Raw genomic sequence first — 144,179 nt, 5'->3', positions numbered from 1 at the left:
TAAAATTACACTTAACGTTTATAAACAGTTAATTTTTGTTCTAATTATCTTTTTTAGTTTTTATAATTAATTTGATTAGTTTAATTTTGATTATTTCATTAAATTAAATTTACTCGTATTTTGTATAATTAACTATTTTTGTGAGTATTTATTTTGTTTTGAAAAGGAAGTTAGTTATATTTTGAAAGCACTGCTTATATAAAATTGTTTAATGGAAAAAGCTGGTTATTAGCAATAAACTAGTAAATTATATCATGTGAACATCTTTCTTTACATTGAGTAATATACAATAGTTTACTTATAAACAGCTTTCATTATCAAGGACAACAAGTTAAACATTTACATACCTCAGAATTTATTAATTCTTTTTAAATACTCTTGAAAAGAAACTAATATCGATTTTACTAGTTAGATCTAATATACCTTTTATCGATTACATAAAAATTCAAAATTTCGTCAACTAAGCTTGATTTCGTAAGAAAACTTACGTTTTTCAGATCAAGATTTAAATACCTAATCTGTTCACCTAATAAATTAACCTTTTAATTTAAATACCTATAACAACTTTGAATTTTTTTGTAGTACTTTTTATTAAAAAAAACAAAATTTTATCTTAACTTATTTTCATCTTACACATTTACTAAAATATACTTATTATAGAAACGTTAACAAAAATGCTGAAAGAAAATGCTCTAATAACACAAAAGCTAGTACAAAACTACGTTTTGAATTGTGAATTTATAAAGGGAAATATTCTACTTGAATATTTATAAACTTAATCAAACAAGCTATTTTGAAATAGTTCCTTACTCTAGATCAGTGTTATAAAAAGGCCATGACAGATACTCAGGGGGCCACGAGCAGCAAAGGGGGAGAGGGGGGCCATGTGCAGTAAAGGAGCCACAAGGGGGCCATGAGACCATAATTTGAAACTTACACTAGATATTCTTGAGTTGCAGACAAAAAGCAAAAAAAAAGGTCTTTAGTATTTTTATTGTAGTTTATGAGTAATCTTTTTGAAGGGGGCCATAGCTTCTTCAATTTCTTTAAAGGGGGCCATTTGCAAAAAAGTTTGGGAAACCCTGCTCTAGACATATGTACTAATTTTCATTAAAATACTGTTCTTATTTAGTGCAGAAGTCAAATTTACTTATTAAAATGCTTAAAAATATCTTAACTTGATATACTTACTTTTAGTTTACTTAAGTTACTTAAAAAACTAATAAGAATAAGTTTAGAAAAAACTAATAAAAAAACTAATAAGTCTCTACCTTAGAAAAAAATAAAAAAGCTAGCCATAATGTTAAAAGTGCGACACTGCTCTAACTATATATAAAGTTGTATTCATAAGTTATTAGTATATTTTGAAAACTTATTTTTTTTAAATTCTACATGTGTTTTTGCTGTTTGAAAAGTTTGTATACTTATATATTTGCAAGTATTACTTTACAATGATTTGAAATCTATTACATTTTGCAGATATAAATATATTGAAAGAGTTTAACATCTAAAAATTGCAATAATATTTAGCAAAAGAAAACACCATTTTTTTTTTAAATATAAGACTTAAAAAGTTTTTGAATGTTTTAATCATATTTTTTATTGTAAAATTTTTTCATGGTTTAAAAATGAAAGTATTTAGTATAAGCTGATATACATATTTAAATATACAACATAAAAAAAAAAGAATTATTGCTGAAAAATAAACTATACTAAAACAGATTTGGTTATGGTTAACTTTAGGTGAGCACCAATATCAAACTGAAAATATAATACATTCGATTTCTTATTTAACCATAATTTTAGACTAAAAAAACGATAGTTTGTTTTAAACAAGCTATATAAATACATAGAAAGAACTAAATTAATATATTATGATAAATTTAATTTTACAATAATATAATCAATATAAATTATTGTATTGATATAATCACTTTTATATTGTAAATTAAAAGCAATTAAGTATATAAGTTTATTAGTTATGATATATAAGTTTAATTTTATTCATGTATTTATAAAAGATAAAATTTTTAGCCTAAAATTATGATTAGATAAGACATCAAATGTATTATAGTTTCAGCTTGATATTGGTGCTCATCTAAAGTTAACCATAACCACAGATTCTTTTAACTACCTTAATTTTAAGTTTTTGATATATGGATCTGTTTATTAACAAAAAAGTTCTGTTTGGAAATTAAACAAAACTATTCAGGGTTGCCACCTTTTCAGACTAGTTAGATCTTTTTAAACTTCTAACTTATTCTGGCTAGTTTGAACATTTTTTGAATACTCTGACTGACTCAAACTTGTTTGAAGGTTTTTGCAAAACTGAGGCTTGTTAGGATATTTTCTATGATCTCAGGTTAGTTTTTGACAGTTAAAATTTTTTAGAATGATTTTATGCTAGATATTACATTCTTGTGTTATTATAGTTATGTTTAGATATTAAAGCTTAATAATAGTATTTTTTCAAAATTTAATCATATTTAAATTTTTAATATTCTTTAAGAACTTATTCTGGCTTTTTTTTGAAATTACTTCATAAATTGTCAATAAATATTGTTTTATATTGCTTTGGCTAAAGCCTGCAATCGAGAAACCTAAAACACCTGAAGTGGTTACTTTATAACTTTACTGGACAAAGCACTCTAAGACAAATAATTCTCTATAAAAACAAAAAGAGTCTAACTATACTTTACTTCCCTTAATTATTTATTATTTTAAATAAGTTTGTACCATCGTTTAAATAACATGTGCATTTTGAAATTATCTTAGAAAGTGTTGACATACTTGGTTACAAAGTTTTTTAAGATATTTTGAATAGAATTTATGTCAATTTTTTTTACTAAAAGTATATTCTACTTGTGTAGGAGTCCAAATAAAAAGTTTTTTTAAATTCATAGTATTTTTTGAAATGTAAGCAATTTACATTTACTCAAAACCTATCATCTACATACGAGTGTGAAGTTAGCTTGACTGAGTTTTTCAAGAATTTTTATAAAATGTCCAAGCTTTGGACCTAATTATTTTCCTTATTTTAATAGCTAATTAAACTTTTTTTTTCATTCTAGAGAACCGTCCTTTGTCTTTATTTAAAAAAATCCATTGGATTGGGGTTTGGTTTTTTGAGTGGGGCCCCTTAGAAAAATTTGGGTTTTTTTATGAATTTAAAAGTGATTTTTTTTTTTAAATCTTCTTATTAATATGTGAATTAACGGCTATAATTTTTTTTACTAACTGTCAACATTTTGTACAATTTGGCCTTATTTCAATCTTTTTACAATCTGGCCAAATTTTTTACTCAGACTCATAAAATAAAAAGAATCATAAAAAAAACCTAATTAAAGCCAAATTGAACAAAATATTGACAGTTAGTAAAAAAAATATATAGCTGCTAATTTACATACTAATAAGAAGATTTAAAAAAAAAAAATTTTTTATTTTTTACTTAAACTCATAAAATAGAAAAATTCATAAAAAGACCCAAATTTTATTAGTATCTAAATGAGATAAAAAAAGGTGTTATAAGACAAGAAAGTTAAGGGCATAGGGGGGAGGGGTAAAAACTTTTTTTCAAAATATGATCTTATTTTATATAGTTTTTACTAAGGTACAAGATGCTTTTTACAGATTTAAAAAATTCAAAATAATTTTTGCCATATAGCCGGTCAAAATGGGAGGCAACAATAGGTTCCTTATGGGTGGAGCAAACTAAAACAGCAAAAATAGACTATTTTACTAAAAATCTCCTTCTCCTAGGTTTTTTGAGATAAATACCTCAAAATTTTAGGAAGTGGTCCTTGATATATTTAGAAAATTCTGTTGGAAAGAATTTAAAAAAAAAAAAAAAATTATATAAAAAATAAACAAAAAAAACATTTTTTTAGTTTTTTGTTATAAAACTTATAGTTTTCAATATTTTCAAAATTGACAGAATTTTCTAAATATTGCAAAAAACATTTCCTGAAAATTTTAGATAGTTATCTCAAAAAAATAGGTAAAGATAGATTTTTAGTGATTTTTAGTTATTTACTGTTTTAGTTTGCGCCTTCCATAAGGAACCTATTGTTGCCTCTGACTTTGACCGGCTGTATCTCAAAAATTATTTTGAGTTTTTTAAATCTGTAAAAAGCATCTTTTAGCTTAGTAAAAACTATATAAAATAAGATTAAATTTTGAAAATAGTGTTTACCCTCCTATACCCTTAAATATATTATGTATACAAATAATTCATTTAAACATTTACTTTAGTTGAATAATTAAATTATAAGTTGTATTTTTTTTCAAATTCATTCTTGTTTTTTACATAATTAGTTAAGCTACTGGTTAGTTTTAATGGCTTCTTAAAATTCAAAAAAACTTTTGAGATATAAGCAACCAAATTTAGAGCGACTATTAGGTTCCTTATGTAAGGCGCAAACTAAAAGGCTAAAAATAGACTATTTCACAAAAAATCTATCTTCTCCTTTAGTTTTTGAGCAATTGTTTTATAAATTTTTTAGAATAAACTTTAATAAATTTTAAACAGCTTGTAGGAAACAGATTTTTTGTTTTTAGTAAAAAAAAATTTTTGATTGATTTTTGGTGAATTTTTTAAAGTTACAAGAAAATTGCCTTTGAAAATTTTAAATTTCATACAGTTGTATTGAATTTTTTTAACAAAAATTGTTATATCTCAAAAGTTAAATGAAATTTATATGTTCTGTAAAACTATTTTATAGTATATTACCTAAGCTTTGAAATAAGAGTCAATGCTATTTTTTGTAAAAAAATGTTAGACTCCTCCCATGCCCTTGATAAAAATGGTTCTCTACTACTTTTGATATCTTTGGATGGTAGTAATTTTATTAGAAAGTACAGTAACCTCTCGCTTATTTACACACATTGTGTCCACAGAAAAAATGCTAAAGATACAAGAGATTGCAAAGATACAAGAGATACAAAATATACTTACTATAATGGCTGTTTTTTGATATTGCTTCTAGTTAAAAGCAGACTGGGGACTCTCCCACTTTTAACTGTTTGTTAAATTTATTTACAAATATGAAAACAAAAGATAAAACTATACATATATCAAAAAAAGATTTAAATTTATATAAAATAATAATACTTGTAAAAAAATTTTACTATCTTTAATAATAAGTAGATTTTATTTTTATTTATATGTGACTTATTTGATACTTAATATTTATATTCTGTTCTACTTAGCAAATTCAATTTGTATTTAAGCATTTGTTTACAATTAAGAAATTGTATGGTTTCTATATTAAAATTAGTTTCTATAGCCTTTTAAAAAAATATGAATTTGGTCCTTTAAAAGATTTCTTCTTTTGAACAAAAATATCTAAAATAAAAAAAAAATATTTAATAAATATTGGTTATGTTACTACAAATTTTTTTTAATTTGACCTTTGTCCACATAAGGATAAACTTGTCTTGCATTGTATTAAAGATATATTAATAGATATTTTGAGCACAAATGAAATATCTTGCCATAAGAATTTGAGGAGTTGAAAATTTTTATTTATTTAAAGGTATAAAAGGAGGGGTGTTAAGACACCTAAGCTATAAAGGTCAAAGCCATAGAGTAAAAACCTAATACGTGAAATGTTAAAAAAAATAAATTTTCTGTTTTTAAAATTTTTTTGAATTCTAAAATGCGTAACTAAACGAGAGTGCGTAATGTCAGAGTGAGTAAAGATGCAAGAGGTTACTGTACTGGATTTTTAAGGATAAGACTTAAAAAATATAAACCACTTTATTTTACTTTTTTTGCCAACTTCCAAGCAAAATTTAAACTTGCTATACATTTGTTTATGATAAACTTAGTTTGTTGTAAAAAACTAGTTAAGTAAATTGAGATAATGATTTTTAAAATAATTTAAATAAGATATATATTTTTTTTCTATAATATTAAAATTAAAAAAAAAAAAAAGTTAGATAGGCTTTATATTATCAAAGACCTAATTTATTTTTGTGTTGTTGTTTATAATTTTGTTTTACTTGAGGCAAACAACAGGGTTGCCACACACTCAAGATGTTTTAATTCTTTTTTAAACTTAGACTAACTTAGGACAGATTTTGATTGAGATTTAGTTATACTATTTTGTTATTTATAACCAATTTAGTTAAAAAACATAATTTTTGTTAACTTCAAAAAAATATTTTTTAAGGATTTAAGAAACTCAGATTGACTAAGGACAGTTTTAGGTTATACAGGACTGTTTTTTGACAAAATGGCAACTCTGAATTAAGCAATTGCTCAAAATCAAATTTTTGAAACTAATTGATCAACCATACATTTTATAAATTGTTGTAAGAAATATGTGACACCAAGAAAAATGATAAACTGCAGAAAAGTTAATGTAACCTTAATTAATTAAAAAATATGAATTTTTCAAGTTTAAAAAAGGTAAATAGTGTTTGCATATTTACTAAATTATTTTTTTACCTAAACTCCAACTAAAAAAGATTTGTTAATTTCAAACTTTATGTTTTACTTTTATTTCAAAAAAAGTATAACTTAATAGATATATTTAAAAGTTTACTTGACATTAAAAAGACTGAAAAGTTAGGTGCCAACAAGAAAACTACTGGTAAACAAATAAATTTGGTGAGTTTAAAAAGTGTTTGTTGTTTATAAACAGTATAAGAACTACAAGACAGTTTAAAATTAACTTTTCTTGTTTTATTTACTGATTTTTAGACTTAGTGCTACTAGTATAAATTTATCTATAGTTTATTCATATTTCAGTTGTTGTATTTTTGTAAAAGTTTTTAATTTTTTGTTGACTTTTGCTCTACTCATTAATTTTAATAGTTTTAAATACCGTTATAATAGTTAAATATACAAAATTTAAAATGTCCACTTTGATACTAGGTCTGATTTTATAAATGTATAAAGTTTTATATAAGAGCTGAACTTGAAATATATGATTAAATCATAATCAGCTTTGATTAAAAAGTATATTGTAGTTATTATAATCAAATTAAGCTAATTTTCTATAAGTCAAACTACTAATTTACTTTTCTTGGATTAATGGTTAATTGTTATGGTTCCATTTTTTAATTAAGGGCATAAAGGGTGAGGTTCCGACATTGTTTTTTACAAAAATTAAAATTTGCTTTTAGAATAAGGCTTAAAAGTATAAACTACAAGTCAGTTTTTATTGAATATTAAAAAAAATATTTAGTTTTTAGGATACATACGTTTTTTTAAAAAGTTTCCAATACAATTGAAAAACCACAAATTTTTCAGGGTCAATTTTCTTGGAAGTTTAAAAATTTATTTAAGATATATTTTCTCCTTCATTTTTTAAGCTAGAGACCTCAAATTTTTAGGAAACATTCCTTTAACAATTTAAAGTCTTATGATATTGCTTTTTGAATATATTGAAAAATAAAAATTTTAGATTAAAAACAAAAAATAGGTGGTTTTTTTTAATAAAGTTTTTGTTTTTAAAATAGAAAAAAGATTCTGCATTAAATCGATTTAAGTATTAGTTAATTGACCCACTGTAAAAATTTAATGAAGATAGGTTAAAAATTAAAAAATGAGATAGATTTTAGTGAAATATTTTTTTTTGCGCTTTTAATTTGCTCCTTTTATTAGTAACCTATTTAGGTCACCAACTTCGGTTGTTTATATCTTGAAAGTTACTTTGAATTTGTTAAGTGGTTAAAAATAGCTAATAGCTGAGATCAATGGTTCCCAACCTTTTTGATGCCCCGCACCCCTAAAGTCTGTTAATTTGATCTCGCACCCCTAACACTATATGCTATAATTATTTATTAATTAACTATCATTCCACTTCCTTATCTTTGACATGATTGAGTACTAATTAAATAAACTGTATTCTAAGAAAAATAAAAAAGTTAATTAAAAAGAATTTTTTTTTCATAAAGTTTATACAAAAACAATGCTTCAGCCTATGACTTCGTCATTTAGTTTTTTAAGATTTGAAAAAGTATTAGAAGTGAGGAAAAAGCACTAGAAAAGTAATAAATATTAGGCTTAAACTTAGAACTAAACTTATACATTTTGTTATGAATATATGTACTTAAAAAATAAAAATCAGCTGTTCTAAGATAAGCTTATGTAATCTTTTATTTTCAAAACTATTGGCAGCTAGGAGGTTTAAAATAATAAAGGTTTGAGTTAAGATTTTAAAAAATTAAAAGATGTTTAGTCTTAAGTTGTCAAAAGATATGTATAAAAGCAAATACAAAAAAGTTTGTATGCTTACAACTTATATAGAATGAAATAGATTGAAAAAGGTAAACGGTTTAAGTTCAAAAAAGGAATGAATAGAAATAAAGTTGATGTATTGAAAACTTTTGCTGATTTATAAAAATTGGTTTCACTAAAGCTAAAAACAAGTTTTATTAAATGGTATAACACACAGTAATTGCTGAGAATTTTACAATTTACTGATGTTAAATCTTTAAGCACCACTTTCTGCACAACTAAGCTTAAAAAAAGATTACATTATAAATGTAATAGACTTAACAGCTAATAAAAAACCTGCTGAAGATACTAATTTTTATCTAAATATTTCAATTAAAATAGATGCTAGCTCATAAACTGTTTTAAACAATTAATGGCCAGTTAAGAAAATAAAATATTTAAAGAATAAATTATTAAAATTAAAGGTGTAAAACTCTAAGAAAGCTTTACTAAAATTTTAATTATAAATTAACAGCTATTAATAAAAATAGTAAAATGAATTTATTTCTAGAAAAGCGCTCTTGCTCTATGACGTTTTAATAAAATTTATTTATTCAGAAAACTAGCGCCAACTCCTTTTTATAACAAATTGTACTTTTTAACTTTATAAACTTTATCAGAGAGTGAAAATCTCCTTCTTTTTCATACAAAAATGAAAAGCCATCTCGCACCCCCTGGAATGCTGCCTCGCACCCCCAAGGGGTGCGAGCACCACTGGTTGGGAACCCCTGGCTGAGATTAAACTCTACAAAATAAGTCCAACTTGTAAAAATCAAGATATACCCACCCTATGCCCTTAAGTTATGTTTTATCAAGATAAAAAAAAATTACTTATAGTTCTGCATACTACTTTTAAAAAATTTCAGTATTTTATTTTTTTAGTTTTTACACTTGTACAAAAGTATCTTTGTACTATAAAATTTATAAGAATAATTTGCAAGCATGTATCAGGGTTGCCAAAAAACCTAGAATTTGACAATTTAAGCACAAAAAAGTTAGAGATCAAAAAAAAACATAGAACACCTGTAATTCTAAGAAATTTTTACATGTATTTTTCAAGTACCATTACAGCATCTTTTCAATATATTAAGAGTTTCATAAGTTTGTTACTGTAGACACAATCTAAAAATTAAAAAAAAAAACTATTTTAATAAAAATACATTCTGTACATTTGATAAACGTTTGTTTACAAACTTTCTCAGTTTAAACTTTATATAATCTCTAAAATATGTGAGAGGTATTATTAAATTCTTATTTAGAAGTTTCTTTGTTTAATATCATAATATTTATATTCATGAATAATAAACAATAAAATTCACCGCACAGCAACAGCATCTGAGACAACCTATGACCAGTTTCCTCCTTATTAGGACTTATAAAAGTGAAGTTCATTGTTTATTATCAATGGTAAAAAACATCTCAACTAAGTTTATAATGGCCAAAATAAATAAATACATTTTTCACAGATTGATCTTATTTTATATAGTTTTTACTAAGCTACAAGATGCTTTTTACAAATTTTAAAAGTTCAAAATAGTTTTTGAGATATAGCTGGTCAAAGTTGGAGGCAACAATAGGTTTCTTATAGGAGGCGCAAACTAAATTGTTGCACTTTACTTAAAGTTCATATTTGTCGTCTTAAAATGATAAATACTTTAATATTTTTCTTACAAGTTATTACGCTAAATATATAGTTGAAATTTTTTGACTTTTTAACAAATTTTTTTAATTAATGCAGTCAATAAGGATATGGAGTTCTTGATAAAAAATAATTATTGAAAAAACACGCTGAAATTGAAAAACCAAAAACCCTTTTTTTTTAATTTCTAGTTAGTATAATTTTAAACATCAAAATATGGGAAAATGTATCAAAAAACTGAATTTTCATTTACATGTTAATATACTGAATATCAAATTTTTCCACATGTTTTGAATAAGGCTAACAACTCTTACTTACTTAAAGTATATTTTGTTAACTAAGCAATTGACTTAATGAGTATAGTTTATGAAAGATAGTATAAAAAATATCAGATGAAATTGATAAATTAAGTTAAATTGAAATTAGTGTTTTATTTTGTGTAGTAGTATTGTTGCCACATGATTTCTAAATGTAGTAGTAATGCTACACAAACATACTTAAATTAGTATCAACATTTTCTGTTAGATGTTTTTTTAATAATAAATATATTTTTAATTTATATAATAAAAATATTTTTTAAGTGTATTTTATGGTTGTATGACAATACAAATTCGGAATGTTTAAATTCCCACAATTCAAACTCTGAAAAAAAAATTAAGGTCCATAACTAAAAAAAGTTATATATATTTGAAAAAATTAAAAAAATTGTAGTTAAGTCTAACTAAAACCTACAAAATTTTTTTTGCTTATTGAAAAATATGTCTATTTAATATAACTCAAAAAGATACTAAACATTACCTTAATTTTAAACTTATTTTAGCCATATCTCCAAAAATACTTTAAAGTTTTCAGAGAAAAAAAAAGTGTCTGTAGGTATTATTTAGATATACAAACGTATTTTATTTTTTTCAAAAGTATAACTTTTAAGTTGAGTCCCTTTAACAAAAACCATAAGAATTTAAATTGTTGGAATTCAAATAGAAGTGCACCGAGATTTTCTTGAGAAATGTTAAATAAAAATAAGGCGTAATATACACAGGTTTATTCTTGTAAATCTCGATTACAATCTAAGCTAAGTACTTTAAATACTAAGAGTCTTTTCTATATTATCAAATATACTTATATAATCAATATATTGATTACTAGGCATTATATAACTCTCTTTGATAAATTATGTTTTTTATTCCTGCTTCTATGTATTATTTTACATGCACATCGTTGATATTTCAAAAGTAGCATTATATTAAATTTTATTAGTTTTAAGTTATTAAAGTTTTTATAGCATTATAACTTGTACTTAAATATTTCATTGATAAACTTTTTTGTGCGCAAATACTTAATTGACTTACTTACTTCCCCAATGTCAGAAGTTTTACTCAGCAGAGCTGTTCATTTTTTATCAATATCATCGTAAGTCAATAAAGTATTTGCATACAATAACTGTTTTTTATAATATATTGGGATCTGCTTGTTTGGATATATAGAGTATAACGCTTTATATGTTAGTTTTATACTTTAATGATCTAACTTAAACTGAGAATTTTTCAATTTAAAAAGCATTTGAAAAAGTTCTTCAAAATACTTTATATGACCTGTTCTTTTAATCCCATTTTGTTTACACTGAAAATAGATAGGGAAAGTTTAAAAATTCTTCATTAAGTTTAAAACACTTGAAATTGTGATATCTTTAAATTCTTATATGTACTTACAACTCGTAATAACCATTCATAGTATTTAAAAAAACTCGTAAATAACAGTTTTAAAAAAGTTATTAATTTTTCAAATAATAGAAAAAGTGTGAATTTTGGAAAATGCATACCAGTTGTTTCCGAAAAATTTTAAGTTGTTCACAGGATTCCACTTTAATACGGAATCTTTGCACCATATGCTATTAAGTATATACCAATTTTAATACAAAATCCTAGTTAAGACATTTTTTTAGTATACATGTACTAGAGCTTTTAAATGTTATCAAAAAACAGTTTTTGATAGAAGATAAGAAAGATACATACCTAGTTTAGAATTTTTTGTTTTTTCATAAAAATTTCTTTGACACCTCCTGAATAATCTAACATGTGCAGATAATTAAATTATATGGATACCAAATTACAAGTTTTTTCTACTAAAATGCTTATTTTGTACCAAGTTTTTATTATATTTTGTTTTTAATATAATTAAAGAAATATTGTTTATTAAGTATTTTTGTACTTTTCACTAGAAAATAGGTATGGATATTTTTAAAATCTATTTGCTAGGGAATGATTGAAAACTTTATATGTAGTACTTAAAAATATTGGTGCAAAACTCACAATAAAAAACGTTTAAGTAAAAGTATAATGTTTTCAACTAGAGTTTGATTTCTATGTAGCTTTAGGGTCAGACAACTTACATTTTATTGAAAATAAAAGTTTTGTTATTGACGTATTTATATTTTTTAAGATTTTTTAAGGCTTTATTAAGTTATAAAATTTTAAACATATATCATTTCAGTATGTGTTATGTATATAATATACCATTAAGCATATATCAATACTTAATAACTGTGACTAATCGATTATAAAATAAATTTAAGTTTCCTATATGCTGTCAACAAGCAGAGTTTTAGTATCTTAAACTAATAATAAATAGTTTATTATGATTATTAAATAAGCTTGCTTAGTTATATTCTTAACTGAGCGTTAACAAATAGTTTTTTATTATGTAGTTTAAAGTGAGATAGTATGTTATTTTGTTTTAATTAGGTTTAAAGTTAATGATACTTAATTAGCAAACCAAAGAATATTTTTAATATAAAACTAACACTGATTGTGAGTCATTTGGAGTTTATGCTTTATACACATCATTGGAGTTTATGCTTTATCATTTGGAGTTCTTTTCGCATCAAGTTTATTTTGAAAAAAAATTTATTTGGCGCGAAATTAGAATGTTTACAAAAATTTACAGAATATCATGTAATAACCGCTAACTCGAGTTTTATAATACGCTGTTTTTTTTTATTTCAGAATTTGTGTTGCTTTCTCGTTAGAGTTCTGATAAAATCTTTAATTTAAAGGCTAACTTTTTAGTAATAACTTATTAAAAACCTCATAAGAATCTAAATGAAACAGTTTGTTTCTTAACTTTAAGACTAGTTGTGCTATAAAATAATTTCTGGTAATAGGTGCATATTTTAGTCTTTTCGATCTTTTATTCAAAACTTAAAGTTTGTAAAAATTCTTTCAAATTTTTATAATGTGTATGTTTTGCAGCCGTTTTTTACTTTGAATTTTGCTCATGATGTTTTATTAAATGCTGATTTATGTTTTTATGTTATTAACAATTTTCATAAATGTTTACATAATATTCAAAAGTTCCAAATTTATCCTTAAAAATACAAAACAACAGCTTTTTACGCATATGTTTTATCATATCTGACAGCGTTTCACGGAGTCTCCGTAGATGTATTTGAAATGGTTTATGAGCAGTGAAACTTCGTAAGTTAATCAAGTATCTGAGGACAAAAATAATTGTTGTGATTTTATAATGAGCTCTGCTTGTCTGGATCTTGGTTACGTTATATCCATCTTAAAAATACACAGCTTCATGTGTAGTGCTGCTTATAAATCTTTAAAGTTCTCATAAATTTTGAATACTAATTTGCTCGTGCAAAATATTCGTTAGAATTAGGAAACTTTAGCTTAGGTAATATTTTAAGTTTAATTTATAAATTTACTACTGACAATTAGGTAAACGCTAGCTGAACATTTCTAATTCTTTATCATTCCAAACTCAACTATTTCATTTTTCTTATTGTTGTTAACATAAAACTTAAGTGGTAAAATCCAACAGTTATCTCAAAAATATTTTAGCTTGTTTCAGTTTTTAACACGAAAACAAGTATTGGTTAATTAGTTTAATTTATTTAATATAACTTTATTAGTATACCATAAAGAATTATGTGCAACTTATACGTAAAACTCTTTGCTTTGTATAAAATAATTAACTGAGTTCAAATAACTGAATTACTTATAACTTGCTTAAATATTAAAGAAATAATTAGCTGTATAAAAATGATATAAATATAGTTAATTTCCGATTAAGTGTGCATTTTCGATGAGTACGCACTTATGAGCAAAAAACGTCGTTAAATTTGTATCAATTTGCTGTAACTTACCATAGTGAAATTATTAAAAAAAACATCATATTATTAAAATTATTGAAATTATTAAACATTGAATTTTAAATTACCTAAATTGAATAGTTTATTTAAATTACTTTTATTTAATTTTAAAATAACAACTAATCCCCAACAAAATGCTATAGTTTGAGTTTCTGTAAACTAGCGGTTGTAAATACTACTAATACTTACTAGCTAACATACCTACGTAGTTACCTTACTAAGTTTTGTTAAAAGTTAAATCTGTTTTTAAGTTCACCAAAAAGCACATCAATATTTATAAAGTTAGTTTAGTTAGTGGAAATGTTCTTCTATATACCCTTAACATATTTACTAACAAATAGTAGACAATCTTTCATATATAAAGTTCTCTAATGAAGGTATGAAACATTCTATACTTTGTTTTACACAAAAGTGATGTTAAGAAAAAAAAATCATAATTTAATTTTTTTTTTCAATTTCTGAATAAGGTTTTTACATAATGAGCTATAATTTATTTTTGTTGACTTTAAACATCTTAAATTTAATAAAATTTTGCTATCTGAATAATAATACTTTAGTTGTATAAACTATAAAAATGCTTTAAAAAAAGTCAAATTTTAACTTGAAAAATAATTATTTTTTACCAAGTTTAAAAATTATTTACATTATTCAAATTAAGTTAGAATATACTTATGTAACCACTTTTTTTCTAATTTACTCATTGCATCTCAATTTAGACATAAATATTTTAGAATTTTTTTTAAATTTATTTGAAGATTTAAAAGCTACTATATTAAATGTTGAATCCTTAAAATTGGTATTTCGTTTTTATATTTTAATTACCAATATTTAAAAACAATAACTTCCCTTTTACAATTAAAGTATTACACCTGTATGTTCTCAAAAAATAAAAAGAACTTTTTATAAGCTAACATTTTATTAACTTAATTTCTTTTTCAGGTTATACATAAATATGAATTTTACCGGGTCCACGACAATAGTGTCTAGTCTTGATGATGAGAACGATATAGTGAAAGGAATTTTCAACAATGACATAGATTACGTTAGGAATTCTATAGCGAACGGTGACAATGTAAATGCATGTGACTTCGAGCGCAGGTTTGTATAGTTTCAGCGTTTTTTAAAAACGAAAATAAAAAAATAGTGCCTTGTAAATTTTTTTATACAAAATTAATTAAAACTAATGCTGAAGTTTATTAAAATTACTCACATCTAAACAAGCTGTTGTTCGAATATTTAAGCTACTTATACTTTAAACTAAAAAGTAGTATAAACTTTGTTTTTGTTTCTTGAAGTTTTGTAATTTCAAACACCTTAAACAGATTCAGGATTAGATTAAAATGAGTTTTAAAGACCATTCACACTTCAGGTCGCCTCTACACGCAGCAGCCTTCCTCGGCAACACGGCCATCATCGAGCTGCTGATCAGCGAGGGCGCGGAAATAAACGCCAAGGACAGCAAGTGGCTGACCCCGCTGCACCGGGCGTGCACCACCGGCAACTACGACGCCGTCAGGACCCTCCTGGACAACAGGGCCGACGTCAACGTCCGTGACAAGTTCTGGCAGTCGCCGCTGCACGTGGCGGCGGCGAACAACGCGGTGCAGTGCGCCGACTACCTGCTGCCCCACCTCAACAACCTCAACTTCAGCGACAGGGGCGGCCACACGGCCCTCCACCACGCCGCTCTCTCCGGACACGTCGAGATGGTGAAGCTGCTGCTGGGCAAGGGGGCGACGGTGAGCGCGTACGACCGGCAGGAGAGGCGGGCCATCCACTGGGCGGCGTGCAAGGGCCACTGCGAGATCGTGCAGATGCTCGTGGATCACGGGGCGGACATCAACTGCAAGGACAAGACCAATGGGGACACGCCGGCGCACGCCGCAAGCGCAGCGGGTCAAATTCACACGCTCAAGACCATTTTGGACATGGGCTACGACGTAGACATTGAGAACAGCACGAACAACACCGCCCTGCACATTGCCTGCAAGAACGGCCACGACGACCTCGTGCAGGTGTTGTTGGAAAACGGAGCGGACGTTAACCGGAGAAGCAAAACCGACAGCACCCCGCTGCACTACGCCGCAATGTCGTTGCACGGCGATGTCACTGTTGAGTTGCTTATCAGCAAAAACGCTACTTTAGATTTGCAAGACAACAAGGGAAAAACGCCTTTGCATTTAGCGTCTTACTATGGGCGCGATAAAAGATTGGAAAAGTTATTAAATTACAAAGCAAACTTTGAAATACTAGACAATCAGGGTAATTCTCCTCTACACCTTGCTGCTGCAAGAGGTAACAATCTTGTTGTCGAGTTGCTCTTGAACGCCGGCGCAAATCCCTTTTGCAGAGACGCTTCGGGCCGTTTGCCTCTGCACGTGGCAGCCCTCAACAGCAAGGTGGAGGTTTGCAAAAAGCTGCTCGAAGCTGCAGTGACCCAAGACGAGGGCGCCACGGCTTTGGAAATTATAGCCATAAACGATATGTACGGACGGTCGAGCATTCACCACGCGGCTTGCAGCGGCTCTCTCGAGTGCATCGACGTGTTTCTGTCGTACACGTGCGGACCTGAGCTCGTGCTCGGCGTGGACGAAGACAAGCGAATGCCGCTGCACTACGCCATGGGAAGCGCGGACGCGGAGTGCGTCAGAAGGCTGTTGGACGCGGCAGAGCAGCAGAACGCGCTGGGCGAGTGCGTCAACCACTGCGACAAGGACGGCAGGACTCCGCTTTTGCACGCCGCCGCTTCCGATGACTTCGGGAGGTGCGTGGAGCTCATAATTCCGTACAACGCTGACGTTTTGCAGGAAGACAACTTCGGAGTGAACGCGCTTCACTACGCTGCTGCGGGCGGACACTGCAGGGCCGTGCGATTGCTAATCGAAGCGACTCCAGAAGTCGTGGACAAGACCCATGTTTCCGACCTCGACTGCCCTACGCCTCTTCATCTGGCTTCGTTCTACGGACACGTGAAGGTAGTTGATTTGCTATCCAAAGAAATAAGAGACTCTGGCGATTTGAGTTTGGACGTGTGCGACCTTTTGGGAAGGAGTCCTCTCGAGCTTGCTTCGTACCAAAGCAACACGTCTTGCGCCAAAATACTGATATTAAACGGCGCTTCGCCTTCCTACGTGAACCCTCTGACAAAAGCCACTGCATTGCACTTGGCCGCGGCCAGGGGACACGAAAAAATGATGGAAATCGTCATCGAAGGGTTGAGAGACTTGCAGGTAGAGGAAAAAGTGTGCGACTTTATAAATTTGAAAGACGACGACAGCTGCACTTCGCTGATGTACTGCGTGACCAACGGGCACCACTCGTGCGTCGACTACATGCTCTCTCAGAACGCTTCGCTGTGGCCAAATGACAAGTTCGGCTGCACGGTGCTCCACCGGGGAGCCGTCAGCAGCTTTGAAGACGTCATCTGCAGCCTGCTGAGGCACGCGGAGAGCGAGGGCTTGTGCGACGAGTTCGTTGACATGCAAGTGGACGGGATGGAGTTGAGCAAGTACACTGACATTTTGGAGGCGAAAAGCGGCAACGGCAGAACCGCGCTGCACTTTGCCGCCATAAGAGGAAACTCGTCGATACTGGAGTCGATTTTGATGCTCACCCAGAGCGTCAACTCGATCGACAAGTTCGGCTACACTCCTTTGCACTACGCCTGCCTCGAAGGCCACGAGCCGTGCGTCGACGCTTTGATCTCGCACGACTCGTTCTGCGAGTTCAACGGCTCCACGTTCAGCCCACTGCACTGTGCCGTCTTCAACGACAATGAGTCTTGCGCCGACCGCCTCCTCGAAGTCATGGGCGATGACCTGATCAACCTGAAGGATCGCAAGGGCAGGACCCCGCTGCACGTGTGCGCCCACAACGACATCGAGGACTGCACGAAATTATTGTTGCGCCACGGAGCCGACGTCAACGCCACCGACTTTCAGCGGAGGACGCCGCTAATGACGGCCGTCAGCAAGGGCAGCCAGCACTGCTTCGAAGTCTTCATGTACCACTGCAGCAACACCGACTTTGAGCCATTGAAGCTGGAATCCGTCGACGCGGAGTTGACCGACTGCGATGGCAACAACCTGCTGCACCTGGCCTGTTTGACCGGCGACGTTCCTTGCGGGATGCGCATCATCGAGCACGAGCTCCCGCTGACGGTCATCAACGGGCAGAACAACGAGTACAAGACGCCGCTGCACATCGCCGCCCGCAAGGGCCTCACCGAGATTGTGGTTAGGATACTGGAGCTAGGCGCCTCGGTGAACATCTACGACCAGGAAGGGTTGACGCCGGCGCTCGCGTGCGCCCCCAGCGGCGACGTGGCCGACTGTTTGGACCTGCTCATATCGTGCATGCTGAAGATGAACCAGAAGAGCAACAGCGCGCTCACCCACTCCACCACCGCCTCCGTCATCGAGAGCTACCGCAACATGAAGGAGGACCGACTGAGCGGCTTGTCGGAAACGGGGAAGCACCCGAGGAGGCTGTCCCACATGTACATGACGTCGACGCCGGTGAAAAAGGAGGATAAATGCGCTCTGGCGGTGCCGACGGAGGAGAAAAAGGCGGAGAGCGACTCTGACACTTACTGATGCGTGACTGAGCCTTATTTCAATGACTATTTAACATAAATTTTTATGTAAACTTTATATATCATATATAGTATTTATGTTTTTTTTTTCGTAAAATTAAGGTTAAAATTTTAAAGTTTTTCTATGTTTATACTTTGTTCCATAGGTAATTTACACATAGATGTTTACGTTGTTTTATAAAACAACCTATATGTTTCTTCTATGTAGTTTACATTAAATGCTTCAGTAATTCTTTTTCTTTAAGAGAAATTAATTAAGAATTCTGATCCAAAACTTATTTATAAATTTATTTTTTCTGCGGTATTACTTGTTTAATTTCTTAGAAGTACAAACTTGATATTTTTTATATAATGCACAATGAAGTTTATTTACAATAACTTCGAGAACAATTTTTTTTTTCTTTTATTTTAATTTTATTTTACTAAAATCAAAAGGTTTTTTTGATATGTTCTAAAATCTGTTTAAATGTGTTTTGTTTTACATGTGCTAAATTGTTTGTAAACATGTTTTTATAATTTGTAAATACTCTTAGCAGTACTTTTGATGAAATAAAGTAATTTTTCAAAATTTATTATTATTTCATTATAGCTTTAATATTTACTTTATATGTAAAATTTTAATAAGTTTAGTAAGGAGATTAAATTTATTTTTTTTATTTTTTTAAATTTAATTCTAACATTATTCGTAAGTTTATTTTCTTACATATTTATATCAAAATTTGATATTGTTTTTTAGTTTTTGGACCAATTAAGTATAGTTCCTGTCTTCATGAAAACGATATATTAGTTTTTTAAACGTGATAAAATTACAAAACTTCTTCTATTTTACACAACAACTTTACATGTGGTGTGCGTCTAACTCAAGATTATTTTAATTTAGTTTAAAAAATAAAAATGGAATCGTACGAACCAGGTCCATCCAAGAACAAAAAGCGGAAATCTAATTATGACAATCCAACTGATGCTGAACAGTTGCAAAGTTTGTGGTTTTAATTACACTACAAACGCGTTGATCATTTTTGCAGTTTTTGATTTGATTTTTTTTAAAGCTCTATGGGGTAAACACTTTAAAAACCTTAAGTAAGGATTACAATGCCAGTTGCTAGGAACCTCGATTTTTTAAATAAAACGATCAACCGTATGTTAAAGTATTAAATATAAAATGTAAAGCAATTCCGTCAATATAAATTGAAGAAGCAGACTATTAACTTGTTGTTACAAAACTCATGATGATATTTTTGCAGGTAAAAAAGCAAAACTGTCCAGAAAAAATGAAGCCACAGATTACAATAAGCAGGTATGTTTTTTGACTGCTCATCTTTTCAAGTACAATCTAAATGCGTTTTATCTAATATTACTTAAAATTCTACCCACAGTAGTATCAAACAATCACTTTAGTAATTTTGAAAGGACGCTCCGGTGTACAGCAGCAACGCGAAGAAGATGATGCGGATGATGGGGTACAAGGACGGAAGCGGGCTTGGCAAGGAGGGACAGGGAATAGTCGACATCGTGGAAAGTTCCAAGCAGAAGGGAAGAAGGGGTCTCGGTCTCCGCGTCAAGGTAACTGAAATAAGTAAACAGTTTAAAAAATGAATATTTTTAAAGCTAATGTATTTTTTGTTTCAAAGGTATTAACTAGAAATAAAGCTTTTTTCTCATTAAACTACTTTATAGTTCATTAGAAAATAAGTACGTTTTTCAGCTTAAACTTGAAATAACCGTACATTATATTTGTATGTCTTACTAAGCTTGATTTTATTTTGCTGACTAATGGTTTATATTTTCTATCAGCTGGTATAACTTCCAGGTTGAAAATACCGAGGAAATAGTGGATTGGCGCACAGAGAGGCAGCCTTCCGAGATGGAAAATTACGAGTGGCTGCCGATAATTGAAGACGTCGGCGAAGACTTGAATCCCAGTCAGGACTGGTATCAAATCGGAAGAGTAAGAGAAATTCGTATTAATTTTTCAAGTTTTGTTAGCAGTACTTCCTACAGTATATTAAAGCGTAAAACGAGTCGGCTTAAACTAAAGTTAATAAGCTAATGTAGTTTTTCTATTAGTTTATAGTATTAATCTCATTTCATTGATGTAATCAACTTTTTTGTTTTGTGTTTTCACTGTTCAGACATAAGTAGTGTTAAGTTCAAGAATCTACTTCAAATGAATGTAATTAATAAAATTCGTTTTATTTGAGAGAAGATCTTTTTTTACAATGTTTTGACTCTATGAACTTTCAGAGAAAAACGAAAATAGATGACGAAATAGAATTTATCGAAGGAAATCTCTTACAAAAGCTTCTTCAATGTAAAGTGAGTTTCTTTATGCAGTAACACTAACTAATCTGTGGAGTCAAGTTTTCAAACTTCAAATCGTTGAATTCATCAAAAAATACTTTATAAAAAATACTTAACCATAACAGTTTTAATTTTACGTATTATAGCATTAGTTTACTTTTATATCTCCAGTATTAGTATAACCAAAAAAATAAGCTGCATAATACTTTAAAAAGACATTATTTATCTTTACAGCTATAAATGACTTAAACTTAAATAATTTGTACTTTTTTACTCATTACTTTTTTTAACCAATCAGAACGTGTTTGACGATTTGGAGGGTAATGAGATGCGAGGGGCCCGTTTCCGTAGCAACCCGTACGAAACAATAAAAGGGGTGCTTTTTCAGAACCGTGCCGCGATGAAGATGGCAAACATCGACCATTTGTTCGATAACATGTTCACCAACCCACAAGTTTGTTGTATTATTTACGTTATATTTAATGAAATTATAAAAAAGTTATTTTTACAGAAATTATTAAAATTAAACTGTTTATATTTATGCTCGTTATTTTTTTTTGTTATGAAGATGAAACAGTTTTAGTGTTATTACTTATACAAAAAATACGTTTTATATATAAACTGAAAGATCCGTATAACTTAAGTATAGTAGTAAAATTTAATTTAAAAAACTTCAAAGTTATATATGCTTGTGTTTATCTTAAAATGTATAAAGTCAACAGATTTCGATAGTTTTAAAGTACAAAACTTTGATATTAATTAGGAAAATCAATATTATAACCTTTTTATTAAGAAATAAAAATGAAGCTTAAATTTGGCTTCTTCAAATTTGTTGAAACTACTTTATAGTTGTTTTAGAAATAAAGAACATTTAAGTTAAAATATTTTTCTTTCAGAAGTTGTATTGTATTTACTATTTTGTATGTGTATATATTGATACATAATTATTGTATACATACTTATATTTTTATTATGTACAATCGACAAATATTAGTTAGTGTCTTTGCTTAAAATTTGATTAATAACCTAGAACAATTAAATTGTAACTTATTTTATTTTTTCAAATTAATGCATTAAGTCTACTTTATTAGATTCTATGTATAATTTACAATATATATCCAATAAGTAAATCTACAAGAGAAAAATTAATTTGCTAACATTTTTTTACAAAACCATGGTTTTAGGCAAACATATGTGAATTTTCTAATATCGTGCGACTTGTTTTATGTACATCTGCTTAAAGTAAACAAATAGTTTATCACAATCGAACGAACAAAATGAAAAGGTTGAAGCACTTGATATTAATTATAGTTATAATGATTAATTGTCAGCCTTGCCGCTTGGCTGTATAATGCGCAGCTAATTAAAGTTCAAGTACGCACTGAACTCATTTGTCAACAATAAAAGCAGCCTTGTTCAGCATTCAGCTTTTAATAGGTGAATATTTTACCTGATTGGCAGTTTATATCTATGTTAAAACTTGACGCTTTGAAATAATTAAAACAGGCATTAGGCGTTTTGATCTCCTTTAATACTGCATTAATTCAGAAGGTTACAGTATTTTTTGAAGTATTTTTAAAAAGTAATATGAAGTATAATTTAATCCATTTAGCTAACACTTTTCTCCTATCTTTTAGAAAATCTCATTATTTTTATGTCAAATGAGTCATGCTTACACATTTTTTGTGATGTTGAAATATGCTTTTTTAAATTGAAACGAAAATTTACTTTCTAGTAAAAGAATGTTTTATGCAATAAAGTTTTTACCTTTTTATTATAACAATGGCAATAAAAACGCATCCAATCCGCGCTATTCTTTAACACTTTATAAAAAAATTGCTTTTTAATTAATGTTAAGCTTTTTATTATTTTTGGTTTATTTAAGTCATATTTACTGTCTGCAAATGGCTTGGGTTATAAAACAATAGCCTTATTTTACTCGAGACATTAAGTAAGCCGTTTTGATATTTATAGCCTAAAGTTGTTTTTACAGTAAAAAAAAACAAAAAATTGTAAGATAGCACAACATGATTGTAACGTTTCGTGTTTTTCTTCTTTTGTCAATAAATTCTTTTCGCGGTTACGCTACCTTTTCAGAAAAACATATTCAAACGAAAACCGTAAATGACTTGTTGCACGAAAAAAATTACGCCAGCTCGAAGTGTTTCCACGCGCTACGATTTACATTGTTGAAATTCAAAAACACGCTCGTGATGACAAAAATCCACCGCAAATTCATTTTAAAAAACTTTCGTTGTTTCGCAGGGAATCACGTCGTCGGAGCTTTTGTACTTTGCCGACGTCTGCGCCGGGCCGGGAGGCTTTAGCGAGTACATTCTGTGGCGGAGGGGGTGGAAGGCCAAGGGCTTTGGGTTCACTTTGCGCGGGAAAAACGACTTCAAGCTGTACGACTTCCACTCGACCAACAGCGAGCTTTTCGAGCCCCACTACGGTTTGTTTTACTTTTGAGTTAAAAATAGGTTTATTATATTTGAAATCAGTGAAATAGGTTTATTAGATTTTTGAAATTTTTGCTAATCTTTGAATGTGAAAATTACTATAAAGTTTTCCACTACTAATTATCTTTTGAAACGTTTTTGTAGTATTTTCCAACATTGAAACTGTTGAATAAATTTAGTGCATTGGACTTTCTCTTTTAGCTGCAGTAGTTAATCTGCAATAAGATATTACACATAATTAAAAGAATAGCGTTATTTTCTCACGCTAGATCACAAGTTAAACTTGCAGTTTTTATGACAGACTGTTATTTTAATACTGAGTAAAGTGATAAACAGGAAACAGCCAGCCAAATACTATTATCACACGTCACCAAACGTATTAAGCGCGCATTTTTACACAAATCGCACCTTTTATACTTTATGTGTGATTCTTTTAAATTATTTTTTAAGTTATTTATTACAAAAGTTAAACTCAATTTTATTCTTAAACTCTAAAACTAATACTTAAATAAAAGTCAGCTCTGTATACTAAAAACGATTTTTTTAATGATTATTCTCCTTACAATTTAAACTTGTTACAACTTAGATATGTTTGGAATTTTCAAAGCGCCATAAAGTTGTCTGTGCTAACAAAAATAAATGATTAACTAGAAAATGTTGTTCACATGAAAAATTGCTGTTAGAATACATATAAGCACTGATTATATTTTCGCGCTTTTATTAATTCCAATTTGAATTTTTACATTTTTCATCGGTAACTTTTATTATTTTATAGTTTATTTTGTTTTTAAAGGTTGATTTGTATAGTTAAAAGTAATTCCAGTACGTTTTGAGTTATGACTGAAATATACGAAAATTGTTACACTTAGTTAAAAACTATCAATTCTAAACCATTAAATAATTTAAATACTATATGTAACCTAAACTAATATATATATACAGGGTTGCCACTTTACCTGGAAACCTGGAAAAATCTTGAAAAACCTGGAATTCGACAATTTAGGCAAAAATAACCTGGAAAAACCTGGAATTTGAGAAATTTTGAAATAAACCTGGAAAAACCTGGAATTTTTAATAATTTTAACATTTTTAGTACCAAAATTTCAGTTTGACACAAAAGATTTATTATAAAAATAAATTTTTTTGTCATCATCAAATTTTTTTTTTATTAATATCACATTTAAAATAACTTTAAAGCATCTTTTAAATGTGTTTGTACTATTTAACACAGTTTCTTTTATAGAAATTAAATTAAAACTAAAAATAGACCCAAAAATGTTTACTTTTAAAAACCTGGAAAAATTTTTGAAAAAACGAGTGGCAACCCTGTATATAATACATAACCATTTGATAGAAATTTAAAAAGTGCTTCAAATGGTCAACCAAACGATTTAACAACTAAATAAAAACATTAAATAAAACTAATTTATTTAGGAAAAGGTGGTATAGATGGAAATGGAGACATCACAGACACGGAGAATTTGCAGGAATTCGCTAAATATGTGATGAAAAGAACTAAAAACAAAGGAGTACACACTTGCACTGCCGATGGGGTTTGTTTTTAATATATTTTTTTATGAGAATCAGTTGTAGTTACGTCATAAAAGTCTAATGTATCTTAAAATAAAAAAAAAATTTTTCTTGAAAATTTTATTAGTGTTCGTTATTGAAGTATGTATTACATTAAAAATTCTACTTAAGAAATGAAACAAATATTTCTGCAAGTTCTATTTTTGAGAGGGAATGCATTGCACATTCTAGTTATTCGATATCAAAAACTTTTTCTATGTGCTGCTAAAGCCACAAAAAAATCAATCATTGTTTTGGCTTCGGTTTTTGTTTGTTAAGTATAAGCTAAACATTTATGCACTAACTTATCCAAATCAGCTCATTATGTTCAAAGTTATTTGTTGAGCTCATACATTATTCATGTGCTTCTCTTTATTAAGGTCCAAATATTTCCTCATAAACCGTTGTGTTAATGCTTGATTTAATAATCTGTTTTTAAATGCTATTTTTAAAATATAGCTCAAGTTTGTCACATTACAATACTAAAGAGAAACTTATAAAGTATAAGATATTTTTTAATCTTTTGGTTATCATTTACGTTTTATTTTTTTCACTTACTGTATTATTGTACTTATAGTTTTTATTATTTTACTTATTTTTGTTAGTATTATTATTTTACTTATTATTGCGCTTGCTATCAAAATAATTATACATTACATTCCTTGATTTTGGGCCTTTAAGAATGTTAATTAAACTTAACGATATTTACTTTTAACAGAAATACAATTTTAGTACTTATAAAATATAAATCAGCAAATTTATTACTGCTACTTTAACAAATTAAAAAGCATGTTAACGTTTTCCGTTTTTTATTATTGAACGGCTCTCTGCATACCCTTGGACTGCAAGCACATTTAAATTTCCAAAAATAAGTTTATGCTGGTCATAAAGTTATTTGACGTTCAATTTCTAATTTTACAGTTTAGATTCGCCACGCGCCACTTAACGCAACCCATCATAAAAAAGCAAGCGTTCATTTAATATTTCACCGGCAGGGCTTTTCGGTGCAGGGGCAGGAGAACATCCAGGAGATACTGTCCAAGCAGCTGGTGCTGTGCCAGTTCGCCACCGCGTGCCTGATATGCAGGAGGGGCGGCAACTTCATGTGCAAGTTGTTCGACATGTTCACCCCCTTCACGGTGGGAATGGTCTACTTGCTCCGGATCGCCTTCACGAAAGTCACCATACTCAAGCCGGTCACCAGCCGGCCCGCAAATTCGGAAAGGTTGCTTTTTTTTTTTGAAACTGAAGATTGGTTTTCGTGTATGTTAGGGAAACTAATATAATTTTGTAAATATTTTTTGAAGAATTAAATTAACGTTTGTAATAAAACTATGAATGAATATACTAAATGGTTAGTTTTTTTCACATTAGGATAAATATAAGTTCACTGAGCTTTCTTTCAAGGCATTTTTTTTAACCAGATTGAATGTGAAAGTATTGAGTATTTATTGAGAATTGCTATAAATAAACATTTTTGTTTTAGATAACAAAATTTAATGTTATGTAAAAGTTTCCAGAAATGTTTTAATACACTAAAAACTGAAAAGGCTGCTGCAAAACGTAGTTTTTAATCTTTATACAGCGCTATATACTTTAATTTTTATGAAATTTTTTATTGTAAAATCAAATAAGAACTAGTTTGTAAAAATTATTATTTCCTTGAGTACATTATTTAGAAAAAAATTTGTTTTGTGAAAGCTAGTATTTAGATAAAGAAAATAAAAGTATGTTATACAAAGTTCAGCCATAAATGAATATTTTCGTTGTGTAAATAAAATGCATCAACGAATGGCATATTAATTGACATTTGAGCTTACAGAATACTGTCAAGTAGGTTTGCTGAGGAATGCAAAAATACATACGTCATCAACTTAACAAATAATTAACCGCGCTCAAATATTGTAGGCCAGCTATTTTTAGAAGAAAGTTCTCGTAGGTAATGCAATAATCTTACTTGTTTATTGTTGTAGTCAAATTAAAAGTTCTAACAAATTCAACAAAATATGTTCTAAAGGATGATATTATTTTGTTTTAATATTATTAAAAAAACGTTTTTAATTATTCTTGGCACGTTTAATTTATTATATTTTTCAGATTATCTCAATATAAAGTACGTTTATATCATATTTAGGCTATAAATAAAGCTTATCGAGTAGCTTTATAGGTTTTCGCATTATAAAGTTTGCAGTAAAAATAGCACAAATGTGCTGTATATCCATGAGTTTATCAGCCTTAGGCCGTTGAATAGCTGTCAAATACATGTGAATTTTAGTAAATATTTAGGTAAATATTGTTAATAATTTACGCCAACTATATCCTAATCTTATTTAAGAGCACTTCAAAGCTCTTAGCCTCTTTTTTTTGTCAAAACAATTGCCGAACTAAATTCTTTTACTGCTTTTAGTTTTAACTTTGTGAAAAAATATAAGCGAATACAAAGCTTTCATATAAAAATTTTTTGAAATTAATATTTGCTTAAACAGTTTTATATTCAATACACTAAAACAACTTCTGTTCAATAACGTCTATAACCGTTATAAGATTTTACTCTATCAAAAGCTACTCTGAAAATCAGTTCACTTTAGCTCAAATCAAGGTTTTCATCACCTAAATATGCTAATTAAATGACGGGCAAAAAAAATTTTTTAACTAAAAAAAAATTCTGTGTTACATACAAACGGCGATATTTCACACATGTCATGTTTCAAATAACATTATCACGCAGGTACGTGGTGTGTTCGGGGTTCAGGGACGACGAGCAGCGGCTGATGAGCGAGTACCTGCTGCACGTAAACAACGAGATGAACGAGCTGAAGCAGACTGACGAGGACGTGACCGACGTGTTTCCCATGGAGTCCATGCTCGAAGACGTCGACTTCTTCAACTACGTGAAGAGCTCCAACACCACGTCTGTTGATTATCGTTCTTCTGTTTGCTTTGCATTGAACTTGTTTGATTCACAGTGTAATGAATATACTTTTTAAAACTTTAGTGACAAATACAATGTTTAATTGATAAGATTATTTGAACTTTTGCTGAAAGTCATATAAAAAGATCTTTTTATACGCCTTTTCAGTTTGTCTTTATTAATAAATATTTTATTTATTTACATTTATGTAATTTAATGTTTTTGGTGTAATGTAAAGAGTAAATTTGAAAAGCTTAAGTAAATACCACATTTTCTACAGAATTGCTGATGAACAATGCAAAGCTTTGTCAAAAATCCACGCATACTATAGAGACAAGTTAGAAATTGATTGATTTTGTTAATCCTTTTATTGCACTTTTTTTTTTAATTTTGAACTTTAAAATTAATTTTTTGATTAAAAGTCAAATGATACTTGAAAAAAAGAATGTATTTAAATTTTCAATATTAGGTTTGTTTTAAAAAATATTTTTAAAGTTTGAGGTCAATTATTTTTTAGTTTTTCGTATTTTATTTATGCAAATTAAAAGTCCAAACATATAATTAAATCAAAAAAACTTTTTTGTTGTGTCACCCAGGAGCTTGAAGGAGACGCGGCAGTCGGACGTGAGAGAAAAATGTCTTCAGAAATGGGAAATCCCCGATCAGATCCGCAGGGAGCCGGCAAAGATGCAGGCGCGGGAACTTTTCGGCGAGCTGTGCGGCGAGAAGCTGGGAAGTTTTCAGCCAGTAGAAGTGTTTCAGCGCAAGAGGCTGGAAAACACCGGTCAGGTCGGCACCATCCACAACCACTATTGTTACGTCACAGGCAGCCAGACACCTCACTTGCTCATCAGCAGAGGCGTGAGTTTTTTTAGGGACTGTCTATCTTAAATATATTATGGAAATTATTCTTTACTATAACTGCAGCCACTGTTCTACTTTAATGAAAGAAGAATATTTATTTTGTATAAGTTTGTCTAATAAGCTTGAACTTTCTCTTTAGTTTCGTTTTTATTAATAGTTTACATCGTGGTTTTGATTAAAAAAAGGATTGAAGTGTTTATTGGGTTGCAAAGTAATCTTTCATCCATGAATTAAGTGTTAAAAATTATTCTTAAGGTTCTTTAAACTTATTGTATCATCTTATTTACTTTGATATTTTACTGCTTTGTAAAGTTTTGAATTTAAAAACCTTTACAGAAATTTTGAATTATAACTAAATTTTTTTTAATAGTTTTTACATAAGTATTGAATTGAAAACCTACTATAAAAACGAAATACTGTACATTTTTTCATTAGACATAACTGTTTTCATAAACTGGTAAAATTGGTTGTAGTTTTCAAACTGCTCCTTGAAACTAAAGATAAACTTATTTGGTCAAGACGTAGTAGAAATTAGTGTTTTCAGCTTATTTACTTATAAACATGTACAATAGTAGATTAATTCAAACCATGTATTAAACGCAACAATGTGTTTGTGCAGAGGAGACAAGTGTTCTTGTACACGATGCAGCAGTACGGTGACATGGAAGGCAGGTGGGTGAACCAGGCCGAAATGGAACTCAAGCTGGAGCTTCCCAGGAACACAATCCTGCTCGTTGAAGTTGTTAAGGAGCTCAAGGGTCAGGTTTGTAGTCAACGTTGTACTTTTTGTTAGTTGAATTTTTTTTTGCATTATGTAAAGACTTGTTTGAGTTTTTGTCAGTAGTTAAAAAACGCTACATTAAGATTTTACTTAAAATATCGTTGTTGTTGTCAGTATATAACTGAGTTTCACAATTTAACTTTCAAAAGTAGCTTAATATATTACATATATCTGCTTTAGTATTTAAATTGATTTTTAAATTTATACTATCTAAGATTATAAAGCATTAGTTTTTTTCGTATATTTTTGTTCGCATAAAAGCTTAATTGAACTAAATCCTCCGGAAAGTAAATGTTTAAATGTTAAGTAAAATAACTCCCACATCTAACAGACAATCAGGTTTAGGAATGCAAGTTATAAACACTTAAAACAAAACAATTAACAGGATAGGGGACAAAGACATGAGAAAGCGGTTCATATAGTTGACGCTGTATTCATTGCTGGCGAGTATGTCGGTGATAAAACCTACCCTGAAAGGTTAGCAATATATATATACATATATATATATATATTATATAATTAAGGTAGTAAAATTTATTTCTTCCGTACTATAAAATTAAAAGCCAAAGAATTTTCTTCTTTTAAGTTCTGTTTTCTTCACTTAAAAAAGTCTATAGAAGAGTAACATTCAGTATTTTTGAATTTACTTAAATAAGGTATGCTGTTTATATTTTACTTCCTTGTACTAAGTGCTTTAAGTTAATAACGTTTTCAGAACTGTTTCTTTGTTATTTTACAAAATGAATTCAACAGAATGAAATCAGCTAAATTACTGATAGAAGCATCCCTCAGAACAACTAGGAAAGGAATAACTACTATAAAATGCAAGAAATACTTTAGAACGGCAAATATACAAAAATTATTTGACAAGTAAACTGTTCAGTATATTAGTGTAACCTGTGGCTAATTTAGATTTAAATCAACTAGGTTTATTTTCAGCACTTAATTATTTTGTTTGCAATTTCCCAAGTTTAATATTTATCCAAATTCAATAATCAATTATATTTTTCTCCTACTCTAACAATTTTTTAAATGCTTTTGTAATAGTTTATATTATACAGCACGTATATGTATTAAGAGTTTCACGTATTATTTTTACTTTTAACAGTTAAATCTCAGTACGCTCAACAGAGTGTTATAATGATTTAATAAAATTGACAAGCTCTCAACAGAGTGAGCTTGAAGAAATTGAAGCAAGGAGGAACGAAGCCTTGCTTCGACAGCAGCAACAAACACTCGAATAAAGAAGCTTTCTATCAGGCGTTGGCCGTCAAGTTCATTTCTGTTTGCCAGGGTTCGTTTGCTTGTTTGCACGTTCAGTTCAAATTGTTTTACCAAGTTCAAATTTTGCAGCTGTTATAAAGTTAAAATGAAAGGTACAATTTGCAAAAATTATTAATTCATTATAAAAATAGTTTTAAACTAGGTCAAAGAACTCTGGCAGAGCAAAAGTACTATTTTCTAAAGATCTGTTTATAAATAAGTTCTAGAATTCAGTGATTTGTTTATAAAATTAGTGTTGTTTTGTAACTGATACACGTAAACTTTTTTTTTTTGTCTAAACATAACTTGAATTACATCCACAAAACTCAATTATACTTTTTTACCAAGTTGACTCATAAAATTTACAGATTGCATTAAATCTTTATAAGTTCTAAAGTATTAAAACAAAATGTATTTAAAAATAAATTACGATTTGCTGTAAATATAAAATTAAAATAAAAATTTGTAGATGTTTTCTAAATTAGATCTCTTATTTTTTATACATTTAACTTTATGTCAACATTTTTGTATACTTTGTTGCTTACTATTGGGATTTTATAGATCCCTGGATTATTGCCTTCAGTAGATCGAGTCAGAAGTTGTACTACTACAACACAAAATCAAAAGAGTCACAGTTCGAATTTGATCATGCCAAAATGAACTCCAGTTTTAAGTAAGTTATTAGTTGTCTGATTTTTTACACCACAAGTTACATTTACGAGTTATGACAAGTATTAGCTCCGACTGTTGAATAAAATTGATACACTAGAGACAATTAATAAACAAAAGGGTTAAATAAACGTCGGATAACTTCTTTTTCTGACTACTTTAGTCCTGAAGTTTTATTATTGTAGTTTTATTAAATTATTTCTTAATACTACAGCATCGAATAAAAAAAAATCATTAGGGGAAGTTAACATAGATTAGAATAGTCAGTATAAAAAATAAATAGTAAATATTTACAGACACAACGCAAGAAACAACTTATGTTGGGAGTGGAATAAAGACGAAGATGAGATGACTTTCGTTACCAAGCAATCCATGTTAGACTGGGTAATGAAGAATAATTAGTGAAAGTTGTTCTTGTTACTTTATCCAAACATTTTTTCGGAAGTTACAATAATTTTTAATCTTACTAAAATAATAAACCCTGTATTTTATTCATATTCCGACTAATCCATCCAGATAGCGTTGATTACAAAATAAAAGATTATACTATACTTATTAATTATATTCTGTTTTCCTATCATAAGAGTCTCTTTATTTTTATTTGGTTCTGGTTTATTTGCATAGCATTAGTTAATAAGAATTTAATTTTTTATTAGTACGTTTCCAGTGTAAAGATGTATTTTTGAATTAAATATGTAATTTAATGATAAAGCTTTTTAAGTAAATTTTAAAAACTCTGTTTTATATGTATGTTTATTTTCATAAAAAACTGTTAATTTATTTAAGTTATACAATCGCAATGTGTTTTAAGAAATATAAAGTGTTAGTTTTGTAATATGTCTTTTTATATGTTAATATAGCAGTTACTTGATTTATATGTGTAACATTTGCTGGAACATTTAATATTTGTGTTTGACTATTTTTAAGTTGGCAACTATAATAAAAGACTTTTTAATGCTTTTTCTTTCTTTAAAACCTTATACTTTTATTTCGTTATATAATTTTTAATTTTTCTTAAAGCAACACAAATATACAAAGTAATTTGTCCTTTCATAATAAATTTATTTTAACCCTATTTATACCATTCTAATTAAAAAATAGTATGCATAGGTATAAATCTAAAAAGTAATAAAATTGTTTGATAAAGTTTAGCAATGATGATTTTGCCGAATATTTAAAATTCTAGACAACTTCTGTAAGTATTTACAAGGATTCTACAGATGGTAATCATTGAAGTCTAAAAACAAAGAAGTTTTCAAAATTTAATATTTCCCTTTTAAGCAGTACCCTAAGTATATATACCATATTTTAGTTGCTGTTTTGCTTTTTATAATTCTTCATTAAATTCATAGTTTTGTAATTTACTCTTCCTAAAGTAAGCAACGATTTTTAACAAGTAATTTGTATTCGTGATACATACTCAAAGACACTATATACTTGATTTTTGAATTTTATTTAAAAAATTTTAAGTTTTAATAGTTTTGATGTGTTGTTTAAGAAATCTTAGCTTAATGAAAATTACTTTTATACAGAGCTGTAAGTTTTCCTAAAATTTTAGGTATTTAGTTTTGTCGTTTGATAACCAATCGAGTGTTTTTTATTTATTTTAAGAGATTTCTAAAATAGAATAACAGTATTTAAAACGCTGTACTTGAGAGTGGATTATGGTAGGATTCATAAAGTCAAATTGTTTTTTTTTTTAAGTACTTAACCATTATTTGAAGACAACTTTATTTGAGTAATAAGAGAAGCTGCTTGTAGTTATTTGAGATTCTCGTCATCTTTAAGCAAGCTTAAAGATGATCATTAGCCTATAAAATAATACAATAAACAATATTTAAATCTTGCATAAGTTGTGTCAAACACTAATCATCATTCATAACTGCCTCAAATCATTTAAGTTTAAAAAAAAACATTACAATAATATACCCTTGAATGTTGAATAACTGATTTAAACAGATGCACGTTCGGTCAAAATTATTGAAACTTTTCTTGATATTTTTAATAAGAATACTTGTTATGTATATATTTGGTACCTAAAATTAAAAAAAAACATATTAACAACTAGCGATCTACCGGATCCACTATTTAGGATCCGGCCAGATCCGATCTTACTTCTAATTAGGTTCCTTAATGTTCAAGTTTTATGTGAGTACAATTGAGAACAAACTTATTAAATTTAAGTATTATAATACCATTATTTTGTAAAAATTGTTTGATACAACTATTTTCTTTAAAAAACACAATGTTATTGTCTAAATATTTTATTTGACACTAGGAAAAACAACGATGTAAAAAAAAAAGAATCTACCTATACGAAATCTCAGTTTAAATGTTAAATTTCAAGCTACTTATACGACTAAACTTGATTTTTGTATCTTGTATGACGTAAAAGAAATTAAATGTTACAATACTTTAAAAAATATCAAACTTTTTTTATATGATAAGCTTTACATTATACTTTTATTTACAAAAGTTTGAACTATAAAACGAACAATCATTTCTTTAGCAACCGGTTAAAAAGTAAATTTACTAAACAACATATACTCATATCAACGCCATTAAGCTACAATGAAACCTATTTTTGTTTTCTTAAGTTGTGATGAAGAAATAAAAGTTTTTCGCTGGTTTTTTAAAGCAATCGCTTTCGTTCGTACAAGTTTTTTCTTTCAGAATAAACAGAAGATGTGGTGACGAAAGATACCTTCTTGCAAACCTTGCAAGATGTGTGTATTTTTCTTGTTTGAGTCCCACCAAGACTTTAACTTCTTCAGTAGATGAATTTTCTTCGGCCAAAAGAAAAATAACCTTAATTTATGTCTCAATCTCTTGATCAACTGAATCTTGTGCTCACTTTCGTGAGTGTTTGCACTTGTTTCCGATTTAAGTTTAGAACAGGGGCGTGTCTAGACTTTTTTCAAAAGGGGTTCACAGTTTTTTTTGTTCTTATTATGCCGCTTAAGTACGCATTTCTTAGGTATGCACTCCCAGTTAAGTACGCAATATTTAGCAAAAAAAACTATGTGTTTAAAGTGCTGTTTTCTGCTTAGAAATAAAAAAAAACATATAAGTAGTAATAAAAAAAAATATTTATTTTACTGTATTAAATTTAAATAAATTAAAACTAAAATAGCCAGAAAAAGTTAAGAACTTACAAATTTTGATTTAAACGTTAGTATAGATGAAGTTCTTTCAATTTTTTGTTTTAAATTTTAAACTCTCTACATTTATATATCTATTTATAGTAAAATTTTTTTTTTCAAGTAATTTAATCTAAAAAATTGAAATTTCACTAAAAAATGTTTAGACTTATACAATGAAATAAAAAAATCTTTAAATTATAATTAAATGTTTGCCTGATGATGCAGGGATTCTAATGATGATTTTGAAATCTCTTTGAATTGAACTTTTCAAGGTTTAAAAGCTTCACACAACATTATTATATATAATCAACCAAGTAAAATAAAACTTTAGTGATTATATTGGACATTTTTAAAGTAAAACTTTTACTAGTTTAAAAACAATACTTAATCAAAAGTTATTTTCACTAAGTAAGAATTTATAATGGGAACTAAGAACATCTTGGTAAAAATTTTCCCAGAAAAAAAATGCTACTTTGAAACTTTTACCTATTATCACGTCACGATTGAAATTTCATTTTAAATCTATTTCAGCTGGGCAAAAACGATCATTTTTTGTTACGGAAATTTATAATCTTTCGGTGTTATAAATTCAACATTCATTGGTCAAAGTTTATCAAATAACCAAAATAAAGTCAATAAACAACGATTTTAGTGATACTCTAAGAATCTATTTTCTTTTTTTTTTTCAGGGGGTTCACAGGAAACCAGTCAAAACACGCCCCTGGTGTAGGATAGAACAAAAAAAATTAGGAACATTGTTTTTAGGTAGTTGATCTCTAGGTCTATAAGGGGTACTAGAGGAACTTGACCAGTCTCACGACAACTTTTACTTATAATTTCAGTAGCCTTACAACCTTCGGTTTGAGGTTAGCAGGGAAAATTTCATGCTGATACCGTGGATCAACATAATTTTATACGCTGTTTCAAAAGTTAATTTAAAATTTCTCAATAATTGACTGGTTTTGAAAAATCAGTTGGTTTTTTCATTAAAGAGCCATGATTTTACACCTTGAATTTTTGTTGAAGATATCATAAATTTTCGTAAGGAACAAGTTAAGATCTAGTTTAAAGAAGATCTGTTAACAATTCTAATTAAACATAGTTTTTAATATATTTTTTTGTATGTGTTTTAATATTTATCTCTTAGTACCTGTCGCAAGAAATTACAGTATAAGTTTTGTGGCCTTTTTTTTATAACCTCAGATTATAGTTGCAGTGCAGAAGTTACCATATTAAATATTTTTGTGATATCTAAACCATAAAATTAGTATTTTTATCATAAATAGCCGGATTAAACAAAAAAAAGACTTTATTGTTGACCTAAGCAGACTTCAGTGTGTACATTATATTTATAAAGTGAATAAGTTTGATTTCTAGTAATAAAAGTATGGTCACATAATACTGAACAAGTTATGTTATTGATAACTGCACTATTAGTTAGTATACTTAATCTTATCAAAAATTTAACTAAAAAAATTTATTTACACAGTTTTTGTACACTTTCAATACTACCATATCAGTGGTTTACCAAAGTTTTAAAAACTGGTCTAAATTTTATTTATTTAAAGCAGCATGTACAGTCATATTAGATCTTTTGACAATGTAGATGGAGGATGATTTCCTTTAAAAAATAATACTTTTATGGAATATTAGTAAAAAATTATTAAGGATGATATATTACTTAACGAACACAGCTTGAGAAATTAAAGAGTATATTTTAACCTAGTAAAATGTTAACGTTGGAATGCCATAAAGCGTAGTCCTAGAAACTTTGTTGTTTTTGAAAATTATTTGCAAAATAAAAATTGCTTAAGGGTTCTTGATTTATCAGATGTCATATTATTATATATAGCTGTCTATCGAACGGCAAAAAATATGGTATAAGATCTTGATGTACGTACAAAAATTTTTGTTATGGAGTCATACTCCACGGATACAGTTTAATTTCTTTCCAGTTATTAGTATTTTTTATTTTACATAATGAACACAATAAGCTGCCAAATTTAAACAAATAAACACCGACCAGACAGTTAAAAAACTTAAATTTTAAGTCTCTTACAAACAGACATAAGTTTAAAATTAACAAATCTAAGTGCATGGTCTTTCATATAGTACAAAAAAAATATATATAAATGTAGGCAAAACCATTATAAGACAACTAGATAATTACAAGGTTTTAATTGTAAAAGTATATATCAATTTTAAATGGATAGAGCATGCTTGAACACTGACACCTATGTTATTGAAATTAATTGATGTTTTAGATAGAACAAGACATTTTTATAAGGAAAAATATTTAATTTAAAATAGTAAATCTTACTTTATGAGTCACGTTTGATGCAGTTTATTGTGTTAGGGCAAAACAAATAAACTTATAACTAATGAAGAAGAGGTTATTATTTATAAAGCGCACTATAAATTTCTTTATAGAAAATACGATATAAGTTTAAGAAACCTAAAAAAAATGTCATATAATTAAAACTGAGCTAACTGTGTTTATGTACAAATTTTTAATGAACTTTCATCAGTTAATTTTAAAACAATAGATAAAATACGTATTCATTCAACAACATCTTTTAAAAACAATTTTCTACAAAAATAAATATTAACGAAAAGTTCTATCTTAATAATATAGTAAACTGGATTAATTTAAAAAAAGCCATCTTGGAAGGTTGACCCGAGAGATGTTTCACTGAAAACTATTAATTAGAGTATAAAGATGATGAATGGGGGTAAAAATTTTCTTTATTTTATAAACATATCGATATGTACTTCACATCTAAACTATAACATAATTTACATTATCAATTTTTGAATATCGAGTGAATTCTAATGACATGGCTTCTCAGTGGACTAGAAATTTGACATTTTTCCTTTTCAATAAAAACTCTGTTAGTAATAAGTAATGTTAGCGGATGAGTAGTTTACGTAAGTTTATACTGATATTTCCGCTGACCATATATGGCCGGCAACTTACATTTTAAAATAACGTTGATAAACTGATTTTACAGCAGTGGAGCTAATTTAATAATTGATTCATTAAAGTTTTGTTCTTTATTTTTCTCTGTGCTTTTTTCAAGTTTACAAATAATCAACTGTCCTTTAAAGGCTGTTTTATTATTTCCAGCTAGTAATTAATCAAAGGCTGCTGATTTATTGTGTAAATACATAGTTATTGAAAGTTTAACATTTAGATCAATTAAATAAGTAGATGGTCTTATAGTGCTATAGTTTAAGACTTATACATTTAGTAAATAAAAAAATTGCATCCCTTACTAAAAAATTGTACTCTTGACCTCCCATAGTACAGTATTTAAATGAAAAAAAATTATATTAGTCATTTTTTTAATAAAAACTTAATTAAAATTTTGTAACTTTATACAATGGTTAAAAGTATAAGTAAAATCAAATAAAACAATTTTATATTAGTATCAAATTCAAGTATGTTAAAAACAATCTTTAAACAGCTCACAGTATTTTTGATCGTTACTTCGCATTTTAAACTATGTTACAAATTATAAATGGATTTTAATAATTTTTTTGAAAGTTTATATATTTCCATTTTTTCATTCCTTTTCTGGCAAACACACGGTTGTAACTCATAAAAAGCAAATTGATAAAAACTTACAGCAAACTGTTTAGTTTTTTTTTTTTGTCTACATTTTTAATTTACGTTTTAAAGTTCTTATAAAAATGTATATCTTATTTAACTAATTTAATTCAAAACAAAATTTAAAAAATGCTGAACGTAAGTTTAGAGCAAATTATTTTTATAAGTAATGTCGTACGTTACTGATTAAACAAATTGTTTTGTTCAAAAAATTTTCAAATAAGCTTTTTTAGACATCAAAATAATAAATAATGCTAAGTTTTTCAAAGTGAGTGAGTTCGTATCAATCAGAAATAAGATATTTGCTAATGTATTCGAAAACTATAAATACTTATTATTAACATGTGCTTGCTTTTCAAAAACTACATACGATTTTTTTTTTTGAATTTTAGTGAAACTAAACACTTTTATGAAGTAAATAATTTAACAATGTAAGTTATTATTCCAAAATACTAAAAAGTTAAGATTTTTTCTGCAGAAAATTAAAGTAATATTTAAATCCTGAACAACTTTTGGTACAAAAAATTTAAAACACTTGTTTCAAAAACTTTTATATTTAGTATGTTTTACAGAATAAAATATCTTTAAAAAATTTTAATTTAAAAATGTAAAAATTCCAAAAATTACAGAACTCTATTAAGGAATCGACGTTCAAAAATATGGTCAATGAACCTACTTTTTAGAAGTATACCTTTCAGTAATCGAGCTACACATAAAGCATCATTTTTAAAAAATTCATTAAGCCATAAAAAAATTGCTTTTAGCATAAAAAAACAATCTTTTTTTTAATTAAGAAGAACAAAAAGCATTTCATGACATTTAATTCAGATTAACTTAACACGAAAAATCAAATGGTGAACTACATATTTGTATTGTGTGATAAGTGCAGGCGTATTAACAAGTAATAATCTATAAAAAGTTGTAAAAGTTAGAATTTTTGTGCTTCCTGAAAAATAAAAAAAAAAATTTAAATTTTTTCAAAAATAACTGTAAGTATTAACGATTAACGAAAACATTGGCGAAAGTCTACAGAGCCGAACCTAGACTTTCGTCTAGTATCCATAGGCTTGTGGTCTGATGATCTAATTGATATGATCAAACCTTAAAAATATGTACTTTTAATTTTAATTATAAAGATAAAAGCCACGTAAACAAACAAAAAAAAAACGCTTAAACTATAAACTATTTTGAATTTTTTCATAATTTTTACAATAGAAAACTGAAATAAAAACCGGAGTTCCTAACAATTTTATACTTTAATAGTAGTTTCAATTAATGATTTGATTCTGAAAACAATTCTATCAAGGAGTTAGTAAATTTACCTACAAAAAAAAAACTACTAAATGGAGTTTTTACTTCTAGTCTAGAGTAAAAAAAAGTACTAACAGTAGTTGCTACAACTAATACTAATCCTTACAGTGGACCAAAATTGCGCTGAACTTGATATATGGAGTTCAAACTTTATAGTAAATTTATAAGTCGTTTTATTATTGTTATACCGTTTATTGTGCAATGTTGGACTCAGGCATCAAAACCTGAGCCACTTAAGCAGGACACGCAAAAAGAAAAATTTTAATTAAAAAAATTAATGCTTAATTAGGAAGTCTTAAAAAATTATTATTGACCAAGACTATAGCAATTGAATTTTTCAAAACAAGTAGAATACTTCTTATCAGAACAAAATTTATCAATCTAAAAGTAGTAGCCTCTAAAAGTTATTTTTCTTTTCTTTAACAAAAATTGGGTTTATTATAAACTTGTTACGAGGCAAGTTAAACTGAAACTTTAATATTCTTTGTGTTGTAAAAAACTTGTAAATTCTTTGTACATATCAAATATTAAGTTTTGATATTTTAAAACATCTTTTTTACTTAAAATTAATCATTGATATCTTCAAAAAGTTAGTTTTATAAATTATTTCGGAAGAATACAATGAGTGGAACTGTATAAGAAGATTTAAATTTAATAACCAGACTGTTTAAGAATATTTTAACAACTTTATTAAAACCTTACAAATCGACTGTTTTTAAAAACTGTCTGGAAAAGTTCCTTAAACTCTAAAGGTTTACTAAATTAACGAGCTAAGTTTTTTTTTTTTTTTAAAAGCTGAGAACACAAAGGTAAAACACTAACTAAACTTGTAAAACAAACGTTTGAAAAATATTTTTTTAAAAACAATACTTTGAGAGTATTATTATTTTAACGGTTTGTTGTGTCACGCTTATTTATTTATTTTTAAACACATCAAAATTTGATCTATTCAAAAGCCCTTTTAGTTGCCTATCATCAACTGGCAAAGTTTCTATCTTAAACAAAAATATTTAACTTGGTTCGAAGTTCTAAATATTTGAAATTTGATACTGGCTACTATTTAAAAAGAGTATTAAAACTATTCTAATTAAAATTTTTTATGATTAAATGTTTAAGAATAAAAGTTATATAGATTATAAACTTTTTTTCATCAACTAAAATACTTTTAGTCTTTCTTATTTTTAATTCACTAAATCAATTATTATATGAAAACTGTGCACACTAAATCATAGTTAGTTTGTGCACAACAAAACTTTTAACTAAATTTTTTTTATACTTAACTGGTGAAAAAATAATAATAACAACTATTAGCAATGACTTTTAAAATAACATAGAATAAAGAAGCTTTTATTACCTACAACAATTCTTAATCACAATGAAAAAAATATTTTCAAGCAATTGTCCATATTTTGGATAGCTAAAGAAGATATCTTAAAATAATGATTTAACTACGAACTAAAAGAGAAGTTTAAAGGTTTTTTTTGTACTACGAGTTTCGATTTTTAGTGTTATTATATCTTTATTAAAATAAGTGAGTAGCTTTTTGTGATAAAAAAACATTAAGACAAATAATTTGAAAAAATTACGTATGTAATTTGGATGTAAAACAACCAATCATTTGTCTTTTGATTCAGTTTAAACCTCGTTTTAGCAAAAATTTCAATAAATTGTTAAGTTTCAAAACGAGAAATAAATACCAGCTTTTTTTTTTTTTATAATCATAAACTTGGTTGTAAAAAAATTTTATGGTAAAACGTTCATGAAAAAAAAAAACAATATTTTCGGTAGAAAATACATTATATTATCAAACAATTCTTAATTATTTGTTTTACATTCAAAATCAGATATTTAAAATTGCACTATTTAGTTAACTAGTAACAAGTGTTTGTCCTTCTTTTTATTACTAACAACAAACTACTATAGTTTTAACTTTATTATTAAAAACAACCAGTTAATTTCTTAATATTTGTCCGTTTTTGTTAATAATTGACCTTTTTTACTTTAGTTAAACATTTAAGTGATAACAGCAGAATACTTAAAAGAAATTAAACTTATTTGCTTTAAAACAAACTAGATTTGAATTTTCACTGAGTAATTTGTTCAGAACAAATATAAATTTGAGTATAACTTTTGTTAAACTTAAAAAGTGTAAAAGAAATAGTTTCAAATTATTTAAGAAACTCAATGTAATTTTTTTAAGTTAAACTTTTAAGTAGATATAATAAATTAAAAAAAAAAAAACTTTCTGTAAATGTAAGCTTTTATTATTACTAATGTCCTGGACAAGACATTAAAAGGTGTTCAAGTGGTATGCGACTCGATAACCGAAAGGTTTTTTTGTGCACTAGGTCCTTGGACCATATATCTTGAGCGTCTTTTTTTTTTGTTGTTCAATAAACATTAACTTTTCATACCATTTTGTAATTTAGATTCAATTGAAAAAAAATTATGGCGTCGTAAAGCAAACCTTTTTTTGTCGTTTAACAAACTATACTACTCAAAAAACTGTTTTAGCCTATAAAAAAGTTTCCTTGTCCGTAAGCTGAAATCATGTTATGTACTTTGTAAAAATTTAACTCGCAAATAAATTAAAACATATATAAAAACTTACTACAACTATATTAATAAATTCTTTTTGGTTTAGTAGGTTTAAAACCTTGATAAAAAAATTATTAACTTACTTTTAAAGGAAACCATTATTTTAGCTAGAACGTAAAACACTTTTAGTTGTAAACCTTATTTTCGCATATACACTAGTTATAAGTTCAATGCAAGTAAACCTTAAAACAGCAAAGTTAAATATATGTATAAACTACTTCAACATACAAGTCTAAAAATATATAATAGAAGTAATATTAACAATAAAGATTATAAAATACTAAAGCTATTTCTTAAAATTTAGTGCTACATTCTAAACTATTTACTAATTGTGAAAAGTTGGTAGTTCTAAAAACATATTTGGAATATTAGTTATTTGACAAATTTTTTTTTAAGTGTTATACGTGACCTTCATTTATAAAAAAATATTTATTTTGTTTGTAAATTACTAAATAGGTAGAGTATTCTAATTTAAGCATCATAAAAGTTAACTGATAGTAATATTAAACATAACATAGGTATTTTCTACTTTAAAGTATAAAAACTATACTGTGCATAGTAGTATTACTTTAGTGAAAAATACTATTTAGTTCATCATAAATAGAATTACTTGGCGGCAAGTAATTACTTTATTTCATTATTGAATATACGCATATAAATACATTTTAATGCAAACAATTTTACTAAAAAATTAAATGTACAGCACAGAATACTAAAAATGTTTCTACCCTTAAACTTTAAAAAAAGAGCCTATATTACGTTCTTAATTTTCTCATTCGACGTTTTACAAACGGTGAGAAATTAAGCAAAACAATTTGTCTTGACAAAAAAGACTCACTACGCTGTTTACTGTATACAAAACTAATCCGGTCAGATAAAAAGAAAATAAAAACAACCTTAATTACTCAAAAGATTCAGAAAAGGGATGTAACTTATCTGATAAAAAACCAAAACAACTCCTTTCCCGACAAAAACTTTCACATGTCTGCAGAAAGACAACTCAGTTACTTGCATGAAACGAAGCATGAATGAAACACTAGAAGTTGGCAATTGATTGGGTGCACTGGCGCATAGAACTTCGGAAGCCCACCTAGAATCTCAATTTCTCCCTTTTATTTAAGAAAAAGATAACAATTATGTAATTGTCTGATGGTATAAAAGGAAATCTTTGTGGAAAAACTTCTACTTAGTGTTAAGAATAAGCAAGAATTTTTTTTTTGTTTTTTTTGTGGATCAGCTAAATTTTACATGTTTATTTTCAAATACAAATTTTAAAATAACTTACTAGAATTGTACACGTTTAGGTAAACGTGTATTTACACTAATTTCAGACAAAACAATATATATCAAGCTATAACTACATAATTAAGCCGCACAACTACAAAAAACGAATATATATTTCAAAATTTAGCATTGCAACTGTGTTATACGTTGTCTATATATCTAGTGTTTTTTAATTAATTTAAGCAAATTTTTAAACAATAGTTAACTAATTTGATAGTCAAGGAATTTCATAAATAGATTAATTAAGTTATCATGTTTATGCATATACTTCATTTAGTTAATACAGTAATGCAAAATAGTTTGAAGTTAATTACACAAATTAAGAAAAACTTTAAAAAGTATATATGTTGACAGAAAAAAATTCAAAATCATTAGAAGCATGATATTTTTAAACTTAAGTTATGTGAATGATGATAGAATCGTTTAAAAAGTTTAAAAACAATTTAAATGTTAATAAAAATATACAAAAACTTTTGAGACAGTTTATCATCATTTGCAGTTAAATTATTGCAGATATTTTATTTCAAACTTATGAAAACAATAAAACAAATTTATATTAAGTAGCTTAATAAATTATTACTACTAAATAGGTTTAAAAACTTTAAATAAAATTATTTTTGATAAAAAATATGAAATAGTATCACAACGGTAAATATATTATTCATTGGCTATGTAAAGAACCTTTAAAAACATTTACGAAGTTTAGTATGGCAAACAGAATTTTGAAAAAGCATAATTAAGAGCCAAAAAAATTGAAAAATATTATGATTGCATGTAAAATAAAGAAAGCTTTACAAAAGGTCTAAATCAAACTCATTTATTGTAGGAATCTAATCCTAAATTGTTTAAACGACTAAATACATTTGAAAAATAATATAAAAATGTTCTAAAATATAGTAGTTTTAATACGAGGACAAGTAATTAGAAACATGATTTTTATTTTTCAACATGGTGTCTATAAACTAATCATAAATGCTTTGTTACGTAATTTTTACCTTTGTTTGTTATTATAAAGTTGTGCAACAAATAATACACTATATACTTATAATAAACAAAAACTTAGTTTTAATATAAATCTATGCTCAAAAATATAAAAACCAGGTGAACATTTAATCATTAAAGCAATTCGCAAACAAACTCTAAGTTTAAACAATTATTAGACGGAACACTTGTTTATAACTCTAAAAAAGTTAATAAGTATTGATTTAATTGAAACAAAAGATAAGCTTAAAAAACCTTGATTTGAACTTTCAAAAAATTAACTTTTTTTAACTTTGTTGAAAATATGTTAAGTTATAATTTTAATTAAAATTATGCAGAAGTTTAGCAGTAAGTTTATTTGTTTCAATTATTATTATTTGTAGGTTTGAGTTTAAAATAGATAAAATTCACTTTTTTTTAAAGCAATATATATTGAATGACAGTAATTTAAAACAAAAACATGCATTTTTATGGTTTAAATACACAACTTAAAAATGATCAAGTTTCAAAAAATTAGAGTTCTTAAATCTATAATTAAAACCTCAATATTTTTTTAACCAAATCACTCCAATTTGCACATATAGTTAAAATACTAAATAAATTCCAACTATGTAGTGATCATATGTAAAAAACAATAATTTTGAGTATTCAAAACATAACTTTTAAAAAATTTCAGCTTTTGTAATTCAAGAATTTCAAAGTAAACCTTCGCTAAAAAGATGGTATTAATAAATGAACAAACTTCCTTCGTTGAACATCGTCGCGTGCCAGATCAATGGGGGAGAACCGAAGTTCACCACTACGACGCAATGGCCAGCCATCAGAGGTACTACAACAATGCACGGGTCTCCAGTTTCATCCGGAAGGCCTTTAGAACAACCGTCAAAGGTAACCTACAAACAGTTTATGCTTTGGTAAAAAAAATCAATTAAGCTAAAGTTTGTTTCACTAATGACATCAAATCTACAAAGTCTATTTTAACTACAAAGCTTTATGAGTTTTAATTATCTGTTAATTATATAAATTAATTGTTAATTAAATAAAGAGAAAATAGTCATAAAAATATCGGACAGAAATAATATAAAAAAAACTAGTTATAAGCTTATTTAAATTTTGAATGATTAAATATTTTAAAATAAATAAGTTCCACATAAACATTTTTAGAAAAAAAACTAAGTAGAAAATATTGAATGCATTTACTATTAGTAACAATATTAGTAACAATAAACACAAAAACTTCAATTATATCTAAACTAATTTTGTTACGCACAGAGTACTTTGATGGTAGAAACGTGATCATTACGGGGTTAACCGTCGAAGTTGTGGATGCCACCGAGCAACTCATCGACATTTACGACGACAGGATCAAGTTGAAACACCTTCCACGGATAGTGGAGGGCGAAGTCAACATCATTTTGTCTGTGTATTTTGAAGAAATTTAATATAAAAACGTCCTTTTTATATATTTATTTATTTGTATTAAACTTTTAAGCAAACTGCTGAGTATTTTATTCTACAAATTTTATATTGAATACTTAAGCATGTGACTTATTTGAAATATGGCGACTAGAAAAACAGAGTTATGTAAATAATAAGCTTTTAAGAGTTTATTATATTCTGTAATATACTTAGTTATTTAAAAGACAACTAAATGAATTTTCAATTATGCATTTTTATAATCATCATTAAAAACTTATCATTTTAGTTTACCTTTTAGGTTAAGAAAACAATTTTAATTAAACTAAAACATTATATTTATATTAGTTTTAAAATGGACATTAAAGTGTTTAAACCTCTGTATGTAAAATAACTGTCAACTGTGGTGATCAAAACAAGTAAAATTTGTTTAACCATTTAAAACCTAATGTTATAGTAATTTATTGAAATCAAGAATGGTTTGGCCTTAATAAAAAAATTAGTTAGTTTTTTTAAGAGCACAGTGATGAGATGTCATTGTGTAAACCTATGTGAGTTAAGAAAAGCTGTGAAAATAATAATACGCAATAAATTTATATGTATTTATGAGTTTTTATTTATGTATTTATGAGTATTACGAGTTATAGCTTTATGGTTTATAAATAAAATCTAGCTTTAGTTTTATTAAGAAATAACTATTTAGAAAGTAGTTGTTGAATCATAAGTAGTTTAAAGTAAAGTTTTATAAATAACTAATTAATAATGATAGAATTGTTCTGGAAAAGACATTAAACTGTATTGTGGGTATGACTAGACAGTCAAAATGTTTTTTGTGCACCAGGTCCTTAAATCTAACTTTTTGAGCTCTTTTATTGCTGTTCAATAAACAATATAACGCAGTACTAGAAAACTATTTAAACTTACAAATTAAAAGGGTGTTAGACTGAACATCAGTTTATTGTAATAATGCAAGCACTTGTGTATAATTTATTATAATGTTCTGCTTATACTTATACCAACTCTTAGCTAGTATGATGCTACCAGGGGCGTCGCGTTGGGTGCACGCTGAAGCTTAATCTAAAAAAATGAAAAGTTATGTTTTTTTGTTTTTTATTTTATTTTAGAGTTAAGCTTTTAAACACGCTGATTTAAATGGGCCCCTGATTCAGCTGTACAACCCCAAACTACGTCAAAATAACTTTATTATAAAGCTGAGGAATTGAGCTTTAAAATTATATAAAAAAAAATTATATTAGCTAAAAATATTAGAAAGTTATGTTATCATGAAGTTGTACAAAAAATACAGCTAAATATGTACATGAACGTAGTTAATTTCCCTGCTAAATTAGTTTTTTTCATGTTTTTATATTTGATGTTCAAAATGTTCGTAAAATTGAAGCTGCAAGCTCAATCTGTGTCAGATGCATTTTAAAAAATGTTGAAAAGCTGAATTCTGGAGCTGCATGAAGTTTCAGCACCATGTGAATTAAATCATGATCGTTGTTGAAAATTTACTACAATGCAAGAACAATAATACAAGTCGAACTCGAGCAGAAGAAACTCAAGGAGGGAATACTCAAGCAGGAAAAACTCCAGCAGGAGCATTTCAAGCAGGGAAAAACCGAGCAGAAGCAACTCGAGCAGAGAAAACTCGAGCAGGGGCAACTCAAGCAGGAACAATTCGAGCAGGAGCAACTTGAGCTAGGGGTAGGGAGTACAGCACATATTTTTGCTCATGTTGTAAAATCCATATGAGGAGTCTTGATTTGGATGTGTTTTGGTATCATTAAGAAGAATTTAAAAAAAAAAATTAAAAAAATTCCTAAAAAAAAAACTGCACCCCAAAAAACTGATCTGGAACCCAAAAATCACATAATTTTTGATTTTTTGACTTAAATAGTAATAAAGTCACTCATACACGTCCTAGACTTATATTTTATATCTTAAATTAAAGCTAATAATTATAGGCATACACTTAATGACATTTCAACTGCTTTTGGAATATTAAGACGTCATAATCACACAAAATATGTAAATTTTATCTGTAAAATGGTGCGTTTTGAAAAATTAAGAAGCATAGCTGGTTGTCTAATCTAATTAAAACAAAATATTTTGAAATAAAACTTTGTAGATATACTTACTTACCTTTAAAATTTAGTAAACAATGAACTTTACCGCAAGATCAACAACAACAGCATCCAAGACAATCCTACAACCGGTTTCGTCCTTATTAGGACTCATCAGGCAGGAATAGTCGCAAGAAACCGCTATTGTGATCTTAAACAAGCGGGTTTAAGTACTAAGTACTGAAGCGACCGTTTGTGGGTAAAGTTGGAAAAATGACACAGCTATATCATTCACAGCTCAACGTCTCAGACATTGTCAGCTTGTTGTGAGATTATAGCCTGCGCTCGTTTGATTAGTTTTAGCCAATATTTATTTCAGCCATCATCAACAATGTTGAGATGTTATATGCCATCGATAATAAACAATGAACGTTACCGCAAGATCAATTACCGCAGGCTATAATCTCACAACAAGCTGACAATGTCTGAGACGTTGAGCTGTGAATGATATAGCTGTGTCATTTTCCGGTTGTAGGATTGTCTCGGATGCTGTTGTTGTTGATCTTGCGGTAAAGTTCATTGTTTATTATCGATGGCATATAACATCTCAACATTGTTGATGATGGCCGAAATAAATATTGGCTTTAAAATTTAGGTGATGTTGTATGTATATTAATGGGATATTTGATGTCGTAATTCATTTAGCTATAAGTATTTAAAAATAACCTAAGAATGTTATTCAATTTGCATTACAACAACATAACGAATTACAAAAAAGTTATAATTTATTATAGGCAACATAATGTTGTATGGCATTAAACATTAAGTTAATGATTGCAAAATAAATGGAGACTAGTATAATAAAGAAATAAAGAACATTGCATAATAAAACGAACATTGCACTGTATCATTTAGTATTAACACTTAAGATTACTGCGAAATGACTGATACTTTTAAAAATACTAGTATAAAATAACTGTCAAATGATTGATAAAAATCTAACTGACTATATGTACATAATACTCATAAAAATACATAAAAACTACTTTTTAACTTTATGTAAAAGACATCTGTTCTACTATTAAATCTATTTGGACATGGTTTCTCAGTGAAAAAGTAATAGATCTTTCATTAGAAACATCACATTCCCCATCAACTTTACAATCAAGAATAGAATCTAAATGCAAGTTTAGCAAATCACGTTTAGGTGGGTGTTTCCACTTCGAATTTCATCTGTCTTGAACTCTCATGAGGTGGTCCATCTTATAAGTCCCATCATCATTTTTACCTTCACACATAGCAATATACCATGTGTCTGATGACCCTTCACTAATTAATGTGACATAAAAATTCCCTTCCATAATATCTTCCTTTTTTTCTTTCTGTATATTGGGGGAAGAACCCCCTACAATTAATAATGCATCAGTGTTTGTTGGTAAAAAACATAGAGAGCACTCATCATCTTCTGCAACAAGAGCACATAAGTTTAGAAGTCTTTCTTCGTGAGTATTACCATTAACTTTAAAAAGTTCTGGATTGTATAACACTTCAGATTTGTGAGACTATCTAAAGTAAATTAACTCATTACGAACAATAACTTCATTTCGATCAGGATGAGATTTTAAAATAGAACGCAGCTCTTCCACGCTCACTACAGGCCCACCCCAACTTTTACACAGTTTGAGACGTTTCTGCACATATTGATCCCTTTTTCAATTTTTTCATTTATCTGTTTGAGCTTTAATTTTTTTTGATCTGCTACCCACCTTTGCTCCATCTCATTCAGAAATTGAACAACTTTATTAATTTTTTTTTCATGTTTAGTTTGAAAAGAATCAGATATAAGTAATGTACAGTCATTTCTTATCCCTTTTGCTGTGAATCGTTGGTTTCTAAACTTTGCCACTGCTGCTCGCCTTCCAAAACCAGCAAGGTGTCTTTCAGATTCCAAGTTGTTTGTTGGGAGTCCAACCAGTTCTTCATTACTTAATAGGTTGAGCTCAGTAGCACGTGGTGGATTTGACAAACAAAACTTTCCAAAACCATATTCTCTACCTGTTTGGCGATCAAAAACTTGAGCGGCATGGAGACACATCTTCTTAAGAATTTTACAACATATCTCAGAAGTTGGGTTTAACACTTTAATATGTGGATAATGTACAACATAGGCATCCAAAGTATTCATTATTCCATTGCTGAGATCGTCGTATAGTTTAGGAAATACTTTGAGAAGGTCTTGTTGAGAGCTAACCACAACAAAGTGTAAAAATGGTAGTGTTACCTTGTGAGTAAAGTAAGTAGTCTTGGGAAGAAACAGTTAAACCAGACAAAATTTGCATATTTTGTGTAATTATGACGTCATAATATATCAAAAGCAGTTGAAATGTCATTAAAGGTATGCCTATAATTATTAGCTTTCATTTAAGATATAATATATAAGTCTAGGACATGTGTGAGTGACTTTATTACTATTTAAGTCGAAAAATCAAAAATTATGTGATTTTTGGGTACCAGATCAGTTTTTTGGGGTGTAGTTTTTTTTTTTAGGAATTTTTTTAATTTTTTTTTTTAATTCTTCTTAATTAGACCAAAACACATCCAAATCAAGACTCCTCATGTGTCTAGCAAACATCACCCAAGTACTCCCTACCCCTACTTGAGCAAGAGCAACTCGAGCAGGGGCAACTCAAACAGGAACAGCTCAAGCAGGAACAGCTCAAGCAGGAACAACTTAAGCAGGAACAACTTAAGCAGGAACAACTTGAGCAGGAGCAACTCGAGCAGGAGCAATTTGAGCAGGGGCAACCTCGTTTTTTAAGTTACTTGCATTTTTTTTTTGTTTTTTTTATTACTAGTTAGACAAGTCATAAAATTAAGTGAGTAAAAGTAGCTTTGTTCAAAAACAGAAACTTACATGGACTTAAATAAAAATTAAAGTAGCTATAGTTGTTAAGAAAGGGTGATGATATACAAAGATATGAGATATGTTTTTTTTTTAATTTGTTATTTAGTTAAACCAATATGTTAAACTTTTTTTCTGATTAATTTGCTATTTCTTCACACTACCTTTATTATTTTAATCTAAATGTTTCAAACTAGCGGATTTTTTAATTTGACAATATCAATTTGCAGCACCCCTAACAAAAAGACCACGCAACGCCACTGGCTGCTACTACATCATTAAAGACTATGTCCATCATTGGGTCTAGTAGACTTTGTTTTCTAAAATAACTTAATTTCTGTATACTTCATAACTAATGTAAAAACTAAAAACTAAAAGTTTGCAATCAAATTTGAACAACATCTTTGTTTACAACAAAAAATATACTTTATAAAGAAACCATTTAAAATAGAATAAAAACCATTAAAGTTTTACAACAATATAAAACACAGAAGAAAAAGAAATAATTGAACAATAAAAATGAGTAATGTTTTGTATACTCAAGACATATTTGATCTGATAAAAATTATAATAGACAAAACATTTATTTTTTTGCAACATTATCTTAACACTAATTTTAGCTCATTTGTTAGTCTAATGCATTGTTACTTTATATTTAAGGTAACAGTTTACTGAACTGGTTAAGTAGTAATACTACTTAAGGCTATTGAGTGAAACAAATTCATAGTGTAAGCAGCTTTGAAAATTGTAAATGATGTATTTTGTAGGTCTACGAATATTTATTTGTACTTTCTTGTTGATATCAAATGAAAATTTCAGATGAAAAAACTAAAGTAAAATTTATAATTGCTTTCTACTGTCATACCAAACCATTGCTGTATCAATAAAAGCATGTTGATTGATTAATTAATATGTGATTGAGTAGTTTTGCTTCCTTATATGACAAGCCAGTACTTTTTATACATAGTGTTTAATCTTTAATGCTTTTAAGTTGTTTTTAAAGCTTCACTTATCTTTTTTAATGTTTGTTAATAAGGTTAGGCAACTTCTATATTTGGTGGACCTGATGTGGTAGCTCTTGGTACATAACAGGCCGATTTATTTTATATAGAATTTAGCAGAAGGTTTAATTTTGTTAAAATAGTAACTTATAAGTTTGATTCAGAGAAAGCTCTACTAATCGGAGCCAAAAGATAACAAAGTTGAATTTTACAAGTTTTTTAAAACACACTGTTTAAAGTTTTAGGCAACTTTTTTAATAAATAACTATACAAAAAAAAATAGACAAAAATTTCTAATCTAAAGGATAATTAATTAAAGTAAACACTTATTCATGATCATTTATTTGGTCATAACATACAAAAGATATTTTTTCATTTGAAAAAAAAAACCAGATCCAGTTGGATATTGCCTTTTTACACTAATATCCAAAAGCAACCCGATTGTAACTGGATTCAAAAATGGATCCAACCCGGTCATAACTTTAAAAATGGATTCGGACCCCACCAAATTTTTATTTAAAAAATAGATCTGGACCCAGATCCATTAGGATCCTCATTTTGTTGATCCAGTAGATCACTAGTCAAGACTATTGGTGATCTAAGTTTAAAAATTATAGCATTTACAATCTGTCAACTATAGTTTAACTCAGGGGTCGGCAGCCTTATGTAACTAGCGGACCAACTGTTTTTTTATCTTTGAGGGCCACATTAATTTGAAAAATTTCTAGTAATCAGTAGTTAAATATTATTTAAGATCAAAAACATGATAAATTAAGCAATATAAGAGCACTAATAAAGAGTATTTATTGAATTAAAAGCTTAACTGAAAGTTTTTATAACAAATTCTTAAACTTTTATTGTTTTTAAAATGTATACTTCTGGCTGAAAAGGATCTTGCGGGCCGCAGATTTTGACTTTCAGGGGCCGCAGTTTGCCAACCCCTGGTCTATCTGTAAGAATATATTTGTGAATTTTCAAAGCACAACCACAAAAAATAAGGTTTTCTTAAATCAAGTAATTATAAAAGTTTTAGTTTTTTAAAGTAGTTTTTTAAGACTAAATGGAAAATGAATACTTTATTAAAGGAAAATTAAGAAAAGTAAAACGTTAAACAAATACTTTTTTGTTAAATAACTACTTGCATATTTTGTTTACTAAAGAATTTGAGTTGATAAATGTGCTAAAAACAAAACAATATTAATAAATTTTACAGTTCAACTCTTTAAAATCTTAATACAACATATTAAAAACTTAGCTACTACTAAAATTTAAAGTAAAACAGTAATGGTATACTAATTTGTTGTTGAACAAAATTAGTTTTACACAATATTGAAACTGGATCAACTTAAGATCTAGAAAAAAATATGTCCTGAGATCTTTATACATATCTTAAACCTATGCTGAGATCTTTATAACAAATTTAAACTATCCAAAGTCATCTAGAGTTTTAAAAAAATCAAAATATCCTGAGTACTTTGAGTGTGTGGCAACCCTGATATATTTAGCAATACTTACAGTGGTTTTTGTTGAAAAAACTACATACTTTATAGCTCATGTGCTGTTTAATAAAAAGTTTGATGGATAAAACATAGAATGCATATATTTAAATATTTTTACAGGCATAATAGTGAATTTGTATAGTATATAGTATAGATATAACATGAATTTAAAAACAATTTCTGTTTGAAATATAAAAACATTTATCTTTAAGTTTTGTTTGTTTAAATTTCAATAAAAATGTTTGTTTTAACTTTCCTCATTGAAATTTTTCAATTACTTTTCAAGGTTTATATTCATTTTTTGTAAAAACATAACTTTATAATTTTATAAAGAAAATAACTTTTTATTGTTAAAATAGATTTGTTTTAATTATTAAATGTAAGTTAAAACATACATTTAAAAAAAAAATCATTAAAATTATTAACTTTTACAATTACAGTAAACAAGTTTGGGGTGGAGAAAATCATTTTAGCAATTGCTAGAAAATGAAGCTTCTAGTTTGTTTTTAACAAATTGAATATAATCAAACTAGATAGAGTTATTTAAACTGTAAATTAAAAGCATGTGTACACCAGTAAAATTATTTCTAAACTATTGAAAACTAAAAAAATTAAACAGAATGAAAAAGAATCATTCAATATTTTTATTAACTAAACATAGGTTTATAAAAACATTTTAGGTTGTATAGTAACTTTTAGTTATAGAAGAAAATGACGGTAACTTTAGTTAATTTTTTACTTAAATACCAATATTTATAAAAAAAACTCATGGAAATTAAAGTTGTTTTGTCACAGCAAGTAAATATAAAAACTAGTTGATAAAATAGTTAAGTAATTTACCTTTACAATGACTAGAGTGCCATACTGATTAAGATCTTCTCCTTGAGAGTGGATTAAATCACTCTCATATATTACGCATGTTGATATACAGAACTTGTGATTGATTGATGTCAACAAGTATTTAATATATATATATATATATATGTGGAAGAGATCTTCAATGGATCTTTCTAAGACCCTAAATCAAAAAGAACACTTATATTTTTCACCCTTCCAATTTGGTAAAAGGAGTTTTCAAATGATACTTTTCATAAAAACTTGTATAAGCATATAAAACTTTTAACTTTGTTTTATTTTGCTTAGAAAACCTTTACTCAGACAAACTTAAATATACTCAATGGTTAATATTTTGAAAAGTCAAATAGTAAAAGAGACAAAATGTATTTTGCGAATAATTCCACGTAGCTACATAATTTAATTAATTACATACGCACTAGTAAATTATATAGCTATAAAATTTATGTTTATCAATTGGAATAGAAATAATTTAAAATTTATTTATTCTAAGCAAAACTGTTTTTTAAACACTTATATGATTTGAAAAATACTGCATCTATTAAACAAAAAAGCCTCAAAACTTTACATTCAACAAAAACGTTTAATTAAAATAGTTTAGTTAAAAGTTTTTGTCATTTTAATGTTTTATTTTTTTTTAAATATATAATAAACTTATTAAAAAACTTTTTAAAGGTTTATCTATATTTTATCAAGTTCATCTCGAGACAATGATTGCTAAAAAAATAACTAAACTAAGCATAATAAAATAAAGTTTTAAACAAAGTTTAAAATAATTTCGCCACAAAAAGAAAAATTTAAAAGACGCCTATTTAATATGATTTACTTTAAATTTAATTAAAATTTAGAAACAACATCTACCAAACTAAAATTGAGTTTAAAATAAAACTATATCTATGATTACAGAAAAATGTTTCTAAATTTTGTCAGAAATAAAGAGTAAACAAAAACACAAAACTAAAAAAGTTAAGATTTAAGATTTAAATTTCGTTGTTTGCAGCTTTTCCGCTATCCAAGAGCTTTGAATAGCTAATCGAGAACTGAAAACTGTGTTTCTCGCTCTAGATAATTTTTTAAAAGTTTTCTGCTATCCATAAGATTCTTTGCTCAATGAGGTACTCATGTATTGTTTTGCTTTAGGCTTTGCTTCGCCGTTAAAATAAAAACTTGATTATCGTTTCACGTCTGCTCCTGCTGTTCACGGCTGATCAGAGAGCTTTGGGATGAACAACCTTGAAAATATCAAAAATTACTTCTCTACTTCTTTAGTTGTAACAAACATTTTTTTAAACCATAAAAACAGTTTTATAAAAAGTTAACAGACATTAAATTAGCTAGAATAAAATTTCAAAAAGCAAATAAATGATCAATAGGTAAGGTATAATTTATATAGTGTTAGGATACCGTAGTTTTAGTCTTTTGAAGTTTGTTTAGTGTCTATATTTTTAAATTTTAATTACTTGCTTTACGACGGAAATTAATCATTAGTAGACTAAAAAACACCTTTTTGAACAGGTTTTTCTAAAATTAGCAATAATTAGTAAGAAATCAAAAAGTAAACGAGTAATCAATTAGTATAGATCTATACTAAGTAAAAGGGTTGCTTTTTGTTTTAGTTTGTACCAAGGGGTCAATTAAAAAAAATCAAGTTAAAGAAATTGCTTAATAGAAACTGCTAGATTTAAAAATTATTGCTTTGTATAAATAAGCTTAAAAAGCTCTACAACATTCTAGCAAAATCGTTGGTAAAATGTTGGACATGTAAAGTAAATTGGATGCGTCCTACAAAAACTAAAACTGCGGCCCGTGAACATGCACAATTTACCCACGAAAGAAAGTTAAAAAAACTTAAATTAAATATCTTGGGGTTTAAAATGAGGCGCAAACAAAAAGGGGTCAAAGTTATAATTCATTGGAAAATTTAAAACTTACACTATATATTCTAAGGTTTGTAATAAAGAGTAAAAACTAAAACTGCGCCTTCAAGTTTTTCATTTTTTAAGTTTGGCCCGCGATCACCAAATGGCTGGCGACTTCTATTGTAGTTATTAAAACGAAAAAAACACAATAGATTAAGTGCGATATATGTGGCTAAATCATATTTAACTGAAAAAAACAAGTATTTTGAGATTATTTAATGAAAAAATAATCCAATTAGATATATAAAAACACCATTATTCTTTTTTTTAAATGTTTAGGCGAGATTTTGGTTAGTTATAAGTTTAAGCTAATTTATACATAGCCATGAATAATAACAAAAAACAGTTAAAAGTAAATCAAATGAATTGCAAATGTAGACAATTTGTTTTAACTTAATTTTTAAAACTAGTTGGAAATTATTTTTTTTAAAGCTAAAACTAATCTAAAAGTTTAAACACAATTGAGTTATTTTAGAATTTTAATGAAAATTTTTTGGTTGCTTAGGACTCTAATTCTAAAAGATTGAAAATATAATGTTAGTTAACTAAAAAAAGGTTTCAAAACTCAATACAATTGAACATCTGGTAAATAAATAAAAGAGTTAACAATAACACTTTAGTCTCTTAATTTATATTAATCCCATTATTAGTTTGAGCTTATTGATCTCGAAATTTTTTAAACGTTTATTTGTATTAAGTTTCTATAAAGTTTTAAGCTAAAAATGTTAGAAGACTAAAAAAAATACTACTAACTTATAATAAATCTTAATTTTTATTACGTATTTAAAAAACAATGCAAAGAAAAAATAACAAATCTTAAAGCTAAAAACTACTTTATATTTATCTAAAACTTTGTAAAAAAAGGTTCAGAATTTAAATATGCATTAAGCATAAATAGTTACTTACTTCCGATTGTTGTACTTTATAGCAGTTAAAACGAGTTGTAATTCAATGCACCATTTTATCTAATCATCCTCTTTAATTTCCTTCTTTGATGAATTCAGTCTGCAATTAAGAAAAAATATATATCAAAAAAAATTTTGTCAGAGAAAAAGTAACTAATAAAAATAATAGACCTCTTCTTTATGGTTACATGACAATTCAAATTCTTAAAAAAATATTTAAAAGACTTTATTTAAAAAGAAATAAAAACACATATGTAGAGATCTTATTAAAATCTACAAGCTTATTTTTTGCAAAATCGTAAACATTTTTAAAGATATTTTAAAATACTAAAAGTAACTATGTTTTTTACTTCATTTAAGCCATGTCTCAAAAAGTATTTAAGGTTTTCCAAAAGGAAAAAAACAGTTTTTAGATATAAATAGGATCTAAATATGTACTTTTTATATTTTAGAGATATACATTACTTTTTCAAATGTTACCCTTTCATTTTTTTAAAAGAATTTGAATTGTCCGAATTTAAATAGTCGTGTACCCCTTCATGACACACTCAGAACACGACCCTGAAAAGTGTAATAAACTTGTATTTTGTACCCAATAAGTCCTAGTATTTTTTATACATACAGCATAATCCAAATGTTAATAGAGATAAACAGTAGATAAAAATATCATATAACTAAACATATACATATTTTCTTTTGAAACTAGCAAAAATTCTGTGTTAAAACTAGTTCATATTTGTTCAAAAAAAAAAACTTTTTCATCTGTGTTAGGTCGTCTATCTTTAATGTTTAATTAATGAAGATGAGCTATTGGATGTTGATACTTCTAGTCGAAGGCTATGATACAATATTGATGAATGCCTACTTTCTTGAAAAAAAACTTGCAGGCCGCAATTATTGAAAAAGTTAACTTCGAAAATTAATAAAACGTATCAATCATAAAACCTAAAATGTGGTAAAATATGAAATAAAAACTAATGTGTTAATGAGAGCTATTTTAAAACTTTTTTATTGAGCTGAGTGAGATTTGAAAGGTGCTTTTTTACTTTGAGTTATTTACTGTTGATTATAAATGTAACAACTGTGTAAATTTTAAAGTTTTAAAAGTTAGTAACATTTATAAATTCTAAACTTTTAATCATTGTCATTAATATTTTTAATAGAAAATTTGAAAAGAAGTCAAATTAACTATTGAAACAAAACTTCAAAAAACCCAGTTGTAACTGCCTACATTTAAACTTACTAAAACTATATTTTATTAAAAGTTTTATGCAGAGCTTGACATGTATAATAATCAGTTAAGTTTTATTATACTTTGTGAAATGGTAAAAAAACTGATGGAACTGATTATTTTCACAGCTATAACAAGTTGGTAACACTGTGTAATCTAATGCAATTAGTTCTATAATTAATATTTTCAATAGATTTTTTTTTCTTTTAATTTTAAAACAATAATTATATTTATCATATCTATGCATTCAAACAAAACTGAGCTATCATCTTCAATAATTCATTCTAAACCAAAAACTGGTTTAGTGCTTTATTCTTACTAGTTTCAAATAGATTAAAATTATTCAGACAGTTTTCAAAAATGTAGTATTTGTGCATTATTATTTTTTGAATGAAAAAGAAGTTAAAATGATGTATTTACAGCAGTAAAAAATTGTTTATATAATTTAAAAAAGTTTGAGTTCTTTAAATATAACTATTTCCCTAATGTTAAAAGCTCTTTAGTTAAACTAAAACTTAAAAAACAAAAATATAGGAATTTATCTGTTGTTAATTGAACTAGTCGGTGAGATTATTAGAATATCGCAACAATGGTGTAAACTTCTATAAAAGTATCAATTAATATAAATAATAAGTTTATCTTTTTTTTAAAGTGAAAACCTTAGTGTTAGTCAGTCAAATTTTAGTTAGTTTAGTTAGCTTAGTTTTAAAACTTGATCTACTTAGCTTTACTTTGAACTTGTAACACGTATATACATTTTAATGTTTACTTAGTTGCAGATACTATTCTTGGTTTAAGAATTGCTTTTAAACTCAACAACGCAGAGTAAAAAAAAAAAAAGTGATTAGCTCAATGAAAACTTAAAAAATCGAAAAACATACTATACTCAATTGCTAGAAGTCATGTTTTTTTTTATGTCTACGAATGTTTATGTCTAGCCTAATTTTTTAATAAGTTTATCAGAAGTTACTAAGACCTGATTAAGTAAAGTTCATAAACTAAATTTTAGTTTATATTGCTAACTTATTACCTGATCCAGCTCACAATTAACTTAATAGTGTTAGAAGCAGAGAAATAAATTATTTAATGAATTATCAACATTGTTATAAAAACATAAAGTAAAAGCTATCTACGATGGTATAAAAAAAATGCTACTAAAAAGCAAACAAATCTTATCTAATAAGTGTTAGACTAGTCTACGTTTATGGAAGTATGAAAGTAAAACTTAAAAAAAACATAAAAGTTAAATATAAATGTTTGTGAAAAATTTGTTGCTTTAGAAAAAAGTACATTTCTTCAAACATCTATAATGTACTTTAGTCTCTAAAAATTTAGCTGTCATATTAATGTTAAAAAGGTATAATAGTATTTATTTAATCAGTGTTGTATCATATATTATATAACAAATCAAATCAGTTTTGGAATTAAAAAAACATCATTGTACGCACAAACTTAATGTTATGTATAAAAATGTTACAAATAATTAAAAATACACTTTTGTTTGGATGTCGGTTTTCCGTGGGTGAACCTTTTGTAGAAGCCCGCTAATTTGCTAACCTCAAGACTTTGAATTCCAATCGTCTAAGTCTTTACTTTGAGTGTTTTGTCAGTAATACTAAAAATTTATACTGTTTAAATGTTAAAAAGAGCTGTGAAAATGTTTTAAGTTTAAATTAAACTTAGTAAAAATTAGTACTAAAACTAAAGAATAAATATTAATAAATTTTTAATAAACATAAAACTAAAAACTAGAAACTTAAGTTAAAAACACTTTATTCCAAGTTTGTAGAGTTTTATATCAATAAAACTATACTACAATTAGTTTATACTTTTTTCATCTTTTTTTTTATTAATGGGTGTTGTAGAGGGATATCATAAATTTATTCTTTTTAATATTTCTGTATAACAATACACATAAATTAACTTTTTGTTATATGTAAACTTCAGTATATAAAAAATAATTAATTTTCTTTTTTATATATATCTTTAATAAAAGAACGCACTTAGTAGCTTAAAAAATGCTATTTTTAAATAAATACTTTAGCTAAATGCAATTTTGTACCTTCGGTATATTTATTGCTATTGATTATCAAAATAAACAAAGTTTTTATACTTGATATGAGTATTTTCTATGTTTAGATTTTTAATAAGAAACTGACTAAATCAAGATACTTAACACAAAGCCATTTTCGTCAATAATAGTAGTCTAAACTGTTGTTTTAATGATTAAAAAAAAGTGTAATCCGACAATCTAAGGGAGTTGTTCGGATAAATACTTCTTAAAACACTATAACTTAAACTATATTACCGTAAGCTAAACATTTTAGTTCTTTTAGGTTTAAGATATAAAAGGCTTTTAATAACTGTTTAAGTCAACCAAAATGCTTTACTTTTATTATTTTATGTAATTTTGTGTTAAAGTTGGTACAAAAATAAAGAATAAACATAGAAAAAACATTAAACAGTTTTTTATAGAAAATCTTTTTGAAACTGGTACGTTTTTAAGAATCTTCGCAGATTTACCAACAACTTAAAGTCAACATTGGAGTTTAAAGGATTTTTTTCTACAACTTAAAGTAGATAATTGGCAGAATCTAGCCCATTTAGAAAAATACTTAGATTTATTTATTATCTTGAAGACAAATTTTATTTTAAATAAATAACATGAAGAATTTTTATAATTAAACAGTTTTAGTATGTCTTAATTTAATTTTTAGTATTTAGTAACGCTTATTAAAAAAATAATTCACAACAACTGTTTATAGAAAAAAAAGTGCTAAAAACGTTTGGTCTAAGGACGTATACTTCCGAAATACTCTTTAGGATTTATTTTTCAAAGTTTTAATGATTAAATTAGTAGAAAAATTCCTTTTCCATTGTAAAAATATTTTACATAACATCTTTTAAATGATCAGAACTTATTACAAATTACAACACAAAAATTATGACAAATTAGTTAAAATTGCCTCCTTTTTAGTTCCTTAACAAAAATTTAGCTTATTTTAATCTACTTTTCTAAAAAAAAGCAAAAAGAAAAAGTGTTTTACGAAGCAACTACTTTAAATCCAAAAAAATTTGCTTTATAAGCAATTCTAGTTACTCAGTTTGAAAATTAAAATGATAAAGTATAGGGCTACATAAAAAAACGTTTTTATTCAAAAAGTTTGGTCTAAGGATCTGGTGTACGAAGCAACCTTTCGGTTATCGAGTCATATACCACATGCCTTACAATTTTATACCAGATAATAAAAATTAATTTGTTATAACATAAACTTTTTAACCTTAAGAAATTACCAAGTAAAAAAATAAATTAATTAACAATAAAAAAACTTAGCACTTTTAAATTTTAAAAACAATGTGAAAATGGAGTTAGTATTCTTTTAGTTTTTATAATAATTATAGAAAAACAAAATGTTTTGTTACAACTCATTAGCACTAAAAAGTATCTAAAAAGTAAGGAAATATTTTTCAAAGTTTACCTGTATTATAGTTATTCTCTAAATTTGGGATCCCATAAAAAAACTCTATGATGCTTATATGAGACAAATTTATAATATGTGTTTAATCAACTAGTTTTCTTAGCAACATTGATATTCATCGTCATACCAAATTGAAGTTCGTATTTTACAAAAATTATTAAAAGCAGAAAAAGTTATATAAACAAAGTCAAGTAATTTTCAAAACAAACTTATAAAAATTAATGTACGTTTGTGATAAAACTTTATGATTTTTATTTATTTTTGAAAGTGTTTAAATATAAAACATGTTTAATAAAACTAGAATATTTATTTTCATTTTAAAATCCAAAGTTGACATATGGTTCGTTCAAACCAATTCGATTATCAATTCACAAGCTCTAACTTACACTGGGTTGCATACTTAATGAAATTAGGCAATCAGCCGCAACCGAAATACTTGCAATCGTCATTCTACGAACAGCTTATGATGTTTTACGATGAAGAAACGTTTGCTAGTGAAGATTAGTGACATTAGTATTGTATTTTGCCATGCAACATTTAATACATTGTCTATAAGGCAAGACAGCTGATATGATTTTTTTGAGCACGATCAACGAAAACATCGGCGAAAGTCTACTGAGTCTAAGCTTGGAATTTCTTATGCTGTGAGATAATCTCAAGTTAACATAAGGTTTAATCACTTTTCGTTTAATCACTTTTAGTTTAAATAGAAACTTGTTTAAGGTGCTACTTACTGATTATTTTGTTACATTTTTGATTTAAACTAGTAGTTATAAATAATTACTATAATTATTTTTAAATAACTGCGGTCCTCAAAGACTTTTTCTAAATAGTGCGGCCCGCAAGCAATTTTTTGTAAGAAAATTGGCCCGCGAGTAACAAAAGGCTGCCGACCCCTGTTCTAACAGCAGAACAAAAACTCTTAATTCTGCATATAAAATATAACGTATAAAATTGTAAATATTTGAGTTGAAAGAAGAAATAAACAACAAAAGTGTGACTGCAAAAAAACAATAAACTTAGGTTGATGTCAAATACTAATAATAAAAATTAATATATAAAGCTACTGTAAAATAAGTAAAATATATTAAATTCTTTGTTGGCTAAAATGAATTGTCATCTAAAAATCTACGTATATATAAAAATACACTTTCAAACATCAATGTAAAAGTAAAAAGATTATGTTATAAACATCAAAAACTTTATAAATACTTATTAAATCTTTAAATAACATCCTTTTTAACTTTAAAGTTTTTTCCAATAATAAAAGCTCCTTTGAACTTTTCTTTTATTATAGTCTGATAAATATCATCAACTTTAATCTTTAAGTCTATGATAAATATTTTTTGTTACTCTGTAGCTGAAAAATTGTTCCAATTTCTTAATTAAAACTAATAAAAATAATCATTTTACAACTCATTAAGAGTAATCTATTTAAATTCTTAAGAAGTAATCTATAATAATTAATTTATAATTTTAACCCACAAATAAAAAACCTTATTTGAATATTTGGCTCTTAAATTATGAAATAAAACAAAAAAAAACTTACATTACACTAAAATGGTTAAGGTTGATCAGATGTAAAATTTATATGAATCAAAGTACTTTCATACATAAATAAAATGTTCTGAAAAAAGTATTTATTATTATTAACATATAAGTTAAAATTTTGCTTCAAGTAAATAGAAGCTATATAAAGTTTATTGGATAAAAATTATAACTTTTAGTTTCATCGTTCAGGATTAAAAAAAACTTAAAAACATATTTGATTATTTAAATTAAAATAGATATATAGATTATTCTAAAAATAATCAGGCATTAATGCAAACTTAAGGCAAATATAGAGAGTAATTAGCATTTTGAAATATTAAAACTGTACGGTATTACCATAAGAAGCTTTCTACTTGACTTAATAAACATACAAAACTAATATCTAAAGCAATAGACCGCATATTTTAGCACGGAGTTCTATACGGCTTCTAAGCATAAATTTATGTTTAATTTAACCAACTATATTATCAGATTTCAAAACAAACTTGAAAAATAAAATTACAAATATAATTTTTAACAACTTCATTAAACTTTCTATTTCTGAATGTATCATCTGTTTTTTTTGTTTCTAAACATTAGGGACATTGATAAAGTTTCTACGTTGCGTAAAATGCTACTTTACAGTTGTGAACACTTTAACTCTTTAAACAAAATTAGTAGTTAAAATATTTTTTTTACTAAAATAACGGTCTTTCTTATTTAAGAGTTACTAGAAGAATTCTTCTAAAAAATAGTTGCGATATACTTCAGTTACCAAGTTCTTGATATCCAAACAAGCAGAGCCTTTAGAGAATATCAAAGCAACTGTATTCATACGCAATCACTTTGTTGGTTTTAGTCATATTTGAGCAAAAAATACTAAGTTCATGCTGTTGTTAGTTTGACTTCATTCGTTTTATAAAGTATAATGAGAACTATTCTGGCTAAAATATTTTTGATTTAACTTATTTTCCATTATTAGTATGTACCATACGTGGGTGCGTACTTCTTAAAGTGCGTTGTTGATGCTCTAAATGTACAAAAAGTTACAAAATTAGGGCATACCTTAAGAGTTTTTACATTTAAGTGGTTAAAATTACTAAACAAATGCTATATAACCTTGTTATATACCTTAATTTTTTCTACACATAGCTAGAACTATTACTATACTGTTGTATTAGATTTACAAACGATGTTTATAAAAAGAAAAAAAAAAAAACTTCTACTTAGTATAAGAAGGAAAATTTTCTGTAGCTTTAACTTACTTTTGATTAAGATGAAAAAGTGCAACTAGTTTTTATGAAAAATAACTTATTAGTCTTTGTAAACTTGTCAATAAGAATACTTTATTACTGATGCTACCTCTTAAAGGTTGTTTCCAAAGTTTAAGATATCACCTTCTTAGCATAGAAACTATTAATATTGGAAAAATAGGAGCTTATCCTGGACAAGACGTTAAACTGTATACAAGTGGTGTACGACTCGACAACTGAAATGTTTTTTCGTACACCAGGTCCTAGTACCAAATACTTTAAGCACTTTTTCTTTGTCGTTCAATAAATTATTAATATATTGATCTTTAGCGTAGATATGTTTTGTGAGAACGATCAAAATTATAATAAACTGTTACTTTTTGTTAAGGACTATTTAGAAAAGTTAAGGTTAGTAATGATAGTTTTTGTTCAAAAATAGAAACTCATTTTATCAAAAAGTTTATGAACTTTAATTGTATAAATAGCGCTCAAAAAGTTTGGTACAATGACCTAGTGAACGAAAAAACATTTCGGTTATCGAGTCACACACCACGAATACAGTTTAATGTCTTGTCCAGGACAAATATTAAAATGATACAACTGTTTATTTTGTTATTGAAGTTTAGTAAATAATTTACATCGAGAATTTTCTTTACTTATTTTATATAACTTTTTTTTAAATATATCTTTAATATATTATTGATTAATCATAAACACTACAAAAACTGGTTAAGATAAAAAAAAAGCTAATTAAACTGAATAATTTGAAACAAAGACTAAGTTTTGAAAATATAATTAAAGTTTTAGTTTGTAAGCAAAAAAAAAGGTGTTATATAGAAATTAACTTCTGTATTTAATTAAAAAACTAAATATGTCCTAAAGAAAGAGTGTTTTCTCATACCTTATAGTTAGATTTTTAACTTACTGAAACCAATTAATTTTCATTTAACAAAAAGTCTGACCTTTTTAAAGATATAATTTGAAAAAAAAATATTGCAGTTATACTTGAAATTTTTCATTAATTTTGTATTTATGGTCTAGTTATAAACATAGTACTTATAAATTAGTGTTGGAGATAATACTTTAAAAATAAAAACATCAGTTTTCATTAGCTGATGTTATTCATTATAAATAAAAGGCTAAATTAAACTTTATGAGTTAATCTTTTTACTATCTATGACCTTTTACAGATAGTTCAAAACATTTTAAAGCTCTAGGTACTTGTATATAAACAATTAATTTGAAGAAGAGAGTAATTCAATATATATAGAGTAGAAGAAAATTACTTTAAAAATATTAAGGATAGCTACTTTTTCTATCTCAATCTACAGTATAAAAGCTTGAAATATAAATAATTACTAGAAGTAAATATAAAATAGAAGACAGATTTTAAACTTAAAAAAAAATTACTAGCTATTTTGTTCTTAGAGCATCACAGTTATGATTTCAGCAGCCACTTGTTTACATTTTGAAAGTATCAAAATTAAAATGGTGTCGCCAAAGCGCTACAAAGACTTTGCTTTAGTTGTGTTTTTAACTCATACAGTCATACACATTGACAGAATATCCAAAAGGTACGCAGTACGCACCTCGAACCCAGTCAAATTAGTCTTAAGTGAGGTGCGTATCGTTTTGAGACGAACTTTTTTTTCCACTTTAAGTAGTGGCTAATATCAACTAACTTATAGTAAAATACAATCAAGTCTATTTTATTATAGATATATTTTTTATATATGTTTAACATTTACACTTATCATTACAAGGTCATGTTTTTGTTCGTTTACTATTATTAATTTGATTTTTTTCAATATATTTTTCACGTCTTTCATTTTCGAGATTTAAAGCGTACCTGATGCAGTTACATGTTTTAAGGTGCGTAGCTTATCGATTTCCTTACTGAAATAACTTAAATATTTTTCGTTTTCAGTTGTTTGAAACAGTATCTTTTAAGTACTAAAACATTTTTCGTTGTATATTGTTTTGAGTCATTACTCATAATATAATTAAGTTCATTGAAAAGTATACATTTATTACAACTATTATTTAAAATGAACATTTGTAAACAAAAAATTGAACAGTTAAAAGATAACTATTCATTAAAATTTGTTACTTCATCCTTGTTTTATCGGTTTCGTTTTAAAGCTATGATTTTTAACTGACGAACAAATTATATTTTATATTGACCCATAAATAGAAAGCTACACAGTTTATAATTTTTTAGAGCTGTGTTGTTTACTTTTTTCGAGGTAAAACTTTAAAGGTATCAGCATAAACGACTGCATATTTAAATAATGTATCTTAAAAGCTTTTGACAAACTTTAATCACTTAAACCTAGGTATAAAACAAAACTAAAACTTTTAATATATTTTGCATTAATTTTTCTTCTATGTTTACTACATTTGTTATATGTTAATTGCTAAAATGATTAACAACTGAGCTAAAAGGTTAATATTTTTTGTTCATTCATTTATCCATCTAGGAAAAAAAAAACTTTAGACTTTCCATACAAGTTTTACTTAATGGTACCATATCATTTTATGGTAAAACTTTTAAGCTTTTTAGAATTTGAAAATGCGTATTTAGATTTTAAGCTTATTATGCTAACCTAAATATATTAAGCTTATATTTAATTTTTATCTTTAAAACGTTGTTACATTTAACACTTAAGTTTGAAATATAAGAATATATGTTTCTTAACTTTTAAACAGTTATTTCTAAATGTTTTTCTTAAAAACATTTTATTAGGTTTGCTTATTATAAGTAAAGCTGTTACAAAAAGTATTAAAAAAAAAACTTAGTATTTTATTGATAAAGGACTTGTTGTTAGGTATATTTGTAAAAAAACTTCTTTTATCGCTAGTCTTCAAAATTAATTTTATCATAAAAATAGCTTTTCGATGTTTTACATATATAAAAACTTCCAAGAAGTACTTAAGATATATATTGTTTATTCTAGATTTTAAAACTAAAGTTTAATCCCATAGAAATTTTATAATCCTAGTCGTTGTAAATGCTCAAACCAAATGTAAAAAACTACCAAGTTTAGAACCGCTAAATTGAAAATCATTTTATTTATAATGGCACTGCTTTGTGAACAAATTTATAAGGAACATCTAGTTAGATATCTGCTGTGACATTTTTTTTCAAAGCAGTGCAACTAAAAATTATACTCATAAGTTTTTTATACTTAACAAGGTCGTAATCTTTTTTGCCACCGAAAACCGGTAGTGACTAAAATTTTTAGTTTAAATTATTATTATTATTTAAAAAAGCTACTTGCAACACAGTAAATTAAGTAATATTTTTTATATAAGACAATTGACTATACAATTTTATAAGAAAATAGTTGAATTTGTTGAATGAAATGAACTATCTTGAACAAGTTTCACTCCTAATACTTAAAACTTGAAAGGAACTACAGAACATCATCTGATCGTTGCTGCAAACTCAACGATGTTCAAATCTGCAAACTCTTTTAATCGTCCCCACCATGCAACGCGTGCAGCCGGTCGACCATGTCGAAGACTAGGAACTTTATCCGCGCCATGAAGTAGGACCTGCTCCGGTCGTGCAGCGCGTTCTCGTAGCGGACCAGCTCCTCGGGACCTTCGCGCTCGTGATCTTCGAGGAGGATCAGCTTCAGGTCGAGCTGGAGCGAACCGAGGCTGCGCAGGTCGATCACTCCTTTGTGGAAAAATTCCTGTAAAATTACGGATAAAAGTCTCGCTTCCTCGGTTGCCCAACTGCCGTGGTTTTCCACAAATTTCTAAAAAAAATTTGTTTTTTTAACAACAATTATGCCAATTTCTATGAATCTTGTAATAAAACAGATAAGTCTTCGAAAAAATTTGTTTTTTACAAATTTCGGATATCATCATTTGTTACAAAAATAAAAGTTAAAAAGTTTTAACTGTCTATCAAAAATAAACTGTAAATTGGGATAAGTTTTGAAAGATTGTTTTTTAGTTTCAACTCATACAAAAACAATAAAGTTTTAGAAACTCGTGGAAGGCTGAAACTTTTTGCTAGAATTGGTTGTGAAGGTTTTCTAGACAAACTTTTCATTGACAATAAAAAATAAATATTTTTCTCTAAAAAAGGAAATGCAAGTCTAAATTTTAGTTTAACCTCTGAATCTTATAAAAAAGTTAAGCATAGAGACAACTTACATTAAAAAAAAATAATCTAAAAAAAAATATAGCTTTAACTGAAGTTCAGAATACACTTTCTTTATTCCTTTAATTTTTGTTAAAAACTTCTTAAAAACCTTAAGCGCATCTTTTATTTCATGTTTTGTGTCTATTATTCGTGGGCTGTTTCCTTTCGTTCTGAAGTTTGCCTCTAGTTGCTCGTCAATACAAGCTAACAGTTTCTAAATAAAGATATTTAAATATGAAGTGCATTGAAACTGAATAAACTTGATAATTTTTGTGAGGAATAAAAAAAAACAATGTACACAACAAAATTTGGTTAGCTTTGTGAAAAGTATGTGCCATAAAATAATTAATTTAGACTATAAAGTAATAATGTTTTACTTTAATCAACATAGCTACTACTTTATACTTTCAAAATAGTTTTACGCAATAAAAAAAAAACTTTTGATTACTTTACAATTTAAGTAAAATGACGACAAAATATAAATTTTGTATTTCAGGTTGTTTGATTTTACAGCGTTATAACAGTTAGATGTTTTCTTAGCAACTTTTTTAAATAGAGATAATTAAGAAAGTTTCAACTGAATTTGTTTGACTTTTAAATTGTTATCAACAATGTTTTAAATTTATTAGATTTACATACTTTGCTTTAATGCTCTTAAAAAAAAGTTTCTATAAACTTAAATAAACCCACCTCTATTTTTTCTAAAACATTTTCCGGTTTAATGTATCCTGCTGGCGCTTTATAAAAATCAGAAAGACCAACGTACTGAGATGAGGCAATGTAGAACAATAGAATGAAGATAGTTATGGTTACCTTCATACTTCTTTATATATTTATAAAAAATGTATAAAAGGCTTAAAGAAAGTTTATAAGATACTTGTAATGTTTTTTAATGATTAAAATAATTAACTTAATAATAAAGGCATTATTTGTTTTAAAAAGCAAAACTATTAAACTTATTTCATTTAAAAAGCAATTGATTACACTTTTTAGTATATTTATTGGTAACGTTTTAAGTAACTTATCAAACGATGTCGTTTAGGTTTGCAAAGAAACCTTTGTGCTTGAAATTTTAACATATGTGACATTCTTGCGCATAGTTTAGTGGTGCACAAATTATATCCTCCACAGAAATTTTATAAAGATGTTACATAGAACCAATTACATGTTTTCCGTGAAAGAAAAACTCTTGTTTATCACAACTAACAGTATTAATTCTTAAAGTAGCTTAGTCTAAAAAACTATGTTTTATGCAGTAAAAAAAATCTTGGAAAATATTTTACATTACTTTTTTTTCTTAATTTTAACTATGCAAATAATATCACAACAAGTATAAAATCGCTTTATGTGCGAATATATCTGTTTTTTTAGTTAAACAAAAAAAAAAACAACATTAACAAATCATAAATTTAAAGAAGTATTCGTTAAATGAAAAGTTCTCCTAAATCAATGATAACTTTGTAAAGAAAATATGTTATGAACTTAGCCAGATTAAAACTAATAAATTATGATTGGAAAAAAACGGTGTTAAAATTTTTATAAAGGCTTAGAAAAATAATTCAGTTGTGGTTTTTATTTTACAATTAGCTGTAATAACGAAACACAGTAAACTCTATACCTGGTGGTAAATGTTTTCTTCAATTTGCAATTCAATTTTTATCGAAGTTTATAGTTTAACATATATGATAACGTTTCAACAAGTAATAAAGTTTATTTTTTGCCGGCTTATACCATAGACACTAATGTGTTTTAAAACAATAATCACAAAAATAACGAAAACTTTTAGAATACAAAAAAAAACTTTTGTACTACTCAAGCAAAAAAAAATTGTTTTTATTTGCAAAACTAATAAAAAATGGGAACCTTAAAAATAAAAAATACAAACGCTATGTTCTTAATACTTACAGTTATGTAGTAAAAAGATATTGGAAAACACTCAAAGTCAACTTAAAAATATTAAACGTATCAATTTTTTATAATAGCTGTAGTACTCGAAAATTATTTTTAATTTATTATGTATGCTAAGTAAAACTACACATCATAATAGTTTTTCAATCTCGATTATTCTTTACTTTATATATAAGATTTGCAAAGTCACTGTATGTAAAATTCAAGCATTAATACTAGTTTTTGTTAAAATTATGTTATGTAATTTGAAAAATATTAAGTATTTTTGTAAAGATTAAAAGTAGGACTAGCTTTATAATCCAAATCATTAGTGAATTAAGTAAGAAACACTTATTATTATGCATAGTTAGTAACTATTTTCTGATACTTGTATTATAAAAAACAAGCACTTAGAAAACTTATTAAAAATAGCAAATTAAAATCTCAGAATAGTATAAATTTAACTCATATAGTGAAGCCTTGTATTAGTACGTCTGACGTTACATAGTAAAAATCTACAACAGAAACTTATATTTATTTCAATTTACGTTTTCAAGTTTTGCTGTAATTCAGTAAGTAATAAAAAAAACTTATGAAAAAATAATGCATTTACAGTTTATTAATTGTATGCATTTTTGTTTTCTGAAGTATAGAACTAATCTAAAAAATTTTAGCCTGCCATTATGAAAGCTCAGAAAACCTGTTTTTTAATGAAGTTCAATAAAAAGAGTTTAAGTTTTATAATTTAAAGTTTGGTATTGCCATAACATGCATAAACTAATGTGTACTTTTTAAAACAGATATAAAAGGTATATTTTATAAAAAAAATTCTAAACAACATAAAGCTTTAACTTCAAATAAAAAGTATAAAACAATGTTTTAAAAACATAACAAAAAAACAGATTTTTCAAATGAAATACTTAAATAGAGAAATGGTTTTCAAACTGTTTTAAAGTTAAAAAATCGGAATTTTTCTTATTTAAAAACGTTTAAAAGCTTCTACCAACATAAGAACAATACAAATAAAAAGCGTTGTAGTAAGAATTATTCCAAGTGCGATTCCACAAGTAGTTGAGAGTTGAAAGCAACGCTTCTGCCGGTTAGACTGATCAATTTCTTCAACATTGTTTTTTTCAACCATGTTGGAGCTTAGAAATTTTCTTGTAAGTATTATTTAAAATTTTTACGTAAAACTGATAAAAAAAAATTAAAAACAGTAATACTTTTTTGCATCTGAGTTGGTTTTGCCTGGTGTAGTTTTATTGATAAGTAGTAATACTTTTAAAATAAAAATATTATTTATTTAAATGAAAAACTACTTTCATTAAAATATAGTTTTTGATAGAAAAATTTATCTATCACAAAATCTATGTTGTTTTATTTACTAAGACTTTATATAATTTACATAAAAAAAAAATTATTAAATAATTTAAATGTGTGTCGGATGAAATTAAATTGAAACATATTTGCATTATGTTTACTTTTTATTTACATTAATTTGTTTTTTTATAAGTAAAAAATGTCCTTGGTTTTTGTAAAAAAAATATATTAAATTTAAATAAAATTGTAAAGGGTTAAACTAAAATTAATGTCTTTGTTTAACTTAGTATCTACACCACAGTTTTTCAGGTCTTTACAAAGAAATATACTGATAATAAAGCTCTGTGCACATTAGACAATTTAGTATATATTTTTTTACTAAAACGATTCTTGTAAAAGTTTTAGATATCAAAAATATACTAGCTAGTTATGAAAAAACAAAAAATAAGTATTGAAAGCAATTTAAGATATACAAACTACTTATTATTAAAATATTTCTTTTACTTATCTAATGTGCACAGTAAAATGGTCTCTTGTGTACTTTTGTGCACTTATGCACAATTTTCAAAACACTTACCTACTTGATTACTTACTAATAGCAACTAGACCTCAACATTTCAAGACTAGCTTTCAACGTTTTATGTAGCTAATGCAGAAAAAAGCTAACTACACTCTGAAGAAAAAATATTAAAACAAAACAGAAAAAAACTGTATATCGATAAAAAAGATTACTGTCATATTTTACAGGAGTTATCAATAGAATTATGACTAATCTACAGGTTTTAATTTTCGCTACGACGCGCATGATGGATTATCAAAATATAAACATAAAAATTCGATTGAAAAATACGACATAAAATGTCTAAAACTTGTCTACGAGATATTTTTTTTTTTGAAAAATTAAAAGTGATTAGAAAATTTAAAATGTTTGCTGAAAACATATAAAGTTAATAGAAGTTTCAGATTACTTATAAATAAAGTTTTTTGGTACTTTTATAATAAAAACATTAAACTCAAGTACCAATTTGAAAATAATACTAACGCTATTAGCAGTTTTTTTAAAAGGCTTTAATACCATAAAATACGTAGACAGTTTAAGCTGCACACGTTAAAATCAATAAGCTGGTCATATTTAATTCAAAAATATTATGTTTATCTCCATTCAGCCGTTACTGCAGGTATGTATAAAAAAAATTATTTAAGTAAAAATTGGCTTGTTTTATTAACAAGCAATATTACTTAAACAAGTCCTTGGTAAGCTTATCTTAAATAATCTTTTTAGTGATTGCTAGTTATGTGTAAAGTAATTAAAAAAGTCAACTGTCTAATTGATTTGTACTACAAACCTCTACACTACACGCTCGTAGTTATGATATTATTGATTTTGTATATACGCAAAAAAAAAAGCGGTAAAAAAATAAAATTAAAATTAATTAAATTACGAAATTTAATAATAATATACATACATACACGTATATAGTAACACTTATGATTAGTTCAAATTAGAAATTTTCAAAAGTTAAAACTTAAAAGAAAATTTTAGAATATTTTCAAGTCTTTCGTTAAAATTTAAAGTAAAACGAAAGTTATTAGGATTGATAGTGTTTTTTTTATACATTGATAACTTTTTAAGGGTCTTTTTCTAACATTCATATTTTATGCATCAAAAAGCATAAAAACCATAAGTGAAGTTTTTCAAATAAAATATTTTTATATAATTAAAAATAAACGAATATTTTGTCTTGGAAAGAAAACTATCACTGTAAATAAATTTTTCAAACGTTAAAAAACGTCATGATAAGAAAAAAATACTTACTTAGCACATACTTTATGTTCTATACTATTGTAGTTATTTTACATCGTTTTAATATGTTCGGACCTATCAGTTTTATTATTTACAATTTGACGTGTTGTTATATTTTATTAAAGTTAATGCTGCTTTTATAAATGCTATTCTTTGCTGTACAAATTACAAATCTTTTAAGGACATACATTGTTATTACTTAGTTTTCAAATGCATAGCTGTTAAGTTAAATTTTACGGTAAGAAAAAATAGGTTACATGTCAATTCAAATTCGGACAACTTAAGTTCCGACAAATCGAATTCTTAAAAAGAATATCTAAAAAACTATATCCTAAAAAGTAATATAAGTATAAAAAAATACATATATAGATCTTAACATAATTAACATAAACATCGGCCAAAGTCTGCAGAACAGAAGTCCAGACTTTCGTTTGCCGTGAGACAAGCTCAAATTTAACAAAAGGGTTGATCATGCCAATTCGATCATCAGACAGACTGAGACCGGTTTCGTCCTTATTAGGACTCATCAGTTAGTCACAACCGAAAAACTTGTAGTCGTCAATCTACAAACGGTTTATGATGCTTTCACATGAAACAACCATTTGCTGGCAATGATTAGTGACGTCAGCATTGACTATGCCGTGCAACGTTTAAAACATTGTCCACTAGGCAAGACATCTGGTACGCTCGTTTTAGTACAATCAACAAAAAACATCGGTTAAAGTCTACAGAACATGAGTCCTAATAAGGACGAAACCGGTCTCAGTCTACCGGGACTTGTGGTCTGATGATCGAATTGGCATGATCAACCCTTTTGTTATATAGATCTTATTAATATTTACAAGCCACTTTTTTTTGCATAATCTTAAATATTTTTAAAGATATTTTGAAATAACTATAAATAATTATGTTTTTTACTTAATTTAAGCCATTTCTCAAAAGATACTTAATGTTTTGCAAAAAGAAAAAAAATGACTTGTAGATATTAATGGGACCTACATATATATTGTTTATATTTGACAATTATACATTACTTTTTTAGTTGTGGTCCTTTCAATTTTTTAAGAATTTAAATTGTCTGAATTTGAATAGTCGTGCACCCAAAAAATAATAAACTATATTCATACTGTATAACACAAGTATGATAAAGTATGGTTAATCCACACATTAAAATAAAAACCAAATAAAAAAACTTCTTTTCTTAATAAAAATTTTTCAAAAATAAAACTTTAAATAGAAACATTTAGTCACTTTTAAATAAAAAAAATAGTTTAAATAAACTTTGAATATATTCTAATTCTAGCGTATGTTAATAACCACATAATAACTTATAAAGTTTAACGAAAACAAGTATTGAATAATACTATTAGATTTATTAAATTTCTCATTTGCGTTGATAAAATACAAATTATAAGTTTTGATTAAAATATCTATCAAGTATAAAAATGTTGAATTGAAGTCTAAAAATAGGCTGAGTTGGAACTAAAGAAAAACTTGAAGGAAAGAATTTTTTTAAGAATCTAGAGTTCTAGCTATGAGTGGTAGAAAAAAGAAGAGTTTAAGAAAACATAAAGAAGAGCATAAAAACCTGTTTTTAAGACAAATGTATGTCTGAAAAAAAAAATTAACATTAACTTAATAAATATATATTAAAGCTAAAAGTCCTTGTAAAATAATAAAACTTTACATTTATATTGTAAGAACTGTAAGAATGTTAAGTTTTTTAGTATATATTACTTGTTTCAATTAGGGTCAAATAGGATTATCAATTTTTTAGAAACCTAATGTCTTAAAAACCTGTTAGGCTTAAAATAGAATTAAATATATTTTCAAATCCAGTAAATATTTAAAATAAATAACTTTTAAGGAAACAGGTGACAAAACTATGATCCTTATATTTTTTTAGCGTAACCGATGTAAATACTTTCAAAGTTATAAAAATGAAGAAAGGTCATAATTTATTTCATTGTATTGTGCTATAAATTAGGTTTTAATTTAAAGCTTAGGAAAGTATTTGCTTCAAAATTTACTGTTACTTACTTACATATAAACCTAATTTCAATAAAAAAGTATGATTAAAAAAATGAATATTTAGTTTCAATACTCTACCTAAAATGCGTGTTAAAGCAAAAGTTTTTTTTTAACATCTAAATAATTTTCTTTTTCAATGTTACCAAAAGTCATCAAACACCTAAAAAAAACTAAGAAGATAGAAACATTTTTCAAGGAACTTAAAAAACATACTCGTTAAGATGAAGTTAAGGTTTTTTTGTCCTTAATACTATGGTAAAAAGGAAAGGCAAAAAGACTTGATTGTCTTTGAAAAAATGAATTTTTATATAATGTTAAATTTTGCATTGATAACAAAATATTTTCATAGTAGATTCTAACTAAACTAATCTAAAACTTTTCATTGAAGTTTTGTAAAACAATAACAGCATATTTTCAGCTATGATTATACTTTTATAAAGGTACGTAATTATCTCTTTATGTTTTGATGTTTGCAACAACTTTGAAGTCATTGGTATTTTTTTGGAATTCATAGTATAATGTAACTTAATAACGGTCTTGAAACGATTTGAAAAAACTTATTGATAATCAAGTTAATTAATTAGAATTTATACTTTCTAGTACAACTTTTCGGACTTATGTATAAACTGTGTAAGAAGTTATTTTTTTTGTAAAACCGTCAAAAATTAATAAAAAAGGGCATGGGTAAGGATTTTATAACAGTTTATATATGTACTTAATAATAAATTAGAGATAAAAATCATACGTTAGTGATAAATTAAAACAAGTATATTAGGTATTTTTATAATTTTATTACTGTGATCACTTACGGTATTAAAGGAGTGTTTAAAAGAATTTTTTTGTTAAAAAACTACTTAAAAATATTTAATAATTTAAATGTCTCATAAAATTTTTTTTGAGTAAAAGTTTTATGGTCAACTTACATGAAAATTACAGTATAAATTATTAAAACCATTTGAGAAAATACAACAATAGTAAACTGTTTTTATTATTACTTTTAAACGACATTTTTCATCGATTTTATTGGTTATTATAAACCCTTTTCAAATTATTATTCAAATATTAAGTTTACCTTTTTTGATAAGTAATTGACAATTAGACAAGTTGAAAAACTTGAAAATATATTTATTACTTTAGTTTAACAGAACTTGTTTAGTTAACATTTGCACAGCAAACCTGAAATCTATTTTGCAATAGTTATTAGAATTTAAAATCTGTTTAAAAACTTTTAAAATCTTATATTTATAAACTTCTTTAAATTTTTTTATCAACAATTTAATAACAAATAATAAAAAAAAATTAGTCAAATACAAAATAATGGACTCAATCAGAATTTTATTTGATACTTTTTCTAAAAAAAAACATAACGAAAACTATTTTAAACCTTCAAAAATTGTTTTATCTACAATAAAAATAACTGTCAGCAAAATAGTGTGTAAATACAAAGAGAAACCAAGTTGTAAACATTAATTTTAATCTCAACAAGCAGACAAATGAATAATTAAAAGATACAAACACTACTAAGACGAAAATAATTGCACTTTTAATTTTACACGAAATTTTCAAACAATACACCAAAATTCTACAAAGTAATTAGAGTTTTTTTAGCACAAATTTTAACAAAGAGCAACAACTTCAGAATTAACTATATTTAGAAAAAACTAAAGTTCATCCGTTCAACTTAACTTTCTTTCACTTCTTCAGTCATGTTTTTTCGCCTCCTCCACAAGTAGTACAGCAGCGTCTTGGGTCCGAAGTGGGTGCTCCTGCTGTTGGTGCAGTCCACCAGCTGCTTCTGCTGCAGCACCTGGCTGTCGCACTTCTTGTCGTGGTAGATGTGCACCTGTCCCGGCTCCGTGCTCTTGAACACGTCCAAACCCGCAGCAAGGATGGCGTTCGCCTGTCGCAGGAGTAGTTTAGGTGTTTGGGTTTGTTTTTTGCAGATAAGTGTTTGTTAAAGTTTGTTTTAACTTCAATTAGGCTTTTTTGCTCAAAAATTTATTTGATTTATTCTAGCGTGTGAAAATAATAGAGCAAAGACCATTTTGTAAGAAAACATTTCGAGCAATAAAATAAATATTCTAACTTTAAACGTAATATTATTATTTTTTAATTGACACTAAAACTTTTTTTTTTAATCGAAACCAAAGCAACTTTTTTATAAATGTAGTCAGTTTAATTTAACATTTTAACTTATATAAAACAACTTATTTAGACTAAAGACTATGAATATAAAACTTTGTTAATTATATTACTAAACATTAAATCTTAGCTTGAACCAAAAAATCACTAACAAATCAATTCATTGTTATAAAAAATGATAAGTGAGTCTTATTTGTATTTTAATTCAATAATAAAATTTATTTAACAAAAAAATCTAAAACAATTTTACCAGGTGAATGTCTTCAAGTCCCCATCCTCTTATTGTCAGATCGAATCCGGGCGTTTTGTCAAAGTCCGATTTGTACAAAGACACCATCCCGTAGCTGAAGTAGCGCCAGAAGCCGTCGAGTTCTTCGAAACTGAAATGAGACTGCGGCTTCTTGTTGTTGAAGTAGACGACGTTCGGATCGTACTGGCTGAAGAAGACCGGGTAGTAAACTTTCTTGCCTTGAACAGTGTTCCTGTAAGAAACGATTTAGATAAAGCTTAAATTAATATTTTCAACCGCTAGACATTTTGAAAAAAACTGATAACCTAAACTCAGTTTTCATTAAAAAAAAGTACTTTTTTAACAATTTTGTACTGTCATTACACTAATAAACTTTTTTTCTAAAAGTTTATAAATAATTACAACTAAATGCAACAATTTATTCGATGACCAACTAAACGAATCAGCTGTTTTAAAACTTTATAACTAAATTTGTTTAATTTGAAATTTTTGTGATATGGATTTAAACCTAAACATAGTATATATCCAAGAAAATCACTTAGGTGACAAAAGTAATGTTAAACTACCAAAGTTACATTGTAAAAAACGCTCTAAAATGAAGTTACTAACTTTTTTTTTGCCAAGTAGCGGTTGAAATTTAAACATTTAATAGTTAATGATAGTAATGAATATAATGAAATAAACTCATTAATTGAAATTTAAATTTTTATATAATTTTTTTTTGAGTAATAAAAGTTAAAACTATGCACAAACAAACTTATAGTACGTAAAGTTTTATCGAAATTCAAGTTTGCAAATAACTAGTTTCGCGAAGTTTAACAAAGCGGCTATTTTTAAATCCAAGAAAACTTCCTCCAGTTTTTTAACAACACTGCCACTGACCTGCGAATATGAGTGAGTATTTCCTGTGAAAACACGAGGTCGACGTCGCAGAAGAATATTATTTCATCGACGGCTCTTATGGTGTTGGCGGCAGACTGCAGACCTGCTCCCCGTGAAAACTCAGTGCCCGCCTTCATCAGGTGCACTTGCAGCTTGTTGTCCGGGTAAACATTTTGAAGAGATGCTACATTTTCCTACAAAAAAGTTAGCTTTTATTTACTTTTTAATTCTTAAAAGTTTACAGCACAACACAAACTTCTTGTGATATGTCGTACTGGGATGTTTAGTTTTTGTGATTTACTGTCAATTGAATGTAGTGTCTTTTATTGTATCTAAAATAACTTTCTTCAATAACTGATAACTCATAAGCTTATTATTCGTTAACGATTCTTTTTAATTTGTCTTTACAACAGTGTTTAATTTAAATTAAATTTTTTCTTCAACAAAAAACATATTTTTTAATGAAAAAAGCTACGTTATCCTACCTGAATAAATCTTTGATCATTGATAGCTTGCTGTACGTCTTCTCTTGGGCTTTTTTCTGAAGACTTTTCGTCACTATCTGCCTGCTGTTTACCAGGGAAATAACTCACTATCAGGTTAACTCGCTCACCTCTCGTTAAAAATGCGTTCTCAAAATTGTGAAGAAACCTATAAAAATTTGAAAAGAATGTTGTAATCAAAGTAGTTTGAAAAAGACGCATATGTGCTTATAAACATATAAATGTCTTAAATTAATGATTATTGTAAAAGTAAATTAACGATATTTATATAATAACTTCGTATTTAATAGCATAAGAAGGTTTTTGGGCAGATTAATAAAAAACTACGACAGTATATAAAACTAAAAAATAATAACTCTAGTATATATATTTTTTTAATTGTATTTATAATAAAAGCAATTTGTATACATAACATTAGTGAAACTTAAAAAAAAATTGATATACAAAACTTTTTTTAACTTAAATGATGAATTGAACCAGTAGAACCTGATGAAGTTATCAGATCTTCCGCTGAGGGCGATAACGAAGTTCACCTGGATGTGGTCCGCCGTGGTGACAAGTTTGTCCAATGTGTCGTTGTGTGCTCTGAATGTCGGCAACGAAAATGGCTCTTGAAGAAACACTGAATGTTCTACGAATTCAAATCTGTAAAGTATATGGATAAGTTTAATTTTTTCTAAATCTTATTTTTAGGATTTTTGAAGATGATTTATAACTCGTATTTATTCTACTGTTTAACATATTTCAGCCCAACAATGTTTTGTTTATGATTTCAATTATATAATTATGTGGTTTTTAACCTTTGATGATAGTAGGTGTGGTGAACTTTGTTTGATATTTGCTCGTCTTCAGTTAACACGTCAAAGTTGTGGTCCACTTGGCTTAGTATGTCCATACCCTTCAGAGGATTTACTACTGTGTAGCTTGTTGCTAACTTCGACTCTTTGTATATGCCATCGTGGTCCCTTGTAATTTATAAACTTTTATTAAGATAACAGTTAAAAGTTTTTTTTTTACGCAGTCAAATATTTTAAATTATAACATGAAATCCGAAAGGCCATAATATAGCTCATAAATAATTGTAAGGTGAAATATAAACTAAACTATCTGTTACAAAGTTTTCATCAATTTTTTTGACATTTTCAATGCTATTGTATGTACATTTGTACTTTGATTAATTTTTATAAACTAAATTCTATCATTTTAAGTTTTAAGTGAAACATTTTTTGTTTAATATAGATTTTTTTATTTATTTGTGTTGATAAGTAAACCTTAATTTATTCAATTTTTGTATATTTAGTAGTTTTGTCTACTTTTCTAAAACTTTGTGTTTATATTTTAATTTTTGTTTTGTTTTTTTAACAGTCGTTAATTGCATTGAAAATGTCAAATAAATTGATGAAAGCTTTGTAAATAGATATTATGGTTTATTTTTCACTTGACAGTTATTTATGAGCTATAAACTAGCCTTTCTGGTTTGATATTTAAAACTGTATAACTGTCTGAAATAGTAGTGAATTTGCTTTTGTTCTGACCCCGGATATGGCTTACTTGATTACCTAAATTATAACATGTTCATTGTTAAAAGGTTAAGTTATTAAATTCATGACATTTTAATTTATTTTATCTAAAGATATAGATATACTTTTTTTCTTTTTTTGAATACTCACACTTTGTTTTATTGTGAACGTAAAATTCTAAAATATAACATACTTTTCTTAACATATTTGAAAGGTTATTTTTTAATGCGTTTAACTCTAACTATTCAACTGTTTTGACTCGAAGTAAATTGTGTAAAAAGCTATTAAATTTCCTACTTTGAAACTCTGGTTTTTAGCATGTACTGGTTGAAGTTTTCAGTCATAATGTCCACCAGCGTCTTCTCTGTTCTCTGGACCAATTGAGAATCTGCTTTGTAGTGCCAAGATTTTTGAATTGTGCTCCATTTTAATGGCGCAATGCCGTTTTCTCCCTGGTTATTGATTTATATGTATTACTGTTTTGAAATTCTTTAGCTGATAAGTTTTTAGTTTGTGCACTTTGAAAATTAAATGAGTTAAATATTACTGAAAAGCTCTAAAGACCACGGTTTTTTTTAATAAACAAAAATTTAGCAGTGTTTTATATGGGTTAAGCATAATTTGCATAATAATGAAAACAAGAATTCTAACTGCCTTATTCAAATTTCTAAAAGTTTTATAAAAGATTTAAAAAATTATATTAAACGTGATGGTATTTTTAATATAATCTAAATACAAACGTTAAGTAAAGTTTTTTAAATTAAAGACTTCTACACAAAGTTGTACATTTTTATGGTTTTGAATTTTAGCGAACTTTAAAAATATCTTAAATTTTTATCTTAAAAGTTTTTTTTTTTATTCCAAAAAAACTTTTTTAATGTTTGTTATAAATTGGCATAAATAAAGTCAATGTTTTTATCAAAAACTGCTACACTAATAAAAATAATTGAGCTTTATAATAGTAAAGCAAGTGACAAAATTTTTTTTGTTTAAAGTAGTAATACCCTGTACGCAGTTGATAAACAATGTTAGTATTTCTTACGCATACCAATTTGAATTAACGCCATTCTTAAAATTAATATTTGTTTACCTAATAGGTGTAGTTAGTAAATATTTAGTAGTGTACGTCAGTGTTTCGTTAGTAAACTTCTTGTCAGTAAACTAAATAAATTTTTCTGTAAAACGAAAGTATAGTTAGTACTTTCAAGAAATAAATAACATGATTAACAGCTTATTGCTTGTTAATTTAAAATACAGAGCAGTATCAGTTTTAGTTATATAATTTAATTTATTCTAATTTAATTAGCTTAAATTTTAAGAAAGTTAAAAAAATCAAAACTGTAATTTTATTACATTTTCTTTAAATGAGAACATACCTTTCAGAGTTTAGTGAGCGATACTAAGGTTAATTAAAATAACTATTTTTCTTAGTATGTGGTTCTTTTATTTCTAAGAGTTTAACAGGTATCTGTAATCAAACCTTAGCCTAACATTTAATGTAAATACATTACAACTTACATAGCTAAAACTTTTAAAGTTACAAGAAAACAAACAACATAATCTCTTTTGTCTTTGCTAAGCTTAAGTGCGTTTTTGTATTCATTGAGACTGTTAATTCTCCTTAATAGGTTACTTATTTGTTGTTTCAGTAAGTCAGCCTTCATTTTGTATTGATATTCACTGTCCTTGTTTGCATGAAAGATTAAGCCACTAGCTATAAAAAAAAAGTAAATTACTTATGCACAACAGCAGAAGCAGTTGTAGGTTATAACTGTTTGTGCTACTTAAATAAAAGTCTATTTAAAACAATTAAAGTTAAGCAGTTTATAAAACTTTAATATAAGTAGACTGAGTTCGATTTTAAGTAAAAATATTATCATAACACTGATTAAAAAAAACAGAACTTTTACATACATTTATTTTTGTATGTTTAAAAATATCTATGTATGTTAAAGACTTACATAGATGCTTGTTTGTTAATGTTTTCATATTTCTCGCATATGTTCCACCTTGGTAATTTTGATAAAAATAATGTCTGACATCCCAAGATAATGTGCAAGACACACCAGATAGTTCATGTACACACCTGTAAGTAGTAGCTTCGTTTATTGTTGAAGATAGTTAAAGTTAATTGTAAAAAAAGTATTTAAAGTTACTGATTTTTTTAACAAGTTGGAATCAATAAACTAATTCATGTTTATTACATTTACTTTGTCACAAAGCAAAGTATAAATGATCAAAATAATTAAGAAAAAAGTATAGATTTGTTTTTTTTTTGTAAGAAATTTTTTGAATTCTATTAGAAAATTAACAAAAAAAGCATGAAAAAATTAAAATTTTACCTTCCAATCTCAATGTCTTCATGCTCAGTATAAATTTTGTTCATGCAAGTTATTAAATGTGGTCTTATTTTCATCAGAATCTTTCTTGACAAAATAACGCCAGGCCCACCCTATTTGTATATTTTGAAATTTTAAGTAGTCTATATAACCTACTAGCTGTTTAACTCGAAAGAAAAAATACATTTAAAATACGAAAAAAAGTGTTGTCTTTTTAGTCAACATTTTTTAATTTTTATTTAGAGTTATATTTCATAATGTTTACAACAAACCATGCAGTAATTTTCTCCATTTTTCAAAAAGTCTTGAGAGTTTTTACCGAAGCCAGGATGGCCAATCTGGACTGCTTGTGAGGAATTTACTCGGTTCAAAAAACTTTGAAGCTTTTCGAAGTTCACGTAAGCGTCATCATCCAGTCGAATGAACCAATCGAAACTGTTATTTTAAGTAAAAAAATGTTAAAATTATAAAATAATTACATTTCTCAATATAAACAACATAAAAGTTTATACATTTTTACAGCTAAAAATGTCAACATCTAAAACTTTAACTTACCAACTTTAACTGTGCTTCTCAACAATTTATTAATTTCTGTACTAAAAAGATATTTATTTTTAAACTTCCATAGACAGTATGAATCATCCATCAACTTTAAAAGGGTAGAATAGTAAACGTAATGCATACACAGAGAGTTACGTCACAAACAGAAACATAAACGAACTTGTTGACGTGCTCGTCGTACATGTGACGCAACAATGCGAAGCTTTTCTTCTGCGGCGGGTAAACGTTGTCGTCGACGCCCTCCAGTGGTCTTATCCGAACGCCGGCTTCTTCCAACTCCCGCTGTTGTTGTTTCGGCAGGCTCGAGTTGCCGTTCGCGCTTATCACTTCCACGTATATCGATTTTTCTTTCATCCACGTGGAGGCGGCAGCGAACATTCTGGTGGAGAGCATTTTCTCCGTTGACATCATTCCTTTCGGAAAGCAAATAGTTAAATTGTTATGATTATGACTCGGGTTTAATTAAGAAAACAGTACAAAAACATATGTTTTAATTTTAAAAGAACCTTGAAGAAATGTTTGTACTTATCAAAAAAATTTCTGGACTTTGCAAATATCTTAAAGGTTTTTAAACATCTGTAAATGCATACTTTTTATAATTCAAGATAGTTATGTAATTTTATGGAATTTAATTTATGATTTAATCAGTACTTCAGCCTGATAACTCATTCTACAATACAATTTTTTTTACTTTAGCTTTGTTTTTTGGCTTATAATCACAACATAATTGTTAATCAAACACTGTTAACACAATATTTGGAGCATGACGTTTTTTTATGTCAGCTTAAAGCCCATCATAAAAACATTGTAATTTACATTTTTTAGTTATAAACAAAATATTTTGATAAATTGAAATACTTTTGTATTTAAAAAAAAAAATTAACAACGCTTAATAAAAAAATAAATTCACTTACTATAATGACTACGTAACACAGACATATTAATATAAAATCAATAAAAATAAAACGTGTATACAATATAAACCTTATGTCTACAACTGTTTCATACAAATTTTATAGTTTATTTAGATTTCTTGGCTTTTTTTAAATACAACAATTAAGTTTGCAAAACATTTGAAATTTAGTTAATCATCCAAATAACTTTGTTTTAATCTTTTTACAAGATATAATACCTTAACGTTTAGAAAAACTGTTCGTATAAACATTTTTTAGTTTAGTTTTAACTTAAGTTAAGCTAATGTTGCCAGAAAAAAGTAAAATATGTTTGATTGTACATCAATTGATAAAATTAAAACTGATTATTTACTTTATATCGTTGTTAGTTCATTTCAAAACTAGTCTTGCTTACTATACTCTTGCGTTAACAGACTAACTACAAGTCAATCAAAGGTTTTATACTGAGTACTATATATTAGTATAAATACTCAGTTTTTAAATATAACAGCTGGTCATTTTGTCTAGCTAGCTAACTTACGTCGATACTTTGAAAAATGTTTAATGCAGCTCGTTATATAACTTGAAGTAGTACCTATATAAATGTTTGAAGTCGGTTTGCTTTCTACGTCTGGTAGGTGGGCTAGAGATTTTAAGTTTGGGAAGTTTGAGTTGATAATAGTGCAGGTCTGCTGCCACAGGTCCGGGTGCTTGTAAAGAAAAGAAGTGCCTAGAAAGTACCCGCACACGCTTGATAGAATTAGTCTGTAAATTGTTTATTTTTTAACTTATATATAGTATTTCGTTAAGATATGATGTTTTTGATAACTTCTACGGTTTTATCAAAAAGTAGAACAGCTGAGTAGGGAGGTGTGTTTAATTTAAAGGTGCTGCAAACAAAAAAGAAGCTTTTTGAATTTTTATTACTTTATAGCAAGTATAGAAGAAACTTTTTCAAATTTGTAAATCACAACTACCTGTAGAACATGTTTTCCAAATTTATGCTACTTCCTCTAAATTTTTTCGAGATTTTTAGAGGCATGGTAATATTCAATTAAAAAAACATCTGTCTTTAATATCAAGTTAACTTAAAATCTCTTTTTAAATTATTTTTTTTTACAAAAGCATATCTCAAATAAAATGTTTCCTTTATTTTAAAAGCTTAAACGTAAAAGATCAAAAATATCATTTACTAACTATATAAAACAAAGAATGATTTATTTATTTTTATATTAAAAGTGAATGAAAAAAAATGTAAATTTAATCAGAAAAAAAAGATACTGTAATAAGTTAAATAAATAAGTTTTAAAAACTTAATAAACATAGTCTTTGATTTTTAGTCTAACACTAATATTTTATAGAATTTATGTACTGTTTTAAATTTATTTAGCTTTAAAAAAGATGATAAGCTATTTAAAATAGAATAACAAACAATGTAGAAAATATCTTTGATTGATATACTTAATGGTTAAAAAAAAGTTTCATTAACTGAAGTCTAACGAAAGTAAGTAAACTAAAACTTTAATATTTCAAATACTGTACTTTCAAACACTCAGAACAACATGTAGTTTCAACATGTAGTTAATATTTTATTCAACCTTAATAAAACTGAATTATAGTTAATCGAATGTAATTATATACAAAGTAGCAAAACAAATTAAAATATAACGAGTAATTCACTTTACTATTTACGCTTATTCTTATTTATCTGTGCTTTATAAAAACATTTGAGATACTTATTTTTTACGACTCACATCTACACATGCTAGTTAAATAAAAAAAAATCTTACAAACAACTTTAAATGTTTTTAATAATTCTAAAAAATTCAAACGCTGTAACCAGTTTTAGGTCTATGTCAAAAAACAAAATGCACAATATGTTTTTTTCTGCTAAAAAAAAGATACTGAACTTTCGGTTAAAAACAAGAGTTCAAAACTTATTTGGTTTAAAGTAACCTTAACTATAAAGGAAGCAATCTAAGCAGTGTAATTTTTGCTTTCACTTGGTTGAGGCGACAAACTTTCTCGTTTTATTTGTGCCGCCTTTAAAGCAAATAAGCTTTTCTTAAACTCAAGACGTATATGCGAGTAAACAAGTAGTAAAAACTACGTAAAAAATTATAAAGCAAAGATTAATTTAATTTTTCGTTTGATAAATGCAATTTGAAAATTATATTACAATAAACGACTCCTTGCACTTTTACATGTAGTAGATATGATAAACTTTATATGTCTCTAAAACTAGATTAAATTTGTAATTAAAAAACATATATAAGTTAGCAAAAAACAAGTAAATGTAAAACTTTATAGTTTCTTTAAACATTTATAAAACATAAAAACTATTCAGTATTGTTCAAACGAATTAAAAAAAAACACGTTTTGTAACGAAGTAGTTTGTTTTTGATTTAACAAAGAATGAAACTACTTTGTTTTTTAAACCATAATCATTTCTCTAAATTAACAATAGAATTTACTTTTTTACTTATTTTTCTACAACGCTGTTTTCTAACTATTTTGGTTTTTAAGAAAAACTTAAACGTTTATTTGATAAATGAGTGTTTTTCAAAATTTCACATCTAAGTTTAAACTACTTTTAACTTATTGTATTTCATTATAAAAAAGTTACTTTTATGATGAGCTATTTAAACTTTTCAATACCATAAAAGAATTATTTAGTATTTCATAAACTTCATTGTTTTAATTTTTTTTTTAAACGAAAATTTCTAAACTTAGATTTAGTTTAATCATAGTGCTAATCATATACATTTCAAAAACTATGTTTGACAGACTTTAAATTGATTTTATCTAAAATTAATTTTTTCCAAATATTTTTCGTCGACATTAAATAATTTTAGTATTATTTTTTTTACCAGTTTATAAACGTTTTAAATGTCTTAGATGTTATTTTCAGTAGTTTTAAAAGTTCTAAAAGTTTTTTTTTCTTTAAATTTATAGTTTGTTTAAAAATTATTTTTTAACTTTTATGTATATGTCCTTTTTTTTTATTTTTTCGTTGTTTTAGCTATTTTTAATGTATTACTATGAATCTTTTTTTAATAGAGTTTTTGCATTTTAGTTTTAAGCCTTTTGTTTGCATTTACATTGATACTTTTTTTTTTGCTGTTTACTAATTGTGCATTTAAGTAACTGTAAGGGACTAAAATATTTCAACTAAGAAGATAAGCTGTTTTATCGTAACTGTATAGAAAACTTTTTATTAGGGTTTGATCGCATCTGGGGAACGGAATATGAACCCAGTAAGAATTGGCCTTTTTTTATTGAGACCCAGACCAGGCGAGGTCTTGATTTTTTTTAATGGATCTAGTTAGTTTGATTTAAATATTTGGGTATAGTATGAGTCAAGTTTTAATTTTGTATAGATAGAATGCCTAGAATTAAAATGTAATTACATAAAGTTTACAATATACAGTTTCCTAAAAACAACGAAACAAGCTTTAAGCAAATCAGCAAGCACTACAAAACCACCAATTTAGAATTTTTGATATATACATATACAGTAACTTAACTGCATTGTATAGGTTTACTAACATTCATAAATCTTTTATATTTGCTTTAAAAGCCGAAGGCCACGAAAAAACATATAAAAATAACGGTTTAACACTAAAAAATATTTAGGTAAGTATTTGAATATTATTTAAGAGTTACTGGAGTGTTTAAGGTTTGCATTTTATAAGCTGCTGGCAATAGCAAAACAATTGTCGTGCAATAACCATAGCATGGGTACCACTGTCAAACGTTCTACATAAAATAAAATTATTGGTCAAGCTAAATCTTTAAATAATACAGGTGGTGTTAATAAAAAGAAATATACAGTTTAGTGTTTTAAACATAACTTTTGATGGTTTCTTTGTCTAGAGATTTAGAAAATATTGGTTGAAAAAAATCATTTTCTTCACCTTAAAATAACGAATTTTTCAAAAAAGTGCTCTGCTTGAGTTTTAGCAGCAACTAAACAACATATTTTTGTTTTATTTGCATTTTAAAAACTAAATCAAACATTTTCTTCAGTTTACTTAAAGTTATTTTGCTTACTTTTTATAAACGTACTCGATTGTGTAGTCTGATTTAAACTAGGAAAAAAAACTTTTCTAACAAAATATGAATTCTAAAAAAATATCCAGATTGAAAATTACTTTACTGAAAAAAGTCATAATTAATTGTTCGTAGACTATAACAACTTACTCATCACGAACTAACTAATTAAATACAAAGCAACAACGACACATAGTATTTTGTTTGAGGATGTTTTAGAATTTTTTTATTTTTGAAAATCTTCCTAAGTAATACATTTGTTATAAGCAAACATAAGAACTTTTTAAAGTACTACAGTCAAATTAAATCGTTTGCAAAATACTTGTTAAAAAAATAAAACGAATCTATTATGCAAAACAAAACATCATTCTTTATGAACAATTGTAACAATAGTTTCAAATTAATGTGAATACTTTTTTAACAGTTCCTAGATTTTCTGTATAAGGTAAATTTAGAGGTTATATATATTATAGATCTTTATAATTTGATAATCAAGTTTCTAGTCCTGACAAACTAAGGTTATAAAGTACAAGTTTTAAAACAGTTGAATTTATAAAATTTCGTTTATAAGGAACTTCTGCTACGAAAAAAAAAATTAGAAGAAAAGGTCATAACAAATATAAAATATATCCTTATGACATGACAAGTATAGTTGAAACTTACAGTACTGCTTGTTAAACGTTTTAAAATACAATGACAAGACTTTTTAAAGTTCGTTTCACTAGAACAACCGTAAAGTTTGGATACATGTTTGGCATTTGTATTAAGTTTAAAAGTGGGAAAATTTAGTTTTTTTATTGGTACTTTATATATATATATTTTTTTTATTTGTTTAAAATTTTTATCTAGCAGTTAAAACTTTAAGTTGTTGTGTTTCACGTTTTAGTGATACTATAACAAGGCGTCATAAAGTCAATGTTACTAGAAGACCTTTGATGATTAAACATTAGTTTTTGAGAATAAAAAATCAAGTATTAATGATAAAGTATTTAGAGAACATTAAGAATATAAATCTTAATTAATTTCAGCTTAAATTCGAAGTTGCTTTTATAAAATTAAATAAGTCTATAATTTAATTTGTTTATAAAACTATAAAAAGTTGATGCTTAGTTTGTCTACTATATCAATAAATTTAGTTTAAATTACAGTAAAACTTTAAGGTTTAGTGAAACTTAGATAAGTCTAAGTTTAATTTATTCAGGTTTACATTTTATAATATATTTTATCATGTTTATTAAAACTTTTCGTTCTAAACTTGTTTAAACTCTTGACACATCTTTACTAGAAAAGTCTAGCATAAAGTTCATATATATTAGATTCGAAGATTCGATGTTCATAAATAAGTAACAAGCAGCTGTAACCTCTTTTAGCTTATTCTGTCTTGAGTTACTAGTGATTTTTATAAAATGACTGCCTTTTTTGCGCATGTTCAATCACGATCATTTCAAATACCAAGAAAAAAAAAATATTTAAGGGAGTTAAATTAAAAGCTTAAACAATAAAAGTAATACATATTGTATACTTTCTTTGTTTGTCTAGGATAGAGTTTCCCAAATTTTTTTCATAAGATCCCTTTTGAAGAAATAAAAAAAAGCAATGGCCCCCTACAATAATATTTTTCAACAAACTACCTATAAATACACCTATGACTTTTTTTGCTCATGTCATCAATTGCAAAATATCTAGTACAAGTTTCAAATTATGACCTTGGCTGCTTTACTGGTCACGGCCCCCCCTTTTTAGATTATTAACCGCTAAATTTCTGAAATTGCCCTCTTTGTGAAACCCTGTCCTAAAAAAACCAACAATATTTCGCCTATAAACGCTTTTCAACTATAATTAAATACTTACTCAATATGTATGAAGTATAAGAACTCTGATTAAATAACACAGGGGTCGGCAGCCATATGTAACTCGCGGGCCAGTTATCTTAAAAAAATTGCTCGCGAGCCGCACTATTTAGAAAAAAAGCTTTGAGGGCCGCATTTAAAAAAAATAAGTTCTAGTTATTAGTAGAAAATAATTACTTAAGATCAAAAATATGATAAATTAAACAATATCAGAGCACTTATAAATAGTATTTATTGAATTAAAAGATTAATTACTAGTTTTCATTGAAAATTCTATTATGTTTAATGTTTTTAAAATGATTTTTTAGGCTGAAAAGGAGCTCACGGGCCGCAGATTTTGACTTTTAGGACCGCAGTTTGCCGACCCCTGGAATAACACCATAATAACAATTAAAAACCTTAAAAGGCGAAAAACTGTTTTCTATATAAAATATTTAAAAATTTAAAATTCTTAAGACTAATTTTAATTAGATTTTATCTAATAGTCCGAAATTTTTTACTTTTCTGTTGGTAAAATGCTAGTCCAACCAAAACACGGTACGGCTTTAGTTTTATTTAATCAATTAATTTGACTGCAATTGCACTATAAAAACTGAAATGATTGTTTATAAATGTTTGAGTTATTTTTTTTATCAAAAAAATAAAATAAGATATTGTCAAAAAGACTTAATTAAATTTACAATGTATTCTAATAAAATTATATTAAAAAAATTAAATTTAATCTTTAGGCTAAATTTTGGTTTGAGTCAAAACATGTTTATTTAGTTATTACTAAAGTTTGTTCTAGTAGAATTATAACGAGTATCATCAATAAAAACCTGTCAGCTACAAATTCAAGGCGATTTCGATTGGTTTTTTTTTCAAGTATAGTTAAAGGTCAGTCTGCTTTTAACATTTGCTGAATAAGCTGTTTTTTTAACCTTTTTTTTTACTTTTTATACCCTTATCCCTTACCCATGTTACTTGAACATATTAAAAATTAGTTGAAAACAGAGATTTTGTAATTAAAATTTAAAAAAACACGAAAAAAAATGCTGACTGGTTTTTAAGTGTACTAGAACTAGCCAGTATTAATTAAATATTTTTTTAAAAGTTTATTTAATATATGTTGGGTAATGTTCAGGGGTGTGTCTAGACATTTTTCAAAGGGGGTTCACAATTTTTTTGTTCTTAATTTGCCGCTTAAGTACGCATTTCTTAGGTATACACTGCCAGTTAAGTACGCATTGTGCGTACTACGTAAAATTTAGCCGAAAAACTCTATGTTTAAAATGCTTTTATCTGCTTAGAAATAAATAAACATAAAGGTAGCAATAGAAAAATATTATATTTTTTATCAACTATAATGTATTAAATTTAGATAAATTAAAACTCAAAGAACTAGAAAAAAGTTATGAAATTACAAATTGTATATCAAAATTTATTATTTTATTTCTTCAACTGTTACAAACATAACTATCTTACTCTATAAAAATTAAACCTTTTTATCTAGAAACAATATTATAAAATAATTAAAACTAGAATGAATTTTTATAAAGAGATTTGATTTAAATGTTAGTATAGATGGAGTTCTTACAAATTTTTCTTTGAAATTTTAAACTTTTTACATTTATGTATCTATTTATAATAAAAATATTTTTTTCAATTTATTTAATCTATAAAATTTAAAATTTCACTAAATATACAATAACATATACAAAAATAAAATAACTTTAATAAAAATTGAAGTTTCACAAAAAAAAATGTTTAGACTTATACAATTAAATTAAAATATCTTTAAATTATAATTAATGTTTGCCTGATGGTGCAGGGATTCTGATTATGGTTTTTAAATCTCTGGGCTGAAAATTTCAAAAAATCAAGAATCAACTTTGTGGCCAACAGATATACAAAAGTAAAATAACTTGGAAAAAGTATTAAAATACCATTAATTGATAAAAGAATAAATTGCCATCTGGTGTAGTGGTCTAAAGATGATTTTGAAAACTCTTTGAATTGAACTTTTCAAGGTTTAAAAGCTTCACACAACATTATGATATACAATCAACTAAGTAAAATAAAACTTTCGTGATTATATTTGACACTTTTTAAGTAAAATTGTAGTTACTAGTTAAAAAACAATACTTAAACAAAAGTTGTTTACACTAAGTAACAATTTATAATGGGAACTAAGAGCATCTTAGTAAAAAGTTTCCCAGAAAAAAAAATGCTATTTTAAAACTTTTACCTATTATCACGTCACGATTAAAATTTTATTGCGAATCTATTTCAGCTAGTCAAAATCGAGAATTTTTTGTTACGGAAACTTGTAATCTTTCAGTGTTATAAATTCAACATTTATTATTCAAAGTTTATCAAATAACTAAAAAAAAGTCAATAAACAACGTTTTTAGTGATATTCTAAGAATCTTTTTTTTTTTCAGGGGGTTCACAGAAAACAGGAAACCAGTTAAAAAACGCTTCTGGTAAGGTTGGTTAAAGGTGAGGGTTTAAGTTTAAGGATTTAGTGTAGAGTTTAAATTATACTAACGTATTTTTGTATGATTCCTTTACTTCTTTTCCTCATAAAATTCTAAAAGTTTATTACTGCAGCCGAGCTGACTCCTGAAAAGACAAACAAGTAATGTTTATATTTTAGGGGATTTTAATCTCAAGGTATATAAATATGTATTTAGTTAGGTTGAAAATTAAGAAATGTAGTAATTTTATAGATCATAGAATTTCATATAATCTTTTCTTTAATTGTAGGTGTCTTATCTTTTACGAACTACATACGTTTTTGGTAATTACCTAGAATGATGTCGAACCAATATTGAGCTGATATTCAACAATATCAAAAAAGGTTTATTGTTGTAGAGGGAAGAGTAAGTCTTCTATTTAAAACAGAGAAATAGTATGAAATACTAACTGTGGTTTAAGATCATAAACTGAGTTTGAGGATGCTTGAGTTCTTTAAAATCTAAACTATCTGGGGTTGTTACATTTTGTCAAAACTGAGATATTGTTTTTTTATTTAAGTTTTACACCAATAAAGATAAATAACCTACAAAAAATAGCATGCTTAAATTTCTAAACTAAAACATTATACCATTAGTATTCTAAGACAAAAAGCAAATTAATAATTAAAAAATAGCCACTTTTACATCTTAGCTACTTCATTTTTTATTAAAAACTCTAAAATATAAATCAACATTATTAAACAAAAAGTCTTTATCTGAAAATATTATTGTAAAAATTTTAGTACTAACCAAAACAAATAAGATTCAGGGGTTTTCATTAATTTCAAATTTTATCCAGGGAGAGTCAGTGAAATAACATTTGCTCTTATATCAAAGCTTTAAGTATTAATTACCAGCCAGTTTTTAAGGAAATTTAAGTTTTTAATCAACTTTTAAGTTACAAAAATTTTAGTAATAAATTATAATACAAACACTCGGACTGCAAGTTTTCAATTGCAATTATCTCACAAATTTAAAAAATCACTAAAAATATATTTTATTCTTAATTTTTTTGAGATAGAGACCTCAAATTTTCAAGAAGCAATCTTTATATACTTTGATAAACTATAAAAGTTGGAATTTAAAAGAAAAGTTAAAAAAGGTGGTGCATCGTAAAGATTTTATTACTAGTAACAGACTCACTGTATAAACTTCAACAAGATCGATTTAAAAATTAAGGAGAACTTGGATTTTTATTGAGATAGTCTTTTTTCCCTTTTTTGGTTTACTCCTTCTATAAGGAATGTATTGAAAAAATTGACTTTGATTGCATATATCAAAAAAGTTACTTTGAACTTTGTAAATTGATTTAAAATATCAGATACCTTATGTAAAGCAGTACAAAATATGATTAACTTTAGGTATCTGATATTTTAAACCAATTTACAAAGTTCAAAATAACTTATAACTAATATATGCATGATTTTGGGTAATATTAACAAAGAATATGATCTAAGGTAATAGGGGGTCCACCAAAATTTTCTCATGTAAAGCTGTACAAAATATGATTAACTTGTGAAAATTTGGTGGACCCCTTATTACCTTAGTTCATATTCTTCGTTAATACTAACCAAAATCATGCATAGATTAGTTTTAAGTCAATCCCCTAAAGTTTTTAAGATTAAAAGGTGATAAAAATTATTTTTTTTTCTAATCAGGTTTTACTTGAAACAAAATTCACTTTAGTAACTATAAAAAAGTTTAATACTTGACTTTATACATTAATACTTTTTATAATCAGGGTCGCCAAAAACCTGGATTTTGACAATTTAGGTAAAAAAGCTGGAAAAACTTTTATATTGAAACATTTTGTTTAGGCATAACAAAAACCTTAAATTTGAACAAAAATCATTATAATACCTGTAATTTTACAGCTTTTTACATGTAAAGTAATGAAATTTTGCTTAGATACAAAAAATCTTTAAGAAAAAAATATATCTAATATTTAAAACATACTTGATATAGCTTTACAATACATTTTCAATGTTGTACTATTTAAGACAGTAGCTTACCTTAAATTAGTTTTTATACTAAAAATAGACCAAAATGGTTCATTAAAAAACCTGAAAAAATTTGGATAGTCTTATAATGTTTTTGTAATTTTATTATTTTATTTTATTGTTTTATAATTTTAATGTTTTATTAGTATTAATGCAAAATATTCTAATGCTGTTTATTTTGAGTTCATATTATTATAAGAATTAGTAAAGTACTTAGTTTAAATGTATATATAGGTAGTACATAAACATATTTGATTCACTTCTTATCAAAATTTTAAGTATTATGAACTAATTATTAAATTTTAGTTTTAAGAAATTAATACTTTTTATTATGGATGAAAAAATTTCTTGTGGTTATGTTAATCACAGAATACTTGCACAAAGTATCAGAAAAACTAGATGGGGAGTTTTAGTATCAAAAAAATTTGCTATTGGCGGTGAATGCTGTATTACTCTATATAAACAAGGTAAAACAAACTGTAGCAACAATAAAAAGCCTAAGCTAAAACACACTTTCAACTTTACAAATAAAACTTTTAGAGGTATTGACAAAGGAGAGCACTATGATAAACACGGAATGAAAAGGTATCTGTTAATTATAGATGACAATGACCATTTCATAGTTGAAGATGCTGTTGTCACAAAAGATGGTTTAAATCATGATGTACTAAACAGTTGGTTCTCAATAATATCTGACTGCATGAGTTATGTTAACAAATGGCAGATTGATTTATCAACCAACTATCTTCATATAAACAAATATTACATTTCAGAATGCCTAAGTCTAGAACAAAAGTTTAAAGTTTACCCCTCTAAACTAGTTATTAAGTCATGGAAAGTTAATCAGTTAGCTAATATTGAAGAAAATGTTGAACAAAAAGGAGCAAAAACTTTTACAACTATAAAATTTATTGATAGTCAAAACAAAACAAATGTTATAATCACTTTGAAAGGGTTTCCTAATCTAAAAAGATCTTTAAACTTGGGTTTATCCTCTAAACTTAAAGAAGACTATATAAAGTCAGTTGATGAACTGAACTATAAACCAAATCTAATCAAATTAAAAAAAAAGCATACAGAAAACTTGAAAAACATAAGTGAAGTTCTTAATACCGAAGAAAACTTGTATGTGAATCTTAAAACTATGCCAATAAATACAGAGATTCAGAAGAACAAATTTGACAAAATCAAATTAAAAAAGCCTTTAGTTGTAAATTTACAAGACCCTAATGATAATGATAACAAAGTTAATTTAGTTAAAAACTCGACTCTATATGATTCTGACTATCTAACTGGAGAAAGTTTTTCCACAGTGCATGGCCTTCAAAATCAAATTCAATCTACAAATTTTGATTCTGAAGTTGTACTAAATATAAAATCGGTTGATGATGAAGCTCCACCTTTGCCACAAAAAGACAGTTTCTACAGTAATAAAGATATATCAGAAAGTGAAAATAGAAATGAAAACCTTACTTATGAAAATTGTTATTCTTTTGACTTAGCAATTGAAGAAGTTCTAAGAAATGCTTCAGAACATTCTTCAAGGCGTTGGTTAAACCTTCCATACTCAGTGATGGTGAGAATATTTTTGGAGCTCGAAAGAGATAGTATTACAACTCCCAATTGGAAAAACTTTGCAGAGTTCTTAGGTTTGAACTTTAGTGACATACAGAAACTTGTTGCCTTGATTAGGACTAAAAATTCTCTGCAGCCTATGTGTGTGCTTCTCACACATTGGAACACTATGCAAGATCCTTTGCAATTCAATGTTACAAACTTTAAAAAGATTCTAATTGAAATAGGTAGACCTGACTTGGCTAAAATGATACCTGATTACGATGATAAAACAATTTGACCTGTTTTAACTTTTAAACTTATGTTTCATTATATTATTTTACTTTATAATGCAGGACATTTTTATGACTTACTTTAAACAATGGTTTTTAACTTCGAATTAAGATCATAAAGTTTCATTTTTCAAGAAGGTTTAATATTACAAAATATTAATTATATTCCTCTTCGTTAATGAAAATAATTTCGTGTTTGAATTAGATATATTTAACTTTTAGTCTTCATACATTTCAATTATTTTCAAAGGAAGGAAATACAAAGTTGTTTATTTATTCATTTAAGTTTATACAGTGTGTTATAGTTCTTTTAAATTTGTATCTAAGCACCTAATTATTTTTTGTTGTTATAATTTGAATCGTACTAATAATCTTTAGGTTTTAAAATTTTTGCATTGTTGACTACCTCTAAACTTAAATCAACCAATTAAATTTTATTGGTATTGTTGCTGCTATGTCAGTACTTTTGCACTCAATAATTGCTTTTGTATTTCACTAATCTTTTGTTAATATCCTTAAATTTTGTAATGTAAATTTCACTTAATATTTTCAAGTTTTTTTTTAACTGTAAATGTAAAATAAATTAAATATTATTAAAATTTATTGCCTAATAACATTTTGAAAATAATTTAACTTATCCAAAGTATTTATAAGTTCTTATATAATCCGAATTCTAAATTTATGATGTGTTTATGAATTTTATTGAGTATTGATAGTAATTACTTGATTGTACGTTACATAATGTATACCCTAGTAATTAAAAATACCTTTTTATATACTACAATCTGAATACTTTTTCCAATAATGCCATGTTAAATACTGCTGTTAAGTGGCTTAGATTCTAATTATAAATTATTGTGCATATACATAAGTACACTAAGTAGCTTCAAAAAATAAAAAAATAAATAATAAAAAAGTTAAGTTTTATACATTGAGCCAATTTTTAAATTGCTCTGATTTAAATTTTTTTAAAGTCTATTTATATTGCATAGTGTGTAGTTAGAAAAGTTTATGTAGAAATTGAAAGTTTACTTCAATACTATTTTTTATGCTTAAATTTTGTAGATATTTATATTTTAATTTATTTAGATCAAATCATTTTTTTTTTATTTGTTTATTATATGTAAAAATTATGACCATAATGTTACTTTAAACTTCCTTCAAGTGTCAATGAATAATGCCTGTAGCACTAACAGTTGTACTTTACACTTACATCATATAAAATATCGCCAAAATGAGTTATCATATTAATTAAGTAAAAGTTAAATTGCAGTACTTTGAATTTATCTAAGATTCTCTTTTTTTCTTTTCTGTAATATCTTTGAACTAATTGACTAACCAGAGTTCAATTTGTTTAAGCCAAGTGTGTTGTTGTTACATGTGTGAATTGTTTAATTCAAAGATAAAACCTGTACGAAAATTAAATAACTGTTGTTTTTTTACAGTATAATTGTAGTTTTGTTGAGTTCAAAATATGTTATATTATATTTAAAGAGAACTTATGAGTGATTTGTTATAAATTTGTGACAAGTTTAGTTTTAGTTCATGATTTCTTACTACGACTTTATATAAGATAATATTAATTTACATAAGATTTAGATCGTTTTATGTTTTAAGTTAAGAAAGCAATAAATTACAAAGTAAAATTTTAAATTTTTTGAAAACTGGTAAAAAGTTGTTGACATTAAATTTCCAAGTTTGCAATAAACACTTTTTATTAATAAATGTTCCAATCAATATTATTTTGTTGAAAAAATTATTTATCATTAGCCTAATGCTATAATGTAAAGGTAGATTTATGTTACATGGTTTTTTGATCAGTAATGTTGTCTTCATTTTTTGAAAATAATATGAAAAGTGCACTATTTGAAAAAAAAAATGTACTAAAGCACTAATCCCTTTTTTATTTATGAAATTAAAATAACTTTGTAATCTGTAGTGATTTTTTTGCTTTTAAGCTGAATGCTGAATAAGTTTTATCAATAGATTATATGATAAAAGGCTAATGTCTGTCAAGTTTCCAAAGAAAAGAGCCTTTTCTCACACGCAAGTACTATATGAAACTGGAAAGCCTAGGGTTGGTCACTTAAACTACTTCAAATGTATAATATACAATTTACCTTTAGTATTAATTGTTTATAAAACGTATTAAAGATTTATATACTGTACATTAATAAAAATCAAGAACTATCAAAAAAGTATTTATTTTATCCACTTTTGTTGATGTTTTTATCAACAAATGCTTTATAAAATTTTGTTGAATAGTTGTTGTTAAAAAATGGCTGGAATTGTATTTTTAGCTATTTGCCAGTTTATATACTAGTGATTGTATTTTGTACAGACCGGGCATTATGGAACTTTTGGTTTGAGAACTATCACTATTCCATTAAATAGCTAGTGATACAACTCAAGCCATTTTTGAATAAAAAATACTAAACAACAAATTTTTAAAGACTTTTCATTAAGTAAATCAGCAAAGTGGATAAAATTAACATAGTAGCAGGTTTTGACGCAAAATTATTTTTATTTTTTAAATTTGTTGAGATAGGTTTTTTGTCATATTGAGACATTGAGCTATTTACTGTGTGATATTTACTTGGATGTCAGTTTCTATTATTGTTATGTTGGTGTTTTGCAATTTTACATTTTAAAGTATAGTTAAACTACTTGTTTAGTTTCTAATAAACAACAAAACTTTAAAAAAATCTAAACGTCACGATTTTAAATGGTAGTTAACATAGTTTTGCAATATAAAGAACATTAACTTATGTAAAAAACAGTTTGTAAATGTTTACATAAAGCCGTATAAACTAAGAGGCTTTTTATGGTAATAAAAACAAGAAAATATCTATAACATACAGCATTAAACTTATTGTAACTTACTAGTTATTTATTTTTGATATTTCAAATTTTAATTTTTCCAATTATTGATGGTACACTAAAGAATGTAGATAATACTACAAAATTTTTTTTTTTTTACTCAATAAGTTTACACTCAATTACAATTTATATTTTTATAAATTGATGTTATCAAGTTTACTTTTAAAACTGTATCACTTAATATTTTTTTCATTAATATTTTTAATCAAAATATTTGCAGCATATTACTCACACTGTAACTTTACTTAACTCTTTATAAATATCTTAGTAAAATGTTGTTCAAATAAAAAAAATTCTGTATTTGTGAGTTAATAATGTTATTTTTATATCAAGGAAAAAGTTCTGAGGTTGAATGAAAGCAATATAGTTTTAGTTAAAAATAAAGATGAGTCGGATGATTTTCCTTGTATAAATTTATCTGGAAATCCAACAGATAATGTACTTCTTAAACTAATAAAGTTTTCAAAGTAAGATTTTTTTTAAACTATTTGAGTATAAAGTTGAAAAGTTTTTCATAGTAAAAACTAACTACTAACTAACTACTAAATTAAGACTTACTAAATTGTGTAATTTTTATATTAGATTAACTGTTGTATAAAACAAGCTATAGTTTAGAAATCCAATAAATTTACATTTCTTTTTTTTTGAATAAAAATTTCTGACTTAGTTTTAAAAATGAACAAAACATGTTTAATAGAGGAACAGAGTGTGTTGCTTCTAAATGCCTTTAATTTTGACACAAAATTAAATTTAAACCATTTGCTTACTTTAACAGTTCTCTTTTCAAATTTTGTTTATTATAATAAAGTTACTGATTTTCTGTATATAGTTGAATTTCTTATTTAGATATTGTTCAATAAGTTTTCTAGTATTATATATTTAGTATTCAGAAAAAAAAGTTATTGTTATTATATATTTTATTAACAAGTTGAAATTTTATTTTTCAAGTCAAAGTACTATAGTAAAAAATTAGTAATATTCAAAAATCCAAATAAAAAAAAATTGTACAAGAAATATTGCATTTGAGTTTTAAAATATATATAATTTTATAAAGATAATCTAACTATATCACATATCAGTTTTTATTACTGAATTTATTTCCTATATATTGTATTAATTTTATACTTAACTGTTTCTTTTTTGAAATTCACTTCACAACAAATTACTTACTGAAAAAAAAAATATTTTCTTTAAAAAATTGTTTTTAACTATAACCAAGTTCAGATTTTTTTTCCCCACAGAACGCTGCCCGCGCCCCTCCCCAAAGTGTCCGAGTGCATCAACGCGCTCAACAAGAGGTACCAGGTGGAGGAGTGCAGCGAGGTGAGGTGCAAGCTGGTGTGGCTGACGGAGAGGCTGTGCCACACGCTCGGCTACGATTACACTTACCGCCTCCAAGACTTCCTGCGGCTGCTGCAAGTTGAAGGTATTGTCGTTTAGATTTGAATAAAAAGAGGTATAAGAGATGTCTTCTAAGTATGATATTTAAGCTTTATTGTGGATATTATAAGCGTAAGTGTTAAAGTCTTTTTAATTTTTTTACGTTGCTTTAATAAGGTAAGAGGTCAACTTTTTATCGAATATCAAATTTGTAGTTCAAGTAAATATTCTGATTGTTTAAAAAAAGTAATTTCAAGCTGCACCTTTTGATTTGGTTGTTACAAAAAATACTTGATACTAAACTACATAGAATTAATTGAAATAATATTTAAAACGCTATTTGAATATACAGTTGTTTTATAGTTTGATAGATATAATATCTTATAAATAGGAAATTATTAACTAATTTTTTAGCATCTGATACACACCAGTTAGTTTGAACCATGAAAATATTGAATTATTTTTTATATAAATGATTTGAAAACAGTTTCGAGCGCAGTGTTGACTCAGTTGTGGGACAGTGTGATAAACCTGCTGGTTGGTGTGAACGACTTGGCATTTCACAAGCAAGTCACACTGCTTGCTAGGAAGCAACTTGACGATGAAAGACAAAATGTTAGATACATTTACTTTTTTTTTGATAACTTTACAATGGAATATTAATTACAGCTAGGTGTTGTGATATTTCAAGTTTGTACTAGTCTTAAAATTTTAAGGCATATTACATGTTGTAAAATACGTTCCTTGCTGACTTGTTTACAACATAATGGTAATGCTATACGAAAAATTTGATTTTAAATTTATTTTGCCAACAAATAACATTTTACAACATTCAGGTGAGATGCAAATGCCTGCAAGCGATCGGCAAATTGGGATTGAGCTCGGCAACTGGTGAGAAACAGCCGACGTTGCAGCACGTTGTTTCGCAATCCTTGTGCGATCAGGACCCCAGGGTCAGGTGCCAAGCTCTCAATGCTCTGGTCAGTTTGCTTTGAACTATTTCTATTTGTTTTAGACTTGATATTTTAATCAGCTGTTGAAAGTAGGTCTGTTGTCTAAAACTGTAACTAAAAAACTAAAATTGTAATGTTTTGGTTTTTTAAACATATGAACTACAATAGAACTTAATTTCAATTAACCAAGATGAGATTTGAATAAAACTAGTTTTTAACTTCCTATTTTGTTTAAGTTGTGCATTTTCTGAACCTCATGTTGTGTTATTGATAAATAAATAACTCGTATTTAACCAAAGCAGACGTGAACTAACTTGAATTTTATTTATTACATGTTATCGTTTTCCATCCAATAAAACAATCAAAACTGAAATAATATTAACACAAAATAATATTAAACAACAGATAGACATGTACAACAGAGGTGAGAATTTGGAGCTGGTCAACTACCAGCAGGTTTGCAAATCGATGTCGGACAATTACGAGTTTGTCAGGTTCACAAGCTCCCAGCTTGTCTGGAAGTTTGCGCAAGTTTACCCGGAAAAGTTAGTTTTAAACATACTAATATCATTGTTTGATATGTTATTGTAATATCAATACAGGAAAGTGGAAGCACATTCGTCGTCCAACGAAAAAATCCGTCTCGTCGACGATGCTTTTGCGAGGATCTGCACACTCGTGAATGACAGCTCTTTTAAGGTAAGTGTGAAAGTAACTTGCATTTGAAAATGTTTTAGATGTGAAATTTTATTTAGGTATGAATGTAATAAAACTTTTAAATGTTGATCAAATTAAAGAACATTACATCGTTGTTTAGAAATAAATATTATAAAAAAAAATATTTCTTTATAAACAATGTTATACAAATAAAGATGTGTAAATTTACTATTTTATTTACGACCAGGTTTCGGTGAAAAAAAATGCGACCTTTTCAAGTAAAATAAAATATAAAACTGCACATAACAATGTTTAATCTACAGTGTTATTTAAAAACTTATTCATACACGAGATTCTAAACAAAAATTAAAATGTTACATACTAGAAAAATCAAGCTTATCAATAATTCAGCCTTATAATTAGGCTAAATTAGTAACTGTTTTAAATATTTAATTTTCTCATTTTTATTTGAATAAGCTCTTTACATTTCATTAAATTGAGATCTTTTTTAGTTAAGACAAATAACTATAAACAATGTTATAAAAAATTACTAATTTTGGTAAAAGCTGGGTGCCTGTAAACATTATGAAAAAAAAAAACTGAAAACATATCAGTTGCAATAAAACAAGAATATAAAACCTTTTGAAATATTGAACGGCTTTATTTTATTTAAAAAAAAGTAGGTAGTTATTTATGCATTTTAAGTATAGATAGGTATTTATTAACTTTTTTTTTAAATTATGGTTACAATTATATGATATATTGTTTTAAACTTAGGACTGCTTTATAATAATAAAAATAAACATGCTGACTCCCAGTTGTGCATGTCTGCTTTTTAGTCTTTAATGATTTGAACTTTATGGTTCTTATGCTTTTATAGAGGTATGTTGCGTTTTGAAAATGTAGAGTACGTAAGAGTATATATATATACATATATTGTCCTACTTTTAGTGTCTGTCAAAGAAAATATAAAGTTAAAAATATAAGGGCCTAAGGTAAAAGTAACTTGCAAAAGGCTGAAAAGGCGTAACATTTTTAAAGGTTTTAACTCATGTTAATTTATAGCAGTGTTTCTCAAAGTAGGCGATATCGCCTCCAAAGGGTATGGATTTGAGTTTCGAAAATTCTGGTTTATAGTGGCTCATGTCAGTTTTTGATCGCTAGGTAATTTTTTGCTTTAAAGCAGGTTTTTTAATTTATTTTTATAGTTGCTCATCTGGCACAAAACTAAAAAACAATCGCTCTTCTTCACTAAATACCGCCCTTTTACACTAATTAGCAATTTACTTTTTCACTCCTAACTAGTTCTTACTCTTGATAGATAAAATCACCCATATGGGCAATATCACTATTTGGGGAAACCCCGCTATAAAGAAATAGCTATCTTGATGTAATACAAAAAAACCATAATTTTTAAAGTGAATCACAAGCATGTACTTTAATTTAAAATACAAAATTAATAAAAATAATAAACTAGCTTAATTTACAAAGAACCATCGGCGAAAGTCTGCAGAGCAGAAGCCTGGACTTTCGTTTGCCGTGAGACAAGCTCAAGTTTAACAAAAGGGTTGATTATGCCAATTCGATCATCAGACTACAAGCTCGGTAAACTGGGACCGGTTTCGTCCTTATTAGGACTCATAAGTCAGTCACAACCAAAAAACTTGCAGTCGTCAATCTACAAACGGTTTATCATCCTTTCACATGAAGCAAGACTGATGAGTCCTAATAAGGACGGTACCGGTTTCAGTCTACTGAAGCTTGTGGTCTGATGATCGAATTGGCATGATCAACCCTTTTGCTAGCTTAAATTACATATTAATTAGTAATTAAAATTATTACCATAAAATTTAATTTAAACATTTTTTTCCTGTATATAAAAAGTTGAATGTTTATCGAGAAAAATTAACCTGAAAACTGCTTATCCAAAAACACAACCTTATAAACAAGCACATTAATGTAATTACCATCGCTCTATAGATAACATTTGTTAATAAACAATTGCCATCCACCATGATTATGTATTATTATATAATAGAAATGAACTAACTGTTTTATAATTTTATTTAAGTTTTTGTTATATGTTTACAAGTTTGACAGGTACGCGCAGAAGCAGCAAGATTACTGGGAAGTCTGCACCAAGTTTCCAATGCTTTTAAGTTTCAAACTCTCGACAAGAAGCTCATGAGTGATCTCAAAGTAAGGCATTTTACTTTTGATGTGATATAAAAAAAGATTTCTTTAAAATTAGTTTACCTTTGCTTAAAAGAAAAATTTAAATCAGCTATTTAAAAATTTACTATAAAAGTTTTTTAATTCTCAGAGCTGTTTTCTTAAATACTAAAAATGAATTTGGAAATGAGTCATACATCTTCTCAAATTAGTTTAATTCTACGTTAAATAAATGTTGTCTACCTGGGTTGTTAATTTTTCACGTGTCTTGCCACAACTCACGTCAGTGAGCATTTTAGTAAAACACAACCAATAAAAAAACCAACAGGAAAAGAAATCGCTGAACGAGAAGGCTATGGAAGGGATCCAGCTGGACGTGAGCGCCGGGGCGAAGTCGGAATACTCCTCGGGTCACAACTGGGCCGACGACGACCCGCTGGAGCTCAAGCAGCCGCAGAACGAGCCTTCCATCATAAACAGCGGCGCTTGCGGTGCCTTCGTGCACGGGCTCGAGGATGAGATGATGGGTAAAATTTCGTTGTTCATTCTTAAAGCTTGCTACGTCAATTGTTTTCCGGCTTTTGATGCACTGTATGTTTTAGACAGGGTTTCCCAAACGCATTTTAATAATTGCCAACGGTGGAAATTAAACAAATAATCGCCATTCTTTATTGGACATCGCTCTTTTACTTGTAAATTAGTACTCAATTACTTTTCCGATCCCTTACTAGTTATTAACGCCTGATGGCCAAAATCACCCGCTTTGGGAAACCCTGTTTTAAAACAAGAACGTTTTTTTTTTTTATAATTTAAAATTTGTTTGAGTTAATTATTTTTGCAGAAGTGAGAAGCGCAGCAGTCGATTCGCTAACGGAGCTCGCCACACAAAATCCCGCACTCGCTCAAGTATGTTTCATGCTACATTTTATTGATTTTAAAGACTTTTAAAGGTTTTTAAGTAATTGCAAAATCTATGATTTGAAGTTTTAATCTTTTATCTTTCTGGTAATAAAATTGTTCTTATAGTAAATTTTTTTTTTTAATAAGCCAACAAAATTTTGAAAATGTTACTTTAAAGCACAATCTAATCCATTTTTAATTGGAGTTTTGCTTTTGTGTAAACTAAGTACCCAATAAGTTCTGTCAAGTGTTTAACTTAATAAATTTAATATTTCTGTACATAGTTTAAAACATTGCAAATTTTACTATCATAGTGCTGCAATTTTTACGAGTCATATATTAAAAGTTGGCTAATGCTAAGAGTTCTAAAAGTAAGTTAAACGACACTTGTTAATACTTTAAATAGCAGTTTTCTAGTATTTAGAGTACTAAGTGTTAAATTTTCTTGATCTGTAAGTAACGAAGCGGAAATAAATGCAAATTTAGTGATATTTAGAAGTCTAAAAAAACTATAATTTAACTCCTTATAAATTTTCATTAATATCCAAAAAGCTAATAAATAATAAAACGGTTTTGTAGAAGAGTATCAAAGAACACACTTAACTAAATTAAGTTGTTATCCAGCTAACATTAAATACTTAATTTTTTAACAAAATAAAGACACTCAAAATTTTGAGAACGCATAACAACATTCTAGTTCAAAGAACTTATATGTCTTATTTATTTATCAGTAAAGTACAATTGGTAGCTGGTCTTCTTTATTCTTTTTGTATAAGTAGATTTAAGGTAATAGGGGGGTTATTAACTTTTTCACAATTTAATTTTATTTTATAGAGTTTTAACTAAGCTACAACATAATTTTTAAAGATTTATGAAATTCAAAAAAAAAAATTGAGATATAGCAGTTCAAAGTCAGAGGCAGCAACATGTCCCTTATGGAGGCGCAAACTAAAATGGCGAAAAAAGACTATTTCACTAAAAATATATCTTCTCCTACGTTTTTTGAGATGAATACCTCAAACTTTTAGGAAATGTTTCTTGCAATATTTATAAAATTCTGTCGTAAGCAATTTAAAGTAAGATTTTAAAATATAAATTTTATAAAAAAATAAGCAACAATTTTTTTTGGATTTTTTTCATAGTTTTTTATTTATTTTATGAAATCTTTACAACAGAATTTTCTAAATGTTGCAAGAAACATCTATTGAAAGTTTGAGGAAATTATCTCAACAAACGTAGGAGAAGATATATTTTTAGTGAAAAAGTCTTTTTTTGCCATTTTAGTTTGCGCCTCCTATAAGGAACCTATTGTTGCCGACTTTGACCTAGTATATCTCAAAAATTAATTTGAATTTTAAAAATCTGTAAAAATTATCTTGTAGCTTACTTAAAACTCAATAAGATAAGATCAAATTGTGAAAAAAGTTTTTAACCCCCCATGCCCTTAAATAAATAAGTTTGTAAGTAATTATAGTTAGTAGTGTTTAGTTTTTTATATAATTATAAAAGTTATGTTGTATAATCATAGGTAGTAAACACATAACAATATAACAAAAACACATAACAATATAACAAGTTAATTACCTAAGTTAAATTTATCTGTTTTTCAAACAGAAAGCTGTAGATTTTCTCGTAGATTGTCTCAACGATGAAATAGAATCAGTGCGATTGAATGCTGTACATTCAATACACAAAATTGTCGAAGTAAGTTCAATAACTATTTATTTTTATTAACTTTGTACTTCATTATTTGTCAAAACTTAGTTGAATTTTATTTTTACGTGTTCATAGTTATCAATTTTTAAAATTCAATTTTATAAAGAGTAGTTTTACTGGATTGATATAAGTTTATGAAGTATGGTTTTTGTTCAAGCTAAAAAAGCAGTAAACAAAGGATATTTTTTATTCCATCTTCCTAAACGAAAACGACTAACATGTAAATTTGTTTCGTGAGCAAATCAAGTCACGTTTATCAGTTTAACGTTAGATCTTGCGCAACCCTAGCGTACATTTTATTTTTTTAGAAAGTGGTAATCTTGGAACATCAACTTGAGAACGTGCATTGTGCCATGGGAGATGCCAGCTTTGATATTAGACGAGGAATCCACGAACTTCTTAGTAGTTGCAGGTTTTATTCTGTTAAAGTTGTTACTTCTCGTTTTGCGTTATTATACTTTGTCACTATAATTTTTGCCGAAATAAAGTTTTCGGCCATCTGTTCTGTAATGTTTTTTTGTTAATTTCTTTTTACTGTTTTAGTTATAATATGTGTAGTTTGTGTTTTTAGACTATATGGTTAATACTTTTTTTAAAATTTATAATCACTTAAAACAGGATAGTTTCTAAAGGATGCTTATGGGACACTGTAAATATTTTATTAAAAAACTTGAAAGACTACCCGAGTGATAAACCATCTATTTACAAGTTAGTTAATAATAGTTTTGATTCACTGTTTCCAAATAGTTTAATTTTATTAATAATTGTTTGTAAATATATATGTATACTAAATTTTTTAGATTATAAATAAAATACTAATGAGTATTACTTGTTACGAAAGCAACTTATGAAATATTATTATTCTTCTTATTTATCATTTTTGTATGGTTTTTAGTGTGACCTTCTGAAAACTTTATACCGTAAACAATATAGAACTTTTAAAATGCACAATTAATATAAAAATTAAAAAATATTTCAAAAAAGCTACTTTTTGTTTATATTTTTTTAGTTTTCTGTTGTTTTATACAACCAAAGTAATATTTAATTAAATAATTTTAAACTTGAATATTTTATAAAACTCCTAAATTGAAAGTTTTTAGAGTTCATGTAAAATGCTATTTTCAAACTTGAAATTGCTTTATAGTGTATAGTTAGTTTTTTGATCAAATATTATTTGGAAAGTAATTTTGATTTTTATAGATATAGTTTAGATATGATACATTTGCATTATCTCGTATTTTTTTTATATATCCTCTGTAACAAAATCTTTAGTTTTTTTTTATGTAAAACAATTTAAATATTAGCTAAAGCAATTGTTTATATCCAACAACAGTTACCTTATTTAAATAGTAAATCATGGAGTTTGTGTAAATGTAGTATTCAAACTACAAAATTTTACATACTTCTTGTCAGGACAGTGAAGAAGTTGGGGTTGCACCACAGCGAACTGGTGTACATGCTGACAACTCAGCTGCTCAACATACACGCGTATTTCGATGGCAGGGAACAGCCCATGGATAACCCGCATTGTTCGTTTTTTTTTTTATTTCTAGTAGATTTTTTTAGTCTAGAACACAGTTTTTGTATTTTTGTACTCAAGTTTTGATCTTGGAATTAAATTTTATCTTGAGGTGTAATTTTGTTTTCTATAACATTTCTTGTGTATAAATATTTTTCTACTTTTTATGATAAAGTTTCCACCTTTAATTTTGAAATCACTAAACTTCAAGTATATAAACTTAAACTATTTTAATTAAGATTCACACTCAAATTAATATTACTCTCAGATGTGACAAAGCTGATACTGGTATTCAACGCGGCGAGCGTTCAGCCTCAAATAACGCAGTTGTTTCCCGAGCACGTCATCAGGCATTACCAGTACCTCAAGGACACCATACCTGACGTCGTTCCTCAGGGACTCAAGGTTTTCATTTTTTTTTTAGTGGTTTTTTTTTGTTGAATTTTCTTTATATCTATTTGAAGATATCCGATATAAGCATGAAACAGTTGCTGTGAACACATTTTTTTTTTGTTTATATGTCTCTCGTAACTACTTTATAATAGTATTTTGTACTTACTTGTTCATCAGCTTTTATCTAAAAAAATATTTATTTGTTGTAAGTAAAAATTTTTTTTTTGTTTAATTTAATTTCTATATTGTTCTTGAAAATAAACATTATAACTTGCCTATGATTTTTATTTCAATTTTATTGCTCTAATGACCTAAAAAGCAACCTCTATTTTTAAGGTAAGTACAGTTAATTGCGTGGAAGGTCATGTGACTAAAACTGACGAATCACAAGCGTGCAACAAAACAGAAGCATTCCTAAAAAATATTCAACAAATGGTTAACAGTCTGCAGGTAACAAGTTTTACTTTTATTTTTTAACCTAACTTCAGATAAAACTTTCACTCTTGAGTAAAAATAAATTCTCAAAACTTGGAGATTAACTTTTTAACAATGAAATGTTTAACTGATTGAATCAACTGTAGTAAGCTTAATAATCGTGTTATAACAATAAAGTAATAATATTTTAATCGGTAAATAAATAAGATTTTACTCATAATAAATTTTTACTATGAATTTTCTTAGTCTTTATCTAAAGATTTTAGTCAGTTCATAACACTTATCTCTTTAAACTTACGTTAATGGACTTCACAATTAAAAAGATTAAAATATTTTTAATGACTTTTCGCTACTTATTAAATTCTTACTGCCTTTTTTAATGGGTTTGGTCAATTTTTTTTTTATATAAACTTTAAACAAAAAAATTAACTAGTATTTTTGTTTAATGCTGATAATTCTTTTTAGAGTTTCTAAATGATTTAAGTAAAACATTTATTTTAAACTTAGCTATACACTTCTAATAGGAACAGTGAAGGTTTTTTTTCGTAAAAATAGATGCGATATTTTGTTATCAGACAAGCAAATTTACAATAAGTTTAGTCAATCAAGCAAACTGCAAAAGAAAAAAAAAACTATATCTTCCCAGAATACAAACATGTCGCAAAGAAAGTTGATATTGGAACACAGCATAGAAAATCTGGACAAAATATCAGAGCTTGCACCGAAATACTCATCTACCTGCCAGTGTATGAGAGATTTCCTCAATTCACAACTGCTCCTATACAATGTTAGTTTTTATTTACTTCTACTTCGAGTTTTAAAGCTTTATCAAATTTTTCTTTGTGATGATAGAAATTTTGTGATAGGAATTTTTTATCAATTTATGATTTAATATATTATTTAGGTTTTTGGTAAAAATAATTGTTAGAAAGTATTGTCGTGTTTTTTACATTTGAACTCCGTTTATGAAATTATCTTTCAGTCAATCGATGTGAAGAGCAATCGTAGTATATCATCAGAATCCGCAAAGAGTGATGCGAATAAAATAATCCAACTGACCTATGAGGTAGTCAATTTTATTGTTTAATTACATTCTACTTGTTAAAAGAATATATTTAATTTTAAAGATTCAATTTGTTTCATGCTTATAAAAAACTGCTTACGAAAGTACGTACTTCCGCACATGCATAAATTTTTCTTGACAAATGAGAATTCAATTTCTTATAAAATTAAGGCATTGTGTTACCCCTATGGATTTTTTAAACTTGTCTCCATTGAAAAAGGTTTAGTGATCAATTTTAACTGGAATTGAACTTTTATTCATTCACAGAAAAAAATATTTAAATACTCAAAACAAAGTTTTACAAAAATTTTTACAATTCGAATAGCTAACAGAAAATATTTAATTCCTTTGAAATAAACTACAAAAGTGTACATATACCAGCTTTTAGCTGTCCTATAAAAAGCAGTAATTGTGAAACTAGTTATCAGCTCAAAAACTGAGAAACATAACTAGTTTCCAAGTACAAATTAAGTTGAGCAATGTTTAAGTGATGTATAAAAATAATAATAAATAAGTATTTCAATTAAAAAAAAATATTTTAAGAACACTTGTATTTAAGGCAACAATAACTAAAATACTTTTGGTTGCTATTATGCGTTGCCAAATAACTTTACAGAAATACAATATGTCTTCACTTCATACTCACTGCAAACTCTTTTAAGAAGTTTTTAAACTTTTTTGTTTGGTGAAATTAACAGTTTTAACAAAAATAGTTAATTTATTACATTTCATAAAGTATCATCAATAACATTTTTGATTTTTAGCACATAATTCCTTTTTATAAAACGAGCAATGTTAACTGAAAATCTCATGATTAACATATTTTTTAAATAAAGTGATAAAATCTTGTCTTTTTCAATTAGAGCAAGCTCACCATTAGTTGTAATTGTTAGATTATCTTCTTATCAATATTTGATTCATCTAAATTAGATTAACTCTTTTCTCGTACTTTGCTGTGTCCTTTATTTCAGTGCTTCTGAATTGGGTTCCGCGGAACCCTAGGGTTCCGCGATGCCTCTCAGGGGTTCCGTGAAGCCTTTCGAAATTTAAAAAAGAACATTTATTTAAATAAACATTTTATGAAAAATTAAAATTAGGGGTTCCACGGAAAAGTTGAACTTTAGAAAAGGGTTCAGAAGCACTGCTTTGTTTGACACAAAGTCTAAAATTTCCTATATTAACAAAACGTTTAGTTACAAAACGCTTATTAGTGCAACTAAAGTTTCACTACCTTATGGCAGATCTTCAGGTATAAAATGTTCTATATCGACTTAAAATTTCTATCAGTCTCTCTAATAAACATAACTAATTGAGCTTAATAACCTAATAACACTTAATAACTACTTGTACCCAACGCTAAACTACAATAAACATATCAAAACTATTTGTTGTTCATTGAGCCTACAAATTAAATCATTAAGATAAATTAATTAGTCATTAATTTTTATAGCAGTTGTTTGAAGAGATAGACATGTTTCTTTCATCAATTTTTTCTTGTCAGTACTTGTAATGGTTGTACTCATAAACATCAAAAGGTGCATTATTTTATAAAAAGTCTTTATAAACAAAATGTTTTTTTTTTCAAATTGTTTCTTCGCCATAAAGTCTTTAACTTTTAAACATGTTTCAGCAACAGTCTGTAGTCGTACGGTGCAGTTTAGTGACAAATGATGGCAAGCACATCTCAGCTTTGCTGAAAACAGCCGAAATATTTATACTAGTTGACTGATCAAATGAGCGTAAACTGTGATCTCCCATTGATACTAAAAATATCTTAGACGTTTAATTATTATTGGTTTAGTTACATTATTTTTGGCGACTGTACCAAGGTATAGACGCTTTAGTGCTAAAACCCGTTTGGTTAGACTGTTAACAGTAGTTTCTTACGACTGTATTTGCGTGATGAATTCTGTTTAAGACGAAACCGGTTGTAGATTTTTTTGGAAACTGTTACCGATGGTCGTTTGGTGCAGTCTAGGGCTAACTGTTCTTTTTATTGCAACAATTATAACTGAATGCTTTATATTTAAGAAAAAAAAAGCAATATATTACTATCAATACAATTTTTTTTAGCTAAAAGTGTTACTGAAGAATAGTGTATAAAAATTTAAAATACACTAACGAATTTTATTAATTTTTTATCTGTAACAGATGCAGTATTTATACATTGGATTGAGCTCAAGTGAAATATTTCAAGTCATGCAACTGAGACTGAAGGCACAAGTTCTTATGTTTGTTTGTGAGGCTCAGGCAACCATTAACAGGTATCACATATAGATTATTTATACTGGTAAAGTTTTGACAAACGTCTGCTTTTATACAATTTTTAACATTTTAAGGTTGTAATTGTCATGGAATAACTAGTTGCAAATTGTTTAATAAAAAGTAATCAATAACATGTGTTTTGTTCATCAACGTATGACTCCCAACTTGTTTAAAACAAAAAATAAGTTCAACATTTGAAATTAAATTAGTCTATATTTCAAAATAAATTCTATTATCATTTTTTTATTAATGCTCGTTATCAATATGTTTATTAAAATCAAGAAGACTATTGATTATTACTTACTTAAATTTAATTTAAAGTTTAACTAGAATTAAGTTTAAGTCTTATTGATACAAAAGGGTCCAGCAATAACCTTTTTTTTTTTTTTTAATGTACATAAACTAAAGTTTTTTCAGCTTAAAAGTAATTTTATTATATGAGATTATCAGATCTGAAAATTGTGTTATTTAATAAATAAATAATATTAGTTAAATTTTTATTTGTTTTTAAACTCCAGCGAAACCGAAGACATAATTTTATTAAGAATTTCACGAATTTTGTAAAATATTTTATTTACCTCTAAATTAATTACAAACTATTGAATTTCTTAACATGCAGTGAAACCGAAGAAAACGAGCTAGACAGCGCCCACCTGCGGAAGTGCCAGCAAACCCTGTTGGACGAAATAACCTCCGTTGACGGCCACATGAGGCAGCACAACCTCGATTGCGACAGGTTCACGCGCTCGTGCATCGATCAATTGGATTCCATCCACAAGACGTCGCTAATCATCAAGTTCTTCTTATTGGCCAGCTGGACGGCGTCGAAGATCACCTTCAATAAATCGGTTCGGATTATTTGTATTTCGTTTATTATAATGTTGTATTAATTTGAATAGCACATTACTTAGTGGTTTACTTCTGCTTATCATACTTAAGACAAATTATGGAGTTGTTCAAGTGAATATCAATTATTAGGTTAAATAGTACAAGTTTATACGGCATAATTGGTTTTAAATAAGTAAATATATTAAGGTATTTTATTTTTATTATTGTTATAAAACGTACTTTATAAGTATACTAATGCATTTTAGTCTAAGCGTTTTTTATTCAATTATTTATATTTTACTCAAAATTTTATCATTTTAAATAGAATTATTACAACAGGTGAAAAAGGGAAAAGTGGACATAGTTCTGCCGAAAAGCACCAAGCAAAGCACCAGCAAAGTTCATTATGTAACACCGACGATAACAATTCCTCTGAAATTCCAAGCAAATGTGCAAAACATCGTTGACCCAGTCAGACAGTTGAGGTTAGTTCCTTTTTGAAGATGCGACAGTTTTTTGATAAAGGGACTATCAATTATTTGTTAATATAAAAGTTCTTCCCTATACAGAAGTTTTTTAGACTTTTTGTTTAGATAACTCATTTACAGTTATTAGATATTTCATTATTTTATTTCTTAATTTTAAGTGAGTTGAGGATATTTAAGTGTCATAGTTTTAAGTATAACCGAATGTATGTGTTTTAGAATTCTTAATTTAAAACAATCTACTAACACAATCTAAACTTAGGGTCCAGGTAGAATATGCTGATTTTTCGACAGAACAATTTTCATTGACATCAAGAGACGTTAGAAAAATTTCCCAATTCAAACACCATATTAACACAGTGGTAAGTTTATTTTATGGTCAAATATAACTTTAAAATTCCTGTTTTTAGGAAAGTTTTAATGTTGTCTAACATAAAAGTACAACTATATGGGTATAAGTTTAACTTATATACACATATATACTAAAAAAAAATTCATTTACTATGTTTGTAAGTTATGTTTTTAAATAATTTTTGTAAGTACATTATAAAATTAGGAAAGTTAAGTGTTTAGTTTAAGTAAACTATTTTTTAAATATGGACAAGCGTTAAAATAACTTTTAAAACACATACAAACACTTTATTTTCTTATTTAATAATGAAGCATATAGATTTTTACTTTGTTACAGGGTTGCCACTTTACCTGGAAACCTAAAATTTGAGAAATTTTGAAAAAAACCTGGAAAAACCTGGAACTTTTAATAATTTTAACATTTTTAGCTGTAAAATTTTGATTAGACACAAAAAATCTTCATCAAAAATTTTTTTTATTAAAAAACACATTTAAAGTAACATTACAGTATCTTTTCAATATTTTTATACTATTTAACAGAGTTTCTTAAATAAAAATTAACTTAAAACCCAAAAATGTGTACTTTTAAAAACCTGGAAGAAATTTGGAAAACCTGGAAAAAATTTGAAAAAACGAGTGGCAACCCTGTATGTTAGGAAAAGACGCCTGATAACTAAAACGGTAGTTATTAACAAACAACAAATAGTTTTATGTTACTAATTGAAATAAAATAACTTTTATTGTGGTTGAATAGAAGTATGAGTTTAAATTATAAAGTCAGTGTGTTTTTCTATCTATACTTTACTATATATTTTTAATTAAATAAAAAGATTACTGTTTTTCAATAAGTTTATATTTCCTACAAGTTTTTAAAAAAATGGTTTTATTTCTGATCCAAACAATGACTTTAATTAAAGTTTTCACCAGCAATAAGATCTTAGTTTATTTTTATTAAGTTTACTTATGTGTACATTAATATTAAATGGTAATAAAAAATATGACTACATGTAAGCTACATAAGATACAGCAACTTTAATCACCGATTATTGAACTAAGAGATCTTAATTATTTACCAGGATTGCCACAAAGTCAGGAAAAGCAAAAGTCAGCAAAAAATAAGGTTTTTGTAAAAAAGTCAGGAAATTTGGTATAAACATGCTCTTTTAAGAAAGTTTATCTTCACTAAAACTGCATTTTGCTAATATTGTATTTTAAAAAATATTGCTTTTGAAGTTTATTTTTATTCAGGGTCTAATCTCATTTTTGGAATAAATTAAAAACTTTTATGATCTCACGTAAGTATTTACTATGTAACAGAGAATGAATTAATTTTTGTTTTAATGTGTTTAGTTAGAATTATTTGTACAGAAAAATAATACTTTATGTAGAGGGTTTTCGAACTCAGACTAATCAAAATTGTTTTTTATCCAGACCCGTTTATAATACTTAAGTAAACTTAAGTATGATCTTAAGTATATTATATTTTAACTATATCAAGGTCAACCCCAACATATTTTAAGAATTCTTGGCTTTCTAAAAAAATCTGAATGGCTCATTAGATATGATGATAAAAAGAACTTTTAATGCAAGTGGTGTTCATTAGGGTAGAACCATAAGTACGGCGACTTTTAGTTTTTGGCTAGAAAAAAAAATTACACTTGCCAAGTACCACAAAAACAACCTGTGCAAGATTTTATATGATTTGAAGAAACTTTCACCTTGATGGAATTCGATTTTTTAAAGATTAACTGAGATTTTAGCTGAAAATTTTTTTACATGTGGAAATTATCATAAAAACACATTGTGCACAATTTAAGACAATTTAAAGAAAGTTTTATGATGGTACTTCTAGGTTTTTTGAACTAGAAAACTGGAAATTCAAGAAAACTTACAAACAGTGATAAAAACTACATTTGAAAAAAAGTCAGGAATATTTCATAAAAAAGTCGAAAATTTTTTCAGCTCTGTCTGTTTTCAGCAACCATGATTTAATAAACAACTATATATGCATTACTAGATATTGTTACTAAAATATTGGTTTATTTAAAACTAGTTGCTTGAACACTTTGAAACTTTACATTTAGATAAATGTTAAACAAAACTAGCAACTCAAATAAATTTTTTATCAAATGTTTAAAATATATAATGTAAGTATTGTAGCTTTGCATCTGCATCAAGATCCGAACAGATCATAAATATTGGATCTCTATTGGTATTTTCTAAGGAAAAATTTTATTATTTAGTTATATAAAAACTAAGTAAGTTTTAAAGTAGTCGTTGACTTATAAGCCGTTTAAACTAATATTAACAACTATATTTAAATCTGATGAAAAGTTATACATTATTGCTAAAGCAATGGCATTTGTACTTTATATTGTTTTATAGGCCACTAAATACTTTTTACTGCTAGAATGAAAAAACTAATTTTTGATATATTAATGAAAATTATGGTAGGGTTGAAGAGGCTCCTTATAAATAGTGAAAAATAAAATATAATTAGCTATTAAAATCTATGCTCTCTTAAAATTTTTAAGCAACTTTTCATATACTTAAGTATTTCACAAACAACAACTGTCGCTAGGTGGAACTCGGTACTGACGCCAAGTGGACCCAAGACGGAACTGTTCAAGTCTCCATGGTGATGGTTCCCATTGAACCACTAAGTAATTCGAACAAACAAAAGCTCGTGTTTAAGGTGTCACAGAACGTTGACATTTTACTTGGAACTAAATAATTTGTTTAATGTTTTGTTTTAGAAAATTACTATAAAAACTAATCAGTATTTTCCTGAAATGTTGAAAATAAAATTATATTTTATTTACCTTAAACTTGTAAGACATGTAAAGTTTACTACTTAATTTTTTTTTTGTTTAATTTTATGACTTTTATGTTTTTCTTGCTAAAATTTTGTTTGTAAACCCTATTTTTAGTAAAGATTAAAAATTAGTGTTATCAATTTGATGATAGTAAAACTAAGCATTGTCATTCTTATATTTAATACTACCTTTTATATAACTAAACTGATTACACTCTGTTTCATAAAAAAACTTGAAGTTTGAAATAAAAAACAGTACTGAGTCTAGTGTAAACTTTCTATTAATCAAGTTACTTGTAAATTAAAAAATCTTTTTTTTTGATAATGTAGTGTACTGCAGTTTCTAGTAAATTATTTACTACTTAAGTCTAAAAACTTTTTTTAATAAAAAATATCTTTCTTTATATAATGATAGATCTATAAAAAATGTGATAAGTATTGTGAACTAATTAAAATGTTTCAATTGAAAATAGGAGTACTTAATTGAACAATACCAAACTTCATAAACAATTTATTTCTGTTAAAAAATCTTGTTAAACTCTATTAAAAATATTTTTATAGAATAGTCTATGTTTTTCGCAGAGCTAGTTCATGGTTTTTTTTTGTCAATAATATTTTAACTCAGTAAATTAGCTAAAACTAACACATACAAAAACATTTTTTTTTAATATAGAAAAATATCATAAAGTTGCAATTTTCAACTTTCCATTTGCTTAATTTTCACTGCTAACAAAATTAATAAAAGTAACAAACTAATGCTTACAATAAGTTTGTATAAAATTATTATTTTTACTGCATATATCTTCATAAATATTTTGAAACTCATTGAGTAAGTATTGTAAAACAAATTCTATTTAAACGTTATAGCTTATCTCACCAAAAGAATTTTTATTTCCATAAAAAGTTATGGTTTTACAAAGTTTGTAGGATTTATAACATACCTTAAGTGTAATAAAGTAGTAAGTTTTTTCAATACAAGTACATAATTTATGTAAAAATAAGTAACTCGTACTATAGACCGAATAGCAATCTGGTATAGGGGAACGGGTCAGAAAAGCACGGGTGACACTTTAGCACGGTGTGACACTTTAGCACGGGATGACACTTTAGCACGGTGTGACACTTTAGCACGGTGTGACACTTTAGCACGGTGTGACACTTTAGCACGGTTTGACACTTTAGCACGGTGTGACACTTTAGCACGGGGTGACACTTTAGCACGGCGTCACTTTAGCACGGAGTGTCACTTTAGCACGGGGTGACACTTTAGCACGGTGTCACTTTAGCACGGTGTGACACTTTAGCACGGGGTGACACTTTAGCACGGCGTCACTTAAGCACGGGGTAACACTTTAGCACGGGGTCACTTAAGCACGGGGTGACACTTTAGCACGGGATGACACTTTAGCACGGCGTCACTTTAGCACGGAGTAACACTTTCGCACGGCGTCATTTTAGCATGGAATGACACATTTGTTTATGCTTATATGTTATGTTGAAAAATATAAAAATAAACTATGCAACATAATACTACAAGCTTTTAATATGTTTTAAGTTAAAGCTTCAACTAAAACTTTGTATTTAATATAGAAATACACTAGTTACTCTATGGCAAACCTCAACTTAATAATAACAATACAAAAATAATTTTAAGAATTCTATCAAATCATTTTATTAAGATATTTTAACTAACATATTTAAATATTTACTATCATATTTTAAACGTAAAACTACTTGTTTAAACCTAGCAACAAAAGTACCTAGCAACTAATAAATACTAGTATATTAGTAAATACGTTAAATAAAAGTGTAAATGTGTAAAATTTATATATAGACTGCAACAAAAGTAAATAAAACTATTTTACAATTTTCTCTGTCTATTTAGGTTTTCTATTCTTTTAAATTTTAAGAAATAGTACAATTTGAAGTTTGATCAGTAAAATTTTTATTTGATTATTTTAAGCCGATTGTTTCAAAAGTGTTTGTACTCATGTTTGCATTTTACCATCTGCCGATATTGTTACTTTTATATATGCGGGTTTAGCGTTTAACTGACTTAACACGTTATTATAAGATAGGTCGTAGATAGTTTCTTAAGTTACTTTTAAATTAACTTCTAACAACTAACAACTAACAATTAAGTTTAGCGTTTAGCGTTTAGCGTTTAATTAGGTTTAGCGTTTAACTGACTTAACACGTTATTATAAGATAGGTCGTAGATAGTTTCTTAAGTTACTTTTAAATTAAGTTCTAACAACTAACAATTAAGTTCTAACAACTAATCGAAATACCGAATCAAAGAAACAGAACACAAAATTTTCGTTTAAACTAAATTCTTGAACAACTGAGCAAGATAATAATGGCGTCAAGTTAACTGTGCAAAAGCACAGCCAAAATGAGCTCATAACAACGGCAACAAGTTACTGCCAAAACATTACAATAAAATGAACCCAATAAAAAGAAAAGTAATTTTCCCCGCTAATCGACGCAAAGCCGTTGCAGTATTTATTTATTTTAAGATTTTTATTAAAAAAAAATTTGAACATAATTTAAATGTAAGGTCTAACAAATTTAACAACATAAACTTACCGACTATTAAAAAAATAGGGTGAAAGAACATTGTGTTTCTCATATCCTTATATTTGATTTAGCTTTTTTCGTTTTTAGTCTATTTAGTTAAAAAATTTAAAATGTTTTGAACATAATAGAAAGTATAAGGCTTGTTTATGATAGGATTAATTTTAACACTTAGTTCATGAAGTTAGCATTTCAACATTAACATTATTATAAGTATTAGTGATTAGTTGAAAATAAATGTTTCTTTTATTTAAACACATAGTTTACTTATACGTTTAAGCTGTGAAAGTAAAAGTAACAATACAAGTTCTTGTGTTTAAAGAAAGTGTAAAAGAGTTTATGTTTTGTTTGTTTATGTTTTGAACAAGCTAGTATAGGTTTAAAAATGTATGTTTTGTTTGTTACGTAAATGTTATTTTAAACTTTAGTACTAGTTCCTAGTGCAAGTCCAAAAGGACTTGTGACTTCGGCAATAAATGGAATTCCACTATCAATCAAAGGCTCATTACCAAAAGAAAAGTCATTGAAAAGAGCTGCAATGTAAGTAAAGTTCATTTTAGTACGGATTTCAATTTGTTCAAATTAGTATCAATACCTTTTGGACTAACAGCTTTATTTCCAAAAAGTGCATGATTTTTATTGATTTTACAAAACAAAATTTTATTTTAGTATAGGCTTTAACTTATACCAGTCAATATCCTTTAGACGTAGAGCTTATATTTTGATAAAGTGTTTATTATTTTGTATTTTCATATAATTAAATTACATTTTAGTGTAAGTTTTAGCTTATACCAGTCAATATCCTTTAGATATAGAGTTTTTATTTTATTTAGATTATGAGTTTTTGTACTTTTAAAGTAAACCAAGTTAAAAGATAACCAAGTTTAAAAGTAAGCTTTTTATAAAAACCTTCTTATAAATTTTAGACGTGCAAGAAAATCACATAATGTTCACTCACCCATTGCAGACAAAATAGAGGATATCGAAATCCCAGAATATCTAAAGATTTATAAAGGGAATGGAGTCGTTGAAAACTTTTTGCTTGGGGACAGTGGGAATGTCCCAAACAGAATTTTAATTTTTGGAAGGTAAAATTTATCATCTTTCATTTAAATTAACTAAAATGTAGTTTGCCTTTTAGTTATTAATGACTTTTTTAGAGAAGCACTACTTGATATCTATATGTTAATGTTAAGTACACTTTAATTTATTGCCTATTTAAATTTGTTTTTTAGTTTGTTAGAATAAAATTGTAAATATTAAAATTAAATATTTTATTTGTTAATGTTTGATTGGTATATTTATTTAAAATTTAAGCGTAACTTTTTGATTTTAAATTATGAGTTTATATTTTGAAATGTACATAAACTTTAGGTTAAAAAAAATTAAACTTAAAGGTGCTAGAGGTGAGCCATTGTTTCCAATTCCTTTGTGGAGTCAGTACGAACGAGTACTTACAAAAAGTGGTCGAACGAACAATATTGCGGAAGCAGCGCATCGAGCTTTGTACGCAGTATTAAATGGAAACCATCCCAATCTGTGGAGTTTTATAAACATTCTGAAAACGACTCAGAATTCTCGGGATATGGGACTAGAACACCTTCTGGCAGGGATAAAACCAGATCCCAAAAGAATAAGGTTCAGACAAGCAGATGAGCGTCTGTTTTATCTGGTGTCAAGTTTTAATGAAAATAATAATATACTTGAATACCTACGCGGTATTCAATACAATTTTTATATAGATTAAATGTATATATTTGTAAATTTCGTTTGTGTTCGTTTTTATAATAAAATTTAGTGCTATGCATAAATTTTTTATTATTGTTTTATATAAATAAAGTTATTTTAACCTTGTCAGCTGAGCTAAGTAATTAAATAAAATGTAAGTAAAGTATTACTATTTTATTAACAGAAGTAAAAAAGAATACAGTATAAGAACATTTATATAATTAAGGATTTTTAAAACTAGTTACCATTTAATTTACCAACTTCTTTTTTTTTCAGTACTTATTTTTATTATTAAGTATAGTTTTTCTTAAAAAATACAGGCCACTAAAGATGTTTTCTAACGTTTTGCTACCTACAAATGATTTTTCTAAATACAGTTCGAAAAGACTGCCAAACTTTGTCTTACAATTTACATCTTACTTAAATAATATTTTTATTAAAAATAATTTTGGAAGACACACTTTTCTTGAAATCACTTTTTAAAGTGTCTAAATTGCATAATTAACAGCATGCTGGTTATATAAATTAATTTTTAAACGTTTTATTAAATACAAACTTTACACGTATTTGATTAAGTTACTTAAAACTATCGATGGCGCTTAAGTGTCACTCCGTGCTTAAGAATCATTTTGTGCAAAAGAATCAATCAGTGATAAAGTTACACTCCGTGTTAAAGTATCACCCCGTGCTAAAGTGAAGCCATGCTAAAGTGACACTCCGTGCTAAAGTGTCACACCGTGCTAAAGTGACACTCCGTGCTAAAGTGACGCCGTGCTAAAGTGTCACCCCGTGCTAAAGTGTCATCCCGTGCTAAAGTGACACTCCGTGCTAAAGTGACGCCGTGCTAAAGTGTCATTCCGTGCTAAAGTGACACTCCGTGCTAAAGTGACGCCGTGCTAAAGTGTCACTCCGTGCTAAAGTGCTACTCCGTGCTAAAGTGACGCCGTGCTAAAGTGTCACACCGTGCTAAAGTGTCACCCCGTGTTAAAGTGTCACTCCGTGCTAAAGTGTCACCCCGTGCTTAAGTGTCACACCGTGCTAAAGTGTCACCCCGTGCTAAAGTGTCACACCGTGCTAAAGTGTCACCCCGTGCTAAAGTGACGCTGTGCTTTTCTGACACCTACCCACTTGGCGGTTTTTATTTATTTTTTACAGCAACCAATCAAATTTATATTATTGCCTATTTTTTATTTTCTAAATTTAACAGTGATACTTTGCGGTTGTTATTTATTTCTTACAGCAAATCACCTTCATCACTCTTCAGCTTGAGATCGTTCACGGACTTCGGATAAACTTTCTTCTGCTTCTTCTGAACTTTCTTCTTCCTCTTCACCTCTTTCTGGTCGTCCACGCAAGAGTCGCTGTCCTTCGAGTTATCCTGAACACAACTTGGTAAACAAACAATAAAAACTGTTTCATTATTTAAAAAAAATTAAACCATTACATATTAAATTGATTTAGAAACTTATTTCAAAAGAGTACACTCTATTATACTCAATAATCCCATTTTACAAAACACAATAATTATTAAAAGAGATATTTTTTGGAAAGTCGCTTTTGCGCAGGTTACCTAACTGTAACCCCTTGTGCCCTTTAAAAGTCTTCTAGTTTTACAAACTGCAACATAAATCAATTTAATACGCCTAGATCAGAAGTTTCAACACCATTGCTTTATTCTTAATCTCTGACAGTTATCTTCAACCCAATAGTTTAATCTTTAAAAACCATAACTTGTAATATCTGTGTTTAAACTAAAATTCCTTACTCTTTAACTTGAACTAGTAAGTCTGAAGTATAAACTTTAATATACAATTCATTAACCCTTACTATATACATATACTAAACTTTTATCATGAACTCTTCATTTCTGATATGAAACAACCGGCGTTTAATTTTTAACACCTAAAACTTTAAACCTAATATATTTTTAACCTGAACAAAAACGAAAAGTTGTGCAGAAACGTGCAAATGTAACTTTTTCATTTTTTCTTTGGTTTATACATTATAGTGAGTTAGAAATTAACTTTGTGCTTTTATTATATAAAAACTAATAACCTTTTCATTTTTCCTCGCAACTTTCTTGTGGTGCTTCTTCGGACTTGATGGAGGCAATTTCTCCTTCTTACCACCACCACCAGGTGTCTCCTGACGTTTCTCCTCACTTTTACTTGTTGCGTCATCGTCGGTGGGAGTGGAGGCCTGCGATGACGTGGCAGCTGACGTGGTGGCAACTGCTTCAGATGACGTCTTGTTGCCAAGCAACGAGTCTTCGCTCGGCGACGGAGTTGTTTTCATTTCAACGTCATTACTTACACTTGGTGACGTAACAACCGATGTTTTGGTTTGCGGCGGCGTCACGCTTGTGGTTTTGGTTTGGGGGATTTTCAGTTGAGTAGGAGGTTTCTGCGGCGGTTTGTTGGAAGTTTTGTTGGAAGAAGGCTTGCTGGCTTCTTCAGGCTGAAAGTTGCAAGTTGGTTCGTTAATAAAAAGTTATTAGCTGGAAAATAAGAAAAATGGTAAAAAGTACTAATCTTTTTTCAAAACAAAAAAAAAATCATTTTTTCTTTAAAAAAAAGTAAAACAATTATTTACTTATACTCTCAAACAGTAAAAAAATAAACATGAATCTTCCGTATCTTTGGACCAACTAAAACACAAAATTATAAAAATGTCTAAGTATTGTATAAAAATAACCTTTGCTGAAGAAGTCGCCTGTTCTTTCGGCTGATCGACATTCGAAGCTGTTTGGTCTTTCGAAGGTTTTTTAATTTCGCTCGTTGCCTTGTTCGACTGACTTGCAGATGGTACTTGTTTTTTGCTTGCACCTTCTTCCACCTTGACTTCAACTTGAACTTCTGAAAATAGAATATCAAATTGATGTTCAGCTTTAATTAATAGGTTTAAAAAATAAATTGTTTTTATCAAAACTAATCAATATTTTGTTATATCAGGCGAGATAAATTACCTTCAAATATTCTGTATAGCAAAAACAAACTTTGAAAAGTGGTCGAGTTGTGATTTTCCACTTTCACCTTCACAATTTCCTTCTTCACCAACGGTTCTGCACCTCCCACTTTCTCCTGTTCCCCATGAACCTCCACCTTCACCTGCTGCTCCTTCATCATCTTCTCCTGCTGCGCCTCCTGCATCTGCTTCTTCGTCCTCCTCTGCCTCGGCTGCTTGTTATTAGGATTCTGCTTCACCGGCGACTCCTTGCCCTTCTTCTCCCTCTGCTCCACTTTCACCTCTTCCTTCCCTTCCTCCACCTTCTCTTTCTTCTTCCTCGGCTGCTGCTGCTTCTTCTCCCCCTTCTTGTCGTCCTTCTCCTTTTTCTTGTCGCTGGGTGGCGCCTGCTTGCTCGTCGCGTCGCCCGCGTTCGAGCTCGAGCAGCTCGACGTCCTGTTCCGCGGCCGCTTCAAGCTCCCCTGCGCCCCGAACGACTCCCGCTTCTTCGCTCCCTGCTGCCACCCGGCGGTCATGCTTTTCTTGGGCGGACCCCTGATGCTCTCGCTCAGGTCCACGTCCGACTGGTAGCCGATGATCTTGCTGAACGGCACCACGTTGTCGTGTCGCTTGTTCCAGTTCTTGTAGTGGATCAGGTACGTTCTCCTCTCGGCCACCTGTTCCGCTTCGTCGATCACCTTGATGATTTTGGCGGGAAACCGGTTGTCGAGGTACCACACCCACACGTCGTCGTCCGCCTTGTACAAGGGGAGTTCCTCGCTTTCCCGCGCTTTTTTCCCGCCGCTTTTGCTGGGCGTGCCGCCAACGGACTGCTTCTTGGCCTTCTTGGTTTTTTGCGGACCTCCGGAGTCCGACAAGTCGTTGCCTGCGATGAATGTTTTTAAATTATTAGTTATAAATGAAAAAAATTAAAATGGTCTAGTTCACAGATTTCCATAGAGAGCAATAACTGGTAAGGGGGCGAAAAAGTAACTGGGTAGTTAAGTAGTAAAAACACTTTTAAGATTAAATTAAGGTGGCTATTACAAACACAAGCTAATCTAGTTTAAATCTGGATTACACAGATGTGGTTTCAACCATATACAACGAGTTTTCAGTAACAAGATTCATCTTGGAACAAATTTTCCAAAGTTAAAATAAACAAAAGCCCCTTATTTGAGATATTGCCCCACTAACACTTAACTACTCATTTACTTTCTAGTCTAGTAATTATCCCTCATGGCCAAAATCTCCCACCTTAGAATGATCTAGTTTGGTTATGATTAGCATACGTGGAGCAAACTATACTTACCAAATACTTAATAAAATTCTCCTCAGAGTAAACTTTACCTACTAAATACTTAATAAAACTCTCCTCAGAGTAAACTATACCTACTAAATACTTATGCAAATTCTACTTATAACTGCTTGGTTGGCGTCGGAGTGCTTTCTCCTTAACTGCTTTTAATAAAAGATATATACAGTAAACCAGTGCTTCTGAAATGGGGTTCCTCGGAACCCTAGGGTTCCACGAAGCCTTTCGAAATTTAAAAAAAAAACATTCATTTAATTAAACACTTTGTGTAAAATTAAAATTAGGGGTTCCGCGGAAAAGCTGAACTTTGGAAAAGGGTTCCGCCACTAGAAAAAGGTTTAGAAGCACTGCAGTAAACCACATATAAAACAATTAATAAACCAAATACTCATACAATTTCGATTTGCAAACGTAGTTTACCGACCAAATACTTATACAACTTCTCTTTATACCTGGTTGGTTGGCGTCGGAGTGCTTTCTCCTCGTGGTAAAATAATGATGCATAATAACAACTAGATAGTTCAATGCTTTATTAATACTCTTATGGTTTTATGATAAAACAAATCAAATAACATTACGCAGATTTTTCATCAGTAACAGGTTTTATTTCAAAATTTTCATGTACTAATCTCTCCATACTACCAAATACTCATGCAATTTCTCCATACCTGTTTGGTTGGCGTCGGAGTGCTTCCTTCTCCTCGTGTTTCTCCTTCCTCCCGACGCGGAGGACGTTTCCGTGGATTCGCTCTCCACCGAACTCCTGGACGTCTCGTCCTTGATGAAGGGAAACTCCGATGCTGAATATTAAATTAAAGGTTGGAATTTTAAATATTTAAAAAGTTTTAAAAAGATTGGCAATAAAACTTGGAAAGTATACATAAATAACAAAAATATATAGTTTTATAACAGTCGGATTTAATATTAAGTATTTTACCTATTATTGACTATTAACCTGTAAAAATTTGTAGAATTTTTTTTTTTAATTTAAACGAAAACATGTAATCACCTACTTTATTTTATGCTTCTATTCTTACATTACAGTTTTTTTTTTACAGACCCAGTTGAAGTGTGTTGATCCGTTAACACACAGAAACATATGTTGGTACAATAAAGGAAGATTACTGTACAATTTGTTTTATTTAACAAAAATACATAAATATGAACAGGTTTTAATCAATAGTGGTATATGTAATTACTTTACTCTCTAACAAACTACGAGATCTCTCGTCCATAATAAACGGAAATTCCGATGCTAAAATTACAGGTATTCAAATACGCTGAAATTACAGGTATGAAAGAAAGACAAGCTTTGAATATAAAGTAAAATTCTGAATCTGTCCAGGTTTTAGTTTCAAAAGTTTTGTTTGACAAGCATATTGATAATGAGAGTAAATTAAAAAAAAAAGGTTTGAACCTTTTGATGTGCATAAAATTTATGGACTATTTTTCATAATGAAACCGTTCGATTATTCATCTAACCACATGAAGGAAAGTGATGGAAAAATAAAAACATACTGAAGCGAAAATATTTCAAAGGGGTGTTTGTGAATAATAAAATTGTTTAAACATGTACTGTTTTAAACAATCTTCTAATAAAAATAAAAAAGACTTCTTGACTATTAATTGCTATAGAAAATTTTTTAATATAGCTCTTTTAAAAGTTTTCGGAATGTTATAACTATAAAAAGAGTAAAAATTTCCACCATTAAAATATCAATAAGTCATCCTCACGACTATAATATAAAATGATTGAAATAAAAACTTTATTAATTAAAATATTTGAAATGTTTTCTAAATTACTATAAGATCAAAAATAACTACTCTATTAACACAAGGAGTAGATTTCTGGGTAGATTAAATTTTAAACTTTCCTTTATTTATTACTATTAGAATGTTAAAATAAGATTCGAATAACATTCTATTTAAATAAGATGTTATTATTAACTGATTATCTCTATTTTTGAGTGAAACATTGTTTTGAAAACAAAGTCTTAAAAAGTCATACTACTAGAATATACTTAAATTTAATCTGTGTAACATTTATAATTACACCTGCTACTAAAAATATACGAACCTGAAGGCAGCAAATTGTTGGGGTTGTTGTTTTTGAAACTCAATTGGTATTCCTCGTACTTGTGCAAGTACTTGTAGTATGACACCTTCACCCTGTTGGTCGATTTCTTCAGCGGGTTCAGCTTGTGGTAGATTTCCCGCCACTCGGAATCGCTGATGCGTGACGATCCCCCGCGCGATTCAACCAAACTGTGATGTGTTGTGTTATGTGATACTTTGTTTTAATAAATAAAGTACTGCGAAGACTACAAGTTTTAGGTTTTAGTGTTATTAATTATAAAAACTTATTATAACATTTTTTTATATCAACTTTAAATTTTGAACAAATTAAGGTCTTTATTAGCGAGACTTGGGGGTTTTACTACTGTAAAATAATTAATATAATATTTTTATATATTTTTAAATCTAACTTGTAGAGCTTGAACAAATCAAGGTCTTTGTTAGCCAGGCTGGGAGGTTTCACGATTGGTGAGCCGCAGTCGTTCATTAGTTTGTACAATTGCTCATTGAACAACTTGGCCTGGAAAATAAATGTAAACATCATTTAAATTTTAAGTTAACATGAAAACTTCAACATAATCAAGTAAGTTTTTATATTTATTATCATTTTTGTTAAATAACACAGAACATTAGGTTTAGCAAACACTTTAGACTATTATTTTAACTTCGGTTTCTCTAAAAGTCCAGTTTTTATTTTACTGAAACCCAGTTTTCTTGCTAACAGTTTGCAACACCTTTATAGTTACAAGTTACAATTTTAATTTTATATCTTCAAGTTTAAGTTACAGCTTGATGTATAAAACAACCTTGTCTTGTGAAAGATAGAAAAACTGTTGAACATACTTTAATCTAAAAATTTCAATTTCCATATTTTCTAGTTAAGATTTCTCTTTATTAAAGCTTCAGCTTAATTAATAAAAACAAACTTAGACGTAATATAACCGAAAATTATAACATGTTACGTTGATGACTTTTTTTACATTTTTAATTTTAACCTGCGCCTTCCTCGCGTTTTTCTCCTTTAACTTCTCCTCGTCTATGACGTCATCGTGAGCCTCCTTCTCCTCACTGACGTCATCGTCCTCGTCTTCCTCCTCGTCAGACGTGACGTAACCGTTGGGCGGGATTATGTCTGTGACGTCACAACGCCACGAGTTGGGAATTATCATCTGAGATTGCCAGTTGAGAGCGTCTGTTTTTTTTTTTTTTTAATTTAGTTTGTAAATTATTTGCAACAAAACTTGTCTGATGAAAAATTGACGATTTGCAATTTTAAAAATTTTAATAAAATGTTATGTTTGATAAATATTTTGCATGGGTAAAGCATAGATAGTTCTACCTGTGAAAAAAAATAATGTGAACAACAGCGAAACTGTGGAAATTTATTTCAAATTAAATTTATGAAACCGTCTTTGGTAGTTGTTATAATTTTATTTAGGGTGTGGAACATGCGAAACTTCTATAAAAAATTCATTACTAAATTACTGTTTGTTTATGAACTATTTTAAACTATATACTTCACGTTATTATTAAAAAAACTTTTTTTTAAATACAACCAGTGTACAAACCTTTAACAGCGGGATCGGCCTTGCTGCATGCAGTCTTGCTCAACAGCGGGGAATTTTTGTTCACCACGTGGAATTCCCCGTTGATGAAACTTCTCACCAGCATCTCCTCATCCTCGATTTTGTGCCAGCTCTCGTTGATGACCGGGTTGACCACGACCGCCGGGAACCTGTGGGTTTTAAAAATATTTTAGTATATTATAAGTATATCATCATTTTTGACTTTTATTTAAAAGTGTGGAATCACAAATACTTTGTTGTGGAAAACCGGAAACCTGTTTGTGGAAAACAATCTGGATTAGAAATTATTATTACCCTTAAGAAGATAATTGAAAAACAATTGATAGGACTGCAGCAAAACTTGACAGCCCTACGAAACACGGCCCAAATAAATGTTCAATATTTTTGAGATTTCTATGTTTGGGAAAGGAAGCTAAGCTTTTTGAAAACCAAATTAGAGAAACCGTAGATAACACTTTTAGGGCAGTAAATTTAATTTCATTCCACCGGAAAATCCCTTAACGGGATTGTTAAAGATCTCACTCCTGATCCAGAAAAATGCAACATAATCCAATTTTTATTTTACTGAAACAGTACCAGCACATTTATAAGCACAAATGCCGCTGTGATAGTGAGTATATTGGGAGAACTTCGCAACGATTCCACATAAGAAGGGACCAACATGTAACCAACGCCTTAAGAAACTGGATGACCTATGGGACTAACAAGCCAATAAAAAATCAGTCGGCAATAGGTGAACATTTGATAAATAGCTTAAAATTCTCAAAAAACTATAACGGTAGTATGTTTTCCATTGTTTGCAAAGGACGTAATATGTATCATTTAAATGTTTTAGAATCTTTATTTATAAAATCTAATAAGCTAAGTTAATGCAAACAAAAAATAAATTATAATTTTTTTTTTTTTTTATTATTGTTTATTCGCTACTAAGATTTGTTTTTATTGTTTAATTTTATTTTTAGAGAAACTTAAATAAGTCTGTTTCCTTTTATTAAAATTGCTTTAATGCTTTCAATTTCTAGTACTTTAGCTTTGTACTTTAAATTTTGTTAAACAACTTTACAATAGTACATATAATTTAATTTCTTATTTTGACGCATAATCTTACAATTTTATTAAGTTTACTGTTTTACACAAATCTGTTTATTTATTTATATGAACTTTTGAAAAGCGTAGATTGAAAGTTTACAAAAAATATAATAAATTGCAAAATGAATTTCCGTCTCAAATTTCTATTTAAATTATTATTATGTGATCAATCTTAAATATTGTTTTAATTAAAATTTTGGACTCGTAAACAGTTTCTTAAAAAAATTAAAAATTTTTTTTGTAAATATTCTCGTTGATAACAGGGTTGACCACCACCGCCGGAAACTTGCGGTTTTTTTTGTATTGATCTAGTTATTGAAAAAAAATCTTTTTTTTTTAGCACCGGAAGTCTTTAAGTTTTTCTTTAATTTCAATAGTTGAACTATATTAGAATATTTCTACTAAAAGTTTTTATTAGGAATAAAACTTTGTTTAAAAGAATTACTGTACAAATTCAATCAATGTAAAAAAACTAGTTTTAAAAAGTTTTAAATAAATACCAACTTTTTCTTTCCCTCAACAACAAGCACCATTTTTCCAAGCAACTTGTTATTCAGCCATTTATCTCTGAATTCCACTTTGTTTTTCTGGTTTTCTTCATGCTGTAATGTTTACTATGTTAAATTGTAATTAAAATAATTTATTGTGCATTTGAGATAAAGTTTTAATTACTATGGATAAATACAAATAAGCTTTGTTAAACTAAAAATTTTATTTACTTTGACTATGTAAATTTATTAGTTTATAAGACTATAAGAATTAATTTAATTTTGTGGAAGTTATAAACTACATCGGTCCTAATAATTATCAAGAAGAGCTAGCATGAACTTTATTCCTCTATAGATTCCATGTTTCACAAGCACTCTTACAACAGTGGCAGTTGTACAACATATAAAAGTTGCTTTTATTTTTTATTTTTTCCTGACCATGCAAACAACATACTTATTAAAAGTTAAAGACGTGCCACTCCGTGCTTTTAAGTGACAAAATAAGATGCTTTTTCTGTACATAAAGAATATTGATGACTATTTTTAAGATTAAAAGTAAGGTTTTAAACGAGCATAGTTAGATAAATCAGATTTAAGTAAAAAAAAAAGCTAAACTATAACTACAAACATTTATATGTAGCGATTATCTTGAAAATTGTATGTTTAGAAAAACTAATGTTTACAGTAGTTTTAATTTATAAGAGATTCAATTTTATCTTACCATTTTCATTTTTGAAGTATTTTGTTGTAAACTAACATAACTTTTTAGTTGTATGCTTTTATATTTTAACTTTTTAAGCTTTTACTTAAATCGTTGTTGCTGTTGCTGTTGTAAAAAATACTAACTGATTTTTTTTTAAATATAGAAAGCAAAATAAAAACTTTTGATCCTAATAAACTAACATTATGTCCAAATTGTAAAAAAAAGAAATTTTAAAACTAAAACAAAAAAAACATCTGAATGCATTTTTTTTAAACTCAATGCTTTAAAGTTTTTTCAAATAAAATTATACTGTAATAAAAGGTGTATACTTTCATTAAACACATCTTAGTTTGAACAGTTAAACTGAATATGGACATTTTTTCAAGTACTTTTAAAATAATTTTAACTAAACCATTAAAGCATATAGAAGCTATGTATAGCGACCTAAAAAGACCGTTAAAAAGCAAACACTTGATCTATAAAAATATATAAGTTTGATACAATTAATAAACATTTTACAGAACTAACTTTTTAACAACTATGAGCCGATTAGTATCACCTCCACCATCTTACGAGGAAGTTATGTCGTCACAATACGATTCCAGGTATAAAAAGTAATTTTAACTTTTTTTATTACTTCAGTTGTTTTCAAAGGTTTTTATTACAACTATTACAATAAGAAGTGTTGAGTTTTTTTAGGTTTTGCTTGAGTTACTAATTTGAGAAAGTTTTTGAAACCCATTTTAATATTTGACTTAGTTAAAAAAAGTATTTGCTTCTTTTATCAGATATCGGCCTTTTACCATTTTTGTTAAATTATTTTTACTTTATCACCCTCATACTAGTTTATCACCCTTAAGTCTAAATTTTCCTGAACAGAAAAAATTTTTTTTTTCCGATTTCGAGATCTAGAAAGAATTTCAGTAACTTTAGATAAATCAAAAAGTATAAACTACAACTATTTTCTTATTGATTTATTTGTTTTTAAATATGATTCAATTGATGTTTTCATGTTTTTTATTGGTTTAACTAATGAAACTGAATATTTATCATGTTTGTAGCTTTTTATTTTCTTTAAAACAACTATCAATAGAACAAAAGTTAACTAAAGTTACTTGGCCTAACCTTATTAAAAAAACATTTAAGCATCAAAGTAAAAACAAATTTTAGGATTTCGGATTTGTCGAAAGAAAAAGTTGTTGGAGTTTTGAAGAGAAATTACCATAGGTACGAAATTTCAAAATTGAAGACAAACAACGTAATTTCCATAACGAAAGGAAAAATAAATCGGGTACATTTTTTTGTGTTACTTTCCAATATTGTTAAGTACCTATTTAGCAAAAACACTAAAATTTAAATTTTAGTAAATTAAGATTATTAATAAGTTATTTTTGATTAGAACATTAAGGTTAAAAAAATCATTTTTCGTTTAGTCAGTTTAATGTATTATGTGTTAATAAATGTTTAATGTCGTTAACGTTTTTTTATCTATTTATAATAATTTCAAACCGAAAGGTATTGTGATTTTTTTAATTCATATAACGTCAGTAAAAAGTATTAATCTTTGAAACTATATTTTTATTTCATTTTTATTTAAACACCTTATAACTAATAAAAAATAACAATAAAGATTTTGCAGAAATCAATAACTACTGTCACTTACTATTATCCGATCAAAGAATTGATTCAAAAGATTTCGTTACCTTATGAAAATATAGAAGGCTATCAAGACTTCGAAACGATTTACTGTAGCGAGTTAGCTTGTTTAATAAACGTAGTTAGCTGCTTTGAGTTTATTAAAAACATAAACTAATTATTGTAATTCTCAATATTTGTTTTATTTGGAATTTTTTAAATATAGTGCTGATAGTTTATACCAGAGTAATCTGTTTTGCTTTTTATAGTTTGTTTATACTTAAGGTTTTATTAGCATCCAAATAAAGATTTTTTTAGTACAATGTACTTTAAGTTTAAGAATAACAAACAATTGTTATCAACTAGATGCAAAAGTTTCGGAACAATTTCGGTTGATAATTATGGTTATAACACTACTAGATGTAGTCGATGCTTAGCGGTAAGCTTTTATTAATATTTCATTAAAACAGTACTTGTTTTTAATAACAATCTAAAGTTTATGTACATCTATTTTTTCTAATTCTGTTTTGTTAATTCATATAATTTTATAACTTGCAAATGGGAATAAGAATTTTATAAGTGCAGCTGTTTTCTAATTTTAATTGTATATAGTTTATTAACTTGTGTCTTACTTTAAAATATGTTAAAACTATTAAAAGACAATAAAGTATATAATGACTTCTGTCAATATTTAACTTCAGATGATTTTTTTTGTTACATTAGTTTTTTGGAGGCTGGTTATCTTTTAAAACGTGTAACTAGTTTCAAAAAATTAAAAGCAGTTGTTTCAGAGGAAAATCAATATGCATATTACTTGCATCAAACCATAAGTAAAATAAACAAACTTTATTATTTTAACGTCTGCTACTAATAGCAAAATTTAAAGTGTGTCTGAATAAAATTGTAATTTGTTTTCACGTTAATGATTTTTTTATTTATTTTTTTTTCAAGGATGAAAACTGTCCGCACTGCGACGGGAAAGGAAATGTATTGTTAGTTTAAAATGTTTTAAATTTGAAAAAACTAAAAAAAAAGTTTATTTTAAGTTTTTTATATTAACTTTTTTTTGTAGCTTTTCGAGTCAAGTTCTTATTTTAATTTAACTCTTTTTTTTTTGAACTAATAGTATTGGTTTTTTAAAGTTTAAAAAATAACTCGTTAATTTTTAACACAATTAAATTTTATTACCTTAATTTAACTTACAAGAAACCTAAATGAACCTGACGAAATTGAATGCGAAAAATGCGATGGTATAGGACAATTGAGAAAAGTGAAATTCAAGAAAAGACAAGAGTATGTTTCAAGTTTTTATAGTTTTATATTTTTTATAAGTTACTATTTTTAATTTTCGTGCTATGTTTTGTGTTATGACAAGCTTTTTCTGAAGTAAGTAATAATTTTTGAAATCTAAAAAATAACAGAGTTCACTTTACTACTGAATACCTTGAAATAAAAGAAAACAAAATAAAAGTTTTATTTTTTGCTGTAAGTATGTTTTTAATAAAAGTTTCTTAGCTCATTGATCTATTTTTAAACTAAATAAGGTTTTTACTAAAAATAATTTATTTTCTTTAAATTCAAAATTATAAAACAAAAAATTTATCACATATTGTTTTAAACCGGCTATAATAATAATAAAAAAACTATTAGTGGAACAAATATTAATTTATTAAATATTTGTTAAGTTTTTTAGTAGCTTTTACTAGCAACAGTCAATGACGGTTTTAAGTTGTTTTATTTATATTAACTTTAAGCTACATAATATTAAAGATCGCTTGTTATTTTTATATTTTTGAAAGTTTAAAATTTCAATAATGTTTTCTAATTGCTTTTCTAAATTAATTTTTAATCTAACTGGTTTATATTTTACAAAAACTTAGAAAACATTCAAACGAGTACTTTTATGCATCGATGCATGAGGGGGAACGATCATACCCGAGAAAAATACTCGATGAAGCTTTCGGTATACCTACAAGTGCTGAAAGTGTAAGTAGGGAAAACAGAAAAAATATAAAAAACTTCATTAAGCAGGTCAGCCTAAACAATGTTTTTAAAAGTATGATGTTTAAAATTAAAACAAGCTGTAGATCAGGTTTAAACATTTAGTCCTCGACTAAACGTTAAACTGTTTCCGTGGTTCAATAACCTTAAGGACTTTATGTACTGCAGGTGTTTTGAGCGTTTGTTTTGTTCTTAGATAAACGTAAACTTACAACAGTATTTTAAAAGTAGAATTCTTAAATTAAAAAAAAAAGATTAGATGAATTAAAAAAAACTCTGGTCTTAGTTAAAAATTACTAGACTGATCTTTGTAAGAAGGAATTTAAACTTGTTTAAAATTATTTGAAATTTTATGAAAAATACGAAGTTAAACTTTGTTTAAATAAGCATACTTAATAAAACGGTATACTTTTATTTATCGCTGGCATATTTAAACAGTATAAATGATTTTAAACTTTTAAATTTATTGTTTTTTTTTTAAACTTTGTAAACATAATATCAGTATTAAGAATACCTAAACATCAAAATATGTAACAGATAAAAATTTTAGGTTGGCTTAACTTATACTATTAATGAACAGATAAGCTACAATGAGTTTTTTCCAGTGTACGAAATAGTTATTCAGCACCCGAAGCTTACAGATGAAAGTGGTACAAACATTCTGTTGAAATTGTGGCTGGTTGGTAGAAATCATCTCGTTTATTTTCCATCGTTTTCTGCATTGAATGATAAGCTAAGAAGCTCTTGCTGTATTATGTGACTGACAATGTTTTTGTTTTTGTCAAATTGTGACTAACTCTGACCGAATTTCTACTAATTCTAGTGTTCAATAAAACTAATTGTTTTTGTAATTAATTTTTTTCTATTCATATGATACAAAAATAATCAAGATATTAGCATCTGATTCGAAATAATGAAAAAATAAAATTAAGTAGTAAACTAGTTTTTAACATTAATGCTAAAACCAGTTTAAAATTTCTTACTAGACTCTAGAGTTGCGTAACTTTTTATATGAATAAAAATCGAAAAACTTTCATGCTTTACTAAAGGTTGCTCAAAAATAATTTAGTTTTTAGAAAACATACAGGTTCGTGGACTATAAGAAAAAAATAATACATAAAATTATATTTTTAAGGTAAGTAAAAAGTTTCATGTTTCATAGTAGTTAACCTTGTTGAAAATCAATTGAAAATGTTGTCTTGTGTACTTGTACAAATTTTTATTTTAATTTGCGTTTTGCTTATGTAACTTAAATAAAATAAATTTTTACACATATAAAAAATAAAATTCAATAGTTTCAAAAGTTTTAAAACTTTGTACTAAATCACTAACTAGAGTTCAAACTTGTATTATCTAAACAAAATTGTTCCACATATTTTACTATAGATAGGTTTAAATGGGCTGCACATATTTAATTAGTTTAAGTAAATCCCAATAAATTCAAAATTTCACTTTAAATCGGTAGTTATTTTAAACTTACAAAGTGAAAACCCAAACATGAATATTTCACTACGGCGAATGCAAGTTTGTTAATTTTTCAAGTGTCTTTTATATTTCAAGTACACATTTGAAATGAGGTTTGTATTGCAACTCTTCAATTAAGTTCAAACAGTGCAGTGATAACTATAAGTTTAACTTGTACAAGCTTTATTCTGCAAAACCCAAGCTGAGTTATTTGTTTTCTATTCTATCACGTGTTGTTTACCTTTCATTTTACTTGTAACTGGATCACAAGACCTCTAAACGAGTTTTAAACGGTGTATAAAATGTATAAATTTTTCAAGTTTATTAATTACTTACAGCTTAATGCTGATGTATGCCTTACAAGTCTGCTTTCAAAATTATTCAAACTTAAAACTTTAAAAACGTATTATTAACTTAAAGTACTTGTTTGTAGTTTTTATTTTTATAAATCATTGTTTTTCTAGTTTTAATATAAAAGTAATAAAAATATAAATGTCTGTTTAATATAGTACGATTTTAGAACAAAACCCTACTTAAATTTAACAGAACTTTGTTTAGTGTTGTGTGATATAGTATACTTACTTTTTGCTTCTAATGGTAAAGTATTAAAGTTTTAGTTAAATTAAACTTTATAGAAAATCAAGTTAAAAGCTTAATTATTAAATATAATATAAATAAACAAATTGTAGAAACAAAAAAATATAAAGAGAAAGTATATTCATGTGATACTGTCAGTAGATTATGTATTTTATTTCTTTGTAAAATGTTTTTGTTTTATACTAGTGAAGTTTTTTATATATTTATCGAAAGCTAAAATTTGTACTAAAAATGTATGAACTAGGCTTTATTGTTTTAGACATGTGTACATAGAAACTATGATAAATATTAATACTAGTTTTATAGTTTATGTTGACTTCAGTGTTTTTCAAGTACAAGAGGCATTCAAATAGAAAAATACGAATATTTGCTATTTTTACAAACTAGATTTTGGTAAGTATTTTACATCTAGAAAAATTCATAGTCAGCTGTTTATTAGTTTAGTTAGAAGTATCATAAAAATAAAATAATATTTGTAAAAGTAGTTACAAGTACGTGAGAACAAATAATGATTTAAATTTTTTTTTTAATAAAAAAAGATACTAACTAAGCTAAAGTAATTTGAAAGTTGGGTTTTTTCAATAGAAAAAATGTTTTCTTACAAAAAATACATTTCACTTATGATTTGTTTAAAGTATATAAAATCAAAAACATTTTCAAAATTATTAATACATTTTAGGAAAGTTTATATGGATAAGAAAACACTTTAAACAGGCACAGTCGTACAACTTTAAAATTAAGTAAAAAATTTGACTGAACTTTACTTTTTTAAACTAAGTTTTGATCGTTTTTTTACAAACATTTTTGATAATTTTTAATAAGCAGGCTACAAAGAATTTTTTAACTTTTATAAAAAATTGCAGTTATTTTTCTCATTAAAAACTTTTGAAAAGTTAAATTTTATTCGTTATAAACCTAGACAACTTTAGATTTTTATTAGATTCCTTTTTACTTTTAAGAAATCGGAAAATAAGAAATACGAAAATCGGATGAAAAATTAAGCTTCATTGTGTTTATATGTTCAGTAATGTTTCTTCAGAAATAAAAATAATTTAAAGAATTAGCCTAATATAAATTTGTTATCATATGCAAAATTTAAGATAAAAATCAAACGTTCAGTTAGTTTAAAACAAACTATTAATAAGATATAAATGAAAAATAAAATATGTAAAACATTTTTGGAGTCAAAAGTTTTCATTATTAAATACTTTTTATTTTAATTTTGATAAAATTGCAGACTTTAACTTCCAAATAAAAATATTTTTACGTTTAAGTCATAAAACTCAAATGGACTTACCACCACCGTCCTACCAAGATGTTTTGGTGGCAGAAGTCGTAAACAGTTTAAATCGCTGTACCAGGGATGTTAGGTCTATTGAAGTCTTATTATTGTTTTAAGTTTGGTATTTTAAATATAACAGTTTTAGTTTTATATTAGTATTTAAGTCAAGCATTAAATCGCTGATTCTATTCTGGTGGGTTATCTTTGTAAAAGTTTTAAACATAGTCTAAAGTTTAGGTATAATGTTATGTGTATATTTGAAATTTCTATGTTAATATGTTATCTATAAATTAATTACTATGTTTTTTAAATTTTTTTATAAATATTATCAAAAAATGTATACAAAACCGTTATTTTTAAAAACATGACTGAATTTTTTTATCCGCTTTTAAAAACAAAAACTTCATTGCTTAGTATTAATTTAATTATAAAACAAAAAAATTCAAAACTATATTAATTAGCATATCCTTGATAATAACAGTGGTAAATGCTTAATTAAAAAAAAGTTTAAAACTAACTTTAATTTTTAAAAATATTAGGATTCCAGATTTGTCAACGAAAAAAGTGATTGAAGTTTTGAAAAGAAACTACAATAGATATGAAGTTTCTAGCTGAAACCTAATAATGTAATTTCTATAACGAAAGGTAGAAAGTATCGAGTAAGTGTTTTTTTTATCTTTTTAATTTATAATTAAATTTAACTAGCAGTAGTATAACTATTTTTGTTTAAACATTATTTACAATAAAAAAACGTTGAAAACAAATTAAATAACAAAAACTTTGGTTAGGTTTGACATGAAAAATACTAACTACAACTTTTTGTACAAACTAAAAACATTTCATAAATTACAAAACCATTAAGTTTTTAAATACTTTTAAGTTGTTCGTTTGTTGTACAATAAAATATATTATTTTTAAAGAAAACAAGAACTACTGTGATTTAATATTATTCCAACGAAGAACTAGTTCAAAAGATGTCTGTCCCTTACCAAAATATAGAAGGATATCAGAACAATGTTCTCTATTCATGCAGCCAGTTAGCTTCTTATTGTTTTAGCTAATACAATTTTATCAACTAAGGATAGTTAGTTGTACGAAACTATAAATTTTCAACATTCTTGTTTTTATGCTACGAATTTTTTTTTTCTTGAATCATAGTATAATATAGTAAATATTGATTAACTGCTATAACAATTAGGTGCAATGGTAGCGACAAGGTATCAGTTGACAACGCCGGATATCACACAACTAATTGCAATCAGTGCTTTGGAGTTTGTTGGTTTTTATTAAAATATAATTAAAAGTAATTTTCATTGCTACTAGCGATATAACTATAAAGTTATTGCATTTTCAATAATTTAATTTCAAAATACTTTGTGTAAAAATTTAACTTAGAAACGTAAACAAACATTTTTAAGTTTCATTACACAACTACTAAAATGTTTTTACTATTTTCAACTGTATACCATGACTAGTGTGTCAATTTTATATATGGAAATTTGAAAAAAAAAAACATGCTTCTTCTTACAATTTATATTGATTATAGTTGATGTTATTAAATTCTAAATCACTATCATCTGATCAGGATCTTTATTATCTATACTTACAATTATTTTTCTAATTTTTGTTTAGAAAATCTATTCAGTTTTGCTTATTTTAAACCAAAAGTATAATTAATGATTAGGTTTTAAATGTCGATTTAAGCTACAAACTAAATAAAAACAAAATGTATTTAAACAAAATAATAGTAATTTTACTTTTTAACAAAGTGTTCTTTAGTTTAAACTAATTTGATATTTTTTAAAGGCTGAAAATTGTAATTACTGTGACGGAAACGGATATAAATTGTTAGTTGAAAATATTTAAAATAAAAGTATTTACTATTTGAAAAAATACAGTTGTACCTAAACTTTTTTAATAAACAGCTTTTTGACCAACCCAATTATTTCGAATCTATTTTTGTGAGAATTAAAACAGTTGTTTTTTAAAACTTAAAATCATTTACACTGTAAGGGTTTAAAGTTTTGTCGTAAAATGTTCCAGTTCATTATATTTCTTTTATAAAGTTTATTATAATAAATTATTATTATTATGTAAAAGTTTTAGTTTATTCAGTTTGTGCCTTGTATAAGTTTTATGTTAATGTTTAGTTAATCACTGTAATTTGTTTCTTTTCTTTTTATGTTAGTATCTTTCAGTTTAAGTGGCTTAGGTTTTAATGCCTAGGTCCTTCGTTTGACAATAAACTTTAATAATAATAATATAAGTTGTTTATTAAACGACAAAAAAAGGAGCATACAAATATTTGGTTCTCGGAACTGTTGTACATAAAAAACCTTTTAGTTATTGAGTCGCTTGGATACATTTTAACGTATTACCATCTTTAGACATGAGAACGATCCTGATGTAGTTACAAACTATAAATTTACAAAATTGTTATTTTTATGCTATGGAATGTTTTTTTTTTGTTTAAATCATAGTACAATATATTAAATATTAACTGCTATAACTTTTAGGTGCAATGGTAGCGTCAAGATATTAGTTGACAACTACGGATATTACACAACTAATTGCAATCAGTGCTTTAGAGTATGTTCGTTTTTATAAAATACAAGTAGAAGTAATATTTATTGTTAGAAGTTATGTAGAGCTAATGTTTATCTAGTTACGTTTAAATAGTTTTACAAAAAAGACTATAGTTTTTTATTTGACAAATATAAACAAGATGTTCAATTAAATATGTCATATTCTTATTTATTTTCTTATATTTATTTCACTTGTGTATTTGTGTACCAGTTTAATATATTCAAACTATTAAAAATATGTATAATATACTTTATGAAGTTATTTTATCTATCATTGTTTATTGTTAAGATTGGTTTTTAATTAAGACACAATATTTAAAAAATATATAAATTAATATCTTCGTTTTTCTAGACCGGTTTTAAAATAGTAAAAGTTTATCTTAGATGGAATTCTGAGTCATTTTAATTTTTAATACTAAAGGTGTTACAAACAGAAATTGAAATTTTATTTAAACTACAAAAAAAAAACATCAAAAGCTTTTTGAACAAAATTATTTAAATTTAACTTTTAAATACAAAAAAGTTTTTAAAATCATATTGAAATATTTCTTAAGGATGAAAATTGTAAATATTGTGATGGAAATGGATGTATACTGTTAGTTGAAATTTTTTTAGAGTTACTTAAAAGTATTTTAGTATTTGATGAAATATCAAGTTGTAAATATTTACTTTCATGGTAACAAGATATATACTAGCAGTTATAGAACATTTATTTTGATAACATTTTAAACCAGTTTTTTATCAAGCCAGTTCTATTTACTCAGTGTACTTGAGAGATTTAATATTTGCACCAAGATGTTTAAAATACTTCAAAAATCTAGTCGCAAATATCTCCAATTAACATTTATTATTATCTTCAGACATGAGAACGATCCAGATGAAGTTGAATGTAGTAAATGTGGAGGGACAGGAAATATGAGGAAAGTAACTTTCAAAAGAAGAAAAGAATAAGTTTTTAAAATTTATAAAACTGTTTACTTATTGTTAATTACTTTGTTAAGTTTGTGTAGAAATGTGTTTTGAAAAAATTTTAAGAAAACTAACTGACATAAAAAGTTTTAAAATTTTTTATAATGGTTTTAAAGCTGTTAGATAATTTTAACTTTTATCAAGTAATTAGTTTACTAAAAGCTGTAATCAAAGCTTAAAAAGTGAGAAACACAAAAAATTAAGAAAATATTTTTTATATAAAAAATACAAAGTAGTACACTAGCTAATAAATTAGATTGTAGTGTTATTTTTTTTAGTAAGGTTTGATACACACAGAGTGTGTTTATATTTTATTTAAGCTAAAAAGTCCTATTTATAGTAATTTTATTAACAACATTAAGTATATTAAACAAGAATTTTTTTTGCGAAATTCTCTCTACCAGATTATATATATCTTTTAACCTTTTTCTTGAAAATATTACAAAGCGGGTTTTACACATATTGGTTTAGATATATTAAAAAACAAAAAGTAAGCAGACTAAAAACAAATGAAATTTTTAATAATTCTTATGTACTATAGTTTGTATCGGCAATAATAATTTATTAACATAGGTATTTAACTATTACCGAAAGTATCAGTATTTTTTGTTTAATTTGTTAAGAATTTTGTAATACTTAAAGTCTGCTTGTTACTTATTTTTGTAAAATATATTAAAAAACTTAATGAATAGATATTGTTTTATCTCAATAACCAAGAGGTTTTTATTTCAATTATTCATTGACGGTCAGTTTCTTTATTGTGGTTAGAAAAATAACACTTTCTAATATCTAAAATGTGGTTTTTTAAATTGAGCTAAAATCACAGTTTAATATTTTTTTTTATAAATAACATTAATCCAAACTGTTAGAAGTTTATAAACGTATGAGAATAGATTTTGTTTTAGTTTACATAAGTCCGTATTTATTTATATTTCCTTATTATTATTTAACTATTTAAAAACATATATACTACAATAAACTATCAAAGTTTAGGTACTTAACTGAACGAAAACCTTAATATATTTTCCTTTTATATTTTTAGAACAAAAATTTTAAAAACAGTTTTTGTTGTTTTTAGTTTACTCTAAGTCAGGAACGAAAAATCATCACTTTAAAACTGTTTAGATATTGTGTAATATTTTTTCAAATAAAAACTTCCCAAGTCTATCTTTTTATCACTTGTATTTCTTAAGAAATGGTTTAGTTAATTAAAGGTATCTGTATGAAATTAATTTTAAAACATTAACTAACTTTCAGACACGATTATTTTTTATTTGCCTGTAAGTATCAAAATTAAAACCAACTAACTTAATCTCAAACATAATTAATTTGTATCATTATCAGAAGGCATGCAAAAGAATATACTTACGG

At 27.0% G+C, this 144,179-nt stretch overlaps 5 protein-coding genes and 4 long non-coding RNA genes across 9 annotated transcripts; 5 read left to right on the top strand and 4 right to left on the bottom strand.

Annotated features, from left to right (window-relative positions):
- Positions 1–6,529: 6,529 nt before the first annotated feature.
- Positions 6,530–19,180, top strand: LOC145830082 (uncharacterized). Its single transcript, XM_082937971.1, has 3 exons — positions 6,530–6,613; positions 14,965–15,123; positions 15,395–19,180. Exons 2-3 carry the CDS (start codon positions 14,978–14,980, stop codon positions 18,618–18,620), a joined length of 3,372 nt encoding a protein of 1,123 aa, XP_082794097.1. The 5' UTR covers positions 6,530–6,613; positions 14,965–14,977; the 3' UTR covers positions 18,621–19,180.
- Positions 19,181–19,497: 317 nt separating this feature from the next.
- On the top strand, positions 19,498–32,252 carry LOC145830084 (cap-specific mRNA (nucleoside-2'-O-)-methyltransferase 1-like). Its single transcript, XM_082937972.1, has 18 exons — positions 19,498–19,598; positions 19,864–19,916; positions 20,030–20,182; positions 20,430–20,567; positions 20,864–20,935; positions 21,219–21,374; positions 23,186–23,372; positions 24,814–24,932; positions 25,944–26,173; positions 27,677–27,859; positions 28,140–28,196; positions 28,456–28,720; positions 29,343–29,486; positions 29,890–29,981; positions 30,258–30,374; positions 30,677–30,798; positions 31,329–31,440; positions 31,733–32,252. The coding sequence occupies exons 1-18, from the start codon at positions 19,514–19,516 to the stop codon at positions 31,836–31,838; spliced, it is 2,391 nt and encodes a 796-aa protein (XP_082794098.1). The 5' UTR covers positions 19,498–19,513; the 3' UTR covers positions 31,839–32,252.
- Positions 32,253–45,088: 12,836 nt separating this feature from the next.
- Positions 45,089–54,331, bottom strand: LOC145828488 (uncharacterized). Its single transcript, XR_014369519.1, has 3 exons — positions 54,088–54,331; positions 45,634–45,782; positions 45,089–45,256 (listed from the first exon to the last, which is right to left on the bottom strand). It is a non-coding gene; the product is annotated as an uncharacterized LOC145828488 (long non-coding RNA).
- Positions 54,332–77,301: 22,970 nt separating this feature from the next.
- LOC145828487 (chondroitin sulfate synthase 1-like) lies at positions 77,302–84,228 on the bottom strand. The gene is made up of 12 exons (XM_082936242.1): positions 83,978–84,228; positions 83,529–83,691; positions 83,260–83,369; positions 82,879–83,003; positions 82,471–82,631; positions 81,215–81,369; positions 80,198–80,362; positions 79,884–80,042; positions 79,380–79,545; positions 78,895–79,088; positions 78,013–78,244; positions 77,302–77,520 (listed from the first exon to the last, which is right to left on the bottom strand). The coding sequence occupies exons 1-12, from the start codon at positions 84,226–84,228 to the stop codon at positions 77,302–77,304; spliced, it is 2,100 nt and encodes a 699-aa protein (XP_082792368.1).
- An 11,201-nt stretch (positions 84,229–95,429) lies between these two features.
- On the top strand, positions 95,430–97,040 carry LOC145829523 (uncharacterized). The gene has a single exon (XM_082937349.1). The coding sequence runs from the start codon at positions 95,443–95,445 to the stop codon at positions 96,964–96,966; it is 1,524 nt and encodes a 507-aa protein (XP_082793475.1). The 5' UTR covers positions 95,430–95,442; the 3' UTR covers positions 96,967–97,040.
- Positions 97,041–98,948: 1,908 nt separating this feature from the next.
- Positions 98,949–117,969, top strand: LOC145829294 (integrator complex subunit 4-like). Its single transcript, XM_082937053.1, has 23 exons — positions 98,949–99,035; positions 100,172–100,305; positions 101,080–101,264; positions 101,706–101,833; positions 102,055–102,198; positions 102,577–102,716; positions 102,774–102,870; positions 104,929–105,027; positions 105,329–105,527; positions 105,842–105,906; positions 107,515–107,604; positions 107,925–108,028; positions 108,235–108,324; positions 109,030–109,145; positions 109,404–109,540; positions 109,865–109,978; positions 110,610–110,750; positions 110,946–111,029; positions 113,178–113,290; positions 113,911–114,139; positions 114,459–114,604; positions 114,867–114,966; positions 117,537–117,969. The coding sequence occupies exons 1-23, from the start codon at positions 98,964–98,966 to the stop codon at positions 117,687–117,689; spliced, it is 2,880 nt and encodes a 959-aa protein (XP_082793179.1). The 5' UTR covers positions 98,949–98,963; the 3' UTR covers positions 117,690–117,969.
- A 5,405-nt stretch (positions 117,970–123,374) lies between these two features.
- Positions 123,375–124,307, bottom strand: LOC145849543 (uncharacterized). Its single transcript, XR_014372362.1, has 2 exons — positions 124,131–124,307; positions 123,375–123,453 (listed from the first exon to the last, which is right to left on the bottom strand). It is a non-coding gene; the product is annotated as an uncharacterized LOC145849543 (long non-coding RNA).
- A 121-nt stretch (positions 124,308–124,428) lies between these two features.
- On the bottom strand, positions 124,429–125,176 carry LOC145830116 (uncharacterized). Its single transcript, XR_014369620.1, has 3 exons — positions 125,071–125,176; positions 124,770–124,930; positions 124,429–124,532 (listed from the first exon to the last, which is right to left on the bottom strand). It is a non-coding gene; the product is annotated as an uncharacterized LOC145830116 (long non-coding RNA).
- Positions 125,177–140,256: 15,080 nt separating this feature from the next.
- LOC145830102 (uncharacterized) lies at positions 140,257–141,872 on the top strand. The gene is made up of 4 exons (XR_014369616.1): positions 140,257–140,290; positions 140,453–140,529; positions 141,061–141,101; positions 141,771–141,872. It is a non-coding gene; the product is annotated as an uncharacterized LOC145830102 (long non-coding RNA).
- Positions 141,873–144,179: the final 2,307 nt, after the last annotated feature.

The sequence above is a fragment of the Thalia democratica genome, chromosome 2 (assembly GCF_965202585.1).
Source record: "Thalia democratica chromosome 2, ktThaDemo2.hap1.1, whole genome shotgun sequence".
Classification (NCBI taxonomy): domain Eukaryota; kingdom Metazoa; phylum Chordata; class Thaliacea; order Salpida; family Salpidae; genus Thalia; species Thalia democratica.
The sequence above is the reverse complement of the archived record's forward strand: the minus strand, read 5'-3'. Positions and strand labels throughout refer to the sequence as shown.

Bases quoted from the DNA above. Each gene is read 5' to 3' on its own strand.
- LOC145829523 (XM_082937349.1), top strand. From the start codon at position 95,443: ATGGATGAAAAAATTTCTTGTGGTTATGTTAATCACAGAATACTTGCA.
- LOC145828487 (XM_082936242.1), bottom strand. From the start codon at position 84,228: ATGATGTCAACGGAGAAAATGCTCTCCACCAGAATGTTCGCTGCCGCC. The intron at 83,004-83,259 runs GTAAAATTTTAA...TACTACTTACAG, and splicing joins GAAGACATTGAGATTGGAAG to GTGTGTACATGAACTATCTG. The intron at 78,245-78,894 runs GTCAGTGGCAGT...CGTTTCTTACAG, and splicing joins ATACTCACTCATATTCGCAG to GAACACTGTTCAAGGCAAGA.
- LOC145830082 (XM_082937971.1), top strand. From the start codon at position 14,978: ATGAATTTTACCGGGTCCACGACAATAGTGTCTAGTCTTGATGATGAG. The intron at 15,124-15,394 runs GTTTGTATAGTT...TTCACACTTCAG, and splicing joins GCATGTGACTTCGAGCGCAG to GTCGCCTCTACACGCAGCAG.
- LOC145830084 (XM_082937972.1), top strand. From the start codon at position 19,514: ATGGAATCGTACGAACCAGGTCCATCCAAGAACAAAAAGCGGAAATCT. The intron at 28,197-28,455 runs GTTAGAAATTGA...TGTGTCACCCAG, and splicing joins CACGCATACTATAGAGACAA to GAGCTTGAAGGAGACGCGGC. The intron at 29,982-30,257 runs GTTAGCAATATA...TGAATTCAACAG, and splicing joins GATAAAACCTACCCTGAAAG to AATGAAATCAGCTAAATTAC.
- LOC145829294 (XM_082937053.1), top strand. From the start codon at position 98,964: ATGTCTGTCAAGTTTCCAAAGAAAAGAGCCTTTTCTCACACGCAAGTA. The intron at 109,146-109,403 runs GTTCGTTTTTTT...TATTACTCTCAG, and splicing joins GCCCATGGATAACCCGCATT to ATGTGACAAAGCTGATACTG. The intron at 113,291-113,910 runs GTATCACATATA...CTTAACATGCAG, and splicing joins GCTCAGGCAACCATTAACAG to TGAAACCGAAGAAAACGAGC.